This window comes from Myotis nattereri (assembly GCF_964212035.1).
Source record: "Myotis nattereri genome assembly, chromosome: 15".
NCBI classification, from domain to species: domain Eukaryota; kingdom Metazoa; phylum Chordata; class Mammalia; order Chiroptera; family Vespertilionidae; genus Myotis; species Myotis nattereri.
In genome coordinates, this window is record NC_138090.1 from 40232566 (window position 1) to 40351116 (window position 118551).

The 118551-nt window shown below is 50.8% G+C and overlaps 4 protein-coding genes across 9 annotated transcripts; 1 reads left to right on the forward strand and 3 right to left on the reverse strand.

Moving 5' to 3' along the window:
• Positions 1–13879: 13879 nt before the first annotated feature.
• Positions 13880–29987, forward strand: MAP3K10 (mitogen-activated protein kinase kinase kinase 10). Of its 4 annotated transcripts, none has more exons than XR_013996868.1 (10): positions 13880–14962; positions 18947–19127; positions 21948–22096; positions 22532–22707; positions 23259–23505; positions 25430–25546; positions 27365–27539; positions 27632–27744; positions 28129–28757; positions 29410–29987. XR_013996868.1 is itself a non-coding variant. In XM_081107465.1 (10 exons), exons 1-10 carry the CDS (start codon positions 14278–14280, stop codon positions 29718–29720), a joined length of 2835 nt encoding a protein of 944 aa, XP_080963591.1. In that variant the 5' UTR covers positions 13880–14277; the 3' UTR covers positions 29721–29987. The 4 variants fall into 4 exon arrangements, 2 of the variants coding, with proteins under 2 accessions (XP_080963591.1, XP_080963592.1); XR_013996869.1 differs by having other exon boundaries at positions 29466–29987; XM_081107465.1 differs by having other exon boundaries at positions 28077–28757.
• Positions 29988–30139: 152 nt separating this feature from the next.
• On the reverse strand, positions 30140–32596 carry TTC9B (tetratricopeptide repeat domain 9B). The gene is made up of 3 exons (XM_081107467.1): positions 32108–32596; positions 31379–31561; positions 30140–30340 (listed from the first exon to the last, which is right to left on the reverse strand). The coding sequence occupies exons 1-3, from the start codon at positions 32520–32522 to the stop codon at positions 30237–30239; spliced, it is 702 nt and encodes a 233-aa protein (XP_080963593.1). The 5' UTR covers positions 32523–32596; the 3' UTR covers positions 30140–30236.
• A 4040-nt stretch (positions 32597–36636) lies between these two features.
• CCNP (cyclin P) lies at positions 36637–40808 on the reverse strand. Of its 3 annotated transcripts, XM_081108490.1 has the most exons (7): positions 40704–40784; positions 40437–40634; positions 39009–39098; positions 38777–38932; positions 37823–37981; positions 37570–37721; positions 36637–36870 (listed from the first exon to the last, which is right to left on the reverse strand). In XM_081108490.1, the coding sequence occupies exons 1-7, from the start codon at positions 40707–40709 to the stop codon at positions 36705–36707; spliced, it is 927 nt and encodes a 308-aa protein (XP_080964616.1). In that variant the 5' UTR covers positions 40710–40784; the 3' UTR covers positions 36637–36704. The 3 variants fall into 3 exon arrangements, with proteins under 3 accessions (XP_080964616.1, XP_080964617.1, XP_080964615.1); XM_081108491.1 differs by lacking the exon at positions 39009–39098 and having other exon boundaries at positions 40704–40808; XM_081108489.1 differs by having other exon boundaries at positions 37570–37981; positions 39005–39098; positions 40704–40804.
• Positions 40809–45764: 4956 nt separating this feature from the next.
• AKT2 (AKT serine/threonine kinase 2) lies at positions 45765–102015 on the reverse strand. The gene is made up of 15 exons (XM_081106901.1): positions 101835–102015; positions 79015–79134; positions 68298–68426; positions 66487–66598; positions 55565–55718; positions 54738–54869; positions 52835–52900; positions 51701–51769; positions 50863–50985; positions 49668–49796; positions 49259–49473; positions 48647–48734; positions 48436–48538; positions 47294–47369; positions 45765–47125 (listed from the first exon to the last, which is right to left on the reverse strand). Exons 2-15 carry the CDS (start codon positions 79058–79060, stop codon positions 46951–46953), a joined length of 1617 nt encoding a protein of 538 aa, XP_080963027.1. The 5' UTR covers positions 79061–79134; positions 101835–102015; the 3' UTR covers positions 45765–46950.
• Between the last annotated feature and the right edge of the window lie 16536 nt (positions 102016–118551).

The window sequence follows — 118551 nt, forward strand, 5'->3', positions numbered from 1 at the left end:
TGAAAACTGATTTCTGCATTTATTATCTTTGGTTAATACATATTCCCACTTTGTCATCTCAGCATCAACTTAACCAACTCCTTTGTTGACGTCTGTCTGCTGCTAAATTGATTGGTTCAGTTTCATTTTTCTTTTTCTGACCTGACTGATACAGATATAAATATTTTAAATAATAAAATAGCCCAGCTGGTATGGCTCAGCAATTGAGCATCAACCTATGAACCAGTAGGTCATGGTCAGATTCCCTGTCAGGCACATGCCCAGGGTTGCAGCTTGATCCCCAGTTGGAGGAGTGCAGGAGGCAGCTGATCAATGACTCTCACTCATCATTGATTTTTCTATCTCTCTTTCCCTCTCCCTTCCTCTCTGAAATCAATAAAAATATATTAAAATAATAATAAAATTTTGAAATATATAAACGAATACATTTAAAAATCTTGACAAAATGGACAAATTTCTGCAAGCATAGAAAATGCCAGTACTGAAATAAGAGAAAACAGTAAACTATAGTTAGCTGATGACTATTAAAGACCCTGAAATTTTAATTAAAAGGAGCCCCAGAAGGTTTAACAAGGGAGTTCCACCAAACCTTCAAGAAACAAATAGCACCTGCAACATACAAATCATTACAGGAGAAAAGAAAAGACATTTATTTTATGAAGCTGGTATATCCTTGATTCCTAAACCAAATAGGGACAATTTGGGGAAAGAATATTAGAGGCCCATTTGACTATCTAATTGTACATACAATTCCTAAATAAAGTATTAGGTGAGAAAATAAAATAATGTATTAAAAATAAAACATCATCAAGTGGGTTTTAGTAAGCAAACATTAATAATGCAATGAATGCACTCCATTATGGGATAAAAGAGGAAAGACACATAGTTGCCTCCATAGATTGAAAAAAAAATTGGGGGGAAAAAAGAAAAAAACATTCGATAAAATTCAATATCTACTTATGATAAAAATTCTTGGGAAACTTGGAATGGAAAGGAACTTCCATAATTTGATAAGAACCCTCTACCAAAAATCTATCACAAACTTCACACTTCACATAGAACCCTAAACTCATTCCCTTCTTCAGGAAGAAGATACAGCTGGGTACATTTCACTCCTGGCTGTCATGGTCATTGCAGTAAGTCATTATAAATAAGTATATAAGAAACGGGAGAGAGGATGACAACATTCTCATTATGTGGATGTCATTCGGTATTCTGTATAGAAAGTCCAAACCATTAAAACTCATAAGATATTCATCAAATTGGCCAAATAAAAAATAAAATTGGGGAAATGAATAGCATTCCTCTATCCTATCTAATAAAAGAGAAACATGGTAATTAGCCGTAACTTCACTACCCTTCCCATTGGCTAATCAGGGCGATATGCAAATTAACTGCCAGCAAAGATGGCAGTCGGCAGCCAGGCAACTGATGCGAACAGGAGGCAAGCCAACATTCCCCGCCTGCCGCTGCTGGGCTCTGAGCTGCTCTCTAAGAAACATTGTTACAAATATAGAAGCTAAACAAAACCCCAGAAACCTGCTTTCAGTCAGCCGGGATCTCAGAGCTGGAGTTGCAACAAAGTTTCAAATACAGAAGGTAAACAAAGCACAGAAACCTGCTTTCAGCAGCCGAGGTCTGAGCTAAAGCCGGCTCTCAGCTCCAGTGACAGCCATAGAAGGTAAATAAATCCCAGAATTTAAAAAAAAGGAAAAAAGGAGAGGTTGGGAGGCTTCAGTCATCTACCAGCCTGAAAACGGCCCTCAGCCCCTCACCCAGACTGGCCAGACACCCCAGTGGGGACCCACACCCTGAAGGGGGTGTGACCAGCTGCAAACAGCCATAATCCCCTCACCCAGCTGGCCAGGCACCCAAGCAGGACCCCCACCCTGATCCAGGACACCCTTCAGGGCAAACCAGCCGGCCCCCACCTGTGCACCAGGCCTCTATCCTATATAGTAAAAGGGTAATATGCCTCCCAGCACCGGGATCAGCAGAGCAGTGAGGCCTCCCAGCACTGGGATCAGCAGAGCCACGAGGCCTCCCGGCCAGGGATCAGTGGAGGCACAAGGCCTCCCGAACCCAGGATCAGCGGAGCCGCGAGGCCTCTTAGCACCGGGATCAGCTGAGCAGTGAGGCATCACTGCCCCTGTGTCAAGCAGAGCCACGAGGCCTCCCAGCACCGGGATCAGCGGAACTGCGAGGCCTCCCGGCCTGGGATCAGCGGAGCTGCAAGGCCTCCTGGCCCCTGGAGCAGCGCCCAAACCCCCTTATCCCCCTGCGGCTCTGTGTGTGACAGGGGGCGGGGCCACAACCTCCCTATCCGCCCTGCTCTGTTAATGAATGGGGAAGACGCCCCAACCCCCTGATCGGCCCTACTCTGTGCCTGATAGGGGGGAGCGCCCCAACCTCCCCATCGGCCCCGCTCTGTGTGTGACAGGGTACGGAGCCCCAACCCCCCTGATGGGCCTGCTCTGTGTGTGACAGGGGGCAGCGCCCCAACCCCCTGATCCACCCTGTTCTGTACATGACAGGGGGTGGCGCCACAACCTCCCCATCGACCCTGCCTTGAGTGTGACAGGGGGCGGCGCCCCAACCTCCCAATCGGCCCTACCCTGAGTGTGACTAGGGGTGGCATCGCTACCTCCTGATCCGCTCTGCTCTGTGCATGACAGGGGGCGGTGCCCCAACTCCCCAATCAGCCTTGCTCTGAGCCCGACCAGGGGCTGCGGGGCAGGCACCTAGGGATTGGGCCTGCCCTCTGCCACCCGGGAGTGGGCCTAAGCCAGCAGGTTATTATCTCCCAAGGGGTCCCAGACTGTGAGAGGGCACAAGTGGGGCTGAGGGATACCCCAGCCCGCCAGTGCACAAATTTTTGTGCACCGGGCCTCTAGTCCTATCGAATAAAAGAGAAACATGGTAATTAGCGTACGACCGCCACCCTTCCCATTGGCTAATCAGCAAGATATGCAAATTAACTGCCAGCCAAGATGGCGGCCGGCAGCCAGGCAGCTTGAAACTAACATGAGGCTTGCTTGCTTCAGTGACGGAGGAAACCAACGTTCCCCGCCTGCCTTGCCGGCCTCTGAGCCTGCAGTTTGAAACATTGTAACAAATATAGAAGCTAAACAAAACTCCAGAAACCTGCTTTCAGCCAGCCGGGATCTCAGAGCTGGAGTTATACATTGTTTCGATTATAGAACCCAAACAAACCAGATACCTGCTTTCAGCAGCAGAGGCCTCAGAGCTGGAGCCAGAGCTAAAGCTGACTCAGAAAAAAAAAAATAAATAAATAAAGGAACAGTTGGGAGCTTCAATCACCCACCAGCGTGAAAACAGCCCTCAGCCCCTCACCCAGACTGGCCAGGCACCCCAGTGGGGACCCCCACCCTCAAGGGTGTGTGACCAGCTGCAAACAGCCATCATCCCCTCATCCAGGCTGGCCAGGCACCCCTGTGGGGACCCCCACCCTGAAGGGTGTGTGACCAGCTTCAAACAGCCATCATCCCCTCACCCAGGCTGGCCAGGCACCCCAGTGGGGACCCCCACCCTGATCCAGGACACCCTTCAGGGCAAACCAGCCAACCCCCACCTGTGCACCAGGCCTCTATCCTATATAGTAAAAGGGTAATATGCCTCCCAGCACCGGGATCAGCGGAGCCTCGAGGCCTCCCGGCACCAGGATCAGCGTGACAGGGGGCAGCGCCCAAACCCCCTGATCACCCTGCGGCTCTGTGTGTGACAGGGGGCGGGGCCACAACCTCCCTATCCGCCCTGCTCTGTTCGTGACAGGGGAAGGCGCCCCAACCTCCTGATCAGCCCTGCTCTGTGCCTGATACAGGAGAGCTGCCCAACCCCCTGATCGCCCTGCGGCTCTGTGTGTGACAGGGTGCGGCGCTCCAACCCCCTGATCGGCCCTGCTCTAAGTGTGACACCGTGCGGCGCCCCAACCCCCACCCCCCACAGGCCCTGCTCTGTGTGTGACAGGGTAGTGCCATAACCTCCCCATCGGCCCTGCCCTGAGTGTGAGAGTGGCAGCGCCCCAACCCCCTGATTGGCCCTGCTGTGTGGGTGATAGAGGGCGGCACCCCAACCCCCCCACCCCACGGGCCCTGCTCTGTGTGTGATGGGGTAGAGCCATAACTTCCCCATCGGCCCTGCCCTGAATGTGACACTGGCAGCGCCCCAACCCCCTGATCGGCCCTGCTCTGTGGGTGATAGAGGGCGGCGCCCCAACCCCCTGATCCGCCCTGCTGTGTGTGTGACAGGGGGCGGTGCCCCAACTCCCCTATCTGCCCTACTCTGTGAGTGACAGGGGGGAGCTCCTCAACCCCTTGATGGGCCCTGCTCTGTGCGTGACAGGGGGGAGCTCCCCAACCCCCTGATGGGCCCTGCTCTGTGCATGACAGAGTAAGGAGACCCAACCCCCCTGATGGGCCCTGCTCTGTGCATGACAGGGGGCAGTGCCCCAACCCCCTGATTGGTCCTGCTCTGTGCGTGATGGGGTGGCGCCGCAACCTCCCCATCGACCCTGCCTTGAGTGTGACAGGGGGCGGTGCCCCAACCCCCCAATCGGCCCTACCCTGAGCGTGACTGAGAGTGGCATGGCAACCTCCCAATCCGCCCTGCTCTGTGCATGACAGGGGGTGGCGCCCCAACTCCCCAATCGGCCCTGCTCTGAGCCCGACCAGGGGCTGCACCTAGGGATTGGGCCTGCCCTCTGCCACCCAGGAGCAGGCCTAAGCCAGCAGGGTGTTATCTCCCGAGGGGTCCCAGACTGCGAGAGGGCACAGGCCAGGCTGAGGGACCCCCCCTTCCCCCCCCCCCCCGAGTGCACAAATTTTTGTGCACCGGGCCTCTAGTATAATAATAAACAACTAGAAACTCTAACAAAATATAAGATTCTATTCAGAATAGTAACAAAAGTTTAAAAGTAATCTAGGGATTACCTGGCAGGTGTGCTCTGTGGTTAGAACAACAGCCTGCGCATCGAAGGACCACGGGTTTGATTCTTATTTTTTAATAAATCTTTATTGTTCAGATTATTACAGTTGTTCCCCCCTTTCCCCCCCATAGCTCCCCTCCACCCAGTTCCCACCCCACCCTCTGCCCTTACCCCGCCACGTCCTCATCCATAGGTGTACGCTTTTTATTGCCGGGTCATACACATGGAAAATGTAGCTATTTCCATCTGCAACGTGTCCCTGTGTTCGGCCACACAGGGACCGTCGCAGCCTCACAAGGACTGTCTAAGCCTCACAGGGACCGTCTCAGCCTCACAGGGGCTGTCTCAGCCTCACAGGGGGCACCGCATCCCACACTGGGGGTGAAGGTGTGAGACAGAAGCTCCTTCTGCTGTCTCTCCTGCTGCTCCCTTGCGTATCGCCAATGTTGGAAGTTTCTGAGAGTAGTCTGCAGGTGCTGGATATCATACTTTAACTGGTCAACATGAAGTTTGGCATTCTGTCGTTTGTTGGGCGGCTCCTTGCTGGACAAAATCTCCAGTCATTCTTGCTGGCTGAATATTCGGTATGCTTGCTTGGATTTCGTTTTCTACTAAGTGCATAGACTGCTTGTCTGCCGTCTCCCAGCGTCCCATGTGAGACTGGATCTGGTGGACCTGTTTGTGCGTTTGCTGGTACAGCGGTTCCATGTTGCCAGCCCAGCCGGGTTTGGTTCCAGCTTCCTCTGAACCTGATTCTGCTTCTTGAGTGTGTCCCTTATGGGTGCGAGGAGTTGAAATCTGCAGTTTGTTGGGTTAAGCTGCAAAAGCGCAGGTGGTTCCTTTTGTGCCACTGGCACAGCTTGGATGGTGATGTAAATTGAGTAGGGCAGGGTCTCAGGGAATCACCAGGGCGGAGCAAACAGCAATGGCGTCTCCTCGACTCCTCGCCTCTCTGCGACTCCGCGTCTCCGCGTCCCTGAGTGCCGGCAAGCAGCTCTGCGAGAAAGCCGCCCTCGCTTTCCAGCCCGCTGCAAGGCCGTCCCGCCTCTCCCCGTAGGGGTCTGGGACCTCAGAATCCTGCCCCAAACAAGCTCAGTGGATTCGAGAGTTTGTAACCCCTTTCGATTGAAAAAAAACGCGCATCCAGTTGCAGCCCGCCTGGTGCACAACTCCGTACCTCTGTTCTTGGTGCCTCTGCATATCCTACTCAGTCTCAATGCTCTTCTTTCTTTCCTTCCAGTTGTAGAACTTCCACTGGGCCAGCTTTCCCATAGTTCTGAATGATAGCTGTTTTGTCTTATAGTTGGTATTTTTAATGTTGTTGTGGGAGGCAGCACACACAGGTCTGTACCTTACGGCACCATCTTGGTTCTCCCACAGGTTCAATTCCTGATCAAGGGCATACCTGGATTGCAGGTTTGATCCCCTGCCCTGAGCGGGGCATATGCAGGAGGCAACCAATTGATGTCTCGCTCTCTCTTTCTCCCCGCCTCTCTCCCTTCTTCCCTCCTTTCCACTCCACCTAAAAGCTTCTGCACAGCAAAAGAAACCATCAACAAAACAAAAAGGGAGCCCACTGTATGGGAGAATATATTTGGCAATGATACATCTGATAAAGGGTTAATATCAAAAATATATAAGGAACTCATACAACTTAACAAAAGGAAGACAAACAGTCCAATTTAAAAATGGGCAAAGGACCTAAATAGACAGTTCTCCAAAGTGGGCATACAGATGGCCAAGAGACTATGAAAAATGCCCAACATCACTGATCATCAGAGAGATGCAAATTAAAATGACAATGAGGCAACACCTCACACCTGGCAGAATGGCTACCATCAACAAATCAACAAATGACAAGTGCTGGTGAGGATGTGGACAAAAGGGAACCCTAGTACACTGCTGGTGGGAATGCAGACTGGGGAAGCCATTATGGAAAACAGTATGGAGTTTCCTCAAACAATTCAATATGGAACTGCCATTTGACCCAGTGATCCCACTTCTAGGAATATATCCTGAGAAACCTGAAGCATCAATCAGAAAGAACGTATGCACCCCTATGTTTATAGCAGCACAATTTACAAGAGCTAAGATCTGGAAACAGCCCAAGTGCCCATCAGTAGACGAATGGATAGAAAAACTGTGGTATATTTACACAATGGAATACTATGCAACTATAAAAAAGAAGGATCTCTTATTCTTTGAAACAGCATGGAGGGACCTGGAGAGTACTATGCTAAGTGAAACAAGCCAGTCAGAGAAAGACAAGTATCACACGCTCTCACTCATATATGGGATCTAATGAACAAAATAAACTGATGAACGGAGTGGATCCAGAGACATAGAAGAGTGCAGATTCTTGGAAAGAAGGTGGGGAAGGGTGGGTGGGTGGGAGGTAATCAACCAAAGACCTTATATGCATATATGCATAACCCATGGACACAGACAATAGGGTGGTGAAAGCCTGGTGGGGGGGGAGTGGGAGCAGGCTGGAGGAGGTCAATGGGCGGTAAAGGAAGACATGTGTAATACTTTCAACAATAAAGATTAATAAATAAATAAATAATAAAATAAAAACTAATTAAATAAAAGTAATGAAAAATATTGTCAGGTGAGGATTAACAAAAAAATTAATCTAGGAATTCACCTATCAATCTACAAAATGTTTATGAAAAAAATTTACTGTTATTAAAATAACATAAAAGAAATCTAACAAATGAGATAAACCATGTTCATGAGTGCAGCAATTTAGTAATGGACGTGTCTTCTACCTAAATCAATCTATAAATTCAATGCAAGCCCAAATTCCAGATATATTCTTTTAGAAACACAAAAATGAATTCAAAAATGCATGTGGAAGAGTTAAGACCCACAAATAGGAAAGAATGGCAAAACAGAGATTGCCTGTATCAGATAAGATATACTAAAAAGCCACAGTTAAAAAGAGAAAGCAAAGGTGTATGACACATGAACAGACAAACTGATCAAGGGAACAGACTCAAGAGGCCAGAAACAGACACCAGTACATCAAAGAGCTTAAGGTATTTCAGAATAAGCATCCTAATCAGAAGGAACAAGATGAATTGTTAAAGGATATAGCATTGGGGCCCTAGCCAGTTTGGCTCAGTGGATAGAGCATCGGCCTGTGGACTGAAGGATCCTGGGTTCAATTCCAGTCAAGGGCACATACCTCGATTCAGGCTTCTGGCCCTGGTCCAAGTGCATGCGGGAGGCAATCAATTGATGTGTCTCTCTCACATTGATGTTTCTCTGTGTGTGTGTCTCTCCCACTTCCTTCCCATTCTCTCTAAAAATCAATGGAAAAATATCCTCAGGTGAGGATTAAATGTGAGGTTAATGTGCAATTTTCTCCAAGAAGTTAATGTCTTGAAGCAATCAAGGGCCAGTTTTTTCACAGTTAAAGGGGCAGCTTTAGTAATAAAAGACAATCTTAAGGGGAAACATTGCCTAACTATGGAAAATATCTTCCTTCATATCCATAGTGGCTTCAAATACCACAATGCTTGCTACAAATAATGCTTTGCCATTATGGTATGTGGCAAAGCTGTGAATGCAGGTGAAGAAACTGCAACACATTTTCCCATATTAAAATAACAGATTAATGGAGACTATACCTAGGATCAGAAGATGGCGGCATAGGTAAACACCGAGATTGCTGCCTCGCACAACCACTTCAAAAATACAACTAAAAGATGGAATGGACATCACCCAGAACCACAGGAAGGCTGGCTGAGGGGAAATACTACAACTAGAAGGAAAGAGAAAGGCATACCGAGACTCAGAGGAGGCGCAGTGTGGAAGTCAAATACTAAGGTGCGGAGGTGCGCGTGGAGCGGGCTCGCGGCTGAGGGCACGGTTGTCTGTTTCAATCGGGAGGGAGTCTCAGGCTCTGACCTCCAGGTCTGGGCGAGTCTCTAGGGGACCCAGACTCAAACAGGAGAAGCGGGACTGTCTGGCATCGGTCGGAACTTGAGGGCAGCTTTCTCTCAGAGGTTTGCAGCAGTTGCTGGGACTCTGAGAGGCAGAGCCCCTGGGGACGGGACTGAGAGCAGCCATAACTGCTCACTCCGCCTGCCCTGTTGATCCCATGGGACCCGCCCTGCCCAAGCCCTGCACAGAGGCATTTGCCGGATAGCCTCAGGCAAAGGCTAGATTAGCACCTCACTAGAGGACAGAAGTTCTCCCACTGCAGGCACAGCTGATTCTCACAGCCACTTGGCCTGGAGGTCAAATCCCCCCCAGTATTACCAACAACAATCAAGGCTTAACTACAACAAGACTGAGCACAAAGACCACTAGGGGGTGCACCAAGAAAGGATAAAAAAAATGCGGAGACAAAGAAACAGGACACAAATGTCAGAAATGGAGGATATAGAGCTCAAAACCACACTTTTAAGGTCTTTCAATAATTTTCTAGAAACTGCTGATAAACTTAATGATATCTACAAGAAATCTAATGAGACCCTCGATGTTGTGATAAAGAACCAACTAGAAATTAAGCATACACTGACTGAAATAAAGAATATTATACAGACTCCCTGCCCTGACTGGTTTGGCTCAGTGGATGGAGCGTCAGCCTGTGGACTGAAAGGTCCCAGGTTCAATTCCAGTCAAGGGCATGTACCTTCATTGCGGGCACATCCCCAGTAGTAGGTGTGCAGGAGGCAGCTGATCGATCTTTCTCTCTCATCAATGTTTCTAACTCTCTATCCCTCTCCCTTCCTCTCTGTAAAAAATCAATAAAATATATTTTTTAAAAAAAAGAATATTATACAGACTCCCAACAGCAGACCAGAGGATCACAAGACTCAAGTCAAAGATTTGAAATGCAAAGAAGCAAAAACCACCCAACCAGAAAAGCAAAATGAAAAAAGAATCAGAAAATACGAAGATAGTGTAAGGAGCCTCTGGGACAGCTTCAAGCGTACCAACATCCGAATTATAGGGGTGCCAGAAGATGAGAAAGAGCAAGATATTGAAAACCTATTTGAAGAAATAATGACAGAAAACTTCCCCTACCTGGTCAAAGAAATAGACTTACAAGTCCAGGAAGCGCAGAGAACCCCAAACAAAAGGAATCCAAAGAGGACCACACCAAGACACATCATAATTAAAATGCCAAGAGCAAAAGACAAAGAGAGAATCTTAAAAGCAGCAAGAGAAAGAAACTCAGTTACCTACAAGGGAGTACCCATAAGACTGTCAGCTGATTTCTCAACAGAAACTTTGCAGGCCAGGAGGGAGTGGCAAGAAATATTCCAAGTGATGAATGCCAAGAACCTACAACCAAGATTACTTTATCCAGCAAAGCTATCATTCAGAATTGAAGGTCAGATAAAGAGCTTCACAGATAAGGAAAAGCTAAAGGAGTTCATTGCCACCAAACCAGTATTATATGAAATGCTGAAAGGTATCCTTTAAGAAGAAGAAGAAGAAGAAAAAGGTAAAGATACAAATTATGAACAACAAATATGCATCTATCAACAAGTGAATCTGAAAATCAAGTGAATAATCTTATGAACAGAATGAACTGGTGATTATAATAGAATCAGGGACATAGAAAGGGAATGGACTGACTATTCTTGCAGGGGAAAGGGGTGTGGGAGATGTGGGAAGAGACTGGACAAAAATCGTGCACCTATGGATGAGGACAGTGGGTGGGGAGTGAGGGCGGAAGGTGGGGTGGGAACTGGGAGGAGGGGAGTTATGGGGGGAAAAAAGAGGAACAAATGTAATAATCTGAACAATAAAGATTTAATTAAAAAAAAAAAAAGAAGTTAGTATCTCCAGACCAACATCTCCAAGTTAATATCTCCAGACAAGTCCCAGCCTTTAAGATCACAAAGGGACAGAAGGTGTTGCTACGAGCAAATGCTCATAGAAATTTAACTGTGCTAGTATTCCTATTAAAAGCGTTCATATTTTTATAGTGTTCTGATTACAAAGTTGCATACATTTTGAGCAACCCATCCCTAACTTTATTTTTCCCATTGTGGATGAAAAGGTGCGGACTATAATAAATCTAACCAATAACCTCACAGGGTTATCTTATTATAAATTCCTAACAAGGCAGATGATGGAGGGTTGTCACACTCAGGCATATAACTTCTTTAGTGAAAGCTTCGTCTTTGCCTTCGCAAGCCTGGTCCATAGTTTCTGTGCATCTAGATTTACACGCCTTTGATTGAAATGCCTCTTTTTCTGGGCTGCTCTTTTCAGACCCCTCAGAAGGTAACCACCCTCAAGAGAGCACACTGTTAACCATCCCGCCTCTGCCTTGCTTTCTCCCACCTTCATGTAATCTTCCTTAAGTTACCTCTTTAATTTCAAATGCAAAAAAGAAACTGCAAACTCATCCTAGGAAGCATTTTTCATTCTGTTGAAATCTTGCTTCCAGGTGTATCCTCTGCTTGGCTCAAATGAATGCTAATAAGCTCTTTTAAAAATGTCACAGGCTTGGAAGTTCTTATCTTGCACTATAAAGCCTTCTTATTTTGTGTTGCAGAACTTCAGCTGTGGGGGCTTTTTTTGTTTTGTTTGTTTGTTTTTTCAAGAACTGCCAGTACTCAGAATGCAGCAGGTCCGCTCTCTTCCAACAGCATTCTTGATGGGGCCTGGGTTCCCCTGACAGGTAGCCAGTTGCCAGGTGCAGCTTCCCTCCGAGAGCGGAACAACCTCCCAGGGGGCCTGTGAGGCGGTGCTCTGGAGTCCAGGCACCTGAGTCCCTGGGGTTCCCCTGTTCTGTTCTCCCTCCAGACCCCCAAGACCTCTTAGGAGAAGCCGAGTGAAAAGTCCCAAAACTTTGACATGTACAAGCTTGAGGGTCTTGAGCCAGTCCTGACCGCTGAAGAGCTGTTTCCTCATTCTTTCAAGGGAATGGCATTTTAGAGGGGAGGGGTGTTGGAAATGCGGTTAAAAAAAAAAAGGTGATGGGATTAAGAAGTACTAATTGGTAGTTACAAAATAGGCATGAGACATAAGGTAGAGCATAGGGAATATAGTGCACATAGTTGTGAGAATAAACAAGTAATCTTTTCTGTCAAAGAAGGGAGTTTAGGCAGACATCATTTTAGCTTTCGTGACTTGCAGCTCCCCTGGTGGCTGCCACTTTGAAATGGCAAAGGTCAACACCTCCCTTTTTCCTTTAAATTAGCCAATCGCACCAGAATGTGAGCCTAAGCTCTGACCAATCAAGAGTGAGGGACAGGTGAGGTAGGTCAGCAATAAAGCCCCCACCCCAGCCCTTGGTTTGCTCAGTGTGGGCGTTGCCAGACCCTGTGCTGCTCACCCTCCTGCAGGAGTGAAGGTGTTTGCCTTGCTGTTTGGGTCCTCAGTAGCCTTTGTGTCCTACCAGGACCCCTGGCTCGGGGGCTCACCTTATTTCTAACATAGTTAATAGTACTGTAATAACTGCCCTGACCCGTTTGGCTCAGTGGATAGAGCACCGGCCTGAGGACTGAAGGGTCCCAGGTTTGATTCCGGTCAAGGGCATGTACCTTGGTTTCGGGTGCATCCCCAGTGGGGGGTGTGCAGGAGGCAGCTGATCCATGTTTCTAACTATCCCTCTCCCGTCCTCTCTGTAAAAAATCAATAAAATATATTTTTTTAAAAAAAAAAAACAAATAATACTGTAATAACTATTTATGGTGCCAGATGGGCACTTGAATTATCAGAGGGGACACTTTGCAACCTATTTGAATGTCTATCGCTGTGCTGTACACCTGAAATTAATATTTTTAAAGTGTTGAATGTAGACTATAATCGAAAAATAAAATTAAAAATAAATAAAATAAAACAAATGTGATGGCATTTTTATTTATTGATTTCAGAGAGGAAGGGAGAGGGAGAGATAGAAACATCAATAATGAGAGAGAATCATTGATCAGTGTGGAATGGCATTTTTAAATCATGCTTGTTTTCTAATTTAAAAATCTGCCTTTGATTCTTGCCTTGTTGGACCTGGACTTCATTCCTCTCTGCGTCATCTGTAAAATGGGGCCTTTGCAAAGATTTAATGACACCAAGCATGCAAAGCACAAGTTGTACATTAAGCCCTCTCCACCCCCAAACCCTCAGTCCAAGTTCCTATGATGGGGACGGGGATTGTCCAGGGGGTGAGTACTGACCGCGGAGGTAGAGGACGCCATGGCTGGAGGGGAGGGCAGAGGCGGCAGTGCCAGCCCCAGGGACAGCAAACACGGCCCCCCAGCCCCGTCTTCCCCTCGGAGGCCCCACCACTGATTGGCCTGACGCCGGAACCGAGGTTTGTAGGCTGCCTCGCGCCGTGCGGTCCGCGCGCGGACTACATTTCCCCGCGTGCACTTCGGCACCCCCCGCCCCCCGCCCCCAGCCCCCGCCCCGCGCACCCGGCCCTCCGGCGGAGCCCGCACTCCCGCTTCGTTAGAGGCTGGAGGCAGTAACCGTCATTGACGCAGCTCCTACTCTTCGCTCGCGAAGGGCATCCGTCACCATCAACCCCACCTTGGGCCCCGGGTTGGGCCCGGCCCCCGCAGGGTCTGTGAGGCCCCCGTCCTTTTGCTCTCCTTCAGACGTCCGGCTACCGGGTCCCAGGGAGGATCCGAAGCCAAATTTATCTCCCCCGGAGGGTTCCTTCGGCCCCACGAAACTCACACAGCGGCCCGCGGCTGGCAGCGGGGCTCTGGAGGCCGAGGGACTGGGGCGGGCCTCGAAGCCGCGCAGCGGGAGACTACAACTCCCAGGCGGCACCGCGGCGGCGACGACACGTCACTCAGGCACCGCCCGGCCCGGGGAAGCCTCGCGGGCGGGGCGGGGGCGGAGGCGGAGGCGGGGGCGGGGGCGGGGGCCGGGGCAGACCCCGAGGCTGGTGCAAAAGATGGGGGCCTCCCGGCCACCCCGCGCGTGAGGAAGCCGAGGGGCGCGCCACCCCGTCCCGGGCGGGGCGGGCGCCCCACGGGCCCCGCCACTCCCGCCCCGCCCGGCAGCTGTGGCCCGGGATGCGGAGCCGGGGGCCGCCGGTGGTGCTGCGCGGGGTGAGAGGCGCCGGGAAGGGGCTGCCTGCTGCCCGCGCCCTCGTCCCCCCGCGGCGGCCCCTGAAGGAATCGGGAGCCGGGCGGCTAGGCCTTCTTAGCGCCTGACGCTTGAGGGGACCGGTGAGCCCGCCCCCGCCCCGCCGGGACAGCGGAATCCGAGCGGCTTCTCCCTGCTCCTGCGGAGGGCCCCCCGCCATGGCCCCCAGGAGCCCCCCGGCCCCCCACCCCGGCCGCCGGGGCTCGCCCTCTGCGTCCCGCGGGCAGCCCGTGTGAGCGGCCTCGCCGCGCCGCCCCTGCCCCATGGAGGAAGCGGAGGGGGGCGCGGCGGCCGAGGAGTGGGGCGCCACCCCCGCGGGGCCCATCTGGACCGCGGTGTTCGACTACGAGGCGACGGGCGACGAGGAGCTGACCCTGCGGAGGGGCGACCGCGTCCAGGTGCTTTCCCAGGACTGTGCGGTGTCGGGCGACGAGGGCTGGTGGACCGGGCGGCTCCCCGGAGGCCGCGTGGGCGTCTTCCCCAGCGACTACGTGGCCCCCGCCGCGCCCGCCGCGCCCGCCGGCCTCCGGCTGCCCCGGGAGATCCCCTTCCACGAGCTGCAGCTGGAGGAGATCATCGGCGTCGGGGGCTTCGGCAAGGTCTACCGGGCCCTGTGGCGCGGCGAGGAGGTGGCCGTCAAGGCCGCCCGGCTGGACCCTGAGCGGGACCCGGCAGTGACCGCAGAGCAGGTGCGCCAAGAGGCCCGGCTCTTCGGAGCTCTCCGGCACCCCAACATCATTGCCCTCCGGGGCGCCTGCCTCAGCCCCCCGCACCTCTGCCTGGTGATGGAGTATGCCAGGGGGGGCGCGCTGAGCAGGGTGCTGGCGGGTCGCCAGGTGCCCCCGCATGTACTGGTCAACTGGGCGGTGCAGGTGGCCCGGGGCATGAACTACCTACACAATGAGGCCCCCGTGCCCATCATCCACCGGGACCTCAAGTCCATCAACAGTAAGTGGTGTCATCCCCCAGAACTTGCTCCCATAGGACTTCAGGAGGCCAAGCCGAGGTGGTGGGAAGTGGGAAAACCAGAAAACACTGCCGGGGACAGGAAGGGGCAGCAGTAACCTTCAGGGCGGGTGAGGCAGGCCTTGCCCATTAAGGGAGGACAGGGTGGCTCAGAAAGGTTGAAGGACTGCCTGCCTCCCAGGCCACGGTCACCGTCGCTCAGTAAATCTGCATCTGTGAACACTGACCGGCCTGCCCTCCAGACACCCCTGCCCACCAGGACTCCAGCGCCCCCAGAGACAGAGGAGCTGGCCTAGCGTGAGGGCTTCTCGGCATTGGCACCACTGACCTTTGGGGAGGGTGCTCATGGGGTCGGTCTTCTGTGTGGTCAGTTGTTGAGCAGCATCCTTGGTCTCTACCCACTAGATGCCACTAGGCATTCCTCACCCCAACCCCACCTCCAGTTACGATAAGCAAAAATGTCTCCAGACATAGCCAAGTGCCCCCGGGGGGGCAAACTTGCCCGTATTGGAGAACCACCTCCTGGCGTCCCGCTATGCCTCTGGTCCAGCTGAGGCAAACTGGAAAAGACGAGGGAGGAGGAAAAGGAATGTGCCTTATGTAGAAGCCTCCAGGCTGCCAGGCCTGTCACACGCCCTCAAACGTTGATTGGTTGTTCAATGAGGACCGAGACCTGGTAGAAGGGAAGGTTCCCGGGGGCCCACGTCTAGATCAAGGAGCTTCTCGTGATGCCAGCAAATATTAACTGAGCACCTCTTATGTAGGAGCAAAGCAGGGACGAAGATGGCCGTGATGTCTGCCCTAATAATACCTACAAACGAGAGATTTCATTCATTCCCAGATATTTCAGGAGCGCCTGTTGTATGCCAGACCCTGCTGTGGGTCTTAAGGATACAGCAGGGCAAAATCCTACTCTCCTGTCTTCCTCTGCCCCTTCTCACTTCCTTTCATTTCCGCATGTATTTATTCATTCTTTAGTTTGGTATTTACTGGGCTGGATCTTGTGCTAAGCGAGAGGGATCAATGAGAAATGAGACCAGCACGTTCCCTGCACTCACATGAACTGTGAAGGGTTCCCCTTGGCCCTCACATCGCATCTATTTCTGATCCCTGTCAATTCTACAGGGATCAGAAATTTGTTTGAATCCATCCCATTATTGTTTATAAGTTTGTTGCTATGCCCCCACCACCACCTAGAACAGAGGGGTGAGCCTTACCTACCAGGCCTGGCATTCGTACACTCAACAGAGAGCTACCAAGTGTTCAAGGTGTGCCAAGCCCTCTACCAGGACGGGGGAATGGAGGACAGACATAGATGGTCCCTACCTTCATAGATGCTCATGCTCTACTCTAAAACGCTGGGTAAATGGAGGCAGGACTACGGGCAGGCTCCTCTTGAAGGCTAGGGCACCTTCTAGGTTCTTCCTCACCCTGCTGATTTCACAGCCTGCAGCTGGGTATAGAGACACCGCTCCCACCCCCAAGTTGTTGTGTAGCCAGTGCCACCTGAACAGAGGGTTGGTAAGACTCCAGGCCAGGACTTCCTGCTCCGGCAATGGGCCTGCTCCGTGCCTGAGACAGGATACAGGCCTCCACTGCACAGCTTCCCCCAGTCATCCTCCCCTAAGGAGTCCTCATCTGATGTATCATTCTCACTGGTTCTTTCAACCAATAATTCTTAAGCAGAATTAAGCATACTAGGCCCTGTCCTAAATTTATAAAAATTTAAAAATTTTTAAAAATATTTTCAATTTATTTCAGGGAAGAAGGGAGAGGGAGAGAGAGAAAAACATCAATGATGAGAGAGTGATTGACTGTCTTCTGCATGTCCCCTACTGGGGATCGAGCCCACAACCTGTGCATGTGCCCTGACCGTGTCCTCCTGGTTCATAGGTCAATGTTCAACCAGTGATTGATATTTAGATAAAATTCCAGAGAGTACCGAGCTCCGAAGGAAATGAAGCAGATTAAGGATGCAGCAGAGAGAGCTCTTTAGATCAGCTGGTCAGGGAAGGCAACATTCGAACAGAGACCCGAACCAAAAGGATCCAGCCTTACAAAGATGTGGGCAGGACAGAGGACATGAGGAGGGAAAGAGTGTGTCTTGTTAGAGAGTCTGCAAGACCCCAGGAGTTGCAAGAGTAGGAGTGAGGCAAAGGTGGAAAGGTAGGCAGAGGCCAGATCCTGTAGACCTTGGGGGCTACAGTGAAGACTTCGGGCATTTTATTCAATGTAGTGGAAGCCATTAGAAGGTTTTAAGCAGGAGAATGACATGATCAGATATATTTTTTAAAGGGAACTGATTTAGGCTCAGCCTGGAAGATGCAAAAATAAAGTGTATGACCATGGGGTTGTTCCCTCTGTCACAGCATCACTCCACAAAGAGGAGCAGTGGGGACCCCAGAAGGGAGTATTTCTAGTAGTTGGAGTCACAGGCTAGAGAGTCACGAGAGGCTGCCAGGAGGAGGCGGCATTTGAATCAGGCTTGTAAAAATTGACAAGATTACCAACTGTGTGACCTTGGGAAATGTACTGATCTCTCTAACGCCTTCATCTGCCCAATGGACATGATAGTAGAATTACCTCATTGTTATTTTGACTGGAGAAGTAACTGGGAAGGCTCAAAGATAAAGGTGGAGAAATAAGAAACAATTATGGTGGCATCACACACTAATAGTAATAGCTAACATTCTTAAAGGACCTACTGTTGCTTCAGGCAATAAATCTTTGCTACAACCCTATAAGGTAAATACTAATATTATTATCATCTCCATATAACAGCGGAGAAATCTTGGTGTTAATAAAAATAAATTATACAAGGTTATGCAACTAATAAGTGGCAGAGCTGTAATTCCAGCCCAGGCTGTACACTGTACACTTTGGGGTCTCTGTCTGATAGAAGGTAGTAGAATGTCATAGTAGCTAAAAGATTGGGCTTTGGTGACACATCTGGGCTTTACCTCACCGTTTTTAAGCTGTGTGATCTTGGCCAAGTGACCTCATTGCTCTGAGCCTTGGTTTGCTAGTCAGCAAAATGGGTTGCTTGCTAGTTAATTTATGTAAATGAATATAATGAAATGAATACTAATATAAGTGAAACACTTCATGTAATTCTTGGGGTGCTTAGCACTGTGCCTGCCACATAATAATATCCTGATAAACACCAGCCGTGATTATTAGTATTGACGGTAGGCAGCAAGTAAGTTGGAACCATTCGGTATGCTTCGGGGATATGTCAGTCAGATTTTGTCACAATACTGTTGTGTAACAAACCACCCCCAAAACTCAGTGTCTTCAAACTCCTTGTCATTTATTACTGCTCATGCATCAGCAGGCCAGCTGGAGGGTAAATGATTTAGGCTGGGTCAGCTGGAAAGGCTTTGCTCCGAGGATCTCACATCTTCCTTGGACCAGCAAGGCATGTTCTGCTGATGGCAGAAGTGCAAGAGGGCAAGCCAGCACACGAGGCCTCTTAAGGCCTAAGCTTGGTACCCTCACTTCTGCCTCACTCTACTGGCCAAAGCAAGTCATATGGCCAACCCAGAGGAAAGCATGGGGACATGCACTCTGCGTCTTTAGTGGAAAGATTTGCGAAGTCATGTGGCAAAGAGTATGTCACAGAAAGGAGTAGAATTGGGGCCATGACATGAGTGCAGTGACCACAGGGATGACAAAGACAAAGGAAACCTTGTTCATCCGTTTGGCTCATGGTTTGTAGCTTCTACTTCTGGGGAGGTTGGGAATTCAAGGCCTGGACCAAGGCGAACCAAGGCCTTGGCCATCACCTTTCACTGAGCTCCCCAGCGTCCAGGTTGGGGCCAAGAAGTACTGGAAGTTGTAGGGATTAGACCGGCGTGTTGAGGTGGGGGACAGAAAACAAGTAAAAAAGTCCAGCTGGGGCAGGGCCGGGACATGCGGTCTACAGCCCACCAGGTCTGGGGTGACCCCTTTCTTCCTACCCCACAGTCCTCATTCTGGAGGCCATCGAGAACCACAACCTCGCGGACACGGTGCTCAAGATCACGGACTTCGGCCTTGCCCGAGAGTGGCACAAGACCACCAAAATGAGCGCTGCAGGGACTTACGCCTGGATGGCCCCGGAGGTTATTCGTCTCTCCCTCTTCTCCAAAAGCAGTGACATCTGGAGGTGCTGATGGGGCTTGGGAGGCCTCTTGGAAATGGGGGGGCGGGGTGAGCAGGGGTGAGGGCAGAATGAGAGGGATAGTCTCCCACTGAAGCAAGGTTCTGGGCCTGGCAAAGTGCTGGCCACATAGGACCAATAGACAGGTACCAAAGCAGGTCTCTGCTCTGATAGCAAAAGTGGCAGCTGAGGAGGACTTGGATTGCAGTAAAACAAACACACAAAAAAACAAAAGCAAAGATATAGAGATTGGATGTTGTCAGCGCTAAAGGCCCTTCAGACACCATCCATTACACAGCCCCAACTTGTCAAACAGGAAGTTGAGACCTTTGGAGACAACCATTCATGCATCCATCCATCCAACCAATAGTGCTGGGTGCTAGGGATACAGCAGAAAAAAACAGACACATTCCCTGCTTGCAGGGATAGTAAGCAAGCACACAAGAAGCTGGAAAAAAGCTGTTTTTAAGAAAATTGTGAAGTAATATAAGTTTATTCATTAGAAGAAGTATTAGATAGCATTATGAGCCAGGGGGTTGACGGAAAAGAACTCTGAAGGCTGGAGGACTTCTTGCAGAAGGCTTTTATGAGACGAGATAATTGAGCTGCATCCTGGATGACAAGACTATGCAGAGTTTGGGGGAAGAAGCTTCCCAGTCAGAGGGAACAGCTCACACAAAGGAGGTGCTGAGGTGAAAATATGATTTGTGGGACCAGAAACGGCTATGAGGACCTGAGTGGTTGGCTAGAGCAGACAAGGAGGAAAGTGGTGGGAAACGAAGGAAAGAGCTGGAGGGCCTCTTGGATGAGGCACCAGCCTCTGTTTTATTCTAGCATAATGGACGCCACTAGAGGCATTTATGAATGATGCGATCTGACTCAGCATTGGAAAGGCTGCCTCCAGTTGTAGGGTGGAGAATGGATGGTAGGGGAGGAGTGGGAGTGGGAGGCCAGTGAGGAGGCTGTTGCCATCACCAACAAGACTTTGTGGTGGCAGCAAAACTCTTTAACCCAGGGCCTGCTGCTGGGAGAGAGCCCCCACAGAGGCTCCAGATGGACCAGGCAGCAAAGCCATGGCTTTGGGCAGACAGAATCTCAACTAGAGAGCACAGCCTCTGGGGGAAGTCCTGAGACTGTCTCCACGTGAGGCCTCATGTGTGGTCCCAGGCATTTAGCAGAGCATGTTTCAATGGCAAGGAACAGAAACCCCAAATAAAAACAAGGCTGAAGTTTTTGCTGTCATGTGAAGCCAGGACTGATACAGTGTTAGAGACCCAGGGTCCTATGTCAGGGCCCCTTAATGGAGGTGTCATTGACATTGGACAGGATAATTCTTGCTTGTGCGATACTGTCCTGGACTTTTCAGGACAAAGGTATCCATGGTTCGAAGCAGCCAAGCATCAGTAGCACTCCCCGGTCATTGTGACAACCAAGCATCCCCACAGGTTTCCAGGGACAGGAAAGGAGAGGATCATGCCGCCTCTAATTATGAGCCCCTCATGTTCCTCCACTTCCCATGGCCTCCAGTCCCAAGTTCACCTCATGGTCCAAAATGCCTGCCTGAGCTCCAGCTTTTATGTCCACATTCCAATCAGTAGAAAGGAGAAATGATTAGCGGGGCACCTCTTCCCTTTAAGGCTACTTCCCGGAAATTAGTTGCACACTACACACCCTCCTACATCCCTCTGGCCAGAACCAATGTCATGTGGCATAATGGGCTGCAAAGGAAGATGGAAAGATTATTTCAGGCAGCATATGCCCAGCGCAAATTCACCAGTCCTGTCGCTGAGGGGAGGCGAGGCTGTCGGCTGCATGAGGGCAGGGGTCGCATCTATCTTGTTCCAGTGCCTGGAACAGTGCCTGGCACACTGGATGCTTAGGAGGTACATGTTGAATGAATGCACGTGGGGATATGGCGGACATGTGAGGCACCGCACAAAGCAGTGATCAAGATCCAGAGGAGCACAGCTTACTAGGGAAGATGGGCACACAGGTGGCTGTAGCACAGATGCGCGCTCTGGTGCTGTGGAGCCATTAGGGACATGGTCGTGGGCATCAGGCAAACCTGAGTCTGAGTGTGGCTCTACTGCTTACTAGCTGTGTGACTGTAGGCAAGCAGCTTAACCTTTCTGAGCCTACCTCTCTGCTCATCAGATAAAATGGGGGTCATACCAAGACTGCCTTCCAGGGCTGTTGTGAGGATTACTGAGTGCCTAGGACAGTGGTAGCCATAAGAAAGTATAAATGTTAGATAGTGTTAACTTGTTTTTATGGGTAAGTGCCAAAGGTTCTATGGGAGTATAGAGGAGGGACCTCTAACCCAGCTTTGGAGGCTGTGAAATCAAGGAAGGCTTCCTGGGAGAGGGAGCACCTGAGCTGAGACTGAAGGGACAGTTACAAAGGGAAAAGTGTTCTTGACAAAGGGAACAGCCTGTGCAAAGGCCAGAAGTTAGGAAGAACAGGGCTTGTTCAACTCAAGTGTGGCTGCAAGATGAAGCTGAGGTTGATATGGAGGCTGAGAGTGCTTACAGGTGAGTCTGCAGGGGTCACCGAAGGTCAGGGCTAAGAAGGGTGGGCACGGGGACCCACTGAAGGTTTCCAGGCAGGGACAAGGGAAGAGAGAGCAAAAACCAGACATCAGAGAGCAATCTCCGCACATCTATTTGCGATCAGGGCAGTGGAGGTCAAATTAGGTTGTTGTGGCCTCTTTGGCCAGGCTGAATGTCGGCGTGAGGGGGGCGCACCAGGGAACTGGAGGCAGGACTGGGGTTTAAGTGAGGATTGGGGTGGATTGTGGCATCACCCCTCCCTCTCCCCCACCTGCAGCTTCGGGGTGCTGCTCTGGGAGCTGCTGACGGGTGAGGTCCCCTACCGTGAAATCGACGCCTTGGCTGTGGCATATGGCGTGGCTATGAACAAGCTGACACTGCCCATCCCCTCCACATGCCCCGAGCCCTTTGCCCGCCTACTGGAGGGTGAGCCAGGGCCCCGTGGAGAGGGAAGGCTCAGCTTGGGTGGCAGGGGCCCGTGGGTCCAGACCTCGCCCATTCACACCCATCCATACCAGTGGGCCCAGGAGTGAGAGAGAAGGGCTGGACCCATCAGACAATGACTCCCCCACAGTTGGCTCCATGGTCCCCAGACCCTTACTCTGGCCAGGCCCACAGTTCTTGAGGGCAATCTGTTAGGGCAATCCCTCCCTGATCCCTGATTCTACCAGCAGTCAGAGATCAGGTCCCTGGGTTTCTCTCCCAGAGTTTCAGAGTGAAAGATTGCCAGGAGTTTGGGTTTGAATCCCTTCCCCTCAGCTCCATGGAAGCTGTCTGTGTACAGCCCCTGAAAGTCCTGCCTTTCACTGAGCAGGCTGATGCCCCAGAGCATGACCACTGACATCTCCACTCCCACCCCAGAGTGCTGGGACCCAGACCCCCACGGGCGGCCGGATTTCAGCAGCATCTTGAAGCAGCTTGAAGTCATAGAACAGTCAGCCCTATTCCAGATGCCACTGGAGTCCTTTCACTCACTGCAGGAGGACTGGAAGCTGGAGATTCAGCACATGTTCAATGATCTCCGAACCAAGGAGAAGGTGAAGGCAAGGGGCAAGGTGGGAGGGAGGGACAAGACCCCTCAGTTCTGAAGCCTTGGGTGGGGTAGAGTCCCTTCCCGAGCCAGGGCCCAGGGACCCTTTTTTGTCTAAGAAAAGACAGCCTTCTGTTTGTGGATTAATAAGAAAAAGGCACCTTGCCCCGAAGTGCTTACAAGTGATACTACCTGAAATCGGGGGTTAGTTTTAAATACTACAGCAAAACGAGAGGGAGAGAGAGGAGAGAAGGAAGAGGAAGATTTGCAAAGTACAGACAATTGTTAGATGATGGGAGCATGGGGACAGACTATTCTCTCTGCTTTCATGGATGTTTGAAGTTTTCCTAATTGAAGAGTTAAAAAATTAAAGAGAAAAAAAAGACATTCTTTCTTTGGGCTAATGCAGCCCCCGGCCCTGGCACCCAACTTTTGTGCCCCCAATTTGCTCACACAGCAGGACACTCCTAGGCAGGGCCCCAGCCAGACCCCTCAGCCCTGGGTTCATCCCAGGGGCAGAGTAGCCAAGCCCTTCCCCCAGCCCGGTCTCCTCTCCAGGAGCTCCGCAGCCGTGAGGAGGAGCTACTGCGGGCGGCCCAGGAGCAGCGCTGCCAAGAGGAGCAGCTGCGGCGGCGAGAGCAGGAGCTGGCGCAGCGTGAGATGGACATCGTCGAGCGGGAGCTGCACCTGCTGATGTGCCAGCTGAGCCAGGAAAAGCCCCGTGTCCGCAGACGCAAGGGCAACTTCAGGCGCACCCGCCTTCTCAAGCTGCGGGAAGGTGGCAGCCACATCAGCCTGCCCTCTGGTACTCATCTCTGTCAGCTTGGAGCATCCCTAATCCAGAGTTTATTGCTTCCTTTTTTCTTTTCTTTTTAAAATATTTTTTAAATATATTTTTTTATTGATTTCAGAGAGAAAGGGAGAGTGAGAGATAGGAAACAGCAATGATGAGAGAGAATCATTGATCGGCTGCCTCCTGCACACCCCCTACTGGGGATTGAGCCCACAACCTGGGCATGTGGCCTTGACCAGAATCGAACCCAGGACCCTTCAGTCCGCAGGTGCTCTATCCATTGAGCAAAACCAGCTAGGGCTTTTAAAATACATATATTTTTAATGCTAAATACCACACACACACACACACACACACACACACACACACAACCACCAAAAAACTGTACAGCTTAAAGCATTGGTACAGCCACCCAGATGCCCTCCATGTGCCCCCTCCAACACCCTGCAGCCCCCTGAGAGTAACCCGTCTTGACTTTCAGGGCAGTCACTTCTTTACTTTATAGTTTTGTCTCCCAACTATTTGCTTAATAACTTTTACTCTGCCTCGTTTTCCTCCTTGCCAATAATTTGTTGAGGACACATCATTTATCCTGTTCCCACAGTCTAGATTTTGCTGCTTGAATTAACCAGTTTTCACTTCACACATCCCTATGTCTCCTGGATTTCCTATAAATTGGTATTAGGTTAAACCATATGAAATTGCTGATGTTCAGCCATTTTTTATCTACAAACACAGGTTTCACATGGATCTCAAGGCTTAATTAGTTTCAAGTTTAGGTTTGATTTTATTTTTTTTCAAAGACTGCTTCCTGGGTGATGTCAGAAGGCTCATTATGCTGGTTGTCTCTGTGATGTTACAGCCACAGCACAGTGCCTAGAACAGCACCAGCTCACAGAAACGCAAGCCACATGTGTGATTTTAAATTTTCTAATAGCTACATTAAGAAAGGGAAAGAGCCTGGCCAGTGTGGCTCAGTGGTTGAGCAGCGACCTATGAACCAAGAGGTCACAGTTGGATTCCTGGTCAGGGTTGCAGGCTCGATCCCCAGTTGGGGCATGCAGGAGGCAGCGAGTCAATGATTCTCTTTCATCATTGATGTTTCTATCTCTCCCTCTCCCTTCCTCTCTGAAATAAAGAAAATTACATGTATAAATGTGTGTGTGTATATATACATATACACACACATATATATGTCTGTGTGTGTGTGTGTGTGTGTATATATATATATGGGAAAGAGAAACAAGTGAAATTTTAATAATATACTTTATTTAGCCCAATATATCTAAAATGTTATGGTTTCACATATAATAAATACAAGAAAGACTTGTTAAAGGAATATACCTTTTTTCCCCATACTAAATCTATGAAATCCAGTATGTATTTTATATTTACAGCACATCTCAATCCAAGGGCTGAATTTTCATCAAAAATACTTCACCTGTCTTTAGACTTCATAAAATATTGAAAAAGCAGATTTATACACCCAGGTTGCTTAATTGTTTCTAATGACCAAATTTGCATATTCACCTTTAAAAGTAAACTTAAATTATTTAATTGCAGTTAAATAAATGAAGGTAAAACTCTCCAGTTCCTGGTTGTACAAGCCACATTTCAAGTGCTTGATGGCCAGAGAGTGGACACTCAGGCCTAGGTTCTTAGTGAGGGCAGCCGCTCTCAAACCTGAACGTGCATCAGGGGCACCTAGAGCACTTGTTCCTCCACAGTTAGATGTGCCTTGCCCTCAAAGCTGCTAATTCAGGAAGGGCCCGGGAACATGCATTTCAAGATGCTTCCACTCAGTGTTGATGCTGCTAGTCTGGGAGCCACACTTGGAGAACCACCGTGACACGAATACTAAATGGCGGCACTGCTTCTAAGGAACTGCTCAGGTGACCCGTGTAACCGTTTGCTTAGGGAAGTTTCTGTTTTGCAGGCTTTGAGCACAAGATCACAGTCCAGGCCTCTCCAACCTTGGACAAGCGGAAAGGATCCGATGGGACCAGCCCCCCCGCAAGCCCCAGCATCATCCCCCGGCTGAGGGCCATTCGCTGTGAGTGTCTCCCAAGGCCCTGACCAGGCCACCAGTCAGCAGACTTCTCTGAACACATTTTTTGCACCAAGCGGGGGATCAGCGGGGAACAAGACAGGCAGGGTCCCCTCCCTCATTCTCATGGGGGAGAAACACAATGAACACATCAGCAAGCAGACAGGATCGCCTTTTTAGGGATGAGCACTATAAAGGAAACCAGGGGAGGGAATAAAAGAGAAGAGTTGCTGTTTTGTATCAGGAGGGCCTGTTTGAGGCGCTGGGTTTGAGCAGGGACCTAAGTGGTAAGAGCAGGAGAGACGTGCAGAGATCTGAGGAAGTGTCCCTGGCAGAGGGTACAGCAAAGGCAAAGTTCCAGAGGTGGGAACAAGCCTGGCATGTGTGTCGGCCCAAAAGGCCAACTGGGCTGGAGTAGAACGATTGGGCGCAGAGCAATAGGTCAGGGGTTCAACAGGGGCCAGATCACGCTGGGCCCTGAGAGCTGGATGAAGAACCTAGATTCCATTTTAAAGGTGACAGGGAGCTCTGGCGGGCTGTGAGCAGGCAGCAATGTGAAAAGACACACCTTTCCCTCTGGCTGCCGTGGGGATGTGGATGGTAAGAGGGCAGGAGACAAGGGAGGTGATGGCGCTGACCCAGGGTAGGGCCTTGGAGGGAGAGATGGTCGCAGTAAGGGCTGCCTGGCAGGGGTGTAGTAGCTGCATGGTTTGCTGATAAAGTGGAGGATATAGGGCTGACTCCTGACTCTTGTTCTGCCCCATCATTCACCCCCAGCCTTGCCCCACACACTGCCTCCTGCACACCTCTGTTTGGGCACCAGCTTTGTGCCAGGCCTGGAGGTCATGCTCATGGGGGACACAAAGACAAATAACAGCCATGCAGTGGAGTCAGTACTGGTATCAGGGTGCCTTCAAAGTGTGGCAGGAACAGAGAAGACACAGCCTCTGACTCTCCAGGGAACAAATTACTCCAGAGCTGGAGGCTTGAAGGGCATGCAGCCAACCACGTCAGGGAAGGGACTGAAAAGGCACGGAATTCCAGGTGAAGGAACAGCCTGTGCAAAGGCATGGAGGTGTGAAAGCACCCACCTGGGAACCTGTGGACATGGGGTCCCAACCACGGCACTTACACCCTCTGCCTGCATATCCCGACTCTAGCTTTCCTCCCTCCCTCCCTCCACACCAACCACACTGGCCTCCTGTTGTCTGTGCACATTCCGTGCTGTCCAGTCTCAGGGCCTTGGCATTTGCTGTTCCCTCTGCCTGCAATGCTCCCTCCCTTGTATCTTCTTGACTCACTCACCACCTGGTCTTTGCCCAGTTTCTCCTCTCACGGGAAGCCTTCCCCAGCCACCAGGGCCCTGTCCTGCCTCATGTTTCTGGCAGCACTTGCCTCCTGCACAGATGACTTCCCTGTGAGAGTCGTGTTGATCCTCTGAGGCTGGGGTTCGTCTGCGCTGTCCACTTCTGTCTTTTCAGCACCTGCCACAGGTCTTGGCACAGAACAGGTGCTCAGTCAACATTTGAGAATGACTGGATGGTTGAAGGGTTAGGCTGTGAGGAGTGATGGAAATGAGGCTGAGGAAGTCAGCTGGGAATAACATGAAGGCCTTGAATGCTGACTGAGGAGCTGGGCTGTCGTCCTGGGCAGTGAGGAGCTGTGGAAGGATTTCAAGCAGAGAAGGGTCATGATTGGAATTAGAATCCAAGATCCTTTGAGCTTCCAGGGGGAGGATGAATCCCAGGTGGGGAAAGTGAAGCTGGGAACCCAGCGGGTCAGACTTTCCAAGACCCAGTAACCAAGTGGCTCTTCTCGGCCCAGTGACTCCTATGGATGGTGGCGGCGGCAGCAGCAGTGGCAGCGGCAGTAGCGGCAGTAGTACCTGGGGCCGCAGCGGGCCCCCAAAGAAGGAGGAACTGGTTGGGGGCAAGAAGAAAGGCCGGACCTGGGGGCCCAGCTCCACCCTGCAGAAGGAGCAGGCTGACGGAGAAGAGAGGTATTGGTGGCTGGAGCCCGCCCCGTGCCCTACCCCCAGGCCCATGGCCGCCAGAAGGCCCACCCCCACCCCCAACCCTGTCTCCCCTGCAGGCTGAAGGCCCTGGGGGAGGGAAGCAAGCAGTGGTCATCCAGCGCCCCCAACCTGGGCAAGTCCCCCAAACACACCCCCATCGCCCCAGGCTTCGCCAGCCTCAGCGAGATGGGTAAGAGGATGGGGGTGCCTTCAAACGGGAAGGGAGAGGACACTCCCTGGCTGAAGGGGACACGGCCAAGACAAAGGGGTTACCATTCCCCAGGGTTTGGGGAGGGAGGGGATTTCACTGGGCCAGAGTGTAGGAAGCATTCCCAGCAAGGGGACAGCCCGCCCCTGCGGTGTGGGCATCACTCCCGGGGCAGGGGGCTTTAGGGGAAACGGAGTCGAAAGCCATGCTTAGAGGACTTGGGGGCTTGCTGTTTGAGGGATCGTGGGGGCAGTCCCTTGCCTCCAAGTCCCCAGCGACGCCTGGAGTCCAGTGCCGGCCCTCTCTGGTTGCAGAGGAGTTCGCGGAGGCAGAGGGAAACAGCAGCGGGCCCCACTCCCCCCACAGCACCCTGGCCTACCTCGAGGTGCCGCCGCCCACCCAGCCCTCCCCTGGGGTGCCGCTGCCCCCCACACCCACCCGACCCGCGCTTGGCGCCCGGCGGAGGCGCTGTGAATTTGCGCTGCTGGGCTGTGCCACGCTGCTGGGCGCGGTGGGCTTGGGCGCTGACGTGGCGGAAGCGCGCGCAGCGGATGGTGAGGAGCAGCGGAGATGGCTCGACAGCCTCTTCTTCCACCGCGCTGGCCGCTTCCCACGGGGCCTCAGCCCGCCTGCACGCTCCCCTGGACGCCCCAACGCAGCCTCCGCCGGCCCTGGCCTGGCGCCTTCGGCCACCCTGGTATCGCTGTCCTCCGTGTCCGACTGCAACTCCACGCGCTCACTGCTGCGCTCCGACAGCGACGAGGCTGCGCCAGCCGCACCCTCCCCGACGCCCTCTCCTCTTGCGCCCTCGCCCAACGCCAACCCCCTGGTGGATCTGGAGCTGGAGAGTTTCAAGAAGGACCCCCGCCAGTCACTGACGCCCACCCACGTCACAGTCACTGCCACACGCGCTGTGAACCGCGGGCACCGGAGGACCCCCTCGGATGGGGCGCTAGGGCAGCGGGGGGCGCCAGAGCCCACAGGCCCCGGCCCTGGTGAGTGAGGCACCCTGTGCCCTGTGTGCAGAAAACGGCCCTTCTTCCCTGCCCTTCCAAGGTCCGATGTCCCAGCCCAGCTGCCACCCCTGAGCTGCCTGGGGGGGGGGGGGGGCTATGTCCCCCTGGCCCTCACTGCTAGAGGCATTGTGGGGCCCCAGGTGATTGTGACACAGGACGAAGCAGAGGTGACAAACTCTAATGCCCGCAGGGGCGAAGCAGGTGACGTTAATGATGGCAATACCTAGAACTAACACAAAGAATTACAGCGAACAGTCATGCGCCAGGCCCTGGCCTCGGTGCCTTTGTTGACCCTACAAAGATGACAGAAACATAAAGGAGTTAGGTACCTCCTATCAGGCACTGAGCTAGTCTCACCATTGTTGTTATTGGACCTGCTCCTCACCCATGTGGGGAGGCGCTGTTATCCCGTCTAGAGATGCTATCATGCCTCAGGCCTCCGTTCCTCCATAGCTCTGAGCTCTCTTTCTGACCTTAGCCCAGTGTAAGAGATCTGGGAAGGATGAGGGCTTTTTCTCCAGCAGGTTTTTTGAGAAAAGTCAGAAATTCCGATTTTCATGTCAATGCTCCTGGCTTTTCAATACCACCCTCGGCTCCACCTCACTCACCTCCTCTGATCCTCTCTTACCAGGCCCTCGAGATCCCCTGGACTTCCCTCACCAGGCTCTGTTTCCCACCTACCTCCAGCCCCCCGAGTTTCCTGGCCGCCCCACCACCCTGACCTTCACCCCAAGACCCCGGCCTGCTGCCAGCCGCCCCTGCCTGGACCCCCGGAAACTGGTCTCCTTCGGCCGGACACTCAGCATCTCGCCTCCCAATAGGCTGGACACTCCAGAGAGCCCCGGGCCCCCCAGCACGCAGCCCACGCTGCTTGACATGGACATGGAGGGGCAGAGCCAGGACAGTACACTGCCCCTGTGTGGCGCCCGTGGCTCCCGCTGAGGCCTGCCCACTGCCACCCGCTTGGGCAGCCATGAATGTAGCACCCCAGGCCCTGCCCCAGCCCACCAGGCCACAAGGCAGGGGAGGCCCTGGGCAGGATACTCTATTTATTGGGGAAGGGGAGTGGGAAGAACACTTAATTTATTCCTTTGTACCCTGTGCTTGCCCTGCAGCATGGGGGGGAAGGTGGGCAGGGACACTCAGGGACAGGGCAATGTGGGGGATTTGGCACAAAATGCAGCATTAAAGGTAACCCCTGCCCCCTGCCATGCTTGCTGTGTATCTTTCCCTAATCCTGGCTCATCCCCTAGGGTTGCCCCCCACCCTTGCTTCCTCCTGGGCCCCTCTGGGTTTCTGAGGTCCAGAGGGCGAAGCGCAGCCGTGTCCCCTCCCTGGTTCCCACAAGAACATCACACAAAGAGGTTATGGTAAGTGCTTTACTAGCCAACACCCGAGTCAGGAAAGGTACACAGTGAGAGGGGAGGGTGGGGGCAGGGACAGTCCCATAGGCTGGCCTCAGCCAATGGCATCCCGAGGCTGGGCCCCACTGTCTTCCCTCTGCAGGCTGCGCCGGCTCATCTTCAGCTGGGTCAACTGGATGTAGCGAAGGACATTGGTGTCTGCAGGGAAGGTGGGCAGGGCATTATCTGGGTGTCCTGGGTGACGTCTGCAGCACCTCAGTTCACACCTTGCTGTCCCCAGCCTTCAGTGGCTCCCCAGCTGGTATTGCCAGACCCCTTCTTCAAAAGCCCGAGACCCAACTAGGGAGGGGGCATGTCACCTCCAGAGTAGCACTTGCTATTCCCCTGCCAGGGCTGCTCTGCTCAGACTCTGTTACACTCTGCTTACCTCAGTGACATCTGCAAAGCCTGTTCTCCCACCACTTACCAGCTCCGCTCCCACAGCCCGTATCATGCAGGTCGTGCTCCTCTTCATTGGCTCTTTTTTTTTTTAAAATGTATTTTATTGATTTTTTACAGAGAGGAAGGGAGAGGGACAGAGAGCTAGAAACATCGATGAGAGAGAAACAACCAGCCGCCTCCTGCACACCTCCCACTGGGGATGTGCCCGCAACCAAGGCACATGCCCCCGACCGGAATCGAACCTGGGACCCCTCAGTCCGCAGGCTGACGCTCTATCCACTGAGCCAAACCGGTCTGGCTTCATTGGCTCTTAATACAGAATCTCCTATTGTGTCTGTCTACACACCAACACACCCCAGAGGGCGGGGAACCATCTCCAGCTCTGCCATCCCCTGTCCCACCCCCCGCAAATGTCCTGCCATTTCCACCCGGGGGTCTAACTCCCAGCAAATGCTTCACAAGCGGTGGCTGGGAGAACAGGTGGATTGTGGGAGTGGGTCAGTGAGGGAGTGGGTGAATGAATGTGTGTTGCTGGGGGGGGGGGGGGGAGGCATGGAGTGAGTGCATAGGGAATGGGCTAAATGGGAAGCATCAAAATGAGTCAATAAATAGATGAGAGGTGGGTGGGTGAATATCCAGGAAGCATGGGTGGGAGGATGGGTGGGGGAGTAGGAGGAGGTGGAGGTGGGGTGTGTGGTCCAGCACTCCCTGAAGTAGCTGTGCCCTGGCCTTCCCGCCCTTGTTTGCTCTGTTCCAGCCCCTCCCCCTGCTCCGCCCAGCCCCCACCCCCCTCACCTGTGGGCTCCCGGTTTCGGGCCTCCTGCAGGTAGCGCAAGGCGTGCGCATAGTCCCCCAGATGGTAGAAGGCAATGCCAGCGCGGTAGGTGGCCTTGAAGTTGCCCTGCTGCTTCTCCAGCACCTTGAGACAGTACTCGCGCACCCGCTCATAATTCACCAGCTCCGACTGCAGCAGGCAGGCTGCGGGCACCAGGACCCGCGCTCTCAGAGCCTGCCGGCGTCCCCAGACTTCACAGGACCGCGAGGAGCATGGATTTCAGGCTGCGAGGGAATCCCCACCCGTCCCCACGGCTGAGCCGGGCCTGAGGGCGTCTTCAGGCCGCCAGAGCCTCGGACCAATCAGAGTGGGACCGATCTGCACGGCCGCTAGAGGGTGTGAGCACAGACTGGCGCTCGGGCTATTTTCGTAGTGGGGAGGGTGGGGATAGTACCGAGGGCCACCTCAGGCGAGGGGTGGGGCTTTAAATGGCGCACCCAGGGCAAGGCTTTCTCACCTGAGGTTCGCGGTGGCAGCCCAAAGCCCGTTTCCTGCATCCCGGCGCCTCCCGTCCCCGTGGTCCCTCCTTCCCCAAGCCTCTCTTCGGTGAGTTCTGATGTCTCCCCCCAGCCCCCAGCGCTCGTCCCGTCAAGCCTCCGCTCGCCCCTCCCGCCCAAGGCCTCAGGACTGCCCCTCACTCCCACCCGTCGCCTCAGCGCCCTCGGCGCTCCCGACGGCCGGCCGCGTACCCGTGAGAGAGTCGTAACACTCCACCTCCGTGCTCTCCACCAGGCGCCGCTGCTCCTCGCTGAGGCGGGCCGGCCCGGGGCCGGCGGCGGGCCCGGGGGCGGGGGCGGGCAGGCCTCCAGCGCGGGACCCCTGCGCCGCCTTCAGCTGCAGCAGCGCCCGATGATACTTGCCAATGGCTTCCCGGAACTTCTTCTCTCGGTAACAGCGCTGACCCTCCGTCTTGAACGCCACAGCGGCCCGAAGGCTGCTATCGAGCGCCGCGCCCAGGCCCCCCGACGATTCCGGGGCAGGACCAGGCCGAGCGGAGCCATGGCGGGGACCCGGGCCCGGCGGCGAGAGTGCGGGAGGCGGGCGCGGCGGAGGCTCCGGGGCTGCGCTGAGCATCAGCACCGGGGACAGCGCGCCGCGCTGCATTGTGGGAAACTCCTGCGGGCCGCTGCTGCAGCTATCTCGCTGCGCCCCGCGCCGGTCCCCACCCTTTCTCCGCCCCTTCACCTCCGGTAGCCGACTCCGGCTGCCCCCTATGGGTCTAGACTAGAGAAACCCCTCAAGACTTCCCCACTCTTTTCTTCAAATCAGCCCCAGCCCTCATTCTCCAGCCCACCTTTTCCTCCTTTCCACTCCCCCCACTCCCCCACCCTTCTGCCTGCTCGCCTTCCTCGTACCCAAAGCTTTCTAGAAGGAAAGGATAAGTCTGGGGGGAAAAAACAGGAAGATTTCAACCTCGTGAAAAGCTGGTTTTCAGCCCGCTAGGCATTCGGCATGTTGGATAAGGATACAGGCTTTGGACTCAAGCTGCCCAGATTCAGTTCCCTGGGTTTTTCCTCACTAGTTACATATGACTTGGACAAATCACCTAAATTACCTGGAATTCTGTATCCTCCTCAGTAACATGGAAGGGACAATGGTAGCAACTTTGAAACTCATTGGTTTATCTATGCAACAAACAAATATTCACTGATACCTTTTCTGTGCCAAGCTTTGGGCTGGGTGATGCTGGGATATAGCAGGGATGGAGGGAGCTTCGGGCCCTATCCTCATGGAGCCCCTAGTCCCATGAGGAGACAAACCAGTAGCCGGCGACAGCCCAGAGTGGGCTAGCCTGGGAAGCTCAGGCAAAGTGGTCAGGGCAGGATGGGGGAGATACAGGCAGAGGGTCCAAGCCCCGGATGGAGGACACACAACAGGCTCTGAGGGCCCAGAGGAGGTGTCTGCCCTAGACTGTAGTGGTGAGTGAAGAAAATGTTTGTTATGCATCAATGGATCTCCTAGAGGAGGGGATAACTATGAACAAGAGAATGGACTGACTATTCTTGGGGGGGAAAGGGGTGTGGGAGATGCGGAAAGAGACTGGACAAAAATCGTGCACCTATGGATGAGGACAGTGGGTGGGGAGTGAGGGCGGAGGGTGGGGCGGGAACTGGGAGGAGGGGAGTTATGGGGGGGGGAAAGGGGAACAAATGTAATAATCTGAACAATAAAGATTTAATTAAAAAAAAACAAGAGAGATCTGCTTCTTTTTTTTCTTTTTCTTTTTTTAAATTATTTATTTTGTTATTATTATTTTTATTTTTTAATTGCTTAAAGTATTACAAAGGGTATTACATATGTGTCTCTTTTTTTCCCCCCGCCCTTGACTATCCCCTGGCCTCCCCCACCCCCCAGCGTCCCATGTCCATTGGTTATGCTTATATGCATGCATACAAGTCCTTCGGTTGATCTCTTATACCCCTCCCTCCTGCCCTCCAACTTTCCCCGGCCTTCCCACTGCAGTTTGACAATCTGTTTGAGGCAGCTCTGCCTCTGTATCTATTACTGTTCAAAAGTTTATAATGGTCTCTATTATCCATGAATGAGTGAGATCATGTGGTATTTTTCCTTCATTGACTGGCTTATTTCACTTAGCATAATGCTCTCCAGTTCCATCCATGCCGTTGCAAATGGTAGGAGTTCCTTCTTTTTTACAGCAGCATAGTATTTCATCGTGTAGATGTACCACAGTTTTCTAATCCATTCATCTACTGATGGGCACTTAGGCTGTTTCCAGATCTTAGCTATGGTGAATTGTGCTGCTATGAACATATGGGTGCATATATCCTTTCTGATTGGTGTTTCTGGTTTCCTGGGATATATTCCTAGAAGTGGGATCACAGGGTCAAATGGGAGTTACATTTGTAGTTTTTTGAGGAAACTCCATACTGTCTTCCATAGTGGCTGCACCAGTCTGCATTCCCCCCAGCAGTGCACAAGTGTTCCTTTTTCTCCACATCCTCTCCAGCACTTGTCGTTTGTTGATTTGTTGATGATAGCCATTCTGACAGGTGTGAGATGGTACCTCATTGTTGTTTTGATTTGCATCTCTTGGATGATTAGTGACTTTGAGCATGTTTTCATATGTCTCTTGGCTTTCTGAAAGTCCTCTTTTGAAAGGTGTCTATTTAGGTCCTTTGCCCATTTTTTGATTGGATTGTTTATCTTCCTTTTGTTGAGTTGTATGAGTTCCCTATAAATTTTGGAGATTAGGCCCTTATCAGATATGACATTGGCAAATATGTTTTCCCACACAGTGGGTTTTCTTGTTGTTTTGTTGATGGTTTCTTTTGCTGTGCAGAAGCTTTTTATTTTGATGTAGTCCCATTTGTTCATTTTCTCTTTAGTTTCAAGTGCCCTAGGAGCTGTATCAGTGAAGAAATTGCTTCGGCATATGTCTGAGATTTTGTTGCCTTTGGATTCTTCTAGAATTTTTATGGTTTCCTGTCATACATTTAAGTCCTTTATCCATTTTGAGTTTATTTTTGTGTTTGGTATAAGTTGGTGGTCTAGTTTCATTTTCTTGCATTTATCTGTCCAATTTTCCCAACACCATTTATTGAAGAGACTATCCTGGCTCCATTGTATATTCTTGCCTCCTTTGTCAAATATTAACTGAGCATATTGGTTCGGGCCGAGATCTGCTTCTTGACCTCATCGAGCTCACTGAGTAGAAAAACCAGTGGGAATGTAGGTGACAGCCCAGAGTGAGTGGTGCAATCGTAAGAGTGAACAGAAAATAAAACATGTGAGAGCCTTTGGAAGAAAAACTGAGACTGAAAGAGAGGGTTGTCCTTCCGCTCTCCTTAGCCACTGACTTAGCAGTGGGACCTTGGGCAGGCTCCTCACTCTGCCTCCAGCTGGCCTTCCATCTGTGCAACATGGGAATTACAAGCGAGCTTGCTTCAGAGGAGTTGCAGGGACTGGATTATGTTATGCAGACAAAGCTCTTAGCACAGGGCCTGGTACATACCGGGCAATTAACACCCTGTGTTTCTTATAATCGGTGAGACTAGGAGACAGGTGAGCACAAGTGTCTGGCTCTGAGTCAGCATCCATCTATGGTTGTTGAATGAAAACTTTATGTATTTCACCCCCCACCCCCACAGGACCCTAGCTGGGTCTCAACCCCAAGAACCAAGCTTGTGTTTCCACTGTCCCTTTCCCCTCCTATCCCACATCTCCCCCAGGAGGTCCCATGGCAGGCCCCACTCCACATTCCCAAACCTAACAAGGCACCTTCCATTCCAACAGCAGCATCTGCTTTTATCTCTTATTGTACCTTGCTGAGTGAGGTTCTCCCCCATCCTGTCCAACCTTGAACATCTTAGGACAGAAACTTCCTCTTACCTGCACCTTCAAAACCTGGCTTGGTTAAGAATCTAATATTCCTGCGGTTGAATTCCAGAGCAGTGAGGTCATCTTTCTGTGCCTCCGGTGTGTTTTGTTTTAATTAAAAACATGGAGATCCATTGATTCATAACAAATATTTTCTGAGCACCTACTAAATGGCTAGGTGACAGGAGTTTGGTAGAAACAGGACCACTGCCACTAACTCACAGTCCTGCAAGGATGCAATGCTGGCACTTTCACAGCACCTACTAGGTGCCAGGCAATGTCCTAAAACTTTGTGAATATATTAACTTACAATCTAAATACGCCACAATGAAGTTAAGTAAATCAGATCCCATTTATCAAACATTTGCTATCAAAGACCCATAAAGCCACAAACAGATGACCCTCACAAGCGATGTGTTGGGCTTGTGCAACCATTTAAAAATACTGAATTCGTTGCCAACGTAGGAAAGCAGAGATGTTTAAGGAATTGCAGGTTTTCAGCTTCACTTGAACAAAATCTGAAAACCTGGTAACATCTAGGTAGAATTCATGACTGGGGCAGACATTCTCCGTTTCCCATAGCCCATCCCTCCTAGATTCTTCCCAACTCTGAGTCTGAGGGCCGTTCAGGTTGCATTGGAATTTTCCTCTTAGCCTCTCTGTCTACCTCCCGCAAATGTTTGCGCTTGGGATCCCAGTTTGATCCTGCTGAGCCGTCCGGGCTAAGCCCGCCAGTGCCCCCTCGCGGAGGAATTCGTAATTTTCATCATTAAGGAAGTTAGTGAAACATCCCACCCCAGGGAGGAGGCCCGGAAAGTAACCAATCAAAAGCAAGAGATGGGCCAGAATTTGACCAGTAAGGACAGAGAGCGCTCGGAATAAAAGAAACTCTTTTATTGAAGTGGGAGACGGACACACACTGAGACTTTTTTGATGGGGTGTCGGGGCTCAGGGGGGCCCCGGCTGGGGACAGCGGAGCAGGCGGGCGGCGAAGAGGCTGGTGCCCCCACGCTGGGGCCTCGCATACTTGAGGAAGATGGCAGCACGGCCGGGTGCGGGGCCTCGGAGCACCGCGCGGGCCATGCACGGCTCCAGCGGGCCCAACTCCGCGGGGCTGCGAGGAAAGGGAGAAACTAAGGTGGATGCAAAGGGTGGCGGTGGAGATGACCTGTCCTTGGAGCTGGGGCTCGAGGCCGAGAAGACACGCTGACTTGGGTCCCGGAAACCTTCCGGGGCACGTGGCCCATCATCTAGACTAGAAAGTGACTGGAGGGGCTGGCAGACCCTCGATTCTCCCCAGAGGGCGCCGTTAGAGAGCGCCAGGCAGGGCGCCCGAAGAGGGAAGGACTGGGGCTGAGGACGGATTGGCATCCAGCTCTACCCCGTGGGCCCGGCTGGGAACAAAGACAATTCGCCCAGCCCCTTGGTGGCATGGTTAACAGGCACAGGGGCTCTAGCAGCTAAAGGGACACCCTGTTTATGATTAGAGGCTAGCAGACCTCTCATTCTCAGCAGTCCCATCTTCCGGGCTTGGGAGAGCCTATATTCCACCCTGGACAAGATTAAGGGTCCCCCAAAATGGACAATACCCCACTCTCTCAGACCCGCCCAGAGAAAAGCCAATGGGATACCCCAAGGCTAGGCAAATACCCCATTCTCTCTTATGCCCAGAAAAATCAAGTCTAGGTGTCATCGTGCCCCCCCCCCCCCAACAATTGTTTCTCACTCTCTGAGACAGTAAAGACAAGGATGAGGAAGGCAGATCCTGAAGCCGCCACGGGGGGGGGGGGGGGGTGTCCCTCTGTGGCCATACCTGTAAAGTGCCGGCTCCAACCCAGAGCCCGCCACGTGGAGCACACGGCGCGCCAGGCTCAGCGCCGCCGCTGCGCAGCGACTGGGCTCCCACCCAGCAGCCTCGACCTCCAGCAGAGACAGTTCCAGGAAGTAGGCGGCAAGGAGCACCACCTGCCAAAGCATCACCTGCCAGACCATCAGGCCACGCGTCTGCACCGCACAGGCCACGCCCCTCGCCGCGCAGGCCCAGCCACTGCCCCCGCCCCTCGCACCTGGGCGTTGCTCCCTGCCAGAGCAGCCAGTAGCTCCAGGCAGAGGAGTGGCCCCGGGTGGTGCAGTCGGAAATCCAAGCGGCTCAGGATGCGGCGCTCGGCTCGCAGCAGCTCGGCCTGGGAGAAGGAGCCAGCGCCCAGGAGGCAGAGGGAGGCGGGCTGCAGATGGGGGAGAAAGACCTTGGCTGTTACTCCCTGCCCTGGGTTCGGGTCTGTCCGCGTTCTGGACCTCAGTTTCCTGGTCTGTAAAATGGGACCATTGCTTTGTTGTGTGGAAGTCTTGGGGAATATAGGCTTCAGAGTCAGAGAAACCTGGATTCGAGTTCAAACCCTACCACTCCGCACTGTGACACGGACATCCAGGGCGCTGAGACGCCGCTTCTTTATCTGTAAAACGGAGATATTGCTCCTACTTCACCAGGCAGTTCTGATAATGCACTGGGTTTACACATGTTAACTGTAACCACTCCTTAAGGATTATAACTACTGTAAGTCCAAGTCCCAACTACTTGACTTTGGGCAAATGTCTTCCTCTCTCTGGGCCTTAGTCTCCTCCAATGTTAAAAGGACACATTGGCAGCCCCGACCTCATCAGATCTGCTGGGACTCCAAGACAATATGAAGTGTTTGCTGGGCATGGTGCTTGGCACACAGCCCAGTGGTGGCGAACCTTTTGAGCTCGGCGTGTCAGCATTTTGAAAAACCCTAACTTAACTCTGGTGCCGTGTCACATATAGAAATTTTTTGATATTTGCAACCATAGTAAAACACTTATATTTTTGATATTTATTTTATATATTTAAATGCCATTTAACAAAGAAAAAATCAACCAATGAGTTCGCGTGTCACCTCTGACACGCGTGCCATAGGTTCGCCATCACTGCGAGTGGGCGTTGAACCTGTGACTGCTGCCGGGAGAAGGAGCCGCAGCTCCTGGCCCCGCCCCGGAAGTACCTCGGGAAGCACGCACTCTTCCATTTTGCACGCCACGAACAGGCAGGCCATGCCCAGCAGCTGCAGGCGGTGTAGGCGCACTGGGCTGCAGCGCAGGTAGGAATCGAGCAGGTGCACAGCCAGGTAGAGCGTGTCCCCCGCCAGGCCCAGGTACTCCTGGGGAGGGGCGCAGGTTACAATCAGGCTGCCACGCAGGCCCAACCCCACCCCTTCTTGGTACCTACGTACGTACGTGCACCTGGACCAGCCAGTCCACCACTAGTGCTCGCATCTCTGGGGTCACGGTGCGGGGCAGGGCCATCTGGGGCAGCGCAGGGCACACCTGGGGTTAGGTAGGGACGGCCTAACTCTCCACACCTGTGCCTCAGCCGCTCTCCTAAAGGCCAGCCCTGGGTGCGGCAGCCTCCTCGCCCGGTGGGGGCAGCATGAGTGCCACAGGAAACTGGCCTCCAGCGTCTCCCGATGTGCTCCTCTTCCGTAACCATCTAGAACCCGGACTCTCTACCCACCCTCCCAGTCGTCAGCCCCCATGCAACAGGACCCCCTGAGCATCTCCCCCAGCGTTCCCAGGCGAATCCATCCTCCTCACAACACCCGTTTTCTAACGTAGAAATCTGACCAAGGAACTCCCAGCTTCAAACACTTCCTCGGCTTCCAGGACCCCCCGGAGAAAATCTAATTCCTCTCAGACTCTCCCAGGCCCTGTCCTTGCTCCAACATCACCTCTTCCCTCTCTCTCCTCACACTCCAGCTGCCCCAGCCTTCTTTTGGCCCTAGGCTATGCCAGCCGTATCCCTACCTCAGTACCTATGCATATGTGTACTATTCCCTCCACCCGAAGTGGTCCATCCCCAGCTCCTTGCATTGCTGACTTCTAGTCATTCATGTCTCAGCTAAACCGTCCCTGACTCTCCATACTCCTCCCTATCACATCACTTTATTTCCCTCATATTATTTCCACTCTGGAGATGGCTGTTTCATTGTGTATTTTGTTTGTCCAACGAGGCTGCGGGCACCACAAGGACGGGGATTTCTGTCCAAATCCCAGCTGTATCTCAGCTCCTAACACAGACCCTGGCCCAGAAGAGATGTTCACAAGATGTATGTTAAATTAATTCATCCCTGGAGTGTTTCTCTGACAGCGTCTGTCACAGCCTGTGTTTGGGTCTTTATGGCCCTTCTGACGTTATCACCTACACTTGCTTGCCTTCCTCAATGAAGACAGGCTGTGCGCTGTTCGTCCCCAGTACCTAACCCTAGAGCATGCTCCAAAACATTTGTTACATTTACTTTGAAACTCTGTAGTTTTTGTAAGGCACAGGGAGGTTAGAAAAAAAATTTGTTGATAAATTGCTAAATATTTGTTAAACGAATAAGTGTGAGGGATGAGTAAGAGGGGTCTGAAGTACCAAAGGAGGAACTGCAAACGGCCTGGGACGGTGGGAGCAGTCATTCAAAGATAACTGCAGGAAAAACCAGCCGGGAGCTGGGGGGGGGGGGGTTGGGAAGGGGCAGACAGGCTGGCGGGGAGGGGGGGCGGGTCAGAAATGCCCATCACACGGACTCTAGGCGAGCCCGGCAGCTCTGGCCTTGGCCAACCCACCCCCTGGGCTGTCCTCGGGGCTGGGGGGCTCCCAGGGAGTCTCCCCGTCCGCCTCACCATGACCTCGGCGAAGATGTCCCCCGCGTACTCGCGCTCTCCCTGCAGCCCCAGCGCGCTCAGCGCCTCCTCCAGCCCCGGCGGCGCGCACCGTCCCGGGGGCCTTTCCGGGGGTCCTGGGGAGGCGCTCGTGCCCGCGGGAACGTTGTCCGGGACTGGGGCGCTCGCAGGCTCTGGGTCAAGGGCGGCTGCCGGACTCTGCAGGGGAGGATTGGGTCAGCGCCTGGAGCGTCCCGGTGGGAGGGGACCCAGGCTCCTGTAGCTCACCAGCATCTTTTAGGCTGGCGTCGAGGGCGAAACCAAGAGCCCACCTCTTCCTACTGGAGCGAGGATCCGTGGCCGCCGGCGCTTTAAACACGGCCGGGCGCATGCGCGCTGAGTAAGCTTCACCTGGGCAGGTGGGCAGGTGCGTGGTCAAGGGCGAATTCGACTACTGCCCTAAGGTCAGGCAGCTGGAGCCAAGCGCTCATCCTCCACTTACCACGCGGCGAGGAGCAGTCCCTTGGAGCCTCACGATCTTCAGCTATGAAGTAGGGATTGTTTCCATTGATAGTCCTCCCGAGGATTTTCTAAGATTGTGTGTTAAGTGGCCGGCTCGGGGCTTAACAGAATCAAAGCTTAGGACATAGGAGCTACAAGTCGCTTCACGCCCATTTAGAGAAGGCCTCTGTGCCCTGGGCAGTGGGAACTCCGGGGTGAGCAAATCCCCTTAGCCGCCGCCTTAGGCCCAGAGCGCGGGTGATGGGGCGAAGTCGCCAGCGCGGGGCTGGGCCTGGACTGGTGCGGCAGCCCCTCGCTGCCCTCCGTGTGCCCGGACATGCCACAGGGATCCTGTGCACACCAGTCAGGCAGGTCGGTCTCGCTGGGCCTCTGCTCAGAACTCCATTGCAGCTCCCATCCCCTCAAAGTGAAAGTCCATGCGGTTCTACATTATCTTCCCACAGGTGAGCACACACCTGTGAGCTCATCTCCTAACCCAACCTCCCTCATTCCTCCCTCCCGCCACACTGGCCTCCTGGCTCATCCTCAGCCTCACCTCGGCCTTTGCGCTGGCTGTTCCTCTGCCTGAAGTTCTCTTACCTGAGATGCCCCTCACTCCCTTTAAGGCAGTGGTCCTCAACCTTCTGGCCCTTTAAGTACAGTTCCTCATGTTGTGACCCAACCATAACATTATTTTCGTTGCTACTTCTTCACTGTAATGTTGCTACTGTTATGAATCGTAATGTAAATATCTGATATGCAGGATGGTCTTAGGCGACCCCCGTGAAAGGGTCGTTCGACCGCCAAAGGGGTCGCGACCCCCAGGTTGAGAACCACTGCTTTAAGGTTTACTCAGATGTCCCCCTCTCCACGAAAAGCATCGCCCTGAACACTTCCTGTCCCCATCTCTATACTTACTCTCTCCTCAGCACGAACAGCCTTACTGTCTCCCTCCTCACTAGAACGTGAACCCATGAGCGCAGGGCGGGTCTGTTTTTCATCCCTGTTCCCAGTGCCTAGAACACAGCTGGGCACATGGTACTCAGTAAATATCTGTTAATGAGTGGAAAGGCTGGGTTTGAATTTAGAGATAGCTGTCCGGAAGGACCTCTTTGAGGTGACGTTGGAGCTGAAACCTGGGAGGAGGGGGAGCCAGGAAAGCAAAGACAGGGGAGCTACCCCACGCGGAGGGAACAGCCTGAGCAGCGGCCCTGCGGTAGGAAAGAGCTTGCTATTTGGAGGCACTGAGAAGTCAGAGAGGCTGGCAACGCAAGCAGAGAGAAGCGTGAGATGCTGGACCAATGGCTCCCTGTCAAACATGCAGTAAACCCAGCTCCTTCACCACAAGATCCCGCTGTTACCTCTCTAACCTATTTCCTTCTGCCCTCCATCTCCTTCACTCCACTTGAGACACCTGTCCTCTTTATGGTTCTTAAACACAGCAGGCACCGGCCTGGCTCAGGGCTTCGGTGAGCTTGTGGTGAGCACCTGCATATTTACATTCTCCGTGTATCTCTATACAAGACACTAACTACAAAGAGGACGTTGTAACTTGACAGTGGAGACACCTGACAAACGCCACCTTAACCCTGGGATTAGTCACCACCGCTAATGGGATGCTCAGATTCCTCCTGGTAAGTTGCACTGAGAAGGGGACATCATTTCTGGGAATTCCTGTCAAAAACAGCTTGAATACAGCCACAAGGAAACAGGCAGTAATCCCTCATTGAGGGACATTCTGCAAAATAACTGCCCGTAAGCTTCACACCTGCCAACTGGATTCAGCAGCGAGCCCGGATGGAGTCCCTAGCCAGGAAATTGTTTCCTTTTTGGTACACAAGGACATTAGTGTGACCATCACAAAATCTGATGAAGGTCTGAGGAGAACACTGTTTCACTGTTAACTTCCTGACCTTGATCACTGGACTGTGGTTAAGACAAAGTTCTCATTATAGGATAGATATGTGACTGGAGGGGGGAGGGAACAGAGTAAATGTAAAACACTGGGAATCGCGTGAGGGGGAGACAAGAATTATTTGTACTTTTTTAAAAAATATATTTTATTGATTTTTTAGAGAGGGAGAGGGATAGTTAGAAACATCGATGAGAGAGAAACATGGATCAGTTGCCTCCTGCACACCCCTTACTGAGGATGTGCCCGCAACCAAGATACATGCCCTTGACCGGAATCTGCAGGCTGACGCTCTATCCAGAGCCAAACCGGTTAGGGCATTACTTGTACTTTTTAAAATAAAAAAAATAGATTTATGGAAAGTGGCAGACACAGTAGAGTTCCCAAGTACCCACACCCAATTTCCCCTATTAACGCCTCATACATCACTGGTGTGGTAATCTGCCACAATTTAATGAGCCACAGAAATGTTATTCAGGTCCATGCCTTATTCAGATTTCCCATTTGCCTAATGTTCTCTGTTCCGGGACCTCGTCCAGGATACATTACACTTGGTCTCCTCGTCTCCTAAAGCTTTTCTTGGCTGTTCTCAGGCTTTTCTTGTTTTGAACCTCGACAGCGTTGAGAACTAGTGGCCAGGTCTTTTGTAAAACATCCCTCAGTTGGGATTTGCCTGGTGTTTTCTTTTAGACTGGGGCATCTGTTCTAGAGCGGAAGGCCACAGAGACAGGGTACCATTCTCACTGCATATCACTCACTGCCAACATGACTCGTCACTGCTGATGCTGACTCATCACCGGCTGCTGTGGCCGTCAGTCTTTGCCCCTCCTCTACTGTCCTCTTTGGAAGGAAGCCACTTGGCAGCCACACCGAAGGAGGGGATATGCTTCCCTGAAGGCAGAGCATCTACAGAAACTATTGGACTTCTGTACAGGTATGTCTGTTCTCACCATTTTGGGTATAACCAATACTGCACTGTTTTATTGCTCAAATTGGTGCTCAAATTGCGTTCAGCTTTGGCCATTAGAGGCTCTGCCCATTGGCTCCTGTGTCCCTTTACATGCCATTAGTGAGGTTTCTTTTCTTCTAGGTCCTTCATTCTGGACACGACTGGATGCTGCAGGTTCATCTTGTGTATTTCCTGCTCTAATCCTAGAATCACTTTAGCACTATTTTTTGAAGTTTCAAAGTTTTCTACCGGTCTGAAATTATTTCTAATAAACGTCAAAAATATGCGAATCACTCTTTTTTGGAAAGCTATCTGACACACATCAAAACGCAGCGACCCTGGAATGTCGGCCACAGAAATACAAGCACAAGCACAGTGAGCGCGGACTGTTACGGTTACTTCCGTGCTGCGGCAGCGAAAAGCAAACAGAAAACCTGGGAACAAGTAAATCCTTGTCCACAGGGGTGGCAGCATCAGAGGAGGTGTGTCCACCCCGAAGAACCTTGTGAAGCAACTGGGAAGGATCACAGCATGCCCACCAGGAGTTCCTCCAAGTGCAGGGACTAAAGAAACCTCATTTTCACCGGTGACCCCACACGGCCTGAGCACACACGGTGGTGGGGGAGTGGGTTCCATGTGGCAGCACACAGCCCAGGGCGTGGCCTGGTGACCTGGGAGGAGAGGGTACAGGAAAGGAGGAGCCAGCCCTTTGCGGTGCCACGCCCATCTGTGCGGGAGGTAATGTGAGACCCACAGCCAGGGCCGCAGGTCTGGGATCGGGTGACTCACTTCCTTCTGCACACTTTTGTTGCATTTTTCTTTACACACACACACAAAACTTGTGACATTTTCTACATGCACATGACAAAAAACAGATGACTCAAAATTTAATTTTTCTAATTGTTAAAATTTTATTGAAATTCTTTCACCTAAAATTCCCAGTTTGGGAGAAGTCCTACAGGAATGAGAAACACCACTGCATCTAAGGACATTGAGTTCAACGGAGGAAGCAGCTGATTAACCTACAGGAGCCCGTCCCTGTGACAGGTCCCCAGAGACGGGCCACATGGAGAGCTGAGTGAGTTCCTGAAAGGACTCTAGCACCGGCCCCTCAGACTGACTAGAGGGGAGAAGAAAAGGCTTTTCTTCATAAGCCTGTTTATCTGATTACCACCAAGGCATACTTTTATAATTTAAAAAATGTCCATAGGAAATAGGGAAAAAATCCAAAAAATTCGAGTCTTGGTCACAGGTAACAGACTCACTGGACTCAACTTTTCTGCTCCCCGCACTTAAGATCTCAAAAACTCCCCGTGTGGGAAGCCCTAATAGCTTCTGGCAAAATGGGATTGAAGCTCGCTGTGCGCAGCCTGGCAGCCCTGGCCCCAAGGTCTGGGAAGAGTGACTCAGCATGGGAACCAGCTGTCAGAGGACTCCCAGACGGAGGGGCTGTGACCCAATCTGAGGTGCTCCCAGCTGACAGCCACCACAAACCCCCTGTTATACCAGGGAATCTGTGGGGGAACTAGGGGCCTCGAGGCTCCCCAGTTTAGCATCAATGGAGGCTGGGGGATGCAGATGCACGGGCAATGCCTGCTCTAGGGCTCAAGCACCTCGGGAAGTGAACATGCTCCCCCTCACACTCCTGACAGGGCTCAGTGACCCCTCACATATCCTCCTTGTTCAGAGCCACCTGGCCCTCCCGCCCCTGGCCCTCCCCCCGTTTCTGCCTAAGCAGTTTCCAAGCGCCTGGGATGACCTCTGTCCACGCCCCCCCCCACCACAGGCCCCGTTTCCTAAACTCAACAGCTTCCCTCCCAGCAGTCCCCTCCCTCTCCAGCCTGAGCTTGACACCACCTCCCGCCAGGACGCCTTCTCTGCCTGCACAACTTAAAAGGGCCCTACCTAACAGCAATGGGAGCGGGAGGCAGCCGGCACTTGGGGCCACTCCATAAGCAAGGAAAGGCCCAGGGTGGTGGGCCTGGTCTGAAAAGAGTCTTTATTGCTTGTACCGTACAAATATGAGGAACAGGGAAAGGCCAGTGAGGAAGAGGGAGAACTGTCAGATAAATGACATACACACACAAAAAGAAGAGACCTCCCACCCCCAAACCAGCCCCACCCACCCCACGTCTCTCGGTGAACTACCTAGTACAGGAGGTGGGAAGATCAAAACCACAAAGTTACATTCCAAACACCCGGAGATGTTGGTGGGGAAGGGGGAGAGACAGGGCAGCAAGTGGACCTCACGTGTGGCTCTCACACTAGGCCAGCACCCCTCCCCCTGGGAAGAAATGCTGGGGTCAGGGCCAGGGGACTGAGTCCACACACATACGCACACACACCACACACTTGAGGCTGGGACTCGCTTGCTCTCACACATACATACCCAGCACACATGCACACACACACCCCATGTGCACTGTCTCAGATGCACAAGGACACCAACAGCACACAATCCAAGGCACGCACGCACACGAGTGCCCATAGCACTGACACGTTCACCTTAAGGCTGCAGAACGTGGGGCTGGGGGAGGGGGGTGGCCTGGAGCCTCCTTCTCAGAGGCCCCCACCCCAGTACGTACCAGAGACACCCATCCCTGCCCCCTCCTCAACCAAGTTCATGGGGCCCAATACTGTCTCGGTGCGAGATGTGTAACAGCCGAGGCTGGCACCCCTCCACCCCAGGCAGAGAGAAGGGGCAATCCTGGCCCCCATTCCGGGAGGGGCCAGGCCCAGGTCCAGCAGGAGGTAAGGCTGGCTGGAAGGAAGCCCTGGTAAGGCACGGGGCTTGGGGTGGGAAGGCTGGGCCCCAAATGTTCCTCCTACTTCGTCCACAGGGTCAGGAGAGCAGCATGGGGCGCAGGGAGGCAGCGTCCATCCCCTTGGCCGCTCTGGGTTCCCCACCAGGTAATCGACCCCAGCCCGAGGGAGCCCTGGACCTCTGCTCCTGCAGCTCCCAAAGGCCCCCGCCTGGGCCTGGACATTACTGCTTTTCTGCTGCTGGGTGGGGAGGGGGCTGGGCTGTCCCCTTGCCAGGCCACTCAGAGCCTAACGACAGGCATGGAAGGCAGCCCCAGAGCACTGTCCGCACCTCTGAGGGCGGCATAGCACAGAGCAGGCAGCCGTGGGCGCCCGGCCAATAGCAGGCAGGCCCCCCCGGCTTTCGCTCCTCACTGGGGCTTGTGTTGATCAAAACCCAAACTCTTCCCAAACTGCCCAAAGGCCAGGTCCTGGGGCAGCGGCAGTCTCCCCAGTCCTGATCTGGGCGCAAAAGTGAGGGCAGGACAGGATCCTGGAGGCAGGGCCACTGGGTCCACTGAGAGGAGTCTGGCAGAGGGCTGAAAACTAGAAATGGGGGTAAGGGGTGAGGGATGGAGAGGCAAACAAAAAAGACCAAAAAAACAAAAAGACAAACCCCCCCCTGCCCCAGCGGCAACGGCAGCCATGCATGTCCGTGGTGGTGGTGGTGGTGGTGGGGGCGGCGGCGGCGGGCAGGCGGGCGGCACTGCTCACTCGCGGATGCTGGCCGAGTAGGAGAACTGGGGGAAGTGAGTCCGCTGGTCCAGGTCAAGAGAGCCCAGGCTGTCATCTGCAGGGGTCAGTGGAGGTGGATTGGGAAGACGGGCTTTCAGAGGGCCCAGCACCCCGGCCAGACTCCCGGGGAGGGGGACAGAGGGGAATCAACCTCAGGAAGGACAACAGGCAGAAACTCCAGCTGGTGAGGTGTCCACCAGACTTCCTCCCTGACAGACACCTTTGGTCATAGCCCTGGCTCCAGGGTCTCGGAGCTGCTCACTTAGCCACCTCAGCATCCCACCATCTCCCTGCTCTCCTCCTCCTCCCCTACCACACCTCAGTCTACCTCGAGGTCTGCCCACACCTCTTTTAGCAGTTCCTGCCCTGGCCACCACTCCCTCCCACAACATACCCTCCACATGCAGCCAAAGGTCTTTCTAAAGCCCTGATGCAACTCTATTCCTCTTCCTTAAAAAGCCCTTCCATAGCCCTGGTACAATCCCCACTCCTCCCAGGGGCCAAGGCCATCCTGCTCACCCACCCCCTTGCCTCTCCCCTCCCCATCTACTCTGACCTCTGCAACGCTCTCATTTCTAGACGTCCCACAGCCATTCCTTCTGCCAGGACTGAGTCTCAGCTGCCATGCCTCCCCCTCCAGGAAGCCCTCCCTGACCCGCAGCCAGGCATTTCCTCTGGGCTTCCCCAGTCCCTGTGCTCCTACACACTGTCCTGACCACTCGGGGCTGTCACCCCACCTGGACTGAGCACTCCCCGAAGGCAAGGCCCAGGGCTGACTCCATCACTGCCTTGTCTCCAGCAGAGCCTAGCACTGGGCGGGTGAGAGTAAGAACTCAAACAGCTACAGAGTCAATGAATAATCTGGCTCCAAAGACCTGGGTGGTCTGGAAATATAACTATGGATCTGCCATCTCGGTACTGACGACTCCCCAAGCATCTCCTACCCAGACCTCTGCCTGGACAACTGGAACAGGGGGGACCCAGTAGCTGTGGTGAGCCTCACTGGGCCCACAGACGACTAACAGTAAAAACCCTGCGAGCTTCCTCCCAGAAAACTGGGTCAGCAGCAGACGCCCTCCACCGCCCGGCCAGCCCACGGGATGCGGGGCTCAGACACTCACAGCGGTCCGGGGGTGTGATTGTGATGGACTGGGCAGTGAACTCATCATCGAAGTACCTGGTGTCGACCTCGGATGTGACCTGAGGTTTGAAGGGTGGTGGGAGCTGCGGAGGAGAGGAGCCCCGGCTCAGGACCCTGTGGCCAGGCGGCTTTGGCCAAGGTCACCCACAGGGGCCGAGCTCCTGCTGGCAGCAGTGGGTGGTGGCACTCACCTTCTTCTGTACCACATCCTGCCAGTTGATGCTGAGGAAGAACCTGTGCTCCATGACCTCCTTGGCATCGCTGGGCCCCCCGCCGAGCCTGGGCAGAGACGGCCATGAGCACCCGCCTCCCGGGGCAGCCAGGTTCTGGGAGACGCTTTCGGTGCAGGCCTGAGCCTGTGACATGCAGGCCCTGAACAACCTTAATAAGCCTGTCCCGGCCACAGACCTCCACCTCACAGAGGAGGAAAGTGAGGCCAGGCAGAACTCGTGCCTAGGGCAGAGCCAGGAGACGGCAACTTGGGCCAAGACCAGGATGTGAACTGAGAGGGCATTTGGCCACCTCACATCCCGGCTTTGCCACGTATGACTGGGCCACCCAAGGCCAGATCAGAGTTGCCCTGCTCCTCAGCATCCCCATAAAACAAGGCAGTGCGGGCAGAGAGCTAGAGAGAGGCCTGACCCAGGGAGTGCTCCGAGTGCCAGCTGTGGGGACTATCAGAGGCTGTGGGGACCACACAGCACACCCACCAGTGCGTGCGCCTGTGGACACTGCCCCTTTGGGCTGGGGGGACGGTGGCAGCAGGTGGTGCTGGGCAGCGCAGGGCAGTCACCAGCCCTCACCTCTGCTTGGGGTCCTTCTTAAGCAGCCCAGCCAGCAGGGACTTGGCCTCAGGGCTGAGCGTGCGCGGGAAGCGGATCTCCTCCATGAGGATGAGCTCGAAGAGGCGCTCGTGGTCCTGGTTGTAGAAGGGCAGGCGGCCGCACATCATCTCGTACATGACCACGCCCAGCCCCCACCAGTCCACAGCCCGGCCGTAGTCGTTGTCCTCCAGGACCTGATGGGGAGGGGCAATGAGGGGCCAGGACCATACTCTGGGGCCTAGGAGCTGACTGGTCCAGTGGGGACAAGGCCCTGCCTGGGGCTGGGGAGGGCAATCTAAGGAATTGGAGCCCAGCCCTCAGAGCGTCTAGGTGGGGGAAGCATCCGGTCCCGGGGCCCCGCCTCCCTCGGCATCACAGCCCCAGACACCTCGGGTGCCAGATACTCGGGGGTCCCGCAGAAGGTCTTCATGGTGGCCCCATCACTGATGCCCTCTTTGCACAGGCCAAAGTCAGTGATCTTGATGTGGCCGTCTTTGTCCAGCATGAGGTTTTCCAGCTGTAGGAAAAGTCAGTGTATCAGGAACATGTCTTCCCAGGCTTCCTGCCACCTCCCTGAAACCCCAGGTGCCCAGCCCTGCCCTGGAGGGGGCTGTCACAGCATGGGCTCCAGGCTGAGCGATGGGATACACCCCAGCACAGGGTTAAGCCCTCACCCTCTGAGGCTCCCACCTCCCCAGTCCCTGGCCAACCCCCAGGGGAGCTGGAAAAAAAAAGGCTGGGTCCTGCCCCACCCTGCCTCCTCTCCCCCACTTTGGATGTGAGGGACAGTATCTCTCTCCTTTTTCCTAAGCTTCACACAATGGGCCATTTAGTGGGCCTTTGTGCAAAACCTCCAAGTCAAGACAGATCACTTCCAGTCTCCCAGACACCCCAGGTGCCCCTTCCCTATTACTAACCATCCCCTGCTCCGGACAGAGAAGTAATTTTACTTCCTTGCTCTCTTTTGCAATTTCTCCTGCCTATACATACGCCTGTCATCAACACAGATTTGTCCCGTCTGTCCTGGCTTTCCCAAGGTCAGTCTGTGAGACACGTCCACGCTGCTGTGTGTGGCTGAAGTGTGGTCTCTTTAACTGCTGTGGAGCCCCAGTGTGTGAACACACCACCTGGACTTCATCCATTTTCTGACAGCGGACACCTGGGATTAGTATGACTAGTGCTGCTAGGAATGTGTCCACATTTTGAGGTGCACACAGGTACCTGTTCCTGTGTGCATATTCCTAGGGCACAATGGCTGGCTCACAGGGTGTGCACATGTCTACTGCTGGTGGATTCTGCAAACTGCCTTCTAAAGCGCCTGTACCAATTTACACCGTCCACTGCTCAGCAGCCTGTGCTCACAAGAGGCTCAGAAGGGACTTCATGCAGGGCTGCCTGCTGTGGAATCACTAGTAGGGGCCACAGTGGAAGGGTTTGAGCCCAGAGGGAGCTAGACACAGGCACATGGACAAGACAGACACTCCCTGGGGGGGAAGCTCAGCCTCCCTGGCTCCCTGGCGTGGGTCCTGCATGTGTGCCCTGGGCCAGCCTGGGCCCTCCACAGGAGGCGACCACATACTCACCTTGATGTCGCGGTACACCACATCCCTCGAGTGCAGGTACTCCAGGGCCGAGACGATCTCTGCACCATAAAAGCGGGCCCGCTCCTCCGTGAAGACGCGCTCCCGGGACAGGTGGAAGAACAGCTGCCGGAGGAGGGAAAGGGGGGCAGAACATCAGGCCCTTGGCCCAGAGGAGGGAAGGATGGAACCCCGCCTGGAGGGCCAGTGAAAACGTCACATCTACTCCATGAACCGGCAAGTGACAACCAAAAAGGACCAACTGAGAGAAGAGTTCACGTGAAGGATGACACCGCAGGGAGAGCAGGCGACAGTCCTGGGCCATCCTGCATGAAGGGGACAGTGAACGAGGGAGTGACAGCGAGGAAGCAGAGGACACAAGTCATGAGCAAGTGGCCACAGCTGTGAGACCACAAGGGACAGATGAAGCCCAGGATCAGGAGCCAGGGAGTCACACCGTGTGAGAGGAGTAAGGTCATGGAGTGGGGGCCAGCGAGGGGCTGATGCTCTGCAACAGAATTGGGAAAGCAGAAGGCCTCATACGCTTTCTCTGGAGGTTGTCCTCCAAGAACATCCTCTACACTGTCATCCAACCTCCCTCACAGCCCTGCCACAGCGCGGGACTCGGTTTGTATCCTACCCACCAGCTGTGTGAATCTGAGCAAGCCGCTAACCTCTCTGAGCTGTTTCCCCACCTGAAAAATGAAGATGACGATGCCTTCCTCAAGGAGCGGAGGAAGGGACCAGCTGACTCCCGGGAAGTCTCCTTCTGTCCTCCAGCTCCCTCCCCCCACACTTGGGAATGAGATACCCAGAAATCCAGGCAGGCAGCACGGCTCACCTCCCCACCGTTGGCGTACTCCATCACGAAGCACAGGCGGTCATGGGTCTGGAAGGCGTACTTCAGCGCCTGCGGGGAGGGAGAGTAGCTGGGGCTCTGCCGATTCAGCCTAGACACCCCGCCCCAGCCCCCCCCTCCTCCCCACCGGCCTGGCCATGGGAGTCGGCAGGGCAGTCGGGGGGGTTCAACCCTCAGCTCCGCCTTTTGGGCTGTGTGAGGGGGCTCATGGCTCTGAGGGCCGGGAGAGGTTACTGTGCTGAACAATCTGTCCTCTGCCTGCCACTGAGCTTCCAAGAGGCAAGGTCAGGAGAGAGACTATTTTGAGCAAGCAGAGCCATTTCACATCTCTCTTCCTCCTCTATTTTACAGTCAAATGCATTTAGCACTCTCTCTCTCTCTCTCTCTCTCTCTCTCTCTCTCTCTCTCTCACACACACACACACACACACACACACACACACACACACACACACGAGGTCCGCTGGCTGGGAGCTGGAGCTGATCCTGAGCTTGGACAGGAGATCTGCGAACAGAGTGGTTCTCACACTGCTTTCAGGAGCTCTAAAGAGGGTGGCTCAGAACCCTTGGTTGAACTCCACTGTTTTCTGTCTTCTGCCTGGAAGTACCTCGTAGGATCTTATGTGAACAAATATTGTGGCTTAATGGAACACCTAGCCAGCAACCGAGGTACAGAAACAACCCATAAGCCATCCTCAACCTGGTCCATTTAACTAATAGCTGCAGCCCAAAGAGGCGTCTGCTCAGCGTAAGCTGACAGGCAGCACAATGATACATCTGTATCACATTGTAAATAAAAACAAAAAATAACGTTCCCACTTTGACCAGCTGGGCTAAGTGCCTCAGACTCATAGATGGCAGCCACACTCCTGGACACCTGCAATGTCACTTCACCTGCCGTTCGAGGTGCTGACATGACGCCATTGTCTAGGAAGAAGCTGCCACCTCTGGGGTTTTGGTTCAGGCCACCTGGGGAGCCCAGCAACACCTGGCCCAGTCACCTGCCGACACTAAGTCTGTGCTTCCCAGCGGCAGGGCTGGGCTTGCTCCCTGAGTCTGTCCAAAGGGGCTGGCCTGGAGGCTCCCATGTGCACGGGTCTGAGGGAGTCCCACTCACAGTGAGGAACGGGTGCCTGGTGTTCTGGAGGACCCGGCTCTCGGTGACTGTGTGGGCGACTTCATCCTGCAGACAGACAGAGGCCAGGTGAGGGGCTGGTGGGCGACAGCATGCATGCCCCCAGCCTAAGGGATGGGGGAGCAACAACCCCATTCCTAGCCATTATGCAGAGCGAGAAGGGCAGGAGTGGCACATTACCATCCACAAGCCCTAAGGAACAAGGGACCAAGGCAAGGACATTCAGTGGTCTGCTCTCCAAACCACAAGGGGAGAGGGTGGTGGGGACTTTACAATGAAGGGATCAGGCTGTCGCCTCCTGAGCCCACAGAACAATTCTAACATCCCTAAGAGGGAACAAGCAGACATTATGAGACTCCTGAGGTGATGTCACAGGCCGTGGGAATCACCACCTATAAATGTTCTTCCCAGAAAAACTGGATCTAGAATTAGGACTCCAGGCTGTGGAGTAACGGTTCTGTGTGGTCCCCACAGGGACAGCATCAGTGTTGCCTTGGAACTTGGAGAAAAGCAGACTCTTGGGGCCCTCCTCGGACCCACCAGAACAGAGTGGGCCCGGCTGTGGTTGGACAAGCCCTCCCGCTGACTCTAACACAGGCTCCGCAGTCACCAAGAGCTGCTGACAGGCCTGAACCACCTCTGGGAAAGTCTACGCCCAGGGCGTAATTGGTAACGATGTCTGAAGGCATCTTTGATTGTTACAACTCAGGGGGAAGGGCAGAAGGGAGCTACCGCTTTCCTGGGTGGAGACGGGTCACTGCTCCACACCCACAGTACAAAGCATGACCCCATAGCAGAGGCGTCAGCCCAAGTGTCTGAGGCTGAGAAACCCTGCCTTGGACCAATGACACTGGGTTTGTTCATCTTGTTGAATATGGTCACAGTACCACAATTACAGTATTTAAGATCTTCACCTGTTGAAGATACATCTCTAAGTACGTATGGGTAAATTCTATGCTGTCTAAAACATGCCTTAAAATACTCCAGGAGAAAGAAGGGGGAGGGCAGAGCTAACAAAACAAGATTGGCCAAATGTTGATAATTGTTGATGCTGAATGAAGGCTACATGGGAGTCCATTATATTTATTTTTCTTTTAAAAATTTTGTGTATGTTAGGAATTTTCCATTTAAAGAAAAATAAAAGGAATCGAATTCCATTCCTGGCCCAGCCTCCTACTGAGACACCCTGAGCCAAGCCCCCACCCTCACAGCCTATGGGGACACCTCCTTTCAGGCCCTGACAGTGCCTGCTGGATGAGACCAGACTCTCCACGTCCCTTCCCAGGCACCCAGAGTGTGGGGCGGGGGCTCAGCAGGCAGGCCAGCCTGGAGATTTACAGGCCTGAACCCAGAGGAATAGGTTGGCGGAGAAATGAGACGTTGGCAGCAAAAGGGACAAGTAAGTGTTTTGTGTGTGTGTGTGGTGTGTGTATCTGTGTGTGTGTATGGTGTGTGTGTGGTGTGTGTATCTGTGTGTGTGTATGGTGTGTGTGTGGTATGTGTATCTGTGTGTGTGTATGGGTGTGTGTGTGTGTGTGTGGTGTGTGTGTATGGTGTGTGTATCTGTGTGTGTGTATGTGTGTGTGTGGGTGTGGGTGTGTGTGTGGGGTGTGGTGTGTGTGTGGGTGTGTGTGTGTGGTGTGTGTGGGTGTGTGTGTGTGTGTGTGTGTGTGTGTGGGTGTGGGGTGTGTGGTGTGTGTGTGTATGTGTGTGTGTGTGGGGGTGTGGGGTATGTGGTGTGTGTGGTGTGTGTGTGTGTGTGGTGTGTGGGTGTGGTGTGTATGTGTATGGGGGGTGTGTGTGTATGGGTGTGTGTGTGGTGTGTGTGTGTGTGTGTGTGTGTGTGTGTCCCAGGCCAGCCAAGGGCAGCCTGGGGAGCACCCACCTTGGCGATGATAACCTCCTTCCGTAGGATCTTCATGGCATAGTAGCGGCCGGTGGCCTTCTCCCGCACCAGGATGACTTTGCCGAAGGTGCCCTTGCCGAGGAGCTTGAGATAGTCAAAGTCATTCATGGTCTGCCAAGGGTGGGGAGAGAGCAGGCCCATCAGTGCAACTTGGCACACGGCCCGTGGGAGAAAATTTTCACAAAAGAAAAGGAAAATCAAAGGACACTGCTGCCAAAATGCTCCAGCAGGAGCAGGAAGGGAGGCTCTGGGCAGCAACTGCTGGTTCTGAAGTGGCCTTCAGACCAGGGCTCTCCCAGCACTCAACTCTCCCAGACGTGAGGCCCTGGGAGGGATCTGATGTGGGGTGGGGGGGTCTTTTCTTGCTGTTAATCCTCGTCTGAGGATATGGAGATATATGTATATTTAGAGAGAGTGGGAGGGAGCGGGAGAGACAGAGAGAGAGACATCTCTGTGAGAGAGACACTCAACTGGTTACTTCCCACACAGCCTTAACCAGGGCCAGGGACAGAGCCTGCAACCGAGATACGTGCTCTTGACCAGAATCGAACCCAGGACCTTTCAGTCCAAGGGCCAACGCTCTATCCACTAAATTAAACTGGCTAGGGCGAGGGGTGGACAAGTTGTAATGACTTCTCAGGAGGAAGTGGGCACAGAGCAGCCCTGGGGCATCTACACCGTGAGATCACCCATGCTACAGGGCAGTCATGGCGGGCCGGGGCCCCTCACACTCTGCATGGTGATAGGGCCAACACTGTGGGGGAGGCGTGCTCACTTACTGGCAGCTCTGCCCCCCAAGCACTTACCACCTTGGCCCGTGCCTTGCTAACTGCCACTTCCATCTCTTCAGCCGCAGAAGAGTCACTAGGGGAGCCACACTTGTACTCCATGGGGTCCTCGCCTGGGCCCCGCTGCTTGAGGCTATTGGCGACCATCTGGATGGCCCGCATCCACTCTTCCCTGTGTGGGGACAGATCAGGGGAGCCGTGAGTCCTGGGCAGGAAGGCCTGAGTCCCACCCTCTCCAAACGCCTTCGGGCATTTTGGCACAATGTGTCTGAGCTGGGGAGAGCTGACAGGACCTCTGGGTGGGAGAGAGCAAGAGCACAGTAAGGACAGAGACCATCTATTCCCAGGAATGGCCACCTGAAGTCAGGCAGCAATTAATTGATCAAAGAGGGGCAGCTACCTTTTTTCTCAGCCCCCTGAGCCTCGAATGAGGAAGAGACAGTGCTAAATTTCTCCGGGACAAATGACAAGCTCAAGTGTACAAGTGACCAATGTTTGGTTAAAGAAAACCAAGAGTAAAAGGAAGCATTCATTAGCCAGAGAAGCTGAAGATCTTAAAAGGCAAGAGCCACCGACCTAACTCCCTGGAGGGGCTCTGCCAGGACTGGTCAGGGACAGAGGCTCCCACTGGGGCAGGGGCATGGAGGAGAAGGAAGCAGCCCCAGCAAGAGGGAGCCTGGCTTCAGAGCCATTAGCTAGTCTGTTGTTCATGATTAGGATTCACTGGGGGAGCGTGTGCTTCAGATCTCTGCAAACTGTTCTGTCTGGAGGGAGGGAAAAGTAAGTAAAAGTGACCAGAGACCAAGAAGAAGAAAAAAGGAGGCTGAATGAAACTGCCCACACCCCTCATTTTTCCCCACCCCACAAAGTGGCAGTATCGGCTGAAACCTCTATGGATTTTGCTTATGTCTATAAAACAGCCACATGAACAGTTGGAAAAACAAAACATTCGCTAGGAATACAAGAATTCAGAGAGCAGGCAACCTCCACAATCACAGCGATGTAAATAAGCCCGAGAATTGCCTTCTCCGCCCCCACCCCCTCACCCCCATCCCCCGCTACCTGGCAGCGTGTTCCAGTTCTGCACTCCTGAGGCCCCTGCCCAAGGGTCATGCAAGGCCAAGCCTGGGCCACCCTGCTCTGCTGCTCGCCCGGGAGCCTCCATTTCCACACACACCAAACAGCACTGCAGCTGATCTTTGACTAACCCCCTGCGCAGTTGAAAAATCCACTTACTTTTTTTTAATCCTCACCCAAGAGTATGCTTTTACTGATTTTTAGAGAGAGAGAAAAGGAGAGGGGAAGAGAGAAAGAGAGAAAAACATCCATCAGTTGCCTCTAGTATGAGCCCTAACCAGGAATCGAACTGCAACCTAGATATGTGCCCTGAGGGGAACTGACCTGCAAAGCGAACTGCAAACCTTCAGTGTCCGGGATGACACACCAACCGAGTCTCCTGGAGAGGGCCACGTATTAACTATTAACTCCCCCCAAATTTAACCACTAATACGAGCCTATTGTTGACTGGAAGCTTTACCGACAACATGGTTAATTAAAACCTATTCTGTACACTCTATGTATTATATACTATATTCTTACAATAAAGTAAACTAGAGAGAAGAAAATGTTACAAAAATCATACGGAATATTGGCAACAGCATTGAGCTCACAGGGCTCTGTAAGGTGGAGAGGGAACATCTTGCAGCTGAGAGAATGGGCAGGTCTATTTGTGGACTTGGAATGAATTAAGATATCTTAAGTGAAAACAGGAAGGTGCAGACAGAGCACAGGATCCTGCTAGTGGAGTTAGAAACAAAACTAACGGAATTTATGCACACACCTCATAAGCACAAACACCTCTGAAAAGGATGGTCTTGATACAGGGCCCTGGTTGCCTCTGGGGAGAGCACTCACCCTTCCTCCTGCATTATACATGGGGAGTACACCGAGGCCCAATGCACAATCAGAGGGAGCACCCCAAGGACCAGTGCACACCCCAATGGAGCACCCCAAGGACCAGTGCACACCCCAATGGAGCACACCGAGGACTGTGCACACCCATGAAGCACACTGAGGCCCGTGCACACCCCTATGGAGCACGCCGAGGCCCGTGCACACCCCAATGGAGCACGCTGAGGCCCGTGCACACCCCAATGGAGCACGCTGAGGCCCGTGCACACCCCAATGGAGCACGCCGAGGCCCGTGCACACCCCAATGGGGCACACTGAGGCCCGTGCACACCCCTATGGAGCACGCTGAGGCCCGTGCACACCCCTATGGAGCACGCCGAGGTCCGTGCACACCCTGATGGAGCACGCTGAGGCCCGTGCACACCCCAATGGAGCACGCCGAGGCCCGTGCACACCCCAATGGAGCACACCGAGGCCCGTGCACACCCTGATGGAGCACGCTGAGGCCCGTGCACACCCCAATGGAGCACGCCGAGGCCCGTGCACACCCCAATGGGGCACACTGAGGCCCGTGCACACCCCTATGGAGCACGCTGAGGCCCGTGCACACCCCAATGGAGCACGCCGAGGCCCGTGCACACCCCAATGGAGCACGCTGAGGCCCGTGCACACCCCAATGGAGCACGCTGAGGCCCGTGCACACCCCAATGGGGCACACTGAGGCCCGTGCACACCCCTATGGAGCACGCCGAGGTCCGTGCACACCCTGATGGAGCACGCTGAGGCCCGTGCACACCCCAATGGAGCACGCCGAGGCCCGTGCACACCCCAATGGAGCACGCCGAGGCCCGTGCACACCCTGATGGAACACGCTGAGGCCCGTGCACACCCCTATGGAGCACGCTGAGGCCCGTGCACACCCCTATGGAGCACGCCGAGGTCCGTGCACACCCTGATGGAGCACGCTGAGGCCCGTGCACAATTAGAGAGAGCAGTACTAACTTTCTTTCCTAACCCAATGCCTCAGGCAGGCATTTCTCAACATGTTTTACCCTGTGCCCTCTTTGGAACCAATTACAATATAAATTCCTGTGCCTACATTAATATTCCTGTATTTTGAAAAATAATTTACTTTATCAGATCATAACTGTTTTCTTAGAAAATTAACAATGGATTTTTAAAAATCACTAATCTCCTAAGAGATATGTTGATATATTTTTTAAAAAATGTATATATCTCATACACAGAGACTGTCTCATGAAAAACAGCAAGTTGCAGACTAAGATACATGGCGCACTCTTGTCTTTGTTTATAAGGGAGAACACTGACAGCCCATCAACAGTAGCCTGAATAGCCCTAACCGGTTTGGCTCAGTAGATAGAGCATCAGCCTTCGGACTGAAGGGTCCCAGGTTCGATTCCGGTCAAGGGCATGTACTTTGGTTGCGGGCACATCTCCAGTAGGGGGTGTGCAGGAGGCAGCTAATCAATGTTTCTCTCTCATCAATGTTTCAAACTCTCTATCCCTCTCCCTTCCTCTCTGTAAAAAAATCAATAAATTTTTAAAAATTCAATAAAGTATATTTTTAAAAAAAGAAAGAATCCCTTGCCTAGTTTAAAAACAAACAAACAGTAGCCTGAATAAATAAACACGCATCCACACCACAGGAGCTCTGGACTCTGGAGCTACCTCTCGGGGCTGCAGAGTTGCTGATCAGGAGCATGGGACCCAGAGCCACACAGGCCAGGGCTCAAACGGTAACTGCCACCAGGCAAGCTCGCCCTCCCAGTCCGCCCCCTGCGGTAGGTTGGGGACACTGAGGTACTGGTGAGTTGCATGTGCAAAGCACCGCATACACAGAAAGTGCTCAACTCAAGAAATGTTAACTATACTGGGTGGGACCTGGACCTAGCCCATCCACCCTGACTCAGCTGCCCAGCCCCCCCAGGGATCCTAGGAACCCTCAGGGATACAGAAGGTTGGATGGGGGTAACTGGGGCTCTCCCAATGCCTGACAAGCTCCCCATCCTGTTCCAACTGGACTGAGGTTGCAAGGTTGCAGCACTCAGAATTCAGAGAAAAAGCAAGAGCCTTGGTCCAGGATATTCCTCAAGGGTTTGCAACATGGTGTCTGGGGCAGAGGGGAGCTCCCACCCAGAGTTGGAGCTGATGTGCCTTCCACGCCTCAAAAGGAAGCTCCCAGGGGAACCAACCTCCTTCCCGCCAAGAGACATGAGAACTATAACAGCGCCACAGAAACCACCTCATTCCATCTCTCTTAAGAGCAGTGGAGGAATGGGCATGTTTCTGATGTGGAAACTGAGGTGCACAGTCACCTTGGAGGTCACACAGCCAGGCTGGCACCACACCACTGCTCCCTGATGAAAGCTACAGCTTCCTAGGGGAGACCCAGGGGAATGGAGCAGGGCACGCTCCCACGCGCTCAGGGAATAAGGAACAGCAAGAGACAGAACTCAGGAGCCAAGGGAAGGAAAGCCACGCCTCGGGAGTTGATCTTTTTGAGAGGGACTCCCCCACAAAGGCCTTCCACTCACACAGGTGCACTCTATTTCTTTAATCCACACCCCAAGATATATGGGTTGGTTTTTTTCTGGCCTGAAATTCACCAAGCCATGTTTTTTGTTTGTTGTTTTTTTTAGAGAGAGAGGAACGGAGAGGGAGAGAAACATCAATGTGAGAGCACTACATTTAACGGCGGCCTCCTGCATGCCCCTCACGGGGATCAAACCAGCACAGTATGATGCTCAACCAACTGAGCCACACCGGCCAGGGCAAGATGTTTTTATTTTTATTTTTTTCCAGAGACAGAAAGGGAGAGGGAGAGAGAGAAAGAGGGAGAAATGGTGGGAGGGAGGGAGAGAGAGAAACATCATTGGCTGCCTCCCTTACACACCTAAACCAGGGGTCACACCCACAACCTGAGTGTGTGCCCTAACTGGGAATCGAACCTGCCAACTTTCAGTGTACAGGACAATGCCCAAACAACTGTGCCCCCTGGCCAGGGCTTCACTGTTTCTTTAATCCATGGTTGTACACACATGGTGAGCGTTATAAAATTTGTAAAAGGACACTTTACCTGACATAAAGTGACTGGACACGTTACCTGAGGTAACCCCATGGTCCTCCTGACAACCTTATGAAGAGGGTATGATGAACATCCTCCTATGAACAAGGAGGCTGAGACACAGAGAGGCTGACAAGCCCAGTTACACAGCCAGCAAGCAGAGGCCCAGGGACCCAGGGGGCCCTACCACCCCCAAAGCACCTCTCCCCTCAGGGGAACTTTCAGGAGCCTTCCTATCCCTCACTTGAGCTCTGAGGCCAGGAAGACACATTTGGTGGATCCAAGCTCCCCCAGGCAGCACCAGTTGTGTGCAGCACAGGCTCAGGAGCCGGGAGCCAGAGCCTGGAGCTCAGCTCTGCTGCAAACCAGCTGTGAGGGGGCCCTGAGTGGCCTCACCTCTCCAGCCCCCGTCTGCCTCCCACATACACTGGGCACCACACAGTGGCTGAGCACACAAACTCTGGAGCCGGGTGGCCTGGCATGATCTTAGCTCTGACCCTCCCGGAGGCAACACTGGGGAGACGATTTAACTTTCTTGTGCCTTAGCTGCTGCCATGTAGAGCAGGGACCAGAGGGTTGTGTAAAGGTGAAATGCCACTAGACAGAAAGCATTAAGGCAGTGCCTAGCACAGCAAGTACCTCACTGAGTGGTTGTAGAAATTGGCCCAGCCAGCCAGCCAGCAATACTTCCTGCCTTCTGGGCTCCAGCCTGGTTCTGGGCACTGAGGCTGCAGCAGAAAACAAGCCCCATGGAGCTCCTAGCCTGATGGAGAAGATAAATGTATCATGGTTCCAAGGCAGGGACTAGAACAGGAAGCTCCTTCTCAGAGGGTGGTCTGGGAAGGCCTCTCCAAGGAGGTGGTATCTAAGCCAGGGCTTGAAAGATGTTCCTGGAACACGGGCAATCCCAGCACCGAGAACAGGCGCCTGGCACCTGGCTATGAAATGAAATGGAGGGAAGGAGGCAGCCATGCAAAGTGCCAGGACGGAAAGGAATCCGTGTGGCCCTGAGCAGGAGGGAGCCTGGGTGTCTAAACAAGGCCCAGCAGGTGTACTGGAGCTGAAACTGACAGAGAGGGGGATAGAGCAGATGAGGGTAGGAGGGAGGACAGGCCCAGATCCCACTGGGCTACAGGTACTGCTGTATTAAGATTTACATCTTAACATCAGGGGAAGTCACTGAAGGTTTACTTAGGGATGACAGGACCCAATTTGTTTTAAATTGGCAGCTGCTGTGTAGGACACAGATTGGGCGCAGTGACTGGGTATGAGGAGACTACAGCAGTGCTCCGGGCTGAGGAGATGGAGAAGAGAAAAGGTGCCAACAAGCAGGATTCCATGGGGCAGCCCCAGGCCAGCTTTCACATTTATTTCCTCCTTTGTTCTTCATGACAGTCAGGGAGCTAGCCCCACTGAGAAAGTGGCACAGTGCTGGTCTGACTCCAGAGCCTGGGCCCCAACCCCGAGAACCCCAGCTGAGCAGGATTAAGTGCACCCCAGAGGGAAGCCCAGTAAACTGGAAGTGGAAGGTCTACCCTCAACACACAGGTCTGTCCACTTCACAGTGTCAGGAGTAACAACTCAACTCACTGCTGGTCTAATGACGAATGGGGGGCCTCTCTCCCTACCAGGGCCATCCTCTGACCCAGAGGGGTGTTTACAGCTGGAGGATATCTGAAGTCCCACTCTGTTCACAGATACCCTGAGATGCCCCCCCCCCCCATCTTTCTTATTCTAATTCCCTGTGCCTCCATTTCACTACCATTATCCCTATTTAACAGGTGAGGAACTGCCTCCTAGAAATGTTTTTTTTTTAAATATATTTTATTGATTTTTTACAGAGAGGAAGGGAGAGGGATAGAGAGTTAGAAACATCGATCAGCTGCCTCCTGCACACCTCCTACTGGGGATGTGCCCGCAACCAAGTTACATGCCCTTGACCGGAATCGAACCTGGGACCTTTCAGTCCGCAGGCCAGCGCTCTATCCACTGAGCCAAACCGGTTAGGGCTCCTAAAAATGTTTTGAGGGTGAGTTAATATATGTAAAGATCTTAGAACAGGGTGTGGCCAACAGAGAATTAGTTTTAGTTATCCTTTTACTTATTCAACAAGCATTTACTGAATGCTCCCAGCACATATAAATACACAGGTGCTATGGAGGAAAAATAGCAGGGTAAGAGTAACAGAGATATGGGACCAAGGCAGAACACTCTGAGAAGGTGACATTTGAGCAGAGACCTTATGGAGTCAAGGAGAGAATCATAATGATATCTGGGAGAAGATTCTAAGCAAAGGGAACAACAAGTGCCAAGGTCCTCAAGTAGAAAGTGTGTTTGGCCTATTTAAGGAACAGTGAGGAGACCAGTGTGGATAAAGTGAGGACACTAGTGGTAGGAAATGATTCTGGAGAGGGGGCCAGACCATGTAGGACTTTGTAGAATGTAGCATTGACTTTGTGGTTTATTCCAAGTGGGACTAAAAGCCACTCACTTTTAAGAAGAGAAATTACATTATAAGATGTACATTTAAAAGATCACATTAATGTAATACACTATTAAGCATACCTGCCAAGACCAGGGTCTACAAACAAACTTCTGGATATCGCCAAACAGTAAATATTTTAGGCTTTGCAGGCCACATGGTCTCTATCACAACTACTCAACTATACCACAGTAGGGAAAAAGCAGCCATGGGTATGGTTGTGTTCCAATAAAACTTTATTTGCAAAACAGGAGGCTGAGCTATAGTTTGCCAATCCTGCTCCAGACTTAATTCCCGGTTTACAGGAAATATGGGTACAGAAGACCAAAGTAAACAGTGCCAAAAGCCAGTAAGATAACATGTCCATAGTGTGGCATTCTACAAGACAACTAGCCTGGTTTACCTAAAAAAATTCAATGTCATGTGGGGGAAAAGGGAAAGGTCTGAACTACATTAAAATAAGCCAAAAGACAACATGTACCTTGAATAAATCCTGCTTTACAAAATAGCTTTTTGAGGACAACTGGGGAAATTCAAGTATGGCATGGCTATGGGGAGGATGTTACTAGATATCCTATATAATAAAAGACTAATAAGCAAATCAACCACAGTGGACTGACCAGTTGCTATGACACACACTGACCACCAGGGGGCAGATGCTCAACACAGGAACTGCCCCCTGGTGGTCAGTGTGCTCCCATAGGGGAAGTGCCGCTCTGCCAGAAGCTGGGCTCCCACCTCTAGGGCAGTGCTAAGGATGTCCCACTAACAGCTTAAGCCGTCAGTCGGACATCCCCCGAAGGCTCCCGGACTGCTAGAGGGCGCAGGCCAGGCTGAGAGACCCCAACCCCCGTGCACAAATTTTGTGTACCGGGCTTCTAGTATATTATAAAGAATCACCTCAGATGTGATAATGATACCATGATTCTGTAGGAGAATGTCCTTATTCTTAGGAGAAGCCTGCTGAGGTAAGTGTCATATATGAACAGAAGTTCAAGATTCAGCATGAGGCAAACATGGCAAATGCTGAACTGCTGACTCAGGGCACAGGAATCTGAACCTTTTAAAAAATATCTTTATTGTTGAAAGTATTACATATGTCCCCCTTTATCACCCTGGACCCTCATTTATTATACTAAATGTGCACTGGAAATAAGTTGGCAGGGCGGGGCTCAGGGAATCCCTCTAGCTGCCCAGGAGAGCCAACTGGGAAGCAGGAGAGGCTACCAGGAGCAGTGAGCAGGCCACTGCAGCATCTAGGCAAGGACCAGCCACCAGTGTGGCCCCTGTCAGCTCTCTACCGCCACCCCCCACCTCTCTCCAGGCTTGGGCCTATGTGGCTGGGGCAGTGAGGACAGCCCACAGCAGAGCAGACTGCCTTTCACTGGGTTTCTGGCTCACGCCTCACTGGGATAAAGGTCAGGAAGCTGGGGTTTGCTCTCAGAGTAGCCCCAGCCCCACAGCCCTATCCCTCAGTCTTCAGAAAGGGACTTCCTTACACTGAAGGGCATGGTATCTTATTAAAATGAAAACCAGAGCAGGTCTCTTGCCCATGAAAACACTTCGCCAGCTCCCCACTGCTCCTTTTCCAGGCTTGCACACTGTGTGCCAGGTACCGCTGAATCAAGGGCTTCCTGTTTGTCAGCCCCTTGAACCTTTTAGCGACCTGTGACAAACCCCAACTGAGTCACCACCTGCCAAGCCCCTGGGGATCTCCACCGGGAGTCCAGGCCCTGGCTGAACTCACCGGCTTTAAGGTTCTCCACTCCTCCCCTCCCAAAACCTCTGGTGCTTGATTCTTTGGTGACACAAAACCCTCGATGTTCCTGGAATGACAAGCTATCTCACCTCCAGACCTCTACATATGCTGGTCCCTCTTCCTGGAGTCACCTTCTCTTTCCTATCTCTGTGGCCAACTCCTTCCTACCTATACTTCCAACACTCAGGTCCTATGCATTTATTGGTCTTAATCGGCTTTTACTGACAGTCTATGTTTTGGTTCCGTTTTCAGCTGAGTAACCTCAGCTGGCTTGAGATGGTAATTCTGTTCCCCTTGAAGGGACAAATATATTTTTGATCTTGGGAAGGTATGCAACAATAATTACAGTATAGATTGTGGTAATATGTCTTGTGATACTGTTTTGTGTATGCTCTAGAAATACACTGTCTATGAGTATAGCCACTAGTCATATGTGGCTATTTAAATTTAAATTAATTAAATAAAAGAATTTTATTCCTCAGTTGCACCAACCACATTTCAAATGCACCACGGGCACCTGCTTGGGCACTGCAAGTACAGAACATTTCTATCACAGCAGAAAATTCTCTTGGATGGCACTGTTTTGGGTTCTCCAGAGGGTCAGCTGAATCCTTACCCCAGAGACAAGTTAAAGGAGTATTTCTCAAAGAGAGGCTCAAAGGGATAAAGTAGGGGCAGGGGGGAATATTTGCCACTCATTACAAAGGGTTAAGCTTCCTAAAGCATAAAGAGCTTTCAGAAAGAAATAAAAAAAAAGACTACCCAATAGAAAAACAGGCAAAGGATATGAACAGGCATTTCAGAAAGAGAAATTCACATGGCCCTTGAATATATGAAAGGAACTCTAACCCAGAGGAAAGGCCAATGAAAACCACCCTGAGGTGCCATTTCTCACTGATCAGATTAGTAAAAACCCAAACATCTGAATACACAAAGCTGTGTGGACTCAGACATAGCCTAATAGAAACATTTCTCAACATTACAAATACATATTCCCTATAACCCAGCAAGCCTCCATCTAAGAATTCATCTTACAAATTTAGCGGCACATATGCCAACAAGACAAACACAGGTACCGCACTGTGGTATTGCTTGTAATCAGCCAAAGGTTGGAAACAAGCCCAGCCACCATCCATAAAGAACTGCTCTATGAACTAGGGAGCATACAAGTGCAGCTGTTTGAAAAAAACAAAAATGCAGCAGCAGCTCACTACAGACTGAAGCAAGAGCTTTCCCCGAGACAAATCAAGTAAAAGAGCTCTCGTGCATGTACAGTGCTACCTTTTGTGTAACAAAGAAAACCCAGGGGAGTAGGGCGTGAAAGGCCCTCCCGGAGTGAGCGAGCCCGTCCCCTCGGGAAGAAGCTCTTGGAGGGCACATAAGGAGAGCAGTTAACTTGGGGATGGGACAGAAGGGAGAGGGAAGCTAGACACCTTCCTTATACTGTATGATTTTTAAACTCGGTAAACCTGTATCATCTCTTCTGATTAAGTCTCTGACCGCCTGCCTCAAAAGCAATGGAGATGCGCATTAGCAATGCAGCTCCCTGACCCTCCACCCATCTCCAGATAATCAGAGGCCCTGATGTGGCCTGCGCTCCACCTGTTAAAAACTGGGGTACAGGGGAGTCTGCCCATCTGTACCCCTTCCCCTCATCAGGCCTGCCACTCTCAAAGGGCAGCCACACAGAGGCCCAGACTCGCCTCTCATCGGGAGAGTCTACGTGGAAGGTCCTCTCGATGACTGTGGTCCACTGCAAGCAGCGTATGACAAACGTGTTGGGCCGCGGTCTCTCGGTCTTCATCAGCTGGCACTCTGTAGGCAGAGGAAGGACAGAGATGGGAGGGTAAGGGACAGCCCTGCTGGCCTACAGCCCACATCCCCTAAGTCACATCCTGTGTGCCAACCGCATGCCAGATGGTGTTAAGGACACCTTAGTGACAGATAGCTCTGGACTTGCCCCCGTGGGGCACAAGATCGTGTGTGTGTGTGTGTGTGTGTGTGTGTGTGTGTGTGTGAGAGAGAGAGAGAGAGAGAGAGAGAGAGAGAGACACTACTAGACAATGATGGCTCAGTGGTCAGAACTGTGATGGGGGAACCTAGGGCCAACTTCTGGAGGAAGGGGCATCTCTACACTGAACTCTGAAGGAAGAGGGAACATGGGTCGGTCCGACAGAAGGGTACGTCGTGTACACAGCCCGGAGGTGCCAGAGGCCCAGCACACTTAGGGAATGGCAAATTCTGCTCATGGTGTGAGGAGCAGGGAAGTGAGCCCGCCTGCGAATGGTGAGGAATCTGGACTTTGTCCTGAGAGCAACAGGGAGCTATGGGAGGCTTAAATAGGGAACGGGCATGGACAGATTTAAACAGATCCCTCTAGCTGCCATGTAGAGGATGAGAGAGAATGGAGGCTGGGAGCCCAGGGAGAAGGCTGGGGCTACACAGAGTGGAGCCATGGAGAGGGGAGGAAAAGGCAGGTAGACAGGCCAGAGGGAGGGAGAGAGAGGCACCTAGGATGAGGCCAAGGCCTGTGGCCTGAGGACTAGAAGACAATAGGGCCCTCCCTGAATGGAGATAGGGAGTGGGAGGTTGGGAGAGGAAAGGGGAGACTAGATGGCCAGTTTGGGACATGGTGGGTATGAGGGACCTAGGGAACACCCAGGAAGAAATGAGGAGGAAGCTGCTCAAGACAGGCTGACAGTTCAGGTGAGAAGGCAGGAATGACAGCAGCCATGTCAGGGTCACCAGCATACGGGAAAGCAACCAGGACAAGGATTAAGCAGGACAGAGGGGACCAGGACTGGGTTCCAGAGACAGTGGGTAGGGTGAGACTTGGCAAGAGGCTGGAGCAGGGAACTAGGTGGGAAAGAATGGTGGCCTGTGCTAAGGATTGACAGTGGAGATGGGGGTGTCTTTGAAATGTGCTTAGGATGTGGTAACCAATCAGGTCAGCAGGGAAGGAAGGAAGCAGAATGGGGGAGGGGAGGGCGGGGGAGGCACGGGGGCAGGGGGCAGAGAGATGGAGGCAGGACTGTGGTTATGCAAGATCCAGGCAAGGGCTTTGGGCCTGCCGAGCTTTCACTGGCCAGGGTCCAGCTGGTAGGCATCATTTAGGATACCACAGAGGGGATGGAAGATTCGAGATTAGCCCTGTGATCAGCTGAAAGGGAGGCCTGGATGCCTCTAGTTTAGAGGGACAGAGAAACAGGCTGCTACCAGAATGCAGAGGCACATGACACCAGCCAGACCCCAGGGCCTGGCCAGCAGCAGCTGGAACCACAGAGGCAGTGCTGCCTGGCGGAGAGACTGGGAAAAATGTCTGGCTTCTTCCCTCTTCCCACTTTACCTCACCCAACTGACACGTAGGTGGAGCAGGGGAAGGGTAAGAAATAGGGCAAACAGGCCCTGGTCAGGTCCACAGTCCAAGAACAGCCAATCCCCATGTGCCCACAAGACCAGCCAGTTGTCCTTGGAGCACCCAAACTTTGGCCCAGCCACTTGCCCTAAGACGTACCCGCAACGGAGAAGTTGTTTAAAGGGGGCAGCGTCTGGTCAGGGGCCTCGGGCCGCTCCTTATAGCCAATGAAGGAACCATCACTCTTCAGCAGGAAGTACCGGGGCCTCCACGTCTTGATGTATTCACCTGAACGAAGGCAGAGGAGAGGGAGAGAGGTCAGGGCAGACAGCCCGGTGTAACCGTGCCTCACAAGGGGCACCGGGGTGGGAGGAGGGTGGATGAGGGTAGGCAGGAGAGTGCCTCTCCAAGAGAAACCCTTGAGGTCGCCCCTGCCGATGAAGGCTGGTGCCAGGCTGTGCCCAGTGATTCAGAGGTCATGCCTGGCAGGAAGGTGCCTGCTGCAGTGGCCCAGGGCACCAGCTGCTCAGCGTGTGGCCAACAGCAAGCCATCCTTGCCAGCATGTGGCCCAGTCCCAGGAGAGGCCCAAGCTTCCAAACACACATGCCCTGTGGCCCTGTAAGGCCAAATCCCATGGGCTGGTATTCACCAGTACAGCCGTGCAGTTAGATCAAATGTAAAAACACTGTGCCAGTCCGGGTATAACTGTTGCTGTGCCCTCCAAGTGTCCCTTGACCCCTTCTATTTGTTCTAACTGTGAATATCCAAGCACCCGGTGTATACACGCGAGCGCGTGCACACAGACACACACACACACACACACACACACACACACACACACTTACAAGAACCCACTCCTCACAAGTCTGCTGAAGAAAATGAGATGGGCTGTGAAATAGGTGAAGGAAATTAAGAGGCACAAACGTCCAGTTATAAAATAAATAAATCATGGGGATATAAAGTACAGCATAGGCGACACAGTCAATAAATATTGCAATTACTTTGTAAGGTGAGAAATGATAACTACACTTATCATGGGGATCATTTCATAATGTATATACTAGGTGTACTGGTTAATAATGGAGGATTTTGTAATCAAAGAAAACACTATAATTTCAAGAGAAACATCAAAAGTGCTTAATTCAAAGTAATGTCCATCGCTAACTACACATTTCTCCCATCTTTCAGGTAATTTGTGGATACCGTCCCAATAGAACTTTTCTTGTTCTGAGGCAAACCATTCAGAGACCCAATTTTCCACTTTGTATGTTTTGAAGTGCTGCTCAGAAAGTGCGTGTGCCATCGATCAGAACAAGTGGTCATCTGAAAGAGCAAGGTCTGGTGAATATAGCAGGTGAGTTAATACTTCCCAGGAAAGATCATCTAACATGTCTTTAACTGGTTTTGAAGTGTGTGATGGTGCATCATCATGAAGCAAAATTACTTTGCTGTGTCTTCTGGCACATTCTGGTCATTTCATGATGAAAGAGTGGTTCAAATTGATTATTCATTGTCAGTGGTGATCAGTATTAATGGTTTCACCTGGTTTTAGAAGCTCATAATACACCACACCTTCCCGATCCCACCAAACGCAGAGTATTGTCTTCTTTCCATAGCGATCTGGCCTTGCAGTGGATGTTGATGGTTGACCTGGATCAATCAACCCATGATTTTGTGCGTTTGGGGTTCTCAAAATAAATCCACTTTTCATCGCCAGTCACAATTCGATGCAAAAAGGACTTTCTTTCGTGCCATTGGAGCAACATTTTACTGATGACTTTTCAGTTTTCCATTTGTCTTTCGTTCAGTTGATGTGGCACCCATTTTCCTTCCTTTAAAATCTTTCCCATTGCTTGTAAACGATCAGAAATGGTTTGCTGAGCAACGTTTAATCTTTCTGCAAGTTGTTTTGAGTTTGACACGCATCTTCATCCAATAATGCTTGTAATTGTTGATCTTCAAACGTTTTCAGTTGACCTGGACGTTCTTTGTCTTTCACATCGAAATCATCACTTTTAAAGCGTTTAAACCAGCGTCACAAGCATCTTGACATGGAGCATGTTCACCATAAGCTTCCCAAAGTATTCAGCAGCACTTTTCTTCAAAATAATGAATTAAAACTTCCCACAAATGCTCTTTTTTTGGCATGAAAATCTACAATTTTAAGTGTAAAAATATCTATGATGTTAACACCTTCTGAAAATTTGTCATATGAAGTTTTGAAGCCTGTTGTCAATACAACAAAACAGCATACATATCAAATTGCATATATATCAACATATGTGTAACTCCATCTAGTGAAAAAAATCCGCATTATTAACCAGTACACCTGGTAAATATCAAATTCCTGAGGTACAACTGAAACAAACAGGATAGTGTACATCAATTTTATTTCAATAAAATAAAAGTTTTCAATAAAATAAAATGCTATTTAAGTCCTCAAAAGATAAAAATAGAGATGGTGAAACAAAACTTGTATATAAATGCCCACAGCAACATTATTCATAATAGTAAAAAGTGAAAATGATCCCGAAGCCCATCAACTAATGAATGGATAAACAAAGTATGGCATATCCACATAATATAATACTATTCAATCATAAAAAGAAACAAAATATAAACACACACTACAACATAGATGAACCGTAACTAAAAGAACCACAAATTAGATGAGCATATTTATATAAAATGTCCAGATTAGGCAAATCCGTAGACATGAACAGCAGTGTGTGAGACTGTGCACCATAAGAGGCACCTAGGTGGGAGGAGGGAGGACAGGAAAGCAGGCAGGAGCACGGTAATAAAATGTGTTAATATTAATTGTGGAGATGGTTGCACACTCTGGGTACTAAAAGCCACTGAACTGTACAGTTTAAAAGGCTGAACTGCACCCGGCTGGCATGGCTCAGTGGTTGAACATCAACCTATGAACCAGGAGGTCACGGTTCAATTCCCGGGCAGAGCACATTCCCAGGTTGTGGGCTCAATCTCCAGTGTGGGGTGTGCAGGAGGCAGCAGATCGATGATTCTCTCTCATCATTGATGTTTCTACCTCTCTCTCCCTTTCTCTTACTTTCTGAAATCAATACAAATATATTTTTAAATAAGTAAATAAAAGGCTGAATTGTATAGTATGTAAATTATATCTTAAACTGTTAAAAACTATGCGATCACAAGCATACAGCCTCCAGCTTAGGGCCCAGCACACACTGCAGGCACTCAATAAATGCTCTTATCATCAGCTTACTTTGCAAAGAGTGTCCAAGCCCTCAACTCACATGGCACATGTGAAATAGGATGGCAAGGTGAGCTCTGGGCTATATTTGCTGTGCGGCCGCCAGTAAGTCATTTCACTTCTGAATCCCTGTTTCCTCTTAAGGGGCTATCCATTAAATGAGCAGTTCTCAACCTGTGGGTCGCGACCCCTTTGGGGGTCGAACGACCCTTTCATAGGGGTCGCCTAAGACCATCGGAAAACACATATACAATTACATATTGTTTTTGTGATTAATCACTATGCTTTAATTATGTTCAATTTGTAACAATGAAAATACATCCTGCATATCAGGTATTATTTACATTACGATTCATAACAGTAGCAAAATTACAGTTATGAAGTAGCAACAAAAATAATTTTATGGCCGAAACCGGTTTGGCTCAGTGGATAGAGCGTTGGCCTGCGGACTGAGAGGTCCCAGGTTCGATTCCGGTCAAGGGCATGTACCTGGGTTGCGGGCACATCCCCAGTAGATGTGCAGGAGGCAGCTGATCGATGTTTCTCTCTCATCGATGTTTCTAACTATCTCTCTCCCTTCCTCTCTGTAAAAAATCAATAAAATATATTTTAAAAAAAAATAATTTTATGGTTGGGAACTGTATTAAAGGGTCGCGGCATTAGGAAGGTTGAGAACCACTGCATTAAATGATACTGATGATGATGATGATGATGATGATGATGATATAACATTATAGTGGTACTTTGTGCCACATACTGTCCTAAGTATATCTTATAGGTTTTAACTTACTAAATTCTTTCAATTTTAGATACTAAATAATTTCATGTATATGAAGTTCAAAAACTAGCAAAACCCCAAGTTTAACAACAGATTAAAAGGATTACACACCATGACCAAGTGGGTTTTATCCCAGAAATGCAAGGGTGGTTCAATATATGAAAATCATTCAATTTAATATTAAATGAAGGAAAAAAGACACATGATCATTTCGATTGAGGCAGAAATAGCATTTGACAAAATCCTACATCCTTTCATGATAAAAATACTCAGCAAACCAGGAATAGAAGGGAAGTTCCTCCACATGATAGAGAGCATCTATGAAAAACCCACAGCTAACATCATACTCAGTGATGAAAGACCAAAAGGTTCCCCTAAGATCAGAAACAAGACAACAATGTCCACTTTCACCACTATTAAACATGTTATTGGACATTTTAGTTAGAGAAAAATAAAACGATAAAAGGCATCTGATGTGAAAGAATAAGTATAACTATCTATATTTGAAGACTAGAGGCCCGGTGTACGAATTCATATTCCAGTGGGGTTCCTTAGCCTGGCATATGGGATCAGGCCGAAACCAGCTCTCCAATATCCGTTGAGGGATTCTGGATTGCGAGAGGGCACTGGCCAGCCCTAGTGTTCCCACCGGTGCACGATCGGGGCCGGGGAGGGACGCAGGAGGTTGGCCCACAGGGGAGGGACCGCAGGAGGGCTCCAGGGCATGTCCAGCCCCTCTCACTCAGTCGCGACTGGCCAGACCCCAGCAGCAAGCTAACATACCGAATGGAGCATCTGCCCCCTGGTGGTCAGTGCATGTCATAGCTAGCGGTTGAGCAGCCTCAGCATATCATCAGCATGTTACGCTTTTATTGGTTGAACGGCCAACTGGTTGACCGAACACTTAGCATATTAGGCTTTTATTATATAGGATGATATGATCCTGTAAATTTAGAAAATCACAAAGAATCCATGAAACAATTACTAGAACTAATAAACAAATTCAGCAAAAGAACAGGCTAATCAGTTGTGTTTCTATACACCAGCAGTAAACAATCCAAAAAAGATTAAGAAAACAATTCCACTTACAATAGCATAAGGAGATAAAAGATTTATGCACTAAAAACTATAAAACATTGCTGAAAGAAATGAAATACCTAAATAATTCAAAGACATTGTGTGTTCACAAATTGAAAGATTTGATATATTTAAGATGAAAACACTACCAAAGCTATCTAGAGTCAGCACATCCCCTAACGATATTCCAACATCCTCTTCTGCAGAAATGAAAAAGCCAATCCTCAAATTTACATGGAATTCAAATTCACATGGCAAGGGACCCCAAACAGCCAAACAATATTGAAAAAGAACAACAAAGTAAAAGTACTCACACTTTCTGATTTCACTACAAAGCTAAAATAATTGAATCAGTGTGGCATAAGGATTGACATATAGGCCAATGGAATAGAATTATCAAAAACAAGCAAACTAACAAAAAAAAACCATGGTCAACTGATTTTCAATAGGAGTGTCAAGACCATTCAACAAATGGTACTGGGACAACTGAATATTCACATGCAAAAAACAAAAAACAAAACCAGAGTTGGATGCTTACCTCACACCGTATCACACATACAAAAATTAACTCAAAAGGATCTAGTTAAATATAAGAAAACTATAAAACTCTTAGAAGAATACATAGGGGTAGATCTTCCTGACCTTGGATCTGGCAGGGTAGCTAAGTGGGTAAGTGTGTTGTCCTGATACGCCAAGGTTGAGGGTTTGTTTTCCAGGCAGGGCACATACAAGAATCAACCAATGAATGCATCAGTAAGTGGAACAACAAATCAATGTTTCTCTCTCCCTCAATCTCTCTCTCCCTTGGGCTCTTAAAAAAAAAAAAAAAATCAAGAATTTTTTTTTTTAATTCTCATCTGAGGATATGTTCTTCATTGATTCTAGAGAGAGGAAGGGGGGGGGGGGGAACATCGATGTGAAAAAGCATCCATCAGTTGTCTAGTTGCCTCCCATACCAGGGATGGAACCCACCAGCAACTTGGGTATCGAACTTGTGATCGTTAGCTTCATGGGACGACACTCTAACCAACTGAGCCACACTTGCAGGGCTATAAAAAAATTTTCTTGACCTTGGATTTGACAATGGATTTTTAGATATGACACCCAAAATACAAGCAACAAAAGAAAAAATAAAGTAGATTCACTGAAATTAAAAACTTTTATGCAAAGAACATTATCAAGAAACTAAAAAGACAAACAAAAAATGGGCAAAAATATTTGCAAATCATATATCTGATTAAGAGGAGTTTAGTATCTAGAATACATAAAGAATTCTTACAACTCAACAACAAAAAGACAAATAGCCTGATTATACAATGGGCAAAGAACCTGACTAGACAGTTCTCCAAAGAGATAAAAATGGGCAACAAGCATATGAAAAGATGCTCAACATCATTAGTCATTAGGGAAATGCAAATCAAAACCATGAGATAACACTTCACACCCACTAGGATGGCTGCAATTAAAAAAAGAAAAGAACAATGTTGGTGAGGATGTGGAGAAACTCAAACCTGGTGGAAATGTAAAATGGTGCAGCCATATGGAAAAGTTTGGCACTTCTTCTAAAAGTTAAATATAGACACTGAAGATTATAAATATAGACTATATAACCCAGATTATTTACATCTATGTGTTATCTAATTATATAGACTTTTAGCATATAAATATAGGATATTTGACCTAATTTGTGTAATTTACATAAATATAGATTATAAATATAGAAGTACTCAAATACTTGTACACAAATATTCACTGCAGTACTATTCACAATAGCCAAAAGGAAGAAATAACTCAAATGTCCATCAACAGACATATGGATAAACAAAATGTGGTATATTCGCACAATGGAATATTATTTGGACATAAAAAGGAATGAAGTGCTGATCCATGCTACAGCATGGATGAATCTCAAAAACATTATGCTAAGTGAAAAACGCCAGACACAAAAGACCACAAATAGTTTGATTCATTTATATGAACTATCCAGAATAAGTCAATCCATAAAGACAAAACAAACTGGAGGCTGCAGGGGTAGGAGGGGGAAAGGGAACTGAGTGCTTAATGAGTACAGGGCCTTCTTTTAGGGTGATGAAAATGTTTTGGAACTAGACAGAGGTAGTGGTTACACAACACTGTGAATGTACTTAACAGCCACTGAATTGTACACTTGAAAATACAGTAGGTCCTTGGGTTACGTCGGAGATCCGTTCCTACGGCGCAACATAACGCGATTGTCGCCGTAAGTCGGAACCCACCTACGTAAGCACCTACATCACTCACATGGAGCACACAGACAGCAGTAATGAAGTGAAAGAAGTAAAACAAAATTTAAAAGAAAAATAACAATTCCTGACCTTTACTTGTGATAAATAATAAAAAACATAAAGCATATATATATACATACGTCAAAATGACGGAATTTTTTTTTTAATAAATACTGTAAATGGGAGACGGCAACATAACCACGAAACTATGTAGTAGTCGAGTCCGATGTAACCTGAGGGCTGCCTGTAGTTAATATTGTGTTATGTAAATTTCACCTCAATTTTTAAAAAAATAAAACAAAACTCGAAAAACTCACTTATGCTTTGGAAACTAGGAGAGTTACTGCTCGGGAGTGGCAGGGGGCTTCTGGAGACTGTCTTGTTCTATTTCTTGATCTGAAACTAGTTTGGGGATGAGCTTATGATCCAGGCACTTAACCTATAGTGTTTTATACTAAGAACAAACTAAGAAGACAAAAGAAACCTAGAAGGAAAGAAAAAACATCCCCACAATAATCCCAGTTTACAAATGAGGAAACTGAGGCACAGAGAGGTCCCATTATTTGCCCAAGGCTCATAGCTATTGACCAGAATAGCTAGGATGGAGCTGGGTTTGCTTTGTCCACGCTCTTGACCACGACACTGTCTGCCTCTAAACTGGCAGATAGGACCAGCCTGGGGGGGCCTGGCAGAGGCTGTTCTGGAAAGGGAACCAGCACACAGCATGAGCCACTCCAATAACGGTGCTCTCACTTCAGCCATTCCTTGAACAGACCTTACCAGGCAAGAAGCAGCCTGTGGGCCAGGCCTTGGAAGCACTGGTTCAAAGTCAGAGGATACAGTGCTCCCACCTTCTCAATGGAACCTCGAGTCAGTCTTCCTGCTTAGCCTCAGTGTCCTGGTCTGCAAGATGCCCGCCTCACAAGACAGCTAAGAAAATGCAACAAAATCGAGCTTGCCTACAGCACAGCCCATGCCTGGCACAGAATGGGCACAAAGTAAACTGGGACTGCTATTACTGTAAACACCAGGGGTGGGTTAGTGCAGGTGCCAAAACAGCTGCAGTCAGCAGAAGCCACCTTGCCTTGCCCATCTCTGCCAGCTGCTGCTCAGAACAATGGGCACTGAGAGGCCCAGGAGTGAAACAAATACGTGTGTGTGGTGCAAACCTAAGCCAAGTGTGTCCCAGGCAGGCCACCTCAACAGCTCATCTGGTCTCCCTGCAGCACAAATGAAGACAGTGAAGGCCCGAGAGGGGCTGAGATTCACTTAATGCTCTCAGCAGACCTGGACTAGAGACAAACCCCCATCCCTGCCACAGTCCTCCAGCCACCTCCAGGGCACCCACACCCCAGCCCACACCCATGGGCCTTGGGAAAATCAGGAGCTTGAGACTCTGGCCCACAGACCACAATGGTCTCTGCCCACCCCCCCCCCCACCCCTCCCCCACACAATCTCAACCATTCATTCAAAAATTGGTTACTGAGCACCTACTGCATGCCATGTCTTTTCTAGGCACTGGGGCTACCGCAGCAAACAAACTGGATCAAACCCCTGCCCTCAAGGAGCTCACAGCGTCAGAGGCCTGTGTTGTTAACCCATTTTACAAATGTGCAACCAAGGCTCAGGGAGGTGACAGCTTACTCACAGTCACACCAAGAGGAAGTGGCAGAGCCAGGGTTAGAACCTTGACATCTGCCCAGGTTCAGAAAGTTCCATCAATGGCCCCAAACACAAGGCCCAATCTGAGAGGTAGACTGACATATCCTGAATGACACCCCTGTCTTTTGAGGGCAACAGGAATAGATCTCCCTGCCCAGTCTGATGGGGGAGGCCTGGCCTGGGGAACTGCCTCTGCCCCTCATCACTGCTGTCTGCAGCCTAGGACAGGGCAGGACGGGTGGGCATTTCTCCCTGTTCCCTAAAGGCCAGCCCCATCAGCCTCCCTGCCCTCTTCAAACATGCCTGTCCACTCCCCTCTCCAGACTCGTGGGCTGTCTCCTTCACCCTCATGCTTTTGCCTCAGTTAGCCATGGGACTCACTCCCTTGCCTCCCTCAGGTCTTTATTCAAATGGGCCCCTCTCAGCGAGGCTCTCTCTGAGCACCCTGTTTATGGCAGTGCCCCCTGCCTGTTTCACAGCCCCTCCTGTACATGGTGCTTGGTTTTTCTCCATGGCCACTGCCCTCCCCATTAAATATAAGACATGAACATGAAGACGGGGATTTTGCCTGTTTGGTTCACTGCTATATTCCCAGTGCCCAGATAAGTGCCTGGAACACAGAAGCTGCTCAATAAATGTCTGCTGAATGAATGAAAGTACACGAAGAGCAGCTATCACAGGCCTGAAACCCTCCCTCCCTAGAGGAAGGTCCAGGAGGCCAGGACAGCCTGCCTCCTTCCTCCTCAGCCTGGACAAGCCAGCTCTCAGCTTGCGCTCCTTCCCAGCTGCACGCAGCAGCAGAGCCGGTAAGTGCCACAGTTTTATGGACAGGCAGCCTCGGACCTAGAGGTCTGTCTCTTAGTCTTTACCCTGTAAATACCTTCAGTCACTGGCTGCTCACCAGTACAACCAGATCGGTCACACCACGATTCACAACCCCCTCGGCTTCCAATCACCTACAGCGTTCCACTGTGCCACTTCCTCCTGCTCTCCCTCCCTCACTCTCTGCTCCAGCAACACTTCCACTTTTGTCCTTGTGTCACCTTTACCCCGCTCCCTTACCTGCTCCAGCCTCTGTTCATCTCCTCAGAACGACTTCCCCTGACCACCCATCTCTCTCCAGCCTCTTCCCTCTCAGAGTTCCTATTTTCACAACAGTACTTATCACCACTACCATCACATGTCTGCATATTTGTTTGTTTGTCCCCACCTCCCAATGGAATGGAAACTCCATAAGGGCACCACACTGTCCCCAGGGCCTGGGACACCCTGGCATAAACCACACATTCGATGAGTATTTGCTGAATGAGTGTGTTACTTCAATTAAGTGACTTCCCTTCTCTGAGCCTCAGTTTCTTTTTTTAATATCTTTTATATTTTTTTACAGAGAGGAAGGGAGAGGGATAGAGAGTTAGAAACATTGATGAGAGAGAAACATTGATCAGCTGCCTCCTGCACACTCCCCACTGGGGATGTGCCCGCAACCAAGGTACATGCCCTTGACCGGAATCGAACCTGGGACATTTGAGTCTGCAGAGCCTCAGTTTCTTTACCTATAAAATGGGGCTATGAATGAAATCACTAGTGCAGAAGCAGAGCTCAAGGCTTGGCCTGCGGGCTCATGCAAAGTATCTAGGTAGACCTGGAGACCTGGCCCCAGGCAGAGCCACAGCTCCTCTGCCCAGACTACTGTTGAAGGATTTCATGAAATGAGTGGTAAAGAGCTACTGGCTGGGATGCTGTGAAGACCCTGCACCTCTGCTTCTCACATCAGCTGCCAGGAAGGGAGGGGAGGGGAGGGGGGAGGAAGAGAGAGAGAGAGAGATGCACAATCCCACAGGCGTAAGTGGCCCCTTACCACGCTTGTGGAGCCAGCCTTCTTTGATGACAGACACCTCGTTCATGGTGGCAGCGTGACACGCTGTCACCTAGCTCAGGACAGTTCAGGGCAGCAGGACATGCAGGAACAGAGCACAATCTGCAAGACAAGAGAGGAGCTCATCAGAGTTGGAGGGAGACTGGGCCCCAGCCCCTTCCCAGGGGACCTCCAGGCTCTGTGGCCCCTGTGGATGCTGTTTGTTCTGTACATGGTGGAGCCAGTGAGAGTGGGAGAACTAGTGGGTGGGAGTGGGGGGGGGATGTGGCTGTGTCTCCAGTGACCCCAATTGAGGGGTGGGGGAGCAGGAAGGACACAACCCTGGCCACAGAGCCCTACTCTGCAGGGATCAGAGCTCCCTGGCCTATGTGCAGGCCAGACCCTGTGCTCAACACCCACGACACCCACACTGAGCAGAGGCAGCCCATCCACCCATCCTCACTCCAGGCTGGGAGGGTGGCAAGGGAGCTATGGCCCCACCCCCAGCGTCACTCCCATGCCCCAACACTGAGGTAACCTAGATGAATCAGACAGCCCTGGGCACCTAAGGGAGTGCTCAAAGCCAACAGCATCTGCCTGCCACCCCCCCAGCACACACACACTCTCACTCACTCTCTCCTTTCCAAACCAGGCCAACCACCTGCCATCTTTAGCAAACCAAGTACTCCCACTCCCCGGCCTCAGGCCACCCCACTTCGCTCCCCAGCCTCAGGTCCCTCCTTGCCCCTATTTAAAAAAAAGAAGGCCTCAGGTGCTCCAGGAAAGCAACCTACTGTGCAGACACCTGTCTGGGGCCCAGGAGCCAGTCCTGGGGGCTTGATCAAGGCCCTGGTTCCTTCCCCAAGACCTCCCTTTCTGTCCTCAGGGACCAGCAGCTGATAGACTGACAGACGCCGAGGCTGCTGATTCTGTCTCAGGTTCCCAGGCGGGAGGGTGGAGGGGAGAAGGACAGGAGGCAGCCACCAGCCGGGCCCCTACCTGGAGCCGCAGGCCTGGGCAGGAGCCACGAGCCACAGAGCCCAAGGCGCCTTTGCCTTTCCTCGCCTAGGGTTATTTGCGGACAGCAGGTCAGGAGCTACCGAGGCCCCCAGAGAAGTGGCAGCTGCCTCTAGGGACACTGTGGGCATCAGCTTTCTCCCGTGCCCCAGGGGAGCTGGTGGGCTGGACACACTACTGCCTGGCATGTGACCGTGGCAAGCTGCCGGGCTGGGCAGAGGGAAGGAGGTAAGTGGGAGGAAGCAGGGGAGAGACAAGATGAACAGTGACAGGGAAGTAAACAGCCAGCTGAGAAATCATGTTCTGAACTCCAACCTGCAAAGACAGGGCCAGAAGCAGCAACAGGGGCTCCCCTCACCAGCAGGCATGACAGGCACCCCAAAGGACTCACACCTCATGAACCCAATACCCAGGGCTGTCAGACCTTCAATCCTCAATATCCCACCCGTCTGTTTTAATCACTAATGTGACCAGTTTCTCCATCCAGCCCTCCCTGAGTCTGGCTCAGGGCCAGCGCTATCCTTTCCCAGCAGGGTCCCGCTATACCTGCTCCCTAGACTCCTCCCCTTCTAGCTTTCCCCGATTCCACAGCTAGAAGGACCCTCAAACCTAACCCTGTCCTTCCCCTACTCAAAACCCTCCCGTGGCTTTCCCACTGGCCTCGGGAAAGTGACAAGCTCCTAGGCTTGGGATTCAAGAGCCTTCAGGACCCGGCCTCCGCCCGCCTGTACTCCTCTGTCTCCTACCCTGCTGACCAGGGTGGTCCCAGCCACCCAGCTTCCTAACCACTGCTCCCACCGGGCCCCACCTTCCCTCACCTCCCATCATCTCCTCTCCTCTCCCCTAACCAGTCTTCTCCTGGGTTCTCAACCTCTGCACTCAGCTCCTACATTCCATCTAAGTCTGGCCTTCTCTCCCTGTGAGCCAGGAGGCACCTAGAAAGCCCTCAGTAAAGGCTAATGGCCATGACAATGATTACAGCCGGCACCACCTCCCCAATCCCTCTTCCCCCATCCTACTCTCTGCCTGCTTGTCACTTAGGCCCTTCCCTCTGGCCTCCATTCCCCACACCTTCGTGAGTTCTCCCTCCTGGAGGTCTCAGCTGAATCGATTCCTCCTCCAAGAAGCCTTCCTGACCTCCAAGGCTTCACTGGGTGCCCTCTGTGCACTTCCTCAACCAATGCTCCCCACCCCTGCTAGTGCTCACAGTGAGCCAGCACAACGTCCGGGTATCGGCCGAGTACACAGTGAACGAATCCAAGTCTCCCCAGTAGACGCCCCCACTCCCCAGCCCAGGAACAGACACAGCCACAGAAACACTTCCAGAGTCCAATCATGCCACCCATTTGTTTGAGGGTGTCCTAAGCTCTAGAGACTATCCTGGGTGCCAGACACAGAGCATCACTAAGACACAGCCCCTGCCTCCGCGAAGCTCACGTTTCGGTGGGGGAAGCAGACACATAACAATGGCAGGTGGTGGCGACCCCGCTGAGATTAAAAATAAAGCAAGAGAAAAGGCCGGCAGGGAAAGGAGCTATGTCCGCCACATGCTGTGAGGGACATGTGAGCAGGGTGAGTCCTGAAATGTAGGCAAAAGAATTTCAGGCAGGGGAACAGCAAGTGCAAAGCCTCTGAAGCAGAAAGGAGCTTGTGAGCAGGGAGAACTGCCAAGGGTCCACGTGGCTGCAGGTCAGAAGCCAGGAGAGGTGCCTGGGAGCACACGTAGGGCCTGGCAGCTGTGGTGGGAGCTTAGGGAATTCCTCCCCAACACAGGGGCCAATATTGCACTTTCCCAGGAGGGAGTTCAGTTTGGAATAGTTCCCAAAGGGCTGGGATGGACCCAGAGTCCAAAGGAAGAGTGCTGTGGAAGGAAGGGACAGGGCCTGGTGTCCAATCTCAGCGCTCCTCTCCCCTCCCCTTCCCAACCCAGCAACTTCATTTCACCTCAAGGAGCCTCCGTGATTCAGCACTGACGCGCCCAGTGTGTACAAAGGTTCAGCCCACAGCCCCTAAGGATCCGCAAACACATGGCTGCCGTGATAGGAAAGAGAGAAGCGAAGGCAGCCACGTGTGACCTGGAGTGGTCAGGGTTGCAGAGTCCGGGAGTCAATGCCAGCTGGGTGGCTGTGAGTAGGGTGACAGCGTTCCTATGGAGTCTCTCTTAACACGTTAAGTGCCCAGCCCATTTTGTCTTCCGGACAGAAAGATAGTGTCAGTCACCAGTGACGGACAGGGCGCTTAATGTGTTAGATGCTCCCAACCACCCACCAGAGAGGCAGTGAACACACCTAGGGTAGGCAGAGGCACAGAGAGACAAAGCCGGTTACCTTGGGTCTCCCAGCTAAGCAGTGGTGGAGGCCCTGGCCCATGCTCAGCACACCAGTCACTTTTTACATTCTCATCTCAGCGACTAAGAAGCCAGCAGTAGCTTGGGCTAAGGCAGGGGGAGGAACTGGATGATCCCTAGTTTTCCCGCCTGGATCCTGCCCTGTCCTCCCACTGAGGGTGGCGCCTCTGCTGAGGTGTTTGTGACGCAGTCCCGTGGTGATGAAACACCAGGCACCTCAGCCAAGAGGATGGCCTGCTCCCTGGGGAGCTGCGATGGAGGTCAGAGACCAGCCTCTAGAGGCCAAGTGTCCGCACACAGGGGGCCTGCCCTGGCCAATGGCCTGAAAGCAGCATGCCCCACAGTGGAGAGTCCCTGCATGGCCCCACCCCCACTCCCTGCTGCTCCCTAGGCTGTCCAGATCTGAGTCCGCTGAAGGCCTGGGCCAGAGCTGTAGCTGTCAGCTAGAGGAGAACCACCAGGTGAAAAGAACAAGGCACCTCACAGGAAAAGACACCACACAACCAAGAACACTCAATCTCATTAGTTACAGGGAAATGCAAGTTAAACCCACTCACCAGATGGCTAACAGCCAAGTGTTGACAATGATGTTAAGGAATAGCTGCTAGTCGGAGTATCAAATGGTCAACCATTATGGAAAACTGCTTTGCAGTAAGAACTAAAACTCAACATATGCCTACACCATAACCCAGCAACTCCACAACCCCCAATAGAGATGAGTGTATTTGTTTACCAAAAAAACACGCACTAGCCCAGTGGTCGGCAAACCGTGGCTCGCGAGCCACATGCGGCTCTTTGGCCCCTTGAGTGTGGCTCTTCCACAAAATACCACGTGCGTACAGTGCAATTGAAACTTCATGGCCCATGCGCAGAAGTCGGTTTTCGGCCTGGGCGAGTCTATTTTGAAGAAGTGGCGTTAGAAGCAGTGGGGGGTGTCGGTGGGTCCGGCGATGGGAGACTCGGCGCAGGCGGGCCGCGGATACGCAGCGTGGGGGAGGAGACGCGGGTGATTCATGCACGAGTTGAGTGAGCCAGTCAGTTAGCAGTCTCATTGTGCATGGTTAGCACTAGTCGCGTCTGCAAATTGCGCATGGATGGCAAAAGTACCTACTCGAAAAAATTATTAAACTGTATATGCCATAATATGGTTATAACCATATCTACACTAATAAAAAAAAAGTACCTACTCGAAGCATAAAGTTACCTGTATTTTTCCAACCAGCTGCAAATCCTACAGGTATTTTTGTCATCAATTTAAGAATTGTAGCTGTTTTGTGATGGTGGCTTTATTATTATCAAATGAAACATTTTTTTAGGTATGTTGAGATGGTTTGGACATATAGAGAGGATGAACGAAAGGAGATAGATGAAACAAGTATACAAGGCGAGTGTGGATGGGAGAGTTGGAAGGGGTCGACCTCAGCGGACATACCTCAATCAGACTGAGGACGTTTTTAGCAAAGACCAGCTTCGGAGTACCCTAATTAAGTTAGTAACAATGTACCTACCTATCTAGTTTAAGTTTAAAAAATTTGGCTCTCAAAAGAAATTTCAATCGTACTGTTGATATTTGGCTCTATTGACTAATGAGTTTGCCGACCACTGCACTAGACTGTTCATAGCAGCATACAGTAACCCCAAAACTGGCAACAGATTGGATGTCCACCCACAAAAGAAAGGATAAACAAAATGAGGTTAATTCAAACAACAATAAAAAGGACCAAATTACTGACACATACAACGGGGATGAAGTGTAAGAATGTGATGCTGAATGACAGAAGCCAGACACAAAATAACACATCAAGTAAGGGACCATTCATATAAGTGCAGAACAGGCAACATGACACTACTTGTTCAGGGATGTCGTTCTAGCTTGTAAACTAGGCATAAAGAAAATCAAGACAACAACTATCCAAAAGTCAGGAGAGTGGTTAGATTTGGGAGTAACTGAGAGGGGGCGCTATTTCTGGGAGCTGACGATGTTCTATGGCAGGGGTGGGCAAACTTTTTGACTCGAGGGCCACAATGGGTTCTTAAACTGGACCGGAGGGCCGGAACAAAAGCATGGATGGAGTGTTTGTGTGAACTAATATAAATTCAAAGTAAACATCATTACATAAAAGGGTACGGTCTTTTTTTTTTTTAGTTTTATTCATTTCAAACGGGCAGGATCCGGCCCGCGGGCTGTAGTTTGCCCACGGCTGTTCTATGGTGATCACACCAGGCTCTGCTTTGCAGTTGTTATATCATACTGCATAAAATGGATTTAACATATTTTTCTGTATTTCCTTGGGGATCCAGAAGATACAGGGGAGCCAAAATTGGGCCTCCTGGCTTCCAGGACTCCCCTGACTCCAAGGCAGGTCTGCCTGGATTTTTGCCTCAAGAAGGCTGGATTACCAATGAGTAAGGAGGAGGAATCTGGAGTCAAGGGTCCAAATTTCAACCCCGGGTTCTGCAGCTTTTTGGCTATGTGGTTGCAGGCAAGTGCACCACAGTGCACCCACCTATACAATGACCCAGACCCTGCTGGAGGAGGGACAGGCACTCCAGGAGGGAACAGGGAAGCCCGGAAAATTAAGAGGGGGAGGGAGAGTGCTGGAGTTTTAGGGAGTACATTTTGCACAGAAGAAAGCTGAATGGGAATGGACTCACCGCACTCTACGATCAGCTCTGAGCAGGGAGGAGGACGTGACTGAATAGGGGGTTCTGACTGCATTGGCAGGTTTTGCTTTTATTTTTTTTATTGATTTCAGAGAGGAAGGGAAAGAGAGACAGAAACATCAATGATGAAAGAGAATCCTGCACACACCACTGGGGACTGAGCCCGCAAGCCAGGCATGTGCCCCGACCTAGAACCAAACCGAGACATCCTGGTTCATAGGCTGACGCTCAACCACTGAGCCACACTGGCTGGGCAGTTTTTATTTTTTAAAACAGTCACTGAGTACATGGATATCATTCACTTACTCTATCATTATGTCTCAAACACTGTATAATTATTTTAAAATTTCTTTAAGACATTTTTACTTTCATCTGTCTTATTTCTCAATGGTTTCCAAACCGTAGCTCCTGCAGAAGCTGCATCTCACAGTGCTGGGGGTCAGATTCACGAGAGGCGTTCTACAGGGTGGTGCAGGGCCAAGCGGAGAGAGGCCCTGGATGACGGCCTCGTCCTGGCTGGCAGTCTTGGGAAGGGTCCGTTCAAACCTGTTTCCTCATCTGCAAAACTAGCTGGGTGGTTCCTGCCACTTAGTAAGGTTGTGAGGCCTAGATGAACTCTAGTGCTTCTGTCCTCACTCCTCTAGTCTGGGACCCTGGGACCACCTGAGTCAGAGCCCATCCCTCCTCTGCTCAAACCCTCTGGTGTGCCCACGTAACCCAGCGTAAAAGCCGAAGTCCTTAACAGGAGCCCCAGGACCCTATGAGGTCTGCACTGTCACCCCCTTACTTCTCCAAACACACTCCATTTCAGTGGTACCTGCTCACACCCTTACTTCTGGGCCCTGACACATGCTGTCTCTGTCAGGAGGCTCCTCTCCAGGTATCCACATAGCCCCAGCCACTTTCTTCAATCTCTGCTTTCTTTGAGAAGCCTTCCTAACATCCTTAGAGAAAAGTACATCCATCCTACCTCCCCATAACCTTTATTTTTCTCCATAAGCACTTACCATCACTCATGTGATTGTACATATTTACCAGCTTATCAGTTTATTGCCAACCTCTCCCCACTGTGATGTCAGCATGGCAAGGGCAGGAGCTTTGGCCTATCTGGGGCAGCACTGGATCTCAAAGCCTTGCACAGTGTGCAATGCAGGGTACACAGTGACCACTAATATATTTTTGTGGAATGAATATGTACCAAGTAAAGCTCTGTGCCCAGAACAGGCTCAAAATAAATTAAATTTTCATTTCTTTGCCATTTGTCAGATCCTTTTCTCCCGCCTCCTCTTCCTGACCTGGTTTCTACACCAGGCAAGACAGATGGGATGAGGGAGGCAGAAGAGGAGGCTGAGGCTCTGTGCCTCGAGGCACTTGCGAGAGTAGGGTGAGGGCTCCTTCCTGGCGCTGGGATACCCTCTGGGAGCTCTTTCCCTGCCTCTCATCTGCGCCTCACCTGCAGCTCCCAGAGGACTTGCTCAGGAAATAAGTTCAAGGATCAGCATCTACTTGCAGGGATGGGGACGAAAGGCACGCGGTGGGCAGAGGGAAACGACTCCCTCTCTCTCCATCCGCAGCTCTGCAAACTGCTACCGTGTTTATAAGAGCACTTTAGCAAAACTGATCATGTGGAAAACACACATGTCCTTGGAGGAACTTCTGCAGAAAATGCTTATGACAGAGCACAGAGGTGTTTCTCAACCCCAGCAATAGTACTGTTGGGAACTGAGTGATTCTGGCTGTGGGGATTGCTCTGTGTACGGTGGAAGCCTTAGCAGCATCCCGGGTCTCTACTGGCTAAAGCCAACAGCACACCCTCCCCCGAACTGGGACCATCAAAAATGTCTTCAGGCATTACCAAATACTCCCTGGGACAAGCCACCCCTTTGGAGAACTGCTCCTCTGAGTATTTTCGCTGGATTCGTAAAACCCTGGAAGCAACCTAATGTCCACAACAGGGATCTAGTATTGTCATAATGGTCCATATGATGTTAATACTAAAAAGAGGGAATGCCTATATAGCATTTACCACATGCCAGGCTCACCTAAGTACTTTGTACATGCAAATTCAACCCTCACAGCAACCCTGTGTCCACCCCCTGGCAGACACTTATACTATTACCTCCACTTTAATGAAAAAACTAAGTCACAGATGTGAAATGATTTGCTCCCATCACTGGATCAAAATGTATGGAGCTGGAATGGGACCCGAGGCAGCCTGGCTTCCCCACCACAATGCACCACATCATGGCCTTTGGAGTAGGCAGACTCAGACCCATGTCCCTGCTCCCTGACTGTATAGCCTTCCCAAGTCTCGGTTTCCTCCTCTGTGCAATGGGGCTGCGGGCAGTGGCTCCTTCAAAGGCTCATTCATGGAAAGCGCTCAGCACAGCACCCAGCCCTTAAAGAGGGTCCAACTGACAGGACACACCATAGCATCTCATGCACAAGAACCACTCGATGGACCGACTCTGACCATCACCATTCAATGTGCTTATGAAGCAACAGAATATCCAACCTGATCTCTTTTCTGAAACAAATGTCCCCTCAACTCTCACACACTTATTTTTTCACCTGCTGACATTACTGAGATTGACATGCATCTGACAATTCATGTATAAATTTCATCTAAAGCATCCTTTTCAGAAAAGCAGTTATACGATCAACAATGGAACTTATGGGAAAAAGTATCACAGACCGGGGGGCAAGAGTAGGTCTATGTTTAACTGTCATGTGCGTAGAAGGAATTGTGCCCAAGAGCCAAAAGAGGAAGAATAATAGGTACAGCAGTCAGGTGGCCTCGGAAACCAAATGCATTTCAACCTCAGTTGTGAGGTTGGGCTGTGTGACTTTGGGCAAATCACTTCCCTTTTCTTTGCCTCAGTTTCCTCATCTGTATATTAGATATAATAATAGTACACACTGCCAAGGCTGTTGTGAGGATTAAATGAGTTAATTCACATTAAGTTCTTCAAACAGAGGCCAATACAGCAACTGCTCAACACCTTTCCAGTATCACTATTTCCTCTGATGGGTGGAGACATGGGGACCTTCACTTCCTATATTACACATTTCTATAATACGTGTATTTTTTACCTATTCCACATCTTTGGTAAGAAGGCAGCATTAAAGATACTTTTTTTTCCTCTTAAACACCACACTTTCCCCAGCGGCCCCATCTGTTTACTTGGAGCAGGTAGGACTGGAGGCAGACTGAAGATGTGGGTGGGCTGCAAATGATACCGGGACAAGAATAAGTACCACAGCAGATTTCTTCTCTTCCCTGCCACCTGCCCCAACACCTACCCCCTCACCCTGCCACCCAGGGCCTTACAGCACCCACAGAAATCATGCCAATTATTTGAGTCTGCCTAGCCGTGGGCTCTAAACATGCTGAGAGCACCATACCAGAGCCAGGGGCCCTACAAACACAGCTCAGACCCTGCCCCTCCCCTGCTCAGGGATCACATCCAAGGCCTGTACGGAGGCTACAAGAGACCGTCTGAAAGTGGCCCCTGCCTGTTCTCCAGCCTCATGGATCACTGTGCTCCCCGCACACACACACTTTACCCTCTCAGTCCCTTGAACACTCCTTGCTCTTGCTCACCTGAGGGCCTTTGTACGTACTATCCATCCTCCCCCCGGCACACTGCTCACTCATCTTTACCTGCCAAATCCTCGTTTCCTCAGGGAAGCCTCCCAACAGCCCCCTGGCCTACAACGGTTCAGACTCTCAGAGCTCAGCCTTGCGTCCCCTCACGGCACTTACCTCTACTGTGCTCAGTCACATGTATGATCATCTGAGTATCAGTGCCCTCCCCACCCACCCCCGCACTGGAATGAGAGCTCCACAAAGTAGGGACAGGGTCTGTCCTGGTCCCCACTGTGTCCCTAGCCACACCCAGCACAGGGCCAGGCCCAGAGCATTCATTAATGCAAGGGAAGGGTGGCAAACAGAACCACAGCTTTTGAGCTCAAAATTCTGCCAAGTGAAGGTGAAGCAAAAAATCCTGCATTCATTTATTTCACAAATAGGGCACCCATGCTTTGTCAGTACTGCTTGGGTCACCAGGAAGGCAGCAGTGACCAAAACAGAACTCTCTTTCCTGGGGGAGCTTACAGGGCTGGGGCTGGGGATGGGGATGAGGATGGAGGGTGGACAGGCATTAAAATAAGTAAGTAGGCAAATTATACAGTACTAGAGGCACGGTGCACGGATTCATGCACCAGTGGAGTCCCTCAGCCCGGCCTGCGCCCTCTCACAATCCGGGACCCCTCGGGAGATGTCGGACTGCCAGTTTCGGCGCTATCCACGCAGGCCAGCCCAAGAGATGTAGTAGCACTGCTGTGGAGGCGCTTGCCAGCCGTGAGCCCAGTGTCTGGCACCCACTGGTCAGCTGAGTGGCGCTCCCACTGTGGGAGCACACTGACCACCAGGAGGCAGCTCCTGCACTGAACGTCTGCCCCCTGGTGGTCAGTGCATGTCATAGCGGTCGTTTGGTTGCTTATAGGCTTTTATATAGAGAGACTAGAGACCTGGTGTACGAAATTTGTGCATGGGGGGTGTCCCTCAGCCTGGCCTGTGCCCTCTCACAGTCTGGGACACCTCAGGTAGGGTCCCTAGGCCTGGCTGGCGATCAAGGCCTATCAGGGCTTTCCTTTCCCCCGGGTGCCTGCAGCTGGCCCTGGCCTAGCTGCTGCCACTGCTTGCCATCTGTGTGGCGCTGCCTCTCCCCCTCCACCTGCCACTGGTTGCCTCCCTCTGCAGGCGACAGGCATGGGGTGTGATCGCTTGGCTGGCCTGGGCCTCCCTCTGTGGGGCGATCGATTGTGGGGCCCCAGATTGACTGTCCTGCAGAGGAGGCCCTGCCCACCTGCTGCAGCGCCGCCAGCCGGGTGGCCTGGGTCTCTCTCTGTGGCTGCCAGCCGGGTGGCCTGAGCCTCCCTCTTTGGGGCAATTGATCACGGAGACCCCCATTGATCGCCCTGCAGAGAGTGGCCTGGACTTGCCTCTGCGGGGTGCTTGTGGGGCAATGGCAGGGGCCTCCCCAACTAATTGCATCGCACCAGCCTTGGCTGGCCCGGTGCCAGTGTGTGTCATAGCATGGTCGTCTGGAAGGTTGTCCGGAAGGTCATCGGATGGTCGTTCTGCTGTTTGGTCATTCGGTCAATTGGCATTTTATGCTTTTATTATTATAGACTAGAGGCCCGGTGCACAAAAATTTGTGCACCCGGGAGGGTCCCTCAGCCAGGCCTGTGCCCTCTCGCAGTCTTGGACCCCTCGGGGGATATCCACCTGCTGGCTTAGGCCTGCTCCCTGGGGGGATTGGGCCTAAGCTGGCAGTCAGACATCTCTCTGGGAGCTTGGGAGCCCTTGGGGGATGTCCACTTGCCAGCAGGAGGACATAGAATAGAGGCCTGGTGCATGGGTGGGGACCGGCTGGTTTGCCCTGAAGGGTGTTCCGGATCAGGGTGGGGGTCCTGCTGGAGTGCCTGGCCAACCTGGGTGAGGGGCTGAGGGTGGTTTTCAGATTGGCCACAGCCCCTTCAGGGTGGAGGTCCCTGCTGGGGTGCCTGGCCAGACTGGGTGAGGAGCTGAGGGCCATTTTCAGGCTGGCCACATCCCCTTCAGGGTGGGGGTCCTGCTGGGGTGCCTGGCCAGCCTGGGTGAGGGGCTGATGGCTGTTTGCAGGCTGGCCACAGCCCCCAGCCACCCAAGATCCCAGTGGAGGCTGGATGGAAGCAGGTATCTGGGATTTATTTATCTTCTATAATTGAAACTTTGTTGCCTTGATCGGAGGCCACAGCCAGCCATGGCAGGCGGGAAGCTTGGCTTCCTCCATTGCCGGGGCAACCAAGCCTCCTGCTTGCTCCACTCCGTGTCTGCTGGCCACCATCTTGGTTGGGTTAATTTGTATATAGTTGCTCTGTTTGGCTGGTGGGCATGGCTTGGGGCGTAGCAGAGGTGCAGTCAATTTGCATGTTTCTCTTTCATAAGATTAGATATCAGAAGCTGACAAATGCTATGGAGAAAAGCAGCACATAGAGGACTAGGGGTTGGGAAGGGGGCGAGGGTTTCTTATTTTGTATACAGTTATAAGGAAAGTCTCACTGAGATGGTGAAATCTAAGCAGAAACCTGAAAGAGACTGGGCAGCCATGTGGAGACCTGGGAAAGAGTGTGCCAGGCCCAGGAGGAGCAGTGCCAAGGTGTGGCCTGCGTGAGACACAGTCAGGAGGTGGTGGAGGGGAGTGAGGCACATATGGCTACAGAGGAAGCTAGGGGCCTGGCTGGGCAGGAACTGGGAAGCCACTGTAAGGGCTGTGGCTATTTCTGGTAGAGAGATGGGGAACTGCTGGCTTGAGGAGGAGCCGCATATGGAATCCCCTGACCCCAGGGAGGCAGGGGCTGTATCACAGCCTTCTTCTTAGGAGTTGACCCCAGAAGAAGCCCTGTGCACTGGCCTGACACTCCCACCACCTGGCTCACTTGGCGACCATGAAGGCATACACTCTAAAGATGGGGAAACTGAGGCTGGGAAGGATTCAGTGAGTACCCAAGGCCAGGCAGCCATCACACAACCAAGAAGACTGGATCATACTGTCCTAGTTGAGACTCTTCTTCCTCCCTCTGCTCTCGCACCCAAGACACCAAGCCCTCCCACCTCCTAGCCAGCCCACCCTTACCATCCCTGACACCCTGAAGACCTGGGCTATCCCTGACAAACACATGTACCTATGTACTTATGCACGTACGCACACACAGACCTTGTTCCAAACACATGCACATGCACACACACACAGCCCCCAGCCTGGCTGAGGGGGTTCCTCCCTCACAGGCATTGCACCACAGCATCACCTGCTGCCTCCCTGGCCAAGAGCTCTGAGGCAGGGTCTGGTGGCCTATGTCCCATCCCATCAACAGGACACCTGGGAGCAAACAAGCAGGGTTCCATCCACGGCTAGCATTTCCTGAGTACTCACAACATGCCTGGTCTGGATTAATACCAACCCTCACAGCAGCCCTGAGAGGTAGATGCTGTTACTATCCCCATCCTTCAGAAGAGGAAACTGAGACCCAGAGAGAACAAATCACATGCCCAAGATCAGGGGCGAGTGCAGGAGATGGCTGATTTAGCCAACAAAACTTTCTGTAATATGGCTGCTACGGAGCAGATGTTTGCGGGTGACCTGCGGCTCTCCCATACTGCCAACAGTATTGGAATAAACACTCATATATGATTTTTTTTAAATGTGGCTAGTACAACCAAAGAATTGAATTTTCACTTTTATTTAATTTTAACTTTTTAAACTTTAAGTGGCCACACATGGCTAGTGGCTAACAGGTTAGAGATGCAACTCTACAGAACCTCTGCTAATGAGGCAGCAGAGCCTGAAGGCAGGAGTGAGGGTGAGGTGAGGACCATGACGCTCATAGGCTGGAGGGGCTGAGGAGAAGGACCCACGCAACAGCATCCCTCTTGAGTCCTGACACACTCAGCCCAGAGAGGGGAACAGGGCGCAGATGCCCAAACCCACACCTGGGTCCGGCTGATTCACATCCTGACCACTACTTCCAGGCTGCAAGAGTCACTCTGAACCTTAGCATCCTCATCTATGAAATGGTATCTTAATACAACCTGACCGAGGAGATGCATATGTTATTTCAAAAGATGTTTTTTCTTGCCTGGCCGGTATGGCTCAGTGATTGAGCGTCGACCTATGAACCAGGAGGTCATGGTTTGATTGCTGGTCAGGGCACATGCCTGGATTTCAGTCTGGATCCCCAACAGGGGGCGTGCAGGAAGCAGCCAATCAATGATTCTCTTTCATCATTGATGTTTCTCCCTTCCTTTCTCTGAAATCAATAAAAACTTTTTTTTTAAAGATGGTTTTTCTTAACAACCTAGGGTCACCATGGGGACCCAATGAGTCATGCTTCACCCACAGCTGGGGATGAGGCCAGCATTTTGGAAGACAGGCAGCAATTACACAAAGGCGAACTCCAAAGTCAAGGGACTGCCTGAGCCTCAGTTAGTTAGAGCTATGGAAGTGGCAGCTAGTGAATACTGTCACTGGTTGACTAGAAGAAATCATCCAGATGATTCACAACATGCCTATATTAACTTGCTGAAAATATCATCTAAATCAGTGGTTCTCAACCTTGGCTGCACATTAGAATCACCTGGGAATCTTTTTAAAATCCTGATTTCCGGGCCTCATCCTCCGGAAAGTCTGTTTCTTTGTTGCTAATGTTGTAGCCCCACCCCATACCAAAGAAACAGAATTTCCGGAGGATGAGGCCCAGAAATCAGGATTTTAAAAAGATTCCCAGGTGATTCTAATGTGCAGTCAAGGTTGAGAACCACTGATCTAAATGAAAACACAGTTTAAAAAGTAGACAACCTGCAAACACTATCCCAAATCACATGCCGAACACCTGCCGCAGCCCCCCCCCCCCCAGGTCTTCAGAAACCAGTGTGAGAAGCATGGCCCTAGGGGACTCCAGACTGCACACAGGACGTGTGCCCTGCCACCCTCCTCTCTTCTGCTCCAGCCACAGCAGCCTATGCTAAGTTTTACCACCACATCGAGGTACCTTTCCCGTGCTGTCCCCTTGCCTGGCCCACTCCTTTGGGCTTTTATGTTCATGTCCTGATGCCCCCCTCAGGAGCTGTCTCCAAGCTCCCCTCCTGCCAACCAAGGCCAGCTAGATCCCTGTTTCCTTCCTCAGCCATACCCACACTGAGCACTCGAAAGGCAAATGCTACTTCTCTGCCGCCTCCACTAGACTATGTGCCACTCCCTGGCATCCAAAACTATACAGGGCACATAACGGGGACTTATAAACTATATGGTGAGAGAATGGAATATACAAATGACCAAAAACAGCCAAGGGCTGACACCAGAGGCCATTCAGGAATCAGACGCCAAGGCAGGGGGTGGGGAGTGCCTCCCACCCTCACCCCTTCCCCCTCGCTCTGGGGAAGGAAGGGACTGGCCGAGGCCAGGGCCCCATGAGCATAGGGGGTGGAGAGAGGCAGCCGCATCCATCTCCTAAGCAAGCATCAAATGGAGCAAATTCAGTCATTTCTGGGACACCTGAGGCCTACTTTGTGCCAGCTCTACCTAGGAGAAAAGAAAGCAAAAAGATCACTAAAATGACAGAAACAACCCCAGAAACGGTGATCATGACATTGGTAAGAGGCAGAAGAGTCAGTCTTACTAAGGCATACTTGACCCCAGCCAGACAGAGTTGGGTTCAAATTTTATGTCTGTCACCCATGAACACGTTGGGCAAATTCCATCACTTCCCTGGGCCTTGGTGTCCTCACCGGTGAAATGGGGAGAACACTGTGCTGAGCTCCCTGGTTGTGGCGAGTACCGGTGAGGGAGCCACATAAAACCCTGGAGCAGTGCCTGGCCTAGAGGGCCGCTCTGCTGGCTCTCAAAACGCAGGCATCCTGTGTAGTTTTCTGTGCCACAGATTCCCACCTACAAATGGAGGTGACTACTGCCCGCCTCACAGGTCACTGCGTCTGAGCTAACATGTACGGAGTGCTCGGAGCCATGTCCGGCTGAGCAGGGGCTCAGCCATGGGTGTGATTAATTTTTCTGTACGGAGCCCGCCCCAGCAGGGAACCTCAGCTAACTGGCCTGCCATCCCCTCCCAAGGCTCCAAGCACAAGCCACTCTGCCCACCAGCAAGCCCAGGCTGGTGCATCCAGGGCCCCCGCCTCACAATCTCCACCAGCAGAGGCAGCCGCAGCTCGGATCCATCACGCGCCTTCCCAGGAGGCCCGCTACGGGCGCGCTAACACGTTAGCTCGACTCCTCCCTACAGCCCTGGCAGGAAAGGTCGCGTTTCAGCGGGGCAAAATACACCTTAGAGCAGTGGTTCCCAACCTTTTCTTTGGCCACGCCCCACCTAAGCATCTCTAAAATCCTGAGGCCCCCTGTGACACACAATTCTTATTCAAAAAGCGAACTATTCACACGGAGGAAGCCTAAAAGGCCATTAACTTGGTCTAAACAAATTTCCAAAGAACATGGCATCCATGAAAGAGAAAAATAAAAAAAAGAAAGGATAGTTGAAGTACTGAGGAAGAAATCACTAAGAAATTGTTAAAAAAAGAATATAAAGTGATATGAAAAATATCAAATAAAGTTTCAAAACCTATAATAGAGAACTGAAATGCATAAATATGTCACAATATATATTTATATACTGTATATGAGGCCCCTAGAACCATAAGAAATGCAAAAAGTTCAGTTAATAACTTGTTCTTGAATTGCCCCCCGGGGCAATTCAAGTGGTTCACGTTGGGAACCACTGCTTAGCGAGATGAAATAATGTCTCCAGGGATCCCCATCAGCCAAGGGGGAGCCAGGAGTAGAGCGCACGCCCAGGCTGGCTGCCCCAGCCCAGACCACTTCACAATGAGCCACCAGATGAAGGCGGCCTGAAACCAGGCTGGGAGAGGTTGGGGAGGGAGGCAAGGGAGTGGCAGCTACCCCAGTCCATTCGGAAAGGGCCCATGAGGTGACAGACCAAGACAGGCTTAGATTTCTGGCCTCACCCTTACAGCATCTGTGGATGAGCTTCCTGGGCAGGACAGCTTCCTGCAGGGACCTCTGACATGTCGTCTCCCCTCAGCCGTGGCTCGCTGTTCCCTGCTCCACGAGCCCAGCACAGCGGGCCTTGCTGTGGGTGCCGAGTTGGCAGTGGGTCCTGCCCCCAAGGGGGCCAGGCTGAGGTCCCACCCCACCGCCCCTCCCACACCCGTTCCCTCTCTCCCTCCCTCCTGGTCCTGCTCCGAGGGCTGTCTCCCCAAGCTGGGCCTCTCGCTGCTTGGCTGGTTGTCCAGAAGAGCCTGCCACGGAACCACCCCACCGTGCAGCCCTGAGGCCTGGTGGTTGGGAAGTCAAAGAGAGGCCCAGGAAGGGGTGTCCCTGGGTCCCCCAGAGGCTTGGAGATCAACTGCAGAGGACATACTTTCTCCATCCTCCCAATCCAAGGAAATTCTGAGACCCCAAGCATGTGCTCTGAGGGGCTCTACTCCTTCCGGGAAGACACTGCAGAGCGAGCCTGGGGAAAACAACAGCAAGACTCTTGCTCACTGTGCTAAACCTTAGGTTTGAGGCTCAGGTGCAGAATTAGCAGCTCTCCTCACCCACCGTTACCAAGAGCCTTCCTGGGCTGGGGGCACACTGTCCAAATTCAGAGCTTGGCCCCAATATTGCCACGTTGGGGGACCCAGCACAAGTTACCGAGACTTTCCAGGCCTCTGTTCTCACCACTGTGAAGTAAGAATCATAGCTAATTCTTTTTTGGTCTGAGGGGTCCTCATTTAAGTCCTCCCATGGCTCCTTCACCACACACCAGTCCCTACCTACACGTCACCTCCTCCGGAAGGCCTTCCTTGATCATCCCAGTTAAAACATACTATCAAAGAATAATAAAGAAAAAATTAAAAATGAAATCAATAAATAAAACATACCAATATCCCCACACTCTCCTTCCCCTGACCCCCATTCTCTTTGCTTTCCTAACACTGATCACCACTTAATGTCCTATCACAGATTTGTTTGCTGGGCACCTGTCTCCACTAGAAGATAGGCCCACAAGGCCTGGTCTTCCAAGTTCTAGAGCAGCACCAGGAAGGGTGCAGGCCCTCAAGCACAAGCTGAGTGGAAGGCAGGATCAGCAGGTGTGGTTTTTATCAGGTATTACTATAGTTCTGCATTGTTACTTGATATTAGCCCAACTATCTGGGTTGGGGAGGGGTGGGCAGCGAATCAGCCCATTGAGCCTCCCCCCATCTGTCCCTAAAGGGAACAGCCATGGGCCCTGGGGAACACAGTGTGAAAACCACAGAGGAGGGAGGCGACCATCAGGCCTTCAGCATTTCTAAGGCAATGATTCTACTCAAGGGGGAAGTAGGAGGCATGTGAAACTCCCAGACTGGCTCTAAAATCTATCCCTACCTCAGCCAGAAGCCTGAGAACCTCTCTTGTGACAAAAGGCACCTGGTAACACCCTAAATCTGACCAAGTTGCTCCTTAGGGCGGGCTGCAAGGCTCTGAATACCCCAGCCCCTGGCCTCCCCTCCCAATACCCTCCCTCACTCACCCTGCCCTGCACCTCACCAAGCTTGACCACCCTGGGACTGTTGCACTGTTGTCCCCCCCGTAACAGCCTTGAGTTATGTCTGTCTCCTGTCAATCTCAGAGGTCTTCCTGACAGCCCATCTAAAGCACCAGTCACACCTGATTTTAATTCACTGCCTAGCCCAGCGTTGGGCAAACTATGGCCCGTGGGCCGGATCCCGTTTGAAATGAATAAAACTAAAAAAAAAAAAAAAAAAAAAAAAAAAAAAAAAAAAGACCGTACCCTTTTATGTAATGATGTTTACTTTGAATTTATATTAGTTCACACAAACACTCCATCCATGCTTTTGTTCCGGCCCTCCGGTCCAGTTTAAGAACCCATTGTGGCCCTCGAGACAAAAAGTTTGCCCACCCCCTAGCCCCACTCTTTACCCTGCCCCTTGTTTACTTCGCCAAGGGTTTGTCTCCCCAACTCCATGGGGGTAGGGCCTTCGTCAAGTACACCCTGTATCTCCAACACCTGAAGCAATGCCTTTCCCAGCTCCGCCATGCCTTCAGGATCAAATCCACGCTTCTCAACTAGACCTACCAGGCGCTACGAAGCCTGGCCCAGATCCATGAACACTTCTCCAACTCTCCCCCCCCAACCTTCCACCTTACAGCCTTCAAAAAGCCTCTTCCTCACCTGGGCCAAGGCCATTCCCACCACTCCTGATGGCTGTGGTGAAGAGCCAATAAAAAGCACATGTAAGAAAGAAGAGGACTCAGCAGAGGCCGACATCTGAAGAGAAGCTGGAATTTTTACTTCGAAGGGGCTCTGGGCAGCAACTATGTGGAAGAAAGATGGGCCCAGGGCACTGCATTTGCCAGTTTTTATTTGATTATATGTCCCTCCCGCTCCCAACCCTCATCTTGAAACCGAAGATGCTCATTTTGGCCAAGTCCTCCTCCTGATGTTATCTGACAAGGCTCTGTAACCTGAAAAGGGCCTTCAAAATTCCAGCAGAAATAATAAAGACTTACAATTGCTAAGATATTCTAGGGCTCACCATGTGTCATATACTCTTCTTCGATATGTTATTTGTAGGCTTACTGTTATGCCTTCCCAATTATAAATGCTTTCCACAAATTAACCCATTAAACCTTCACAACAACCGATCAGGGGAGAGTTTTCATCATCTTATGACACAGATGATGAAAAGGGTGAGAAGGGTTGAGAACCCGCTCAAGGTCACACAACCAGCAAGTGAAAGGGCTGGATTTGAACCCTGTGCTCTGATTCACTTCAATGCAGCTCTTTATAGAGGTTACAGATCAAGACACCAGATTCCTGGATCCTAGCTGGGCCAAGCTGAAAGGCTGGCTAGCCGGGTGCCAGAAAGAACTGAGAATGGGGGGGGTGTTGATGCCCTCAGTACTGCTGACGAAGCATTTACACAGTGCCAGGCACTCTTGGAGGAGCTTCTCATGGACTAACTTATTTAACCCTCACAATAGCCTGAGGTGGTTGCTGCTCTGAGCCCACTGCACAGAGATGAACACTGTGGCCCGAAGTCACACAGCCAGAACATGAAAGCGCCAGAACTGGCATACATGGCCACTACACCATCCTGTTAGAGACCTCTAACAAGGTGCCCTGGTAGCTGGGTCACCCCCTGCGTATCACTCTGTCTTTCCCCAGTTCCCAGCACATTCTCTGCCCTGGGTTAATAAATGCCCTGGCTCAAATCTGAAGATGGACCAACTTCTACCACCAAGCCAGGACTGCTGGACTGGCTGCCAACCGAGGTGTTCACAGTAGCCCTAGGCTCTGCAGATGAGAGGAAGGAAATACCCACAGGTGCAGCTGGCAGGGTCCAGGGCAGGAGCTTTGAGGTGACAGAGACCCACTCCAGCTTGGGACCCAGTGAGCTAGGAGTACATGACACCAAGGACAAGCCGACAGGCATTCAAACCCCGGCTTGACCCCCTAGGTCTGATGGACCTAGGGCAAGGTAATTCCTCCTCTGAGCCCCAATTTCTGACTCTGCAAAATGGACAGAAACACCATATTCACCCCTGGGTGCAAATAAACCAATGTCCCAGCTACTTGTTGACAAGAGGTTCACTCTGAGGCCAAACAGGGCCAGGGATTCACATCCCAACTCTACCACTTCTGGCTGTGAGACCTGGGGCAAATCATTTCACTTCAGACCAAGTGTCTCAGTTTCCTCACCTGTAATGCAGGTATCACACTTCTCCTTACCTATAAGGATCTGTAAAATGGGCACAACCAATACCCAGCCATAGAAGTATTTTGAGATTTAAATTAGATCATGTGTGTAAAAGTCCTGTCACATGCCAGACATACGGTGAATGTTCAATAAACACGGCTATTCACTAGCTCTGGAAATTATCTGCCTCTCTGTGCCTCAGTTTCCCCTTCTAAAATAGATCATAACAACAGTACCTGTAGTTCTAGGATGTGAATATTCAGCCAGTTGGCCCATGTGAAACATTTTGAACAGCATGTGGCACACAGAATGCTCTCAATAAATGTCAGCCGTCAATCTCATGGTTACTGTTTTTATTGCTGCTGTTATCCCCATCAGGCAAACCCGCTACAACAGTGGTTCTCAACCTTCTGGCCCTTTAAATACAGTTCCTCGTGTTGTGACCCAACCATAAAATTATTTTCGTTGCTACTTCATAACTGTAATGGTGCCACTGTTGTGAATCGTCATGTAAATATCTGATATGCAGGATGGTCTTAGGCGACCCCTGTGAAAGGGTCCTTCGACCGCCAAAGGGGTCGCGCGCGACCCACAGGTTGAGAGCCGCTGCTCTAAAATTAGCAGAAGGAAACCAGAGAAACTAACTCCTAGAGGAGAAAATTCTAGAGCCCCCACGGCCTTGAGGCCTTGAACAGACTCAGCAACCATTTTCTCCCCAGAAACCACAATCTAGGAAAGCCCACCAGTTTGGAAGCTGATGCTGTGGACCTTCTGACCACATCACCAGCTCATATTTGCTGGGTCGGTCAGGGACTGCAGCCTGCCTTTGGGAACTCCAGACCCAAGTGCAAAGGTTACCAGGCAAGCCAAGGTCACAAGCTGGCCTGGAGAGAAGGGGCAGTGGCCTCCCATCTGGAGTTGGCTGCTCCAAGCACCCACCCAGCAGCCACAGTGAGAAAGCAGAGCTGTGGGGCGTTTAGCTGTCCCAAGTCCTTCAAAAGAGCAGTCTTCCTCCCTGGCTCCGGCTGGGCCATGGGCACCCCAACACAAGTCCCCTTGGCTATGCAAAGAGGAACAGCTGGGAAAACAGCGCTCAGCCTCACTGCCACCTAATGGCGAGGCCAACTGTTATCACCTGGTGGGAGCGTAAACATGATGGGCGCCTGGAATGCCAACCAGGGAGACAGCCTCACTGAGGACAGAGGGGCCGCTGTCTGGGTGGTGCCTGGTTACTTCACACCCACCATCAACCAAGGTCAGGCCCTAACGAAACTCCCCATGCTTGTGTGAGGCAGGAAAAAGGGACAAGGTTGAATGGCAGCCCATGGAGGACCCAAGTACTCCAGTCCCCGCCTCTTGCTGAGCCCAAGCGGCCTCCAGATCAGAGGAAGGGGGTCCTCAGAATCCCAAGGAGCAAGATGTCCCCAGCCACCTTGCCCTGGGAGAGAGGTGTCACACCAAACACTCCTTCCTCCAAAGTCTTAAGCAAGTCCAGGAGTACAGCTCCTGAAATCCAAGCTCAGTACCCCTTCTGCTCCCTAAATGGAGCCAAAAGCTCAGAAAACTTCCAACAGTGGCTTCTAAGCCATCTCCCCACAACCACGGAAAGATCGAACTTGCCACAGAGGTGTCTGTCCCACACACCGGACCAGTAAAATAGCGTAATAATATGAAAGGGTTCTGGGGTAGACAGCAGTGTGTCCATCCAGTTCCCCACAAAAGTTAAGTTCAATAAAGGAGGATCCTCCTTCAGCTCAGGGTAAACCCCAAGCCCCACCCACCAAACACAGGAGGCAGAAGCCCCTCCTGATCACTAGCGTTACTATCCTCCCAAAACTCTCCCCTAACACCCACTGAGCCCGCCCTGCCCCTCACTCAACGCCTCCACACATCACAGTCCTCCTACTTTCACGGACGGCTATGTTCTCAGGATGGCTCCCCCGCAGCACCCAGTGGTATAACCCAGACGGCACTACCTGGACCACACTTGGTACAGCTCCCTCCCCAAAAGCCCCCACCTCTCCCAACGCGTAATTGGAACTGTTCCCACGTCCCCGAGTAGGTACAGCCTCCTACGCTGGGTAAGGCGCGCCCCTTCGATGGCTTAGCGCTCGCCCACCAGGCGCGCTCTCACTTCACACCCCACGAGTTCTACCCCAAGCCCGTGTACACATGCTAGGGCGCGCGTCCCTAGCCCTTCAGTGGTTCGGGCCTCGCACTTAGGTAGGCGCCCCCCCCCCCCCGCCGCTTCAATGGTACGACCCGCCGCCCCCGCCTCTGGCCCCTCAGGGCTAGAACTACCGCCCCCGCGCAGCTGCCCCACTCGGTCCCGGAAGGGGGGGCTCTAGGACCAAGATCCCCGCCCGGCAGGCACTGGTGGTACGGCCCAACGCGGCCCTGGGGCGGGGGGGGGGGGGGAACGGACGAGACCACCGTGGGGGGGGGGCGTTCGGGGACACGCACTGGCGCACTCACCTGTCACCGGCAGCCGCCCAGCCTCTCCGGCGGGGTTCTACTCCCGCCCATCGCCGCGCTGCGCTAGGTCCGCTCCTGCGTTTCCTGCCGACGGTGGCGGCTGTGGCAGCAGCAGTGCCTTCTCCGAGCCAGACCCAACGGCTCGCGCGGCGCGGCCCCCCCGCCCCCTCCCCCGAGCCCCCGCTTACCGCCCCGTCCCACCCTCTGGCCGGAAATACCGCCTTCTCCCGCCACAACAGGAACTGACGTAAAAGCGAGAACTAGACTCGGAGAGCGCTAGAGCGCAAGCGCAAGGAAAGGGAAGAGGCGGACTCCGAGCCGAGCGCCTTCGTACAATAGGCGAGTTTGGGCCTGTGTGCGTTAGGGATGTGCCTCGCGCAGGCGCCAGACGGAAAGAACGGGTAGGAACGAGCAGGCGCTGTAGCTCCGACTGACGCCCGCTTTCCCCAGAGGCTAGCCGCAGCGATGTTTCCCGGCAGCCCCTGCTCCTTATTTGCATAGGCTTTGATCTCGTTTTACGCGGCTCTCGCTTTTCTTCCTGGGTCCAAGGCTCTTAAAGAGCCCTCGACTTGGGGCCAGGAGAGGTTGTCTTTTCAGTATGTCCCTCGTGGTTGAGCTCAGGCTCTGAAACCACACAAACCCAGCTTTGCATTTTCTTGCTGGGCAGAAGGCTGCACTGTTTTTTTCTGTGCCTCAGTATCCTCATCTGCAAAATGGAGACAATCATATCTGCGTAACTGGGCTATTGGACTATTTTATGTAAACAGAATAGTTTATATCAATTAGACATTCTGGGACGCCAAAATATTCTTATCTGCTCATCACATATGCAATTAAATATGGGATATAACTTTTTTATGGGGAGACATGAACCTACAAAGGCCTTAAGAGAACCCTGCAAGAGAAGCGTTTTGCACAAAATTCTGACCCATTTATTAGCTGATGTAGCAGACACTCCCATCTCTCGTATAGGCTGAATGGAGCATGTTAGATCGTGAATTTGTGTTCTAGTATACCACACTGCTTGGCAAGTATACATTGGTTAGGGCATACTTCTCCTAGGACAGGGGTGGGCAAACTTTTTGACTCGAGGGCCACAATGGGTTCTTAAACTGGACCGGAGGGCCGGAACAAAAGCATGGATGGAGTGTTTGTGTGAACTAATATAAATTCAAAGTAAACATCATTACATAAAAGGGTACGGTCTTTTTTTTTTAGTTTTATTCATTTCAAACGGGCCGGATCCTGCCCGCGGGCCGTAGTTTGCCCACGGCTGTCCTAGGAGGCCTGGTTGGGATTGAAGAATCCTGGGTTCACCTAAGTGTGAGAGTGTCTTGCACAAATCCTGCTCAGGGGTGAGCCTTAGATAAACCTAATGCTGGAACTAGGCCTTAACTATGGGTTTTCAGCTTGGAACTCACTGTCCTGTATTCCTAATTCATGGTGTTGCGCCATTACAGTGTCGATAACTCTGACCAATGCTTACACCACCACAACCCGAACCATTTCAGTCTTACTGTCTGGTGACAGGTTTCTCTCCTTCACTGCACAGAGTCCCAAGACTGAAAAGACCAGGACCGTCCCAGTCATCACTGTGTACTTAGCAAAGGGCCTGGCACAGAGTAGGCCCTTTGGGAATAATTGTTTCAAGAATTAGCCCTTCTGCTCCAATCTGGACTCAAGGTTACTGTGGCCTACCCTCTTTGCTCCTCTGCTCACAGCCCATCCCCCTACCTCTCAGTCTTCTTGGGCAACTCAAATCCCAGCCCCTCCTAGGGCACAGGATGGATTATCTCACTGAAACCTCCAGTGCACTTGTGTCTGAACTGTTGGAGTCCTAGTAGTCAAAGGTAATGACTTTCAAACTATTTTAAGGCCTAATACATATGTGTACTTACAGTGTAATGAAACAAAAGTCACCAAATACTATTTACCCTTATGAATGATGCTCTCTGATATTTTTTCCAGTGCTGTTTGAGACCCTGCTGAACTGATTTCCTGGCCCACTATTGGCTCATGCCTTGCAGTTTGTAAAACCACTCGTCTAAAGGTGAACAGTTCACTGGCTTTGGAGATGGACAGGCCCTAGTTCTAATCATGCCTTTCCTATGTCCTTGTCAAAATAACTTCACTTCTCTGGCCTGGCCAGTGTACCTCAGTGGATAGAGCACTGGCCTTCAATTCCTGGTTGGGGCACATGCCCTGATTGCAGGCTTGATCCCCACTTAGGGGTGTACAGGAGGCAGCCGATCAAAGATGCTCTCTCATCATTGATGTTTCTATCTATCTCTCTCTTCCTCCCTTCCTCTCTGAAATCAATAAAAAGTATATATTTAAAAAAAATAACTTCACTTCTCTGAGCCTACCTTTCCTCATTGCAAAATATCAACAGAATTTATTTAGTAGTTGTTATGGGCCAGGTTCTGTTCTTAACATAGTCCTGCTGGTGCTATTCTGTTCCTATCAACATGATCTTGGAGGTTAGTGCAGCAGTACCCGTCCCAGGAGAAGTTAGGGATAGAGGTGGAATTTGAACCTGACAGTCTGATACAAGAACCTGTGATTTGCACTTATATCATGCAGAACGCTGGGAAGTATTGGCCCTACTCTTGTCCCCTGCATGCTTTGGGAAACCACTTAATTATCATTCTCAGCCTCACTCTCTCAATTTCCACATCAAGGGTGATTGAGGAGAAAATTCCCTAAAACCACAAAATGTTCTCTACCCTCTAATCTGTTCTGTGAACTTCCCTCCCATAGCTATAAATATGGGCTGCCTGTGCATTTTTCTGGGGAGAAGAGTCGGTAACTTCTCATCTGAAGTCTACTTAAAGGCCTCTTGATTCAGAAAAAAATGACTTAAGGATCCTGCCTTGAGGGATGAAGAAGGCATCTCCTCAAAGCCCCCCCCTTATGTCCAGGGAACAGACATTTCAACCCTTCTCACAAGAGACTGGGCTCCGAGTGGTGATTGGACAAGCTGCACGACCAGCTCTTAGGATCCCCAAGTGGGGAGGCTTCTACTCCATTCCCAGGAGGTCTGGGGGTCTGACCCTGGCAGTGGTGGAGGTGGCAATGAGGCAGGGAACCCTCCCTGACACGTGGACATACAGGAGATGAAAGCAGGAGAAATGAGAATGCCCCCTTTCTTCATCCTACACAGAGCTTTTTCGGGGGAGAAATCCCATAGCATTGATCAAATTCTCAAAGTCTGGCACTGTTAAGAAAACGTTTTTATTTAAAAGCCTTTCCTGCGTTATACAGAAATGTTGAAATATCTTTGACTCCCCAGCCAGAAGTTACTAAGCTCCACCCTAGATGCTACTGTTTTGGGAGGATCCTTTAAAGTCATTTTAAGTGTTTGGCACAAGTACAGATAAGGCTCGGGGATTCTGTAAATGTTGGTTCCAATTTTCTTTTTATGAAATATGGTTCTCTTTCAAAAATTGTAATAGAAGACACCATGCACATTCAATTTTTTAACACACAGGAGAGTCCCAGGTCATTTTGGTGGTTGTGCTATGCTAATACACTTTGGGGCAGACCTTAGAATAAAACTTTTTCTACCCTCAAGACTGAACACCTTATGGATCTGCTCAAACACATAGATGGCTTCCCATCCCAGGTGGAGTAAGAACTAAAGGCTTCACCAGGGCCTTCGGGCCCTATGTGATCTGTGCCTGCCTATCCTTCTAACTTCATCCTAAGCTACTCTTGCCCTTGACCACTATGTTCTAGGCACACTAGCCTCTCCTATGCCCCTCTAAGAAGACAAGCTTATTCTCACCTCAGGGCCTTTGCACTTGCTGTTCCTTTTGCATGACTGGCATCTCCTTGTTTTTCAGAACTCAGTTCAAATCTCACCTCTTTGACTTTCCCTGGCCATCCCAAATCCAAAGAGCCAGGCTGTCACTATCTCTTTAGATTTTCTGAATTCCCTACCTAGCATTTAACAGCACATAATTTTTTTGTCTATTTTGTAATTGTCTTCCCCCAAACCACAATATAAATTTTCCCAGGAAAACAAAGACCTTGTCTTAGGCACCACTGTCTTCCCAGCTCCTAGAACAATGCCCAGCACATCGTTAGGAATTGGGGATCCAGAAATATCTGTTGACTGACTGTGGTTTTTATTAGGAAGGTTAAAGTTCTGAACTGGGGTGACTTTTACTTCAGGTCTGAACTTGTCTACTCACAAAAAGTTGAACACATACTAATAATCTCTTAACCTTCACGGAAGAACTCCTACATATTAGGCACAATGCTGGGAACTATACATGACCTTGTTAAATGTGCCTGCAGGTGGACATCTCTGTAAAGCCTATTTTGCAGAAGTAAATTTAGGCACAGCCAGAATACTGCGGTGCCTAAATCCACTCACAAAGATGTCTCAGGTCAAGCCCACACTTTAACCCACAGCACTGGACTTAACCTGCCTGGGTCCAGAGTGAGATACAGTAAAGTCTCATTTTATACTAAGATTTGAAACAGCAAAGTACTTAAAACACAGTTTCCCACTTTATTAAGAAAAATTGAGATGATATGAATATCATCTCTTTTTTAGGCCACCAGGAAGGGCATCATCGTCATTTTGTTGGAGCATCGTCCTCATACCCCAAGACTGCCAGTTTGATCTCTGGCCAGGGTACATACAAGAGTCAACCAGTGAATGCACAAGTGAAACAACAAAACAATGTCCCTCACTCCACCCCCCCTTCCTCTCTCTCTCTAAAATCAATTAATAAAAATAATGCCCAGCCGGCGTGGCTCAGTGGTTGAGCATCGACCTAGGAATCAGGTCACAGTTTAATTCTGGTCAGGGCTGTCAGGGCACATGCCTGGGTTGCAGGCTTGATCCCCAGGAGGTAGCCGATCAATGATTCTCTTATCATTAATGTTTCTCTCTCCCCTCTTCCTTCCTCTCCGAAATCAATAAAAATATATTTTAACAAACAAACAAATAAGATTATCTCATAGCTGCTCTACAAGGTGATTTATAAACTCTATTTGAGCTGTTGCCACAAGATGGCACCACATGCGCTGGTCATCCTGGCTGGAACTCCCGCTGAGTTGTAGGTTGGAGTCAGGCGCAAGATGGGAGGCCTTTGTACTGTTATTTAAACATTCACTCTTTAAAAGTAAACTGAAACCACTCTACAAGCAACACCACCACGTTTGTTGGCGGTTTCTTTTGCTGTGCAGAAGCTTTTAGTAGTCCCATTCATTTATTTTTGCCCTTATTTCCCTTGCCTTTGGGGTCAAGTTCATAAAATCTCTAAGACCAAGGTCCATAAGTTTAGTTCCTATGTTTTCTTCCATGTAATTTATTGTTTCAGATCTTATATTTATGTCTTTGATCCATTTTGAATTAATTTTCGTACATGGAGACAAACTATAGTCTAGTTCAGGGGTGGGCAAACTTTTTGACTCAATGGCCACAATGGGTTCTTAAACTGGACCGGAGGGCCGGAACAAAAGCATGGATGGAGTGTTTGTGTGAACTAATATAAATTCAAAGTGAACATCATTACATAAAAGGGTACGGTCTTTTTTTTTTTTTTTTTTAGTTTTATTCATTTCAAACTGGCCGGATCTGGCCCACGGGCCGTAGTTTGCCCACGGCTGGTCTAGTTTCATCCTCTTACATGTGGCTTTCCAGTTTTCCCAGAACCATTTATTGAAGAGGCTTTCTTTTCTCCATTGTATGCTTTTGGATCCTTTATCAAAAATTATCTACCCATATACATGTGTTTTGGAGGTTTTTGTTCTTAATCCTCACCTGAGGATATTTTTCCATTGATTTTTTAAAAATTAAAATTTTTTTCCATTGATATTTTTATATATTTTATTGATTTTTTTTTACAGAGAGGAAGGGAGAGGGATAGAGAGTTAGAATCGATGAGAGAGAAATATTGATCAGCTGCCTCCTGCACACCTCCTACTGGGGATGTGCCCGCAACCAAGGTACATGCCCTTGACAGGAATCGAACCTGGGACCTTTCAGTCTGCAGGCTGACGCTCTATCCACTGAGCCAACCATTGGTCTCTGTGTGTTTTCTGCCAATATCATGGTTTTTTATTACTGTTGCTCTGTAGTATAATTTGAAGCCAGGTAGTGTGGTACCTTCGGCTTTGTTCTTTTTTCTCAGGATTGCTTTGGCTATTCGGGGTCTTTTGTGGTTTCATACAAATCTGATGATTTTTTAATTCTATTTCTTTAAAAAATGTCACTGGGATTTTGATGGCATTGAATTAAATCTGTACATTGCTTTGGGTAATATGAACATTTTAACTATGTTGATTCTTCCAACCCATAAACGCTGAAACAAAAAGGCAACCAACCAAATAGGAGAAGTATTTGCAAATAACAGCTCCAACAAGGGATTAATAGCCAAAACATATAAAGAACTCATATCACTCAGCATCAACGGGAAGAGAAAAAAATTGGGCAGAGGACCTGAACAGACACTTCTCCCAAGAAGACATACAAATGGCCAATAGATACATGCTCAACTTCACTAGCTATTAGGGAAATGCAAGTCAAAATCACAATGAGATACCACGTCACACTGTCAGAATGGCTATCATCAATAAAGCAAGTAATAACAAGTGCTGGGGAGATCATGGAGAAAAAGGAACCTTCATTCACTGCTGATGGGAATGTAAACTATATAACCACTATGGAAAACAGTATGTAGGCTCCTCAAAAAACTAAGAATAGAGTTACCATCTGACCCAGCAATCCCTCTTCTGGGTATCTGCCTGAAAATTTTGAAAACATTTATTCACAAAGATATATGCACCCTATGTTCATTGCAGCATTATTCACAGTGGCCAAGAGATGGAAACAACCCTAGTGTCCTTCAATAGAAGATTGGATAAAGAAGATGTGGTACATATATACAATGGAATACTACTCAGCCATAAGAAAAGATGAAATATTGCCATTTGTAACAACATGGGTGAACTCTGGAAATATTATGCTAAGTGAAATAAGTCAGAAAAAGCTAAGACCCATATTATTTCAGTCACATGTGGGATATAAAACTGAAACTCATAGAAACAGACAGCAGTATGGGGTTACCAGAGGGAAGGGTACAGGGTAAAGGGGGCTAAATATGTGGTGACAGAAGATGATTTGACTTTGGCTGGTGAGCACACAATGCAATATACAGGTCATGTATCACAGAAATGTACACTTGAAACCTATATAATTTTTTAAACCAATATCACCCCAATAAATTTAATTTAAAAATTAAAATAAAATTAACCAAAAAGAGCAACATGTGATCACAATCAGATTCTGAGCCGGAGGGAAAAATGGCAATAAGGAACATTATTGGGACAATTAATGAAACTGGGGTTTAGATAGAAATATTTTATCCATGTTAAATTTCTTGGTTTTGATAGTTGTACTGTTTATCAAAGAGAATGTTTTTGTTCTTAGGAAATATGCACTGAAGTATTCTGAGGTAAAAGGGCAAGATACTCTCCAACCTAACTCTCAAATGGCTCAAAAACACAACATATGTATATGTACCTATGCATGTATGCATGCTTATAGAGAGGAGGAGGGGAGAGGAGAGAATAAGGCAGATGAGCAAACGGGCAAATCTGAATAGAAAGTCGACAGAAAACACTTGTACTATTCTTGCTACTTTTCTATAAGTTCACAATTATAAATACGCAAATCTACCAAATGGCGGAATGATCCGGTGCTAAATATGAGGAGCAGAAAGGCAAGTGCCAGCAGGCAGAGGGAGGGGACAGCGATGGGGGGTGGGAGGGAGGGAGCACGGAGTGGCGATGAGGGGTGGGGCTGGCCACTTGCTGGACAGCACCTTCCCCCCATCAGCCTGTTGGTTGCCTAAGCCATTAGTCGGACATCCCCTGAGGGCTCCAGACTGCGAGAGGGCACAGGCCGGGCTGAAGGACCCCCTTGAGTGCATGGATTTTCGTGCACCAGGCCTATAGTATAAAAATAGTTACCCAGCCCTGGCTGGTAGTTCAGTTGATTAGAGCTGAGGTTATGGGTTCGATCCCAGGTGAGGGCACACACAAGAAGCAAACAATGAATGCATAAATGGGTGGAGCAACAGGTTGATGTTTCTCTCTCTCTCTCTCTCTCTCTCAAATCAATCAATAAAATAAAAGTTACCCAAAATGCTCTTTTTTTGTAGCCCATGAGAATGTCATAAAAGGGTTTCTTAGGTGGTGGTGCTAGTTATTGCTGGTCCTGAATATCTTCCCTGAAAATCATCAATTTCAGAGATAAAATTAGATAACACTGTACCAGGCACTGTTTTAAGCCCTTCACGTTAACTGACGCATGTAATCTTCACAACCACCCTGGGACGCAGGCGCTACTTTTACTCCATCTTAGCGAAGCGGAAACTGAAGCAAAGATCACGCAGCGGCAGAGGTCAAGCTCTTAATCCTAACAGGTCATCAGGAAGGCCACACAATCTCCAGGACATGCTATGCTGATCACTTAGGAACAAGCCCTGTGCTAAATATGAGGAGCAGAAAGGCAGCTTTAGGGGGTAATTTTGGAACAATGAATTAGGTTTATGTGCTCTGAACTCCGGCCTCAACCTGACATCAAGCCTATGCAAAAGTAACCCAAACAGCCCTAACTGGTTTGGCTCAGTGGATAGAGCGTCGGCCTGCGGACTGAGAGGTCCCAGGTTCAATTCGGTTTGGGGGCACATGCCTGGGTTGCAGCTCCATCCCCGGTGGGGGGCGTGCTGGAAGCAGCCGATCAGTGATTCTCTCATCATTGATGTTTCTATCTCTTTCCCCCTCTCCCTTCCTCTCTGAAATAAAAAATATATTTAAAAACAAAACAACAAAAAACCCCACAAAAAGAGTAACCAAAACAAAATAGAGAAATAAAGTGGCCACTGATTCTGATGTGACTGAACCTGCTAGATGTTAACACTGGAGGGAAAATTAGAATGTCCTTCAAACAACTCTGATTATTCTCAATATTTACTTTTAAATACACAAATGGCATAAATACAAACTTATAAAACATAGGCACATTCCTTTTTACCCTGTAATTTTTTTTTTTTTTTTTTAAATATATTTTATTGATTTTTCACAGAGAGGAAGGGAGAGAGATAGAAAGTTAGAAACATCGATGAGAGAGAAACATCGATCAGCTGCCTCCTGCACATCTCCTACTGGGGATGTGCCCGCAACCCAGGTACATGCCCTTGACCGGAATCGAACCTGGGACCTTTCAGTCCGCAGGCCGATGCTCTATCCACTGAGCCAAACCGGTTTCGGCTACCCTGTAATTTTTTAACTCCTAGGTATTTACCCTATGGATACGTTCACACATGAGTAAAATGTGGTATACACGAGAGACACTGTTTTAGAAAAAACTTGGAAACTACGTGTCCATAAAAAGGGACTGGTTTGATATATCAAGGTGCATACACACGAGGGAACACTACGCAATTACTTTAAAGGTCAGCTCTTTCCAAAAAGCACAGTAAAAGAAGTTTAACACAGCCAAACCTGTGTGGCTCAGTGGTTGAGCACTGACCTATGAACCAAGAGGTCACTCACTGGTTTGATTCCCAGTCAGGGCACATGCCTGCGTTTCTGGCTCAATTCCCAGTAGAGGGCGTGCAGAAGGCAGCCAATTGATGATGTTTCTCTCTCACTGATGTTTTTATCTCTCTTCCCCTCTCCCTTCCTCTCTCTCTAAAAATCAATTTTAAAAACATATTTAAGAGATGTTTAACATCATTAGCCATCAGGGAAATGCAAATCAAAACCAGAATGATGCAATATCATTTCACACCAATTGGATGGCAGTAATAAAAAAGACAAGTGGCAGGATGTGGAGAAATCAGAACCCTCATGCACTGCTGGTGGGAATGTAAAATGGTGCAAACACTTTGGAAAAAAAGTCCGGCAGTTCCTCAAATGATTAAAAACAGAATTAACATATGACCCAACAACTAGACTTCTAGGTATATACCCAAAAGAATTGAAAATATGTCCACACAGAAGTTCACAAGAGGCATTATTCATAATAGCCCCAAAGTGGAACCAACCCAAATGTCCATCAACAAAATAAAAAACTATAATCTATCCACACAATGCAATATTATTCATCAATAAAATTAAATGAAGTACTGACACATGCTACAACATGAATCTTGAAAACATGCTAAGAGAGAGGAGCCAGACACAAAAAGCCACATATTATGTGACTCAATTGATAGGAAACATCTAGAAAAGACAAATCTACAGAGACAGCAGATTCAGGGTTGCCAAGGGCTTGAAGTGGGGGGCGGAGTATGGGGAGACTTGGGGAATGATGGTGAAGGGAGGTGGCGTTTCTTTTGGGGTAATAAACATGTTCTGAAAGTAGTGGTGAATCACAATTCTGTGAATTGTGTACTTTAAGTGGGTGAATTGTCTGGTATGTGAACTAGATCTCCAGAAAGTGGGCTTTTTGTTTGTTTTTATGTGTGTGTTTTTTTGTTTATCCTCACCTGAGAATATTTTTCCATTGATTTTGAGAGTGGGAGGGGAGACAGGGAGAAACATCAATGTGAGAGATGCATCAATCGGTTGCGTCCCACATGAACCCAACCAGGGCCCAGGATCGATCCTGCAACTGAGGTACATGCCCTTGACTGGAATCCCTTCGGGCTGCAGGCCAATGCTCTAACCACTGAGTACCCGGCCAGGGCTTAATAAAGTGGTGTGTATGGTTTTGTTTTTTTAAAAAGCTCTTTATGCCCTAATCGGTTCGGCTCAGTGGATAGAGTGTCAGCCTGCGGACTGAAGGATCCGGGGTTCAAGTCTGGTCAAGGGCATGTACCTTGGTTGTGGGCACATCCCAAGAAGGGAGTGTGCAGGAGGCAGATGATCGATGTTTCTCTCTCATCAATGTTTCTAACTCTCTATCCTTCTCCCCTCCTCTCTGTAAAAAATCAATAAAATATATTTTAAAAATAAATAAATACATAAATAAAAAGTTCTTTATGCCCTAGTTGGTTTGGCTCAGTGGGTAGAGCATTGGCCTGCAGACTGAAGGATCCTGGGTTCGATTCCAGTCAAGGGCACATGCCCAGTTTGCAGGCTTGATCCCCAGTAGGGGCGGGCAGGAGGCAGCCAGCCAATGATTCTCTCTCATCATGGATGTTTCTATCTCTCTCTCCCTCTCCCTTCCTCTCTGAAATCAATAAAAATATATTAAAATTTAAAAATGCTCTTTATGTGCTTGATACCAACTGACATTCCTTCAGCAGTGTACACACTCCCATTACTCCACATCTTCCCCAACACTGAGACTTGGAATATCTTGCCAGTCTACTGGGCACAGAACAGTTTTATTGTATCTATCCTTTTGTACCTGAATTTTGTTTGCATAAATTAATTTTAAAAAGCATTTAAATGTATGCTAATAAATTACTGCTTTTCTGTTTTGTTTGCTTGTTTTTGCTTTTCTGTTTTAAACATGCTTTCTATACTGGGTTTCTATATTAAATCTCATCCCTAGATCTTGGTTTCTAATACCATCTAATATAATAATAGAGGAATATGCAAATTAGCCAGGGAGTCGTAACGTCACGACCGACCTACAAGCTGCAGAGAGCAACACGAGGGCAGGCAGCGAGCTACGTGCAGGGCTACTAGTTCTACAATAAAAGGCACGAAGGCTCCTTGTAGAAATGGCTCACTCTAGGACCAGACCAGGAAATATACAAGATGAACCTGGAGTATCTATAGTGCCAGAAAGTAAGGAAGTGCCAACAAACAACCTCACCCCCCAAAATAAATACCCACTACACAATGATGGAGGTATGTCAAAGGGACACAGGAGCTAACTGAAAGAACTCCCAGTGGCCAAAGCTGAAATAATGTAAACAATGAAATAAATAATGTAGCACTGGATTACAACCCAAAGTCTAAAATAAACATCCATAAGTCCATACTGATGGAAAAAGACTGAATAAGAAGAAGAGACAAGTCTCCCTGGCAGAACAATTCCAAATAACTCATGTGGGTTTTTCCTTAAAGGAGGTAGAGCATGAGCCCCCCAACTCCTAGTGTGGGCTGTGCGGACTGACTTCCTTTCACAGAGTCCACATGGAAAGAGAGAAAGAACAACTTTATAGTGAACAATATGACAAAGAAATGGTCGGTAATCAAGCCAGGTGATCAGGGTTAATGGAAACAGTGATAAATCATGTTGACAGTATGCACCCTAGACATGAGGTGACAAAATGGCACTTTACCTCTGAGCTCTTCCTCTGAACAACATGTGACCTCACTATAATCAGGAGAAAAGAATCCCGATGAAGAGCCATCCTATAATATACCTGGCCAGTATTCTTCAAAATGTTAAGGTTATAAAAAATAATAATAATAAAGCAAGAAAAGATTTAAAAACAAAAAAAACTAAATGTCAAGATTATAAAAAACAAGTCTGAGAAACTTCCACAACCAGGAGGAGACTGAGCCATAACAACACCTTGTTTGTCAACATAAATGTAACACGGTATCCCAGAACAGAAAAAGGTGTTAAAACTAAGGAAATCTGAATAACCATGGATTTCAGTTACTATTAAGGTATCCATATAGGATACCTGTTTGATGCAGTTTGCAAAGGCCTGGTTTGGAGTTCACAAATTAGATCAAGTTTAGGATAGGTAATGGTCAGGCCTTCAAAGTCAGGTCTATAGGAGCAGAGCTCACCAAACTAAGTCAGCTCAGATCCCAAAGGTCACTGTGACCCGACTCCTTGCACATCTCACCAAACCAGGCTCAGACACTGGAGGAAGGGTGTTGGATCTGGCCAGGACCTTGCAGCTGCCACAGCACTGCAGATTCCCATCTTGCTTTGCATCTATTGGCGGGAGCTGCCAGAAGAGGTAATGTGTCCAGAGGTAACCTCATCCAAAGACCACATTCAAAGACAATCATCCTCCTGGGCTGGCTCAAACCTGGCTTTGTGATTGAGCCAGAGCCATGGGCTAACGACCCTTCCACTTCCATGTCTGTTTACAGCATGAGAACATGAAGTCCCTGACTTTCATGGTGATCTCCTGGCCCTGAGGAGTCAACAAGTCCATCAACTTAGCAAAGCATTTTAGTACTTCCTGGAGCAGTCAATGTTGGCTCTTAGCATCTCCTGCTCCACTTCCTCCAGCACTCTCCAATTAAATGAGTCCAACTGCTCTTAATTCCTTTGGGGAGTGGGGTGATAAATGTATAAATAAATCACTTGAAGAATGCCAATAGTCTTGGGGGAGAGCCTGGTTCAGATATGCTATTGACCCAATAGAGTATTTGCACTGAATTGCTATCATTAGAACTCTGCAAGTTCACCACTGAAGGAACTCCACACGAGAACAAGTTATTCCCTGCAGCAGTTCACATAACAGCAAGAGACTGGACGCAACTTTAATTCCCTTCCAGAAAGAACTGGTTAAGTAGAGTAGGCCATTAAGATGTGAGCGCTTAGCCCGGCTGGTGTGGCTCAGCGCTTGAACATTGACCTATGAACCAGGAGGTCACGGTTCAATTCCCAGTCAGAGCACATGCCTAGGTTGCAGGCTTGATCCCTGGTTGGGGGTATGCAGGAGGCAGCCAATCAATGATTCTCTCTCATTGATGTTTCTATTTCTCCTTCTCTGAAATCAATAAAAATATATTTTTAAAAAGATGTGTGCACATGTTCCTCTGTGCGTGCGCGTGCGTGCGTGTGTGTTGGCGCACACATACAAACATCTCTGAATGGAAGAATTACCAATACATTGGTGACAGTGGTGGCCTCTGAGGGGAGGACTTGAGGGCCAGAAGACTCAAAAAGAAACTTTGCACTGTAAAGCCTTTTGTATCTTTTGCATTTTGAACCATGTGTATTATTTATACTCAAAAATATTTAAGAGAACCAGAGGAAAAAATGACGCATCCCTGTGGGTCACAGCTGTTGGGCTGGGTTGGGAGTAATCACCAAATGAAATGAGTGGGACACTGGGGCTCTAGAGAGGCTGGCAGCAGAGGAGGCATCCAGCTTGGGTCCCTCTGGCCAAGGGTGGCAGGATGGGATGTGACTCTCATGGCCCATGGCATACCAGAGCTGCAAATGCTTGAGGGCAAGTTGATCAGGCAGGGAACATAGATAACTCTAGAAAATCCAAAACCATTCTCCTAGGACCACCCTTACCCTATTTCAAATCTGTACTTGAGGCAGCACAGGGTAGGGGATATGGGGCCAGGATCCCGGTCAGCTCCCTGACGTCTAGCTCAGGCCTGTCACTCTGGCTGGGCGAGGCCTTCCACTGTACAGAGCAGTGACATGACTTACCCACGGAGGCAAACTTTTCATGGTCAATGAGCTATACATTTGTTTACATCATTGTAGTTCCTATTACACATCAAGAAATTACCCTGTGCTCTTAAATTTAGTAACTGAAACACTTCCAATTAACCTTGGCAGTTGCTAAAATTATCCATGAAGTGGGGCGGGGGGGCAGGGAGGATGAAGAGCAGCAAGGCAAGTGCGTGCGTGCGCGCGCGCGCGCACGCGCGTGTGTGTGTGTGTGTGTGTGTGTGTGTGTGTGTGAGCTCTTCCTTATGGCTCAGGCATGAGAGGGAGAACTCTGCAACCCTGGCATCACCACTACTTGCTGTCCTTCTGAGGTCCAACCTCAGCCACATGAGGGCCAAGCCTGGGCCCTCACCGGGAGAGGGGTCTATGGCTGCTCTCTCTACCACTGTCCCTCATACTGATCCAGCCCTTCACACCCCAGGCCCAGTGCTTGTACACTGCCTGACACACAGTAGCCTCCCAGTATGACATTACTCCCAAAAAAACTAAAAATAAATGGATGATTGGTTTGGGCAAACAAAAATAGATCTGGAGATGGATGGTGGTGGTGGTGGTGGTGGTGGTTACACAACAATGTGAATGTACTTAACACCATTGAACAGTATACTTAAAAATGGGCCGTGGCCGGTTTCTCAGGGGTTAGAGCATGGGCCTGTGGATGGAAGGGTCGCAGGTTTGATTCCCAGTCAAGAGCATGTATCTCAGCTGCAGGTTCCCCAGCCCCGGTAGGGGTGCACGAGGGAGGCAACCAATCCATTTGTCTCTCTCACCTCAATGTTTCTCTCTCTCTCTCCTCCTTCTCCTTCCTTTCCACTCTCTCTAGTATAATCAATGCGGGAAAATACCCTTGGGTGAGGATTTTATATTTTTTTTAAAAAAAGGTTAAAATGATAATTTTTAAAAATATGTATTCTTATTGATTTCAGAGAGGAAGGGAGAGGGAGAGAGAGATATAAACATAATGATGAGAGAGACTCATTGATCAGCTGCCTCCCACACGTCCCACACGGGGGATCAAGCCCAAAACCCGGGCATGTGCTCTGACCGGGAATCAAACCGTGACCTCCTAGTTCATAGATCAACATTCAACCACTGAGCCATGGTGGCTGGGCTAAAATGGTAAATTTTATGTCATGTATATTTTACCACAATAAAAAAAAATGGATAAGGTCTAATCTCACCTTCACCTGCTCTACGTTCTCTTCCAAACTCCCCACCACTCCTTGGGGATCCCCGTTCTCTAATTGGGAAGAGGGCCCCCATGCTCCTTCGGGGTCCTCCCCTCTCTTATGCTCCTTGTCAGCTGGAGTCGCCAAGCCCTTGGCTTTGAACACAACAGTACCCTCAGAATCCCCCGAATCTGCTGACCTCCAGCCCGGGTGGCCCCGAACCCCAGCAGCCTGCTTACCCGTCAAGTTGAAAGCCGAAAAGCTGAGTGCCCTCCCACCCAACCCGCTCCTTCTTCCCCGGCCTCCTGGCCTCACAAAGAGTACCTTCCTCTAGAGAGTGGTTCTCCACCTTCCTAATGCTGGGACCCTTTAATACAGTTCCTCATGGTGTGGTGACCCCCAACCATAAAACTATTTTCGTTGCTACTTCATAACTGTAATTTTGCTACTGTTATGAATGGTAATGTAAATCTCTGATATGCAGGATGTATTTTCATTGTTACAAATTCAACATAATTAAAGCATAGCGATTAATCACAAAAACAATATGTAATTATATATGTGTTTTCCGATGGTCTTAGGCGACCCCTGTGAAAGGGTCGTTCGACCCCCAAAGGAGTGGTGACCCACAGTTTGAGAACCGCTGCTCTAGACGCTCAAGTCTCCCACCCAGGCGTGATCCATGCTTCCCACCCTCCCCTCACCCCAACGCCCAGTCTCAGCGCACCCTGCAGCCTCCTGCTGCTCCTCTGAAGCACACCGAGCCCAGCCACTTCTGTCTCCCCACCACCAGCCTTCCTTCTCGACAGGCTACGGCCTCCCTGCTCAACCCTTACCCTTCCAGCAATTTATCCTCCTCCCAGGGCCACAGCCAGCTTCACAGAAGGCAACTCAGATCATTACTGCCTGCCTCCAACCCTCCCAAACTCCTCAGTGCTCTGGGGGGTGATGCCCAAATTCCTCCCCCAGAGTCATAGAGCCTCAGGTATCTGCTTCTGGTCTACCCCCCCCCCCCCGCCCCCACCTGTGCTGAAGGGCAGGTCCCTCACTCTCTGCTGGCCACAAAGGCCTCTCTGAGTTCCTTGTCCAAGTCAGGCCTTTGCCCAGCTGTTTCTTCTGCCTGAACACTCCTCCTGAACTTTATGTAGCTGCTTTCTCTCATTCCCAGCTCAGCCTGTCACCT

What these genes read in the sequence shown, in the direction of transcription:
- MAP3K10 (XM_081107465.1), top strand. Translation starts at nt 14,278, where the DNA reads ATGGAGGAAGCGGAGGGGGGCGCGGCGGCCGAGGAGTGGGGCGCCACC. An exon ending in AAAAGCAGTGACATCTGGAG is followed by an intron (nt 19,128 to 21,947) that starts GTGCTGATGGGG and finishes CCCCACCTGCAG; the next exon opens with CTTCGGGGTGCTGCTCTGGG. An exon ending in CAGGCTGACGGAGAAGAGAG is followed by an intron (nt 27,540 to 27,631) that starts GTATTGGTGGCT and finishes TCTCCCCTGCAG; the next exon opens with GCTGAAGGCCCTGGGGGAGG.
- TTC9B (XM_081107467.1), bottom strand. Translation starts at nt 32,522, where the DNA reads ATGCAGCGCGGCGCGCTGTCCCCGGTGCTGATGCTCAGCGCAGCCCCG. An exon ending in GTGTTACGACTCTCTCACGG is followed by an intron (nt 31,562 to 32,107) that starts GTACGCGGCCGG and finishes TGGTGCCCGCAG; the next exon opens with CCTGCCTGCTGCAGTCGGAG. An exon ending in CCGAAACCGGGAGCCCACAG is followed by an intron (nt 30,341 to 31,378) that starts GTGAGGGGGGTG and finishes CCTTCCCTGCAG; the next exon opens with ACACCAATGTCCTTCGCTAC.
- CCNP (XM_081108489.1), bottom strand. An exon ending in GCTGGTCCAGGTGCACGTAC is followed by an intron (nt 38,933 to 39,004) that starts GTACGTAGGTAC and finishes GCCCCTCCCCAG; the next exon opens with GAGTACCTGGGCCTGGCGGG. An exon ending in TTGGAGCCGGCACTTTACAG is followed by an intron (nt 36,871 to 37,569) that starts GTATGGCCACAG and finishes CTTTCCTCGCAG; the next exon opens with CCCCGCGGAGTTGGGCCCGC.
- AKT2 (XM_081106901.1), bottom strand. Translation starts at nt 79,060, where the DNA reads ATGAACGAGGTGTCTGTCATCAAAGAAGGCTGGCTCCACAAGCGTG. An exon ending in AGGCTGGCTCCACAAGCGTG is followed by an intron (nt 68,427 to 79,014) that starts GTAAGGGGCCAC and finishes GCCTTCGTTCAG; the next exon opens with GTGAATACATCAAGACGTGG. An exon ending in AGGATGTGGTACAGAAGAAG is followed by an intron (nt 48,539 to 48,646) that starts GTGAGTGCCACC and finishes TCTCCTCCGCAG; the next exon opens with CTCCCACCACCCTTCAAACC.